This window comes from Poecile atricapillus, chromosome Z (genome assembly GCF_030490865.1).
Source record: "Poecile atricapillus isolate bPoeAtr1 chromosome Z, bPoeAtr1.hap1, whole genome shotgun sequence".
Classification (NCBI taxonomy): domain Eukaryota; kingdom Metazoa; phylum Chordata; class Aves; order Passeriformes; family Paridae; genus Poecile; species Poecile atricapillus.
Genome location: NC_081289.1, coordinates 118959319 through 119103497, shown reverse-complemented (window position 1 = coordinate 119103497; position 144179 = coordinate 118959319). Strand labels below are relative to the sequence as shown.

At 37.8% G+C, this 144179-nt stretch overlaps 1 protein-coding gene across 6 annotated transcripts; it reads left to right on the top strand.

The window, feature by feature from the left end:
- Positions 1-23506: 23506 nt before the first annotated feature.
- SMARCA2 (SWI/SNF related, matrix associated, actin dependent regulator of chromatin, subfamily a, member 2) lies at positions 23507-143008 on the top strand. Of its 6 annotated transcripts, none has more exons than XM_058827106.1 (34): positions 23507-23659; positions 36864-37124; positions 45052-45175; positions 54390-54719; positions 55603-55704; positions 57169-57418; positions 62588-62714; positions 63859-64032; positions 64245-64418; positions 70028-70198; positions 73876-73929; positions 75422-75552; positions 75744-75804; positions 77199-77299; positions 77609-77756; positions 79397-79560; positions 81162-81228; positions 81798-81908; positions 83419-83661; positions 83954-84067; positions 86096-86203; positions 88609-88695; positions 89612-89658; positions 91063-91229; positions 94840-95003; positions 95748-95975; positions 99309-99386; positions 103915-104133; positions 122986-123203; positions 134287-134392; positions 135590-135691; positions 140293-140425; positions 141324-141466; positions 142107-143008. In XM_058827106.1, exons 2-34 carry the CDS (start codon positions 36900-36902, stop codon positions 142140-142142), a joined length of 4707 nt encoding a protein of 1568 aa, XP_058683089.1. In that variant the 5' UTR covers positions 23507-23659; positions 36864-36899; the 3' UTR covers positions 142143-143008. The 6 variants fall into 6 exon arrangements, with proteins under 6 accessions (XP_058683089.1, XP_058683093.1, XP_058683092.1 ...); XM_058827109.1 differs by lacking the exon at positions 23507-23659 and adding an exon at positions 24708-24724; XM_058827107.1 differs by lacking the exon at positions 23507-23659 and adding an exon at positions 25068-25140.
- Positions 143009-144179: the final 1171 nt, after the last annotated feature.

Below are 144179 nucleotides of genomic sequence, written 5' to 3'. Positions count from 1 at the left end.
ATCCTGGAGAGCATGGGGAACAACTTCCTGGTACATGTATTAGACAAACTAACCAGACGTGAGACATTACTAGACCTGGTACTCACCAAAGCAGTGGATGAGCACATCAAAAGAGTTAAGATCAGGTGCAGCCTCGGCTGTAACAACCACCCTGGTTAGTTTGTGATCTAAGGGGTTTGGGCCTGGCAAGGAGCAAAACCAAGACCCTGAACTTTGTCAAGCGTAGAATTTCAGCTGTTGGAAAAAACTGGTGAATGAGGTCCCCTAGGTAACTTTCCTTAAGAATAGAGGGGCTGATCAGAGCACAAGAGGTCTTTACCCCAGTGTGTAGAAAATCATAGAAGTCAGGCTGGAAACTGGCATAGCTGAGTGAGTATCTGCTCATCAAACTGAGTAAGAAAGAAATGTACAGCCCATGGAAGCTGGGACAGGTAACCTGGGTATTACGATATAATTTGAGTATTGCAATATAATTTGGATGCGTAGGGATGGCATCAGGAAAGCCAAGGCAAAGCTGGAACAAGCTTTGGCAAGAGATGTGAAGAACAGCAAGAAGAGATTTTATAAGAACATAGGTCAGAAAAGAAAGACTAAGTAGAGTGTATCCATCCTGATAAGTGAGAAGGGGCACCTGATGGTAATTGGAAGGCTGAGGTACTCACTGAGTTCTTTGCCTCAGTCTTCACTGACAGTCAGGCTTCCCACTTCCCTCCAGTCCCTGGTCCTATCTGTGGGTATTGAAGGAGCAAAATCCTTCACCCTATAAGCAAAGAACAGGTCTCTAATTGGTGAAGCTGAACAGGCTCAAGTATATGGGATGTGATGAGATGCATTTCCAGATCCTGAGGAAAGTGGCTGATGTTGCCAAGCCCATCTCCACCATATTTGAAAAGTCCTGGCAGACAGGTGAAGTGACTAGAAAAAGGAAAACATCACTCCATTTTTAAAAATGGAACAAAGGAAGATCTGTGGAACTACAGATCAGTCAGCCTCACTTACATGTTTGGGAAGATTATGGAATAAATCTTCCTTGTAAATATGCTGAGGCACAGAAAAGACAAGGAGGCAATCTGAGGCAGCCAGCAAATTTTACTAAGATCATGCCGGACCAATCTCATGGTCTTCTATGATGCAGTGGCAGCAGTGATCTGATGAACATCGACAGATGCCTCCTATCTCCTTCTGTAAGGTCTTGGTGGTCCCTAATGACATCATTAGCTCAGAACTGGGAAGACATAGATTTGATGGATGTACTATTCAGTGAATAAGGAATTTGCTGGATGGACACAGCCAGAGAGTTGTGCTCAATGGCTCTATGTCCAGGTGGAAGCTGGTGAGGAGTCATGTTTCTTAGGGCAGACAGAGGTCTGGGGACTCTTCAATACCTTCATCAATGACATCAGTGGTGACATTGAGTGCACCCTCAGCAGGTTTATAGATGGCACAAAGCCAAGACTTTGAAAAGACAGGATCTTTCCCAGGGGAGTGAGGAGGGACCTGGACAAGCTTAAGCAATGGGCCCACGGGAATCTCAGGAGGTTCAGCCTGAGAGTGTCAACAGTGAAGTGTGAAGTGCTGACCCTGGGTCAGGGCGGTCCCAGTTATGAGTACAGACTGGGAGAAGAACTCATTGGGAGCAGCCCTGTGGAGAAGGGCCTGGGGGTACTCCTGGATGAAAAGCTGGACATGACCCAGCAGTGTGCGCTCACAGCCCAGAAGCCAGCGATGTCCTGGGCTGCACCATAAGGGAGGTGGCCAGCAGGGTGAGGGAGAGGATTCTGCCCCTTAATTCTGCCCTTGTGAGATACCATCTAGAGTGCTGCATGAGCTCAGAAAAGACATCTGCCTGTTGGAGCAGATTCAGAGAGGAGCCAGGAAGATGATCAGACAGCTGGACCACTTCTCCTGTGAAGACAAGCTGAAAGCCCTGGGCTTGTAAATCCTGGGGAAAAGGCTCTGGGGAGATCTTATCGTAGTCTCCCAGTACCTTAACGGGCTTATAATAAAAGAGGGAGAGACTTTTTATATGGGCAGATAGTGACAGGACAAGGGGCAATAGTTTTATACTGAAATAGGGCATGTTTAGATTAGCTATTAGAAACTCTTTACTGTAAGAGTAGTGATGCTACCAACTTGGACACAAAGTGCTCGTTTTATAATATCTTGTCAGATGTTAAGAATTGTTAAAATATTTTTTCTTAGTTTTCATCCTTATTTTTAAACCTATGATTGTTGAAGTAAAGTCCATTAATTTTTCAGAAAAGAAACAAACCCACATAGGAATACTTCTGTTAGTTGAAACTGTGGGATTGGAAGTCTCAGTTTCATAAAATTATTTTGTTGTCTTTTTTCATAGATTTCTGAGTAACTTGGATTCAGATGGTGCTCAATATCATTAATACCCAAAGCCTTGTGCAAATCAATGTTTTTTGCTGTAATCATATTAAGTTATATTTCCAATCAGAAAGCTAAGCAGCAAAAAAAGACATGCCCCACTATGAAAACTTCCTTTTTGTTTGCAATGGCAGATGCATCAGAAAAAGCTAAATGACACAGATGATCAAAAGATATTAAGTTCTCCCCTTCTGTCACAATGTCTAGGAAAATATTACAGCAAAAATGCTAAGAAATTACTGAAATTAAGGAAAACCAGCCTAATCACATTCTAATTATTTCTGGAGGTGTAGTTATACCTGGAAATTGAAAAACATTTCTCTCTAAAAACATCTTTGCTCCAGAAGCTTTCTAAAAAGCATTGAGAAACACACAGCACAACACATAGCCAGCCTTTTACAGGCTATATTTTTACAGGACTGAAAGTCCATCTTTTGGAAAAAACAATGGAATTACAGGTTCTGAAAAAAATATGAACCTGTTATGGGAAAACCACTTGCACCAGCTGTGAAGCAACATAGGTATTCACATGAAAGAGCTACTTGCAAGTCATTGCAGGAAAGTAGCAATACACCACTTTCCACCCTTTCAATGACACTCAGAGCAGACTGGATTATGAAAACTCTGAAAGAATAACTTACACCTGCAACCAAACCTGTTGTAAGGTGAAGAAACTAGAATACAAAAGGACTCGTAGTGAAGTTATAAATATTTAATGTATAAATCCAGTTCCTGGAGGGTTAAAAAAGCTATTTAAGCACTTCCTACATTTCAGATGCATCTTTGACTTTCAGTTTGCATTTAAAGCATGCCTTTCTGTTTTCCTCACTTAAAACTATGGTGAAGATTAAAACAGACAGGTTTTGGCACTTCTTTTAACCTCCAATTATTCTCAGTATTTGCAGCATATTATCTAGGAATCTCTGAACTACAGGAAGTTACAGAATTCACAGAATCATTGGGTTGGAAGAGAGCTTCAAGATCATCATGTCCAACCCATGCCTTAACACCTCAACTAGATCATGGCACCAAGTGCCACATTCAGTCTTTTTTAAACACATCCAGGGATTGTGACTCCACCACCTCCCCAGGCAGACTATTCCAATACTTTATCACTCGTTCCACAAAAAACTTTTTCCTAATATCCAGCCTATGTTTCCCTTGGTGCAGCTTGAAACTGTGTCCTCTCATTCTATCAGTTGCTGCCTGGTGAAAGAGACCAACCCCCACCTGACTACAAACACTTTTCAGGGAGTTGTAGAGAGTGGTAAGGTCTCCTCTGAGTCTACTATTCTCCAGGTTAACCCACCTCAGCTTCCTCAGTTGTTCCTCACAGGGTTTGTGTTCCAAGCCCCTCACCAGCCTTGTTGCCTCCTCTGGATGTGCTCAAGTGTCTCAATGTCCTTCCTGAACTGAGGGGCCAGAACTGGACACAGCACTCCAGGTGTGGCCTCACCAGTGCCGAGCACAGGAGGAGAATGACCTCCCTGCTCCTGCTGGCCACACTATTCCTGATCCAGGCCAGGACACCATTGGCCTTCTTGGCCACCAGGGCACAGGGCTGGCTCATGTCCAGCCAGCTGTCACCAGCACCCCCAGGTCCCTTTCTGCCTGGGCACTCTCCAGCCACACCATCCCCAGCCTGTAGTGCTGCAGGGGGGTTTTGTAGGTTTATGAATATCCAAGCATCTCAGCAGTCAGTTCTCTGACTGCCTCCTCCTGGATAACATGCAGACTATTCTGCTCCCTGACACCATCAACCAACCCAAGAGGACAGTTGTCCAGGAATGACTAACTGGATTGAAAAATTAGCAAAAAATCAAATAATTTGAACACGCAGGATAGAATAAAAACATTTAAAATTAATTTTTGTGCTAGTATTGTTACTGACATCATGTCAAGACTGATATAAATTCCTAAATTATGTTACATGAGACTGTAAAGCATCTAGGCAACTTAAAAAATACTGTGCCTTGAATTAAGCTATATAGAAACTGCTTTTTACATTAACCTGATTTAAGAAAGAACAAGAATGAATCAGCTCTTTGATAACTTTCCCAAGATATCATGAGAACTTTCCCAAGCAATTTCATGTGCATTGTCTGTGGTCTGTAAGATACAAAATGGAATGTTCTTGCTTAGAAAGATGATCTTGTCTTCTCTGTCACTCCTATGAGCCAGAAACATGAGGCTAAAGTATCACTTCCTTTTCTCTTAGAGAAATTGCGAGACTGTACAAACAACAAATGAAAGGAAAATCCTATGAGCAACTAGACTATCATTTTAGGGAACAGCAGGCATTGCTGGCAGAAAAGTATTTGTTCAGATGGTGCTAAATTTCATTTTTTCTAAGTGGTCAAATATACTTTTATCCTTAGAGAAAAACAGATTTTTTTTTTTATGCATTCCTGATGCATATACTTTACATTCATCTGATATCATTCTGCACTGCAGAATTCAGAGAAACATTTTTATTACAGATTTCAGGATCTGTTTACTACATATGATTCAAGGAACTTTTCTGCATGTATTCTGTAACGTTTGACAAATCACTCTGCAAGAGAGTACAGTGACCTCACCACTACAATGTCACAGACCCTAGTCATGGCCATGTCTAAGTGTCATCTCATTTCCTAACAGTTCCTAATATGTCCTCTTTATTCCTGGATGCAATTAATGCATCGGGGGATCTTCTCAGTGAGTGGCAAATAAGAGGGATGTTAATAAGAGGCTGAAGGATCTTTCTGAAAACACTTGCCTGAAATCAGACCATTTGAGAATTACGGTCCTATGTCATCAGTGCACATCTTCACAAGCATGCTTTCTTGGCAATTTACTGCAGCCTGAGCTTTGAAAGATGATTATTTTAATTTGGAAACAGCTGAAGTGGAATGTGGTTTGGACCAACCCAGTGCAGGACAGAGTTCACCTCCAATCTAGCAGCTGCCAGAAAGGAGAGGAGGAACTGCTGAGAGGGAAGCACGGAGGTGTGCTGCACATGATCATCTCGTGACTCCTTCTCCCAGCCAAATGGAGAAGGCTATCTTGAACAAAAAGCAGACTTTTTGTTTAAGACATTATAAGGAAAAGCCAACCAAGCTTGAAGGGAAGAAACTTTTACAATCACATCCTGGGTTTCACTCACATTTCCTGGTAGGCATACAACAAAGAGCAGATCACTCTTCCAGGAAGGATCACTGTTGGGAGATCATTTATCAGTGGACCAATAAGGAAGCTGCCATGGTAAGAAGTGGACTGGCTGTATTTACAGCATACTGAAGTTTATACTAGCAGCTTAATGCAAATTTCTCTCCCTAATGACTGTACTTAGAAAAATCTCACTAGGAAGATAGGAGCATAACTCAGCTCCAGCTGCTGCTAAGGGAAACAAAATTCATTTCTACAAGAAATGCAAGTACAAGAATGAAAAACAAACAATTATATTTATTTTTCCAAAATAATAGGTACTTTATAATACTTAAATATTAAAATATTTTAAAATAATGAAGGTATTTTATAAACTTACTACAGCAAGACATCTCACATTCTGAAATTTCTTCAGCTTTGGAACTGAGCTGCAAAAACCTACAGATATTTCCTAATCTTAAACATAAATATTTGCTGAATAAGAGGATTTGACTTTCATTACAGAGTATCATACAATCCTGTTGACTCCCTTAATAGATATCTATTCCTACTGAAGCTTCTTCCAAATTAGAAGAAGAGAATGACCTTATCCAGCAGTATTAAAAACTGGGATCTGTATGTAATATTTTTTATATTTAAATTAATTTTTAAAAAGCTCAGCTGGCTGTGTGAATTAGCTAACCACACACCTGCTCTGTTTAGGTTTCAACCTGGAAATCTGTAAACATTATGAGTGTTAAATTCAGCAGGCAAGGCTGCTGAAATACAAGGACAGTCCTGTGTGAGCAGCAGCTCAACAGGGACTTGTCTGAGGCTGGAAGACTGCTTCCACTTGCAAATTTGGGTGGCTGGAGTATTATACATCATAAGAAATCAAACTGCAACAGAAATATCTGAAAATGAGAATTTCAAATGTCTTATTAATCTAAACAGTTGACCTTAGATGACAGTTCTGTTCCAAGGGGCAAGGGTATTTCTATTCTGTTTAACTATACAGTATCTATCTTATATACAGTATAAGTATCTTAAATATACAGTATATGTCTAAGATTCTAACTAACTGGAAGGAGAGTTTTCTTTGCTTTTTTTTCCTATTTAAAAATGTGATTTTTCAGACATGAGAAAGTTAGTCAGCTTTAAGTCAATCTCCTATAAATTCACACTTAAAGAAAATCAGAAAAAAACCTCCTGTACTTTCTAATGCAAAAGTCAGAAAATCAACACAGCACACCTTATGGCTAGATCAGGCCTCCAAGTATCTGGAAGTAGGAATATGAGACATTGCCTCCTTTCCCCCAGCTCAGTGAGACTTCTCAAACACTTCCAAAAATCTTATAGCTATTCAAATGGAAAAAGAATTCCAAAGCCTTATTTCTATTTAGTGAAAGGCAGCAACTACAATGTATATTATCATACTGAATCATATTAACCCCCGTGGTCCCTAGACACATGAAATTGGCTATTTGCCTTAGTTTTATGATTGCTGGTTAATCTACCAAAAAAATCCTAAAAAAAAAACCAAACAAAAAAAATACCCACAAAACAAAAACCCAAAAACAAACAAACAAACCCCAAAAAGTAACCACCACCAAACCAAAAAAAAACCCACAACCAAACAAAACAACCACAAAAACAACCAAACAAAAACAAACAACCAATAAAACAAAGAAAAACAAACAAACAAAACCCCCTAGCAACATTCCAGGGGCAAATGTTCAAAAAATGAAAGAATTTAGAATGGACTCACTATAAATAAATAATTAATTAAACACAACTTTTTTAGATTGAAGAATACTTGAAAGCAGATGAGGGGTTCTTCATGTATACTTTTTGTTCCTTATTTTAGAAGCAGAAAAACTACTTTCAGAATGAATAGTCTAGTAAAACAACTACAAAAATCCTTACAACAAACTTAACATTTATTTTCATCTTTTTTGATTCACCAAAAGAGTTTCATGACCATTTTCAAAAGAAAATATTTCAGGCAGGTAATTTTTTGTGTGTTTATTGCAATTTGTTTCCAAAAATATGTTGTAAAGCACAGTTGAAGCTTGTTGGTATTCACCAACAAATTAAGCAACCTTGGAAATGTGTAGGACACTACAAGAAAGAGGACCTTAAGTCTAAGGATGTTTGCTACTATAGGATTTCACTTGAAACATACGGAGATTTAAACCTTTCCTCTTCATTAGATCTGAAAAGCATGTTGCTTTTCAAATGGATCTGCAGATGATTGCACCACCAGTAAAAATCCCTGTCTGGAGCTGCTATGAAAGACAGACAGACTGTTGAAAAGATTTTACTAATTTTATGCTCTTGGATGAGTAAGAGACATTTCAAGTGTTAAAGCAGAGGACCCATTAGGATTACACTTGAGACATGATTAATTTTCCCCTTGCTGTCACCTGTGCTAGTCTGTCACCTTTCCCTCTGACCTGTTTCTATTCTCATTTGCTCAGCACTCTGTGGACCAAATTTGTATTGGTGACATCAGTGATGGTGAGATCAGAAATTGGCTCCTTGCCTCTATTTTTCCCTTGCGTTCCCTTTAATTTGCCTTTCCCTGTTCTTCTCTTCAAATATGCTTTACTGCAGCTCTCAGTGCTTTGCAGGTATCCTTGACTACAGCTGACATTCTGGCCAGCTGGAGCAGGTCTGGATACAATCCAGATCAGAAGCAGGTGGCTAATCAGCAAACGAGCAACTTGTTGGCACACAACAGAAGTGACTCAGTCACTACTGGGTCCCCTCTTTTCAGTCTTAAATTTGGCCAAAAAGTAGTTGTGGGTGGTGGATCTTGAAGAAAGTGGATTGCGAATCATATTGCAAAAAAAACCAACCCAAACCCCATAACCACAAAATGGCTCCTTTGGAACTGAACAGTCACAGATACCCAGCCGGCATCCAGCTACACGGCAAACCAGCAAGGCCCAATACTGCAGCACACTTGTAACTTGTTTTTTAGAGATGGCACCAAAAAAAACTTTGTAATGCAAAAATCTATGATTGGATGGATCGCAGAAATTCTATTGTATTAGAAAGAAAACAGCAAAGTATTTTAGCTAACCTTTAAAGATATTAATTGCAAATAATGTAACTGTTGCATAAGATTTGTAATACATAACCCATCTAGTGTAGATTCTAGGAGCAAACAAAGCTGCCATGTGCACAGTGATTTGAATATGTTTACAAAGCCCTGCTCAAAGTACATCCTCCTACAAACACTTCCACCTTGTGAAGTTACTCAGCAAATTGTTTCAAGGGTAAGATAAGTTACTATTTATTTTCACTATCTATTCTTGGATGGCTTGTTTTCTAAATAATTTTTACTAAAGGGAAACCAAATTTTAAATGACAAGTATTTAACCTACCTGTCAAAATTCTTGTTGATGGTTGTTTTACAGAATGGCTTCAAAATATCCTTCTTTCCATCAAGTAATTAATGCAAATTACCAAGCTGAAAGAGGGAATTCATTCTATCAACACAGATTTAATATTTCTGCCACCTAGATCATTGGATAAAGAGTTGACAACTATGTGCTGTCCATATATCTGCCACTAATTTATTCCTTCTTTCAGGGAAATTGCATGCGCTCTTTGTGCTTTCAAAGTGGGGATTATCTAACTTGCAAGAGTTTAGGTGTTTGGTCAAATTACATTTTCAGCATAAGAATATTATTCTCCACAGCACAATTGCAGACGTAAGGAAATACTGGGGGAGAAAATGCACCACCGTGGCAGGGTTGAGTATAAATTCTACCGTCATGTGTTAACGTGACTCCATGTGCCACGAGTACATAATAAGAAAGTCAATGTAAGGGATCTGAACCAGAGTATCAATACAGTCCACTAAGTTTAGCTTCCAATGCAAAATAATGCTGCTTTCTTTAAGTCAAGGTACAAAAAAAAAAATCAGTGAAAGCAGTATTTGTCAGGACAAGAAAATACGGTAGCTATGAGCAGCATAGTTCCATAATGTCTTGGCATCAATTCACTTGCTGTTATCTGAGTTAAAAATAAAAGAATTTCCAAAGAGGGACAAACCCAGATCACACATGTGTACTTTCAGAAACAAAGTAGGAAAGGTTCCATCTATGACATTTCAAGTCCCATCTGCACTAAGATCTTTGCCAATTCTTTAAACCAGTGCTTTGATTTTCCAGAGGGCTTCTGGCAAAGCCTGGCCATTAAATAAAAACTTCAGTGTAACTGCAGACCTCCATTCCTAAACCTATGTGCAGATTGTATGGTCTGTTGCACAGCTTGTGGTAACTACCACAATCACAGTCCCTTTAACAACAAATTTTCTACTCACCTGTGTATACTAATAGCCAGCCTGTTTCAAGAATAAAATTACACAACAATGTAATACCTGAAATAAATAGGCTATGCCTGGAAAAAAGCATTTTCATAATAACTGAAATCTGAGATCTCTGGAGGTGGATTGCCTTTACCCCCAATTCAGTCTCTCCACAATTGCAGCAGCATTAACACACTAGTATCTTAAACTGGTATAGCACTCACTTAACCATAACAAAAAATGATAGCATACATGAGCCATGATAACATGATAAAAATGTTACTTGTTTACAATCTCTACTAAGTCTTCTCTATCCCTAAGATCATCCTCTAACCAGCTACAATCATAATTGCTGCTGTGTGAAGTTGCTTATACAGGGTGTTCCAAGTACACCTATCAGATGAAGCAAAGCATAGAAGTTAGTTTTGAAGTTATATGCCAGCTACCAGAAAAACCTACAGCAGCCATGAGGAACTAACTGCCAGGAACCTCCATTTCACACTCCTTGGCCTGAATTTTTTCCCATAAATTAGTTTTAACTGGGTTTGTTTCTTATTCCCATTATGACTTTTCTCTTATTCTTACCTTCTCTTGTGCTTCTTCAGCTCTTCTCTCAGGTAAGAAAAAAGCCATTTTTCTACTTGACAGCCTGTACATTCCAGCTAGAAACACAGATACAAATAATCAGGTTTCATGTGTATTTACAGGCAGATTTACAAAAAACAAATACACAAAACCAGGGACAAAACCCCCATGAAACAAATAAAAAATCCCCATCCACTCTAACACAGGAACTAGTTATAGAAAAGAGAATGGGTATGTAGAAAGAGCAATATTTTTGGGGGTATCCTTCATTCTTAAAAGCAGCCAAAATTTTGCATGTTTAATGAGTGATGTACAGGAAGCAAGGAATAGCAATGGATGCATCAATGATGCTGACAACAGAGCCTCATCTCTAGATTTCCAGAGTAATACAGTTTCATATCCTATCAATGTTATTCTCTGTGGATGTTGACGATGTAATAGTGAAACCCACACTCTCCCGTGTATTTGGGTTAGCCTTCAACAGTCCACAAATTTTTGATAACTGGGCTGGAATGACAACTTGCTGCTTACTCATGCATATGGTCCAACTCCTTTATTCAAAAATTCTGTGTTGTGACAGACACAGGTTTTTCAGATCAATTTCCTTGGCAACAAGACTAGATAGACTGTCCAACTAGCCAATCAGTTCCTAAGTGGAAAATTTCTATTTAGCTTTTGGGATGGTTTCTGAATTGAGCACGCTGCTAGTGCATTTAGGGTTAACCTTCCAGTTTGGATCTGCCCTGTGCAAGGATTTGAGCCACACCTTTGCTCTCAGGGGTTCTTCTGGAAAGTCCTCCCTCTGTGCTGTGGCTTCAGAAACAGACATGCCTGTGCAATCTCTGTTTAGATTGCTCTGAACATAGCTCTTTCCTAGTTCTAAAATGCAGCCTTTACAGAGTCTCACAAGTGAAAACAAAAATAGCTTTTGGCCCAGGCAAAGTGGGAAGCATCTCAGAAGAGCAGACTACCTGCTGTATTTGGGTAAGACAGCAATAATAAGTTGTTTCAGCAATCTATACAACCTGAAGAGAAGGTTTTACTTCATACTTGCATAACTTTGGCTTCTGAGGAAGAGTTGGAGGGACACAAGGCAGCAGCAGAAGCAAACAGAATTAACAAAATTACCAAGTTTTTTTCTTCTCCTGTTTGTCCTATGCCATGGCAGAAGTAGCAGGCTTAGCCTCTTGCAAGTCCTCCTGAACAGGCAGGGCAACGGCTGACTGTACTGGGAGTTATGTGGGAAAAATTGCTGAAAGAGGAAAGAGACATAACTCTCACCATTACTTCAAAACAATTTTCTTGTTGCAAGAACCTTTATCACCTCTTCCACAATTTACGGTAGTAAATTCCAATTAAATAATTAACAGTAATGCCCTCAATAATTTTCTAATGACAAAAAAATAGCTTGGCTTGTTTACAGTGGTGCAGGATATTGAATGCTTTGCAAGACATTTCCATGTGTTTCATACCTGTTTCAGTCCTTACACAAGGAGTTGCATCTCCAACTAAATTGTTGTTAGCTTGGGGGATTTTTGGTCATTATCTCTCTTACTTCTAGGGCTATATTAGCTTATTTTTTAATAACTGATTAGTTTCCTTGTCTCTAGGGTTTTCTTACACAGGATTCCAGAACTGGTTTCCAGTTAATTTTAAAATGTTACTTTATTTGGTCGCTGGGGGGATGTTTGTCTTATTACTCTTCTCAGTGTGCTTGCATCTATCCACACACAAATTTCTTTCCTTCCTTGTTAATTATTCTTAATGCATCCAGTCTTAGCAGAGGTTCAGCAGTTCACCAGCAGAATGCAGGTCCTCTATGTTTTTTGCAAGACCCTGAGAAAGTTTAATACCATTATGCATCTGTGCTGCTTACCAGTCTGTACACCACACATACTAACATTCATGAACCTAAATGTCAACGTACCCTTACACCCAGGAATATGACACTGACAGCCTGCTTTTCTTGATAATTTGTTCACAATACTGGGCCTGGTGAAAAGGCAGATGGCAGTCAGGGGCAAAAGGTGCACAGCCATTGTCCTTAATGTTATTGTTAGCACATATTAGAATGCATGAAGGAAATAATGAGGCAGAGGATTGTACCCCTGACACACTTAGAAAAATCCATTTGCCCCACTAAATAGGAAGTAAAAACAATGGGCCAATAAATAATACAGGAAACCATTAAAGAATTAGAAACATTATGGACAACAGAATAATAACAACAACATATTACCCTAGTTTTATCACCCAGAATATTAATATCAACCTCTCTGTAACTAAGGACAGTATGTTTACCTAGCTTATAGGCTTCCCTATTCCACTTCCTGGAGTGGAATCACTCTGCTTTCAAAAGCTTCTAATCAGAGATGACCCATTTAAATGCACCCCTTTACATTTACTGAAATTAGCAAGTGCACTAGTGTTAAACCCCTGTTAGACAAACATCTCTTCAGTACAAATCCACAGCTGCATGATGGCTTATTTTCCTTGATACTTTCATCTTTTATCCCAAACAAATGAACACTGAGGTATTAAACTTATCTACTTTCTTCCAGGTACTAGTATGTTAAGATTTAGTTGCATCTTTCTCCTCATTGTCTAATATTAATGCTCTTCAAGTACTCTTATGTCATTTAAGACAACAGTTACAGCTAGGTAGGTAACAAATGACAACTTCTTGCCAAATTCCCACTCTCTGCTTCAGGGATAAACCTGACAGTTGTTTTGCTCTATTTTGTTATTGCTCTGAGCAAGTCATTCTATACAAATTTTGTAGTGGAAAAAGTCCTCATTAATTTTGCAGAAAAGCCCCAGGTATTTTCAGTAAGTTGTAAATTTTCAGAAATTCTGAATGGCTGGTTTATACACATGCATGTGTTTTATACTCTCTAGAGGAAGTGAAAGGAGGAAAACAATTCCTGTTTTGTGACAATTGATAACAAAAATATTTGAAAACCACTGAAATTCTGTAACAGGCTTCTAACTCCTCTGAGTATCTACTTATGAGAAATGGGTTAATTTAACACTTTTCAAAAGTGGTATCAAATTATTCTCCTTTAGTTACAAAAAGCATTAAAAATAAAGTTTATAGCCCTGCTAACAGTTTTTCATTAAAATATAATTCTGATTAATCTCTATTTTAGGAAAATAATTGAAAACCATGCGACTAGATACATCTACATTTGAGACAGAGGCTTTCAGACTGAAAAAGGCTTTTAAAAAGAAAAAGATAATAATAATAATAAAAAATCAGGTGGACCAGAACACAATGTTTTGATTGTGGTAACAGTCTCACACATACATTATATTCCACTTGAGTATTAAAGAGTGTATGACAAGGGATATAGGGCTCCAACTCATAAGCACTGCAGCAAACTGCTGCAGCAGTTACATTACTAACACACACACGCCCTTCTGCCTTCTGTCAGCCAGGAAAATGGAGTGCCCCATGATGTAAAGTCTCTTCAGCAGGCTATATTTTCTCTTCATGGAAAGTGCAGGGTGACTTTGTGAAGTTGGGAGTGACAGATTCTCCATATCGCTAGACATCCACAAAACCCCAGTTAAAACCACTGCATGGGTTTGGATTAAGAAGCAGTGCCATGTACACACCTCAGCTATCACAGGTTAAACTGGAACAGCACCATCAAATTCAGACCTGGTAGCTTAATCTTCACAAACATTTCAGAATCTAATAGGCCAATTCCAGGAACGTGTTTTGTGATTTATGGGAGAGGAAGCCTACCCAAGGGGTAGTGTCCTATTGCAATATTTTATTTCAAACTACTAAAAATTCTGTAAGAGCTGTAATGAGAGAAGCACTCTTTGAACCTAATAGAACCTTGAAGAATTTAGTAGTTTTTCACAGGAGGTCTCTGGAAAAGCTGCTGAGAATTATCTGTGTTGAGCCTCGCAATTTCATCTACTGACTGACTTTTTTCTGCATTTATACCTAAGTTTCTGAAAGTATGAAGATTTTCCAAGGTATGAAGACAGCATGTAGTTACAGCAGTTCTGAGAACTTTCTTTGCCAGAGGCAAACTATCTCCTACCTGTCTCAGCTAACATACCATTTATTGCAGAAGACAAACTGGACAGTAAGTATCATTGACAGAGCTGTCAAGTACATGATTGCGAGTTAAGTACATTACACAGCTAGAGTAAAACATCATGTATTAAAACAATGCTTTGTAACGGTTATTAAATTTAACATGTACAGGTCACTGAACAAGATGGCAAAGGCCAAACAGTCTCTAGCTCTCAGACAGACAGCGGGCAAAGTTGCTGCAGCAATGAACACAAAACTCTTGCAAGCTAAGTATAAGAATGTATATGCAATAAAGTAGGAAACATGTAAAAAAGGCTGCACAACTCATTAGGATTCCTAAAAGGAACACAGATATTTTCTTAACATGGAAATTCCTGGCCAAGCTAGACCATGTGAATTTACGATTTTTTCACAGCTATTAATCCCTTGTATAATATCCTGTATATGACTGGATGATTTTTTTTTTCCTAGAATCATCTATTTTGTTGGTTTAGAAGTTGCCTCCACTTATCACATTCCTCGTGAAGAATTAAGTTCTCTGTAACATGCCAAAAACACAGTCCGAAGCAGTATTACTTTGCTAAAATGCAACGGGTAGACTTATATCATAGAATTATAGAATGGTCTGGGTTGAAATAAGCCTTAAAAATTATCTACTTTGAACTCCTGACATGGGCAGTACCACCTTTCACTAGACTAGGTTGCCCCGAGTCCCATCCAAACTCATCTGAAACACTTCCAGGGATGGGACATTGACAGTTACTGTGGGCAACTTGTTCTAATGCCTCACTACCCTCACAAGAAAGAATTTCTTCCTAGTATCTGATCTAAAACTCCATTCCCCCTTATCCTGTCACTACCTGTCTTTGTAAAAAGTCTATCTACACCTTTCTTGCAGGCTCCCTTCAGGTACTGGAAGGCTGCAATGAGGTTACTTTAAAGTCTTCTCCCGGCTGAACAAATCAAATTCTCTCAGCCCTTCTCAACAGTGATCCATCCTTCTCAGGATGGAGAGGTGCTCCATCCCTCTGATCATCTTGGTGGCCTCCTCTGGATTCACTCCAACAGTTCCATGTCCTTCCTGTGCTGGGACCCCAGAGCTGATGCAGCACTGCAGTGGGGTGCCAGCAGAGCAGAGCGGGAGGGCTTCTCCCTGCTGGCTACACTATTTTGCATACCCTCCAGGACAAGTTTGTCTTTCTGGGCTGTGAGTGCACATTTCTGGGTCATGTCCTGCACATCCAATTTAGCTTACCAGTCAAAATTAACCTGATTTATCTGAATTTCTGTGTGAAAAGTGGTAATATGAATTGCTATGTCAGCAGATCACTAGAAGCAGTGACTAATGTAAACAAGAGTTGCAGAAAGCTGACATCTTCCATTAGTATTACTGAATGACCTGTCCTGTATACCATCCCACAATGAAGGATTTATTTCAAGATCAGTTGTTCAAAGCTAAACAGAAGCAAACTATTCTTATATCCTAACAAATCTGAACACTAAATTAGAAAAAGTCTGCATATTGACAAGACCAGCTGAAAATAAAGCTCCATGTCTTAAATTGCATACCTTCCTTCTTGAGTAGCTGTATTTCATGTTCATGCACCTGATTCAGTAAGGAAGAAGTATAAATAGAAAATAAAAATATCTCCAGAGTCCTACTTACCTACAGCAGTTAGCAATGAGCTCATAGGGGAGCACAGACAGAACACCCTTAAGGCTTTATCTTGTCATTACCCTGCAAGCTGAGTAGCAGCAGAGATGGCTCCAATTTATCCAGGTGTTTGATAGCCTCTAGAAAAACCTACTCATCCCAGATCTGCTATTTGCCTTTGGTACTTCTGATCACATTGTGTAACTGAGCAGATAGCAGTCACTCACCTGGGAAAACTGTTAGGGTACACAACAAAATTGCCATTGCACACTGAGAACATATTTAACAAAATACTGAAACAGGTCTCTCTTAGTAGACCACTTCCTTCCCCATTTTACTGCTTTTCCTTATGATCATACTCACCAGGTTGATTTCTGATAAAATATATTTTTGAGGTAAGAAGGCTAATGAGGGATTCCATGACTCATCTCAAATATTACATGTTTAGTTAGGTGAGATAAAATATTTTGCTACTTCATACAGTGCACTGATTTATAAAACTTACCAGTATGTTCTAATTGTATTCAGTTGCTATTGTATTATGTGAAAACAGATACCATGACTGAAAAGTTACAAACATATTCTACTGCTCAAGAATTTAAAAAAAAATTTTAAAAATTATATAACTTGTGCCTTGCTTGTGGATTCACAGTCTTGTAATCTGAAAACCAAGGACACATAAAACAGGAAACAGGACCTAGAAAAATACTGTGAAAACAAAAAAACTGTACATTTTCTCTTCAGAGGATGAGAATTAGAGTTTCTTTTCTGTCTGTGCCATTTAATTTTTTTTCCTGGTTGCCAGGACAAGAATATGCCCTTTCATATCATGAAGTTAAGTATGACAAAACCCACATATTTAGGGAGGATGAAAGTCATGTTAATAGCAATTAGAAAATTTTTGCCAAATTCAGCTTTACTTAGATTCCACTGTCTTAAACATGTTTGCATACAGGCAAAACCAAAGTCCGTAGTTCAGGAAGATGAGAAAGTAGTCATAATCGGTCCTCATTGTCTAAAAAGTGAGCAGTAGCTTATAAAAATTAGTATTTTTAATGTAGTGTAATTTCACCTTGCAGTCACTGTGCACAAGCAGCACTGATGAAGGAAAAAAAATTCTCCAGAAAATATAAGGCAAATTTTAAAAAATTGGTAACTGTATAAAAGGAAGGAGAAAAGTACAAAGATAAACACTTGTGAGAAAAAAGAGAGGAACAGAACTCAAATTTGATTGGAGGAAAAAAAATAAAAGTGGAGGAAAAAAAAAAGTTACAGGAAATTCTACTAATCAGACCATCATAAGATTTTCCTGGTGTGTAGCTGTGATTTATACAGAATTTTCAGGGCAAGTCATGCTTTTCAAAGGCCCACAGGCTCACTGCCTATATAGATTTCCTTTCTAACCTAACAGCATATACCAAGTTAGAACATATATTACATGTATGTAATATATGCCATTCTTTGAATAGTGGTTTGACTTGAGTCTTATTTGAAGAAGAAAACCCATTGTCCTCTATACTTGTTTTTTACTTGGACTAAACTGAATCTCCATAGTTGTTGTAACCATACAGCAAAGAAATTATTTTTACCAATCCAGTACATTCTAAGTTCTACAGTGGTAGTTTTCTTTATGCATTCTGCCACTGCCCTGAAATTAACGTGATTCTAAAAAGGAACACCAGAATAAGTTAATAATGATAGACTTTACCTGTGTCTTTTACTTAAGAGGCAAACTCACAGAATGTTTAAAGATGGGTAAATTCATATTTGCCATACAAGCACGATTAACCAGAGGAAGAACAGCAAAATGGATTCCCTAAGAAATCTGCCTTCAGTTCAGAATTCTGGGTCTGCTCCATGGAACAATAGATGTTTGATCATTTCCAGCAGGCTGGGTAACAGGCCAGGAAGAGCCAGAACTAGAAAACAAATCATCTTACTACAGGCACACAAAGATAACGGGATTCCAGAACGACAACAGGTCAACGCGCAGGAATGAATGCTTAATAACTCAGGACACTTCAGAGTACCAGAGAAATCCTTTCTGGGCATGCTTATCTTCAATTGTCTTTTAAATTTCTTCACTAATGAATATGTTTACAAAATCTGCAGTTGACACAAAGCTAGTGGGATTTGGTGAGCAAAACAGAAGAGAGTATTGGAACTGAAATGGATGTTGAGAAATTGCAGAGGCTCAGAAAACATTAAGATAAATTTTTTTAAAAAAACAAGTATAGCATGTTATTATTGTGAAAAAACATACAAGGAAAACTGGGATTATTTTCTTAGGAAGTACAGTGGCAGCCTGAAAAGAACAAAGGGACAAAAAGATAACACAGTGTGCTTCTCTCCTGTAAAACATGTCATCAAAACAAACTCTAGAACTGCAAAGACTACAAAACAAATAGGAACAATAACACATTATCTCTGAGAGCAAGCTCACCTTCCTCACACACCAGCTTTATTCTGGAAGGTATTCAGAAAGGTTCTTTTGACCAAGGAGATTGGTGTTACCCTCTATTTAACCTTGAAAAGATCTCACTTGAATATTGTCTTTTCAATATCACACTCACAAAAACACCTTGAGAGTTTAGAGCAAATTAAGCTACTTTGAAACAGTCTATCTTTTAAACCCTTGAATGCAGATAGATGAGCATGTCTCTGGAAAAAAAAGGCAAAGAGGAGAGGGGCATGAATACCTATCACATTCTGAAAAGTTGTACTGGACATAAGTTTTACTTTAAAATTAAATAGTAATTAACTTTTCCACAAGAGAAGGAAAAACTTGAACCATCCCGTTGACTTTGTTGTCAATCATGCCAGGCTGAGATACACTCTACGTACAATGGAGTATGTATAATCATGTTACATGCCCCAGAACAACAGATGGTTAAAGAGTAATCTTCCCTCCAGGATTCACTTACTTCAGGGAAATTAGTGTTCCTCTTTAACAGATAGGTCAGGAGAAGACCACTGGAGGTCACCAGCCTCCTTGCTCAAACAGGATCTCCTAGGGCATCGTAGTCAGAATTTTCTCTAGACTGCTTTTGAGTACTCCAGGGAAGGAGACTCCACAACTGCTCTGGGCAGCCTGCTCCAGTGCTCAATTACTAGAGAATTTCTTCCTCATGTTTAGGTGAATGTTTCTGTGTTCCAGTTTCTGCCCATTACTTAGCATTACTAAGAAGAACTTGACTCCATCCTTGTGACACCCACACATCAGATATTGAGATATTTATTCATATTGATATGATCTTCTGCTAGTCTTCTCCAGACTGAATAAGCCCTGTCCCTCAGCCTTTTCACATAACTGGGATGCTCCAGCCCCCATCTATGCAGGCCTCCACCAGACATGCTCCAGGAGCTACATGCCTCTCTTGTCCAGAGGAGCCCAGAACTAGATACATTGTTGAATTTCAGACAATTCTTCTCTGCCCATCTCTTCAACCTCCTGAAGTGCTTCTGAAGCATTGCACAGCTCTCTGGGGTATTGGCCCCTCCTTCCAGATTTGTACTGTCAGTGAACTCACTGAGGAGGCATCTGCCCCTTCATCCTAGTCAGTGATGCACAAGTTAAACAATACTGGAGCAGTACTGAACTCTTGGGGACACCACTGGAGACAGGCCTCCAATGAGACCCTGCGCCTGATTACAACCCTTGGGGATCTGCAGTTCAAGCTCAGGAAATATGGGCTGGATGAGTGGACAGTAAGTTTGCAGTGAGAACTGGCACTGTCCACTCATCCAGCCCACACTTTCTGAGCTTGCCTATGAGAATAGCAATGAGAATAACACCAGAGACAGTGTCAAAACCCTTGCTCTTAGTCCAGGTAAACATCCAATGCTCTTCCTTCACATCCACCCAGGAAGTTGTCTCAGCATAGAGGGCAATCAGGTTGCTTAAGCATGCCAACTACTCTTCATCATCTTTGTGTCTTCCATGTGTGTGGAGGTGGCCTCCAGGATGAAAAGTTTCATGGCCTTTTCAGGGATTTAGATGAGACCAATTGGCCTATATATAACTCCTTGGAATCTCCTTGCCCTCTTTGAAGACCAGGATAGTACTGGCTTTCCACCAGTATTGTGCCACCTCTCCTGACTGCCATAACCTTTCAAGGATTTGAGAGGGGCCTGGCAGTCATTTCTGCTAGCTCCTTCAGCACTCACAGGTGTGAAGGAACTCATCAGAGCCCATGGACTTGTTGATGGCAAGTTCGCTCCTTTATGATTTCCTGGGACACATGAAAGAATATTTTTCTCCTTTTATGGTTTTTATGCAGAAGCTTGAGCATAAAGCCATCTTCTTGGAATGTTCTAACTTTAGCCATTTTTCAGCGGCCATCCAGGCTAAAGCAGCTGGATTCTTCTAATAACTGTCTGAAATGCTAAAAAAATAATCTTTTCTGATATTCTGTTGCAGTGAATACAATTGTCTGTAGCAGACAATTGGTAGCAAACACAGAAATAGCAGCACTGTTACAGCAGGGGTTTCAAGGTGGTGCTGGCGAGATTGCTGTAAACATCTGCAACTCCCTGACAGTAATGACCTCCTTTTGGTAGAAGCGGTAGAAGCATCCCTGCAAGAGTACCACTGATACATCAGTTTCTAAACAGGTTTACTATGTTAGTATCCTTCTTCATATAAACAAGCCTTAGTTCCACAATGTTACCTAGCCAGTCAGAGATATACCTCTTTTTGTAGTAGTACTAGTTGGAAAATTTTACATGCCATGTTACCATTAATGGCTGCATCCAAACCATTAATTCAAGTAAAGGGCCCTCATTTTTTCTTCCTTTTGCTATGTTAGATAAATTCATAGGGGGGAAATAAATTTATCCTATAGTGTGTGATTATTCATCATGTTTACATATTCATTACCTTACTGACCCTTCCAATTAAGATTTTCATATCAGATGAACATGACTCCCTTGACAAAAAAAAAACATGTTTCCCATCACCTCAGTATAGATTACAATAAGATCCACTGGTACTTCATCAAAACACAAAAAAAAAAAGTCTTCAGACTGACACCAGCAACAGGCGTGTTCACACTCTTGCAAAATGAAATCGGCTGCTGCAACCTTCCCAAAATAAACATAATCATTAACTAAATATAGCTGCATCTATTCCAGAGTCAAGAGAACCTTTTTCCTTTTGCCTAACTTTTTATTTCTTTCTCTTCTCTTTATGCTTTCTAGCCAAAAGAATAGCTTAGTCTGTTTTAGAATGGTTTGAGTGTTGCTGAATCCAGCAAACAGTTGAGCTGTCATGAAAAAAACCTTCCCCTCCATTATTTAATGTTTGTTTTCTCTTCTGCAGAGAAAAAAAGGCAAACAGTCCTCAGATTTACCCTAGGGAATGGAGGAGGAAAAACAAACCACAAACGCAAATGACTGCCTAATGAGAGTTTCAGTATTAAGAAAAGGGTATTAAAGAAAAAAAAAAATATAATAAAAAAGGATCTCTTTATCCCTTTCAATTCCATAATGTTCCAAGAATGTTAACTACATTCTTTTATCTCTTAGACATCAGTTTGCAGTTTAAAACAAAGCTAAAACCAAAGCTATAAATTACAAGTGGAACAAAATATTTACATAATGACATAAGTTATTTTGCATATTAAGATTTGAATTATTCAATTCCTTTGGTTTTGTTCACAAATAAATATTTTTCACCGACAATGGTGAACTGAAAATACAGCCTTTTAAACTTTTTACTTTATTGATACTTAGTGTTGTCCAGTTAGCACTGATTCTTACGCACTTATCTTTTGTCATTTTCGTCATTCGCATAAAAAATAAGATGAAGCTACCAAGTAAGCTGGAAAACTACAGGAACAGTAGTAATTAGCATTGTATTGCCAGCATCGTAGATTGGTGATTTGAACCATAAAAAGACCTCCAAGCTAAACACCATGTAAACAATACCTGTCACTTTAAAACCACAAGCTGCATTTGGTGCTCCCAGCCCCAGCACTGCTTCAGGTCTTTAACTACTCCACCTGACCACAGCAGAGGAACTTCACTTAAACTCGGTCGCCTGAGCCTCTGTAGGAGCTACTGATTTTACTTAGGTTCCTACGAACATTCTTACTCCAGAGTGAATTTCTTTCACTTTGAAATTTTACTTTCAGAATGGCAAATATCGCCCATCCGACATGATCTGAAAAATGTAACTACTTGTAGCATCACATACGGTAGTTTGGCTGTAATTTCTTTCTTTAAAATCCGCATTAAAGAAAAAAAAACAACAAACCCTCAGGCAGGCAGGCCCATTATTTTAATGAAGTACTCAAGTCGTCTGTTACACGAACAGGTACAGCTTGGACAAAAACCATGAGACCTCTGCAGTCCCTGCAAACCAGGTAATGCTGGTTTAAAGCATTAAAAAACAAAACAAAACAAACACACCCCATCCCGCCCCCCCCCCCCCCCCCCCCCCAAAAACCGGCACCACCATACGGACCTGGAAAGCGGACTTCCAAATGAACTTTAAAAAACCTGCTCTAACAGTAACAAGTAAGACGGAGCAAACATAAGTGCACTGTTTTCCCTCCCAATCCCGCAGAAAGAAGAGCTTCACCCGGGATCGTTCTGCCCGCCGCTGCCTCAGCAGCCGCCTCAGCGCTGCACCGCGAGGGGCTGCGGGCAGCCTCGGCGCCACCGCTGGAGCCGGAGCCTGCCAGACAGGCCGGTTCCGCTGGAATGCTCTCTGCAGCCTGCCCGCGTCCACGACAGCACCCTTTCCCACCGGAGAGAGGGGTCGGGGTCTAAGTTCAGCCCCCACCTTTGCCTTTTTTTTTTTTAAAGGGAAGGAGACACCCGCCCTGGGCGTACACAACACACATACACATACACACACACACACACTCACACTCACTCCCAACAGCCAGACACAGCTGATCGCAGGCCCGTCAGGCTGGCTCCTCCCCGCCCCTCCAGCGGGGCAGAGGCACGGCGCAATTCCAGCACCTTCTTCACCTCTTCCCCAAACTATTCCCGCGAGTGCCGCCCGCGCCCTGCTGCCGCCTTCGTAGGGAAAGAGGTCCTGCCCCTCTCTCCCCACCGCAGAGGCGAGCTGGGAGGGGCGCAGGAGCGCGGCGGCGGCAGCCGAAGGGAGCGCACGCTGCCGGCGCTGCACGGCCAGTGCGGGAGCGGAGCGCTCGGCCTGCGCACGGCGCCGCGGAGCACAGCGCACCCCGCCCCGCGCGCAACTGCACACCTTCGACCCCCCCCACCCGGCCTCCCGGATGAGCGACAGCTCTCCGGGCCAATAGGACCACCCCTTCTACGCAGTGGGGCGGGCACTCCCTGTCCGGCGGACCAATGGCAACACAGCTGCCTGGGCAGTGGCGTCCGCGAAGGGGGGGCCGGAGGAGGGGCAGGAGTTTAGGAAGAGGAGGGAATGGCTGTCATCAGTGAAGTCATGTTCGTAATCTAGTCCCTCGCTCCGGTTCTGGATTCGGGTGACTCACTGACGGGGGAGAGGAGCGACAGTCAGCACGGCGCTCCGCCCGGACGGAAGGTAAATACAACTTGCAACTCGGTCCAACCCCGCAGCTCCCCGTGCCCGGCACTGGCCTTTATTGTCAGCGGCTGTGCCGGCTCGCACCGTGCCCACCTTTCCCTCTCACCATCGCTCCCCTTCCCCGCGCACGGCCCCGCCGGTCCCAGCCGCCGCCGTGCCACCTGCTTCCTCTCCCCACCTTCCTCGGTGCCCGGCCCTCCCGAATATTTATGTGCCCCAGTGGGTGGAGAGAAGAAAGTTTTGATCCGGTATTATTCTGGAATAATCACGATGCGGATCTCCGGAGTGGGAGCGACAGAACCCCCACGGAGTTGCCGGTGCCTGACTCGTGAGTCAGCGGCACTCTCGGTCTTGCAGCCCAGCGAGCGTGTCACGGGCTGCGGGCGAAGCGGCCACGGAAGAAACTGATCCTTGGGGAGCGACAGCCCACACGGACGGGCCGTGGGCGGCTCCGCCGCAGCTGCTGGGGGTCGCAGGGTGAAGTTCAGGGTGTCCGGAGGCAGCAGAGCGCGGTGCGGTGGGGCCGTTTCTCCGCCGTGGCACACGCTGGCGCAGACCCAGCCGAGCAAGGGGAAGTGGGGAGGCATAGGGAGGGAGGAACGTGGTGCATGGGGGAGCGGTCTCGCCTGCGAGGAGAGTAGCGGCATTCCCCGGCAGAGCCAGGGAGGCCATGATCCGGATCATCTCGCTGCCTGCCTGTCACAAAAATTGCACACAACGGGGAGGGGGAAGAAGCGGGGGCTGGGACTTCAGCCCAACAAGGCTGTGGCTCCTGTTGCTTTTCGGTTTCTTGTTTTTAACTGTGCAGTCACTCCTGCTGCAAAGGTGTCGCGGTTTACTTCCCAAAATAGCTTGCATGTCGTCGTACCCCTCCCGTTTTCCCTGCAGAAATTCGCCCCCCTCCTCCTCTCCACCTCCAAGCAGAGTAGTACAAAACATGCGCTTACAATTTTGGAATCGCCTGCCAAGCAAAAAGCGTTTTATTTCCGGTGTGCGCGGAAATTTATTTTTTTTTAACCCGGCCGGGCGGGAGCGAGGATGCACAGGCGCGCGGATGCTCAGGTAGCTGCGGCTCGCCTGCCCCTATGTCGAGAAAGGGGACGGCGGTGTTTGGCACCTGAAAAAGTTCTGTGCCCAGCCGGAGGCGGGGGTGGGCGACAGAGCGCTGCTGCAGGCAGCTGCCGGGCGGGGCCGAGGGCAGTGGAGCCCGTCCCCGGGCCGCTGCGGGGCAGAGGCGGGAGGCGGCGGCGGCTGCGGGGGGAGGATAGGAGGGTAGGTGGCCTTTCTCGTCTCTCCGCCTGTACAAGCGGCGGCGGATCAGGAAGTCACCGCCGCCACACACAGGCGCACAGACATGTTTGGTCGGCGTGACATGGTGGCGGAGGGGAGGAGAGGCGGGGAGACGGGCCCAGCCCAGTCCTGAGGCATGACCCGGCTGCTCGCCCGCCCGCCCGCCTGCCTGCCTGCCTGCGGCCGAGGTACGGGGCCGTGCGCGGGCAGCGCCGTCAGCAGCGCACCCGCTGCTTCATGTAGGGGCGGGGACAGGCGGCAGCGGGGCCGCATTTCCAGGCAGGGACGTTTTACAGCCTGTCGGCCGGGGAGAAAACTTTCCAGAAAGGCTGAAGGGGGGAAACAGGGCCCTGCTGGTTGTGCGCGCCCGCCCCGGCGCTTTCGCGGGGGAGGCGGCGGGCGGCCCGGCGCCGAGGCCTGCGCGCCGCCCCGTCCTGCAGGGCCCGAGCACCCGAGGGCTGAGCAGCGGTGCTGCCGCGGAGGGAGGGAGGGAGCGGCCGCCCTTGCCCCGCCGCTTCCCAGGGCTCCCGGGTCGCGGGTCCCCCGTACGACTCTTCCTTGTGTCCGCGGTGCGTGCAGAAATGGAGTTTCTTACGTTGTCTCCTCCCCTCTTAAATTTATAATGGTGGAACTACAAACTGCGCACGGCTGAAAAAGTTGCAGCTCTTTTCTAAACTCGATCTGAAGTTACAGTTGAACGATTGGCTTGGGTTGTTTTCTGTTTTGGTTTTTCCCCTGAGCGTGCGTTATGGTCAAGTAAAGAGAGCGTAAAATTATCTACAGATTACATACATCGTTCCGAAGTTGTTTTTTCTTGGTATCTGCTTCTTGTGTTTCATATTAACACTTGCCGAACTTTACGTTAACGCTGTTCTGTTTAGGATGTATTTTTATGAATATTTATGTGAGTATGAATATGCAAGTAAATAACCAGCTGAAGAATTGAAGATAAAAATTCTTGCTGGATTTTCGGGTTTTTGTTTGGTCGGGTTTTTTACCGCTTTAGGTATTCTGAATGCTTTCAGTGAAGAATTGATCTGAGGTCTGCGACACGGCGTTGTTCCGTTTTCATTTTCTCCTGTTTCGCTTTAACTTTCTGAAGTGTTCCGTGGTTTTAACCACAGTCCCTAAGACTCAAACGATAAACAATGTACCAGAACTTAATTCCTTTGGTAGTATACCGGTTATTTGTTCGGGGTGGGGCAGTCTCCTCTGTGCAAGTTACTATTGTTGTGCAAATACGGGCACACTTTCTCTTTGGGAACCTAATTGCCCTATTACTGTCTCTGACTTTGTTTCTTTTGTCCTTTTGTGATTCTGAGGAAAAAAAAAGTGTGTCAGATAGGCTTGCCTCAAGGCAGTTTTTTTTAATGCATGTATGTATGTATGTATATATATGTGGATATTTATGTGTATATATATATATGTATACATGTATATATAGTGTAGTATCAGTAATAGAAAACAAAAAGACTGTATGGACAGTGAGCTTTTAAAATTTCGAGTGGATCACAGAGCATATGTCGACTTGCCAGAGGTGAGGGTAAACCTTCATTGAGAACATTACGTCTCTCATGAGTTGTGTCTCAGCTTAAGAGTGGTATCTCTGTGCTGTTGCGTTGAACATGTGCCAAAAGAGTGTGTTCAAAGCAGTCCTAGATATTTTCTTTTCGTTTGTTCATTTCTGAAGTAGTCTATAAACGTTTCTTGTCAAGTTTGAAAAATGCTTTCACCAACACTTGAGGCTTGAAAATTGACAAAATTCCTTCAGCTGATATACTTACATTACATATATTCATGATAAAGGTGTGTTTGAATTTAGTCTCTGGATATATTTTTCTCATTTTTTGTTGGACTTTTGAAGTTAAGATGAGAATGTGGACAGTAGCAACTTAAAAATGTCTACACTTTACCTCTGGCTTTTGTCCTCCTGATGAGTAGTACTGCTGTGAACGACAAGTGATCCTTTTCAGAAGGTAACTTCTCATTCTTTGTATGATTTAGAAAATTTTTGAAAATTACTCACCAAAATGTCCTTTACATTTCTGTGTGTTTCCTGCTGCAGTCAAAGTTCTCAATGTGTAATAGGTGTTTCCTGGACCTCTATGACTTTAGGACTTTATCAGATTAGGTTGTTGTTGTTGTTGGTTTTTTTGATTCTCTAGTGGAATAGTAAACATGACATTGTGGCATGAAGATTACTTGTCATAATATTGGCATTAGAGAAAAGCTCATGTCTTATTTCCAAGATAAAAGAAAGAGGGATGAATAAGGGAAGGAAGTAAAGCTTTCTTAAACACAGCTTTGATAGTTTGTAAATATAGCAGAATAAGAAGACTAACACTGGAAATTGTTTTCTTTGTTTCTGACACATCAGAAAGTAATTTCTTGTTAGGCGTTAACATTTTCCTGTTGGTCTCCAGCTGGAAGAGAATATTTCCTATGTATCACTTCAGAGTCTGAACACCTAGGTGGATGATTTAGAGGTGAGACATTGGAGAAAATGTTAAAAGTAAGTTTGTTCCTACAGAAAAGATATGTTTTTAATATATATTGTCATTGGTATTTTACCACAAGTATTTAAAACAATCCCTTCTTCCTATTCTTCTCCCCTGTTTAAGTAAAGACAAGGCCTGTCGGTGATACGGTGCATTCATTTCCTTCTGCCTGCATCTCTTACGGCTTTTTATTTAGAAACTAATGAGAAGACAATGTTCAATTACTGTGATTAATACCTGTAGTAAAGCTCACAGTATGAAAACTTAATCCGTGACCATTCAGTAGTGTCCTGTATCAGTTTTCTGTGCCTGAAATTTACAGTGGAATCTACATATGTAGCAATGTGGGTCTGATCTTGCACATTGTCTGATGGCAGTTAAACTTTTGACTGCAGCTATCTGCTCTCCTCTTTTCCTGAAGGTTATTGTCTTCTGCAGCAAAGCTATCAGAAGGGATTGTATGTCTGTGCTTAGCATCTTCACGGTAAAGTCTGGCAGCATAGCTTAGCCTGACTTGTGTGCACTCCGATTTGTGATTATGCCTTTTGACAGTCTGGAGTACTTTCAACTCCCAGCTGTTAACAAGTCGTTTTTCTGCTGTTAGTTTTTGATGATAGTTTTTCCTGAGAGGGTAAGCTTTAAGCTAGAGCAGTTGAGAAAAGTTGAACTTTGTGTAAAGCTGAAACATCTATGCAGTAGAAGTAAGAATTTCTACAAGAATATTTCAAGGTGAGGAGTATTGACTATCAGCCTAAATTAAACTGTCTCTTACACTTCATGACTCCACAATGAAGTTTCTAGTGTAAGCATTCCACCCGTTTTGTGAGCTCTGCAGGGATGCCTGCAACAGTTTCTGGTAGAGAGCTATAAAGTAGTACAGCTAAAGTAGTGTTGCAGAGGCTTTTTCCTTCTGGCCTAGGTGTCTGGATAAGTAATTAAGGTTCAGCATTTCTGGTTCAGTAGTTTGTATTTTAAGCTACAAAGTCCCTTACAGAAGGTTTTCAAGTTATGCTGACATTGCATACATGAGTATGCAAAGGCAGGATCTCAGCTGTTAGTGTGTTTTGCTTCTCTTACATAACTCTGGTGTATGTTAGCTGAAGATTTGAGTCTTCTCACTGATTTATTGTTGTTTCATGTAAACCTGTTTATTGATTGAATTGTCATTTAATCAAATGACAATAGTTAAATCATAAAGGTAATGCATAGTGTCCTTTGAAGTTGTACAATACAAAACACTGATTTGCTTCTAAGTATGGTAAGTTATTTAGTGATGATGAGCTGCTATCGTTACTAATCAGCTCTTCTGCTTTGAGTATATTAATTTGATTGTAGTTATCAGATTATGCAAATAATACAAATCACTGACAGTATAATTTCATGTTTTCTATGGTAGTATAATAAAGATAACTCCTTTAGCCTATAGTGTGTCACAGGTTTACAGTTTATCTTTTCAAAGCCACCTGTGAATTATGACTACAGTTGGAAATGTGTGGGGAGAAGTAGACTGTAACTATTTCTCTGTGAAGACAAAGTTACAGTCAGCTTTGCAGTATCTATGTGGCTGTTGTGTGGGTCCATATTTCATGAGCTCTAAGTGATATAGTTTCCTTACTTTCCACTACATATCCAAGGCAGGAGATGTCGCCAAAACATCCTGGCTGAAGTTCAATTTAGGTTGAGAGGAAAGGCAGAAGTTATATTGGATAGTGAAGGGAACTAGCTAGAAGAATTATAAATACTGCTCCATCTGTTCTTAGACTTGGTGTGTGCCCTGTCAAAGCAGTCTGTAATCATCCCTGGATCTTCTTGGATGTACAGCTGGTCTTGAATTCCAAAGTAATGCAAATGGTTTTTTACCTGCTGTGTTTTCGTTTGGGATCTGCTAATACTTCCTCATGCAAAAAAAAAAAAAAAAAAAAAAAAAAAAAAATCCCTGTCTTTGTTACCTTTGGGTTTGTAGCAGATTTATACCAAAATGTGTGTAATAGAACCATTGAACTGATTGAGACTGTATTGTACAGTGTATTAGTTACAACTACAAAACTTTCTAGGTTTATATTAAATGGTAGTGGAGAAACATTTATGCTTAGAGACAATTATTTTTAATTGTTTACAGTGCAGATATTCACTGTCCTAAACTGTTTGATCTAGAAATAGATTGAGCAGAGATCCTAAAGTTTCTCTTAATCTTCAGCTCTTGATTTTGTGACTCTTCTTTGTGTTTGGATCTGTCTAAAGTTACTCTGACATACCAGAGATGCCTTTTTTTATTTCCCTGTCTTAGCCCTGGTTGTGTCCAGCAGAGGTGGAGAAATTCTCTGAGACCGCAGGAAGAACCATGTGATTCACCACAACTAATTCAGTTACCAGTAGTTCATTTGGGGCTGTTCACAAAAGAGAATTGGTCATGTTGATGTAAATAGATCTAAGAGGGGGTATGGGATTACGATTCAGGGAAAAAAGCATCCTGTTTGAAGTCATGTGAATAATACTACTCCAGTGAGTGTTTTCAGGAAATTGTAAGATTGGACACTTGCAAAACAATTAAACTACGTGTAATGTGTTCAGGAATCAGGGTCAAGAGCCTCGTCATTTGTAACAATAAGATGGTATGTTAAAATCCTTTTTCATTTTACTATAGTCTTGTAATTTGTTGGAAAAATTTATTGGTTTTTTTTTTGCCTTCCCCCTTGCTTTTTAATTCTAACAGCCACTACTCATTAAAAAGCAGTCCAAAGAAACAGGTCAACACTAGCTTTTGGCAGGGAGTTGGCTTCATGCTGCTTTTTTCATTGCAAGCACCAGAATTTAGCCAAAATAATACCAATGCTATCTGCATATCTCCAATAGCTATCTGCTATATGGAACTTGGCCACTGTTGGACCAGTTATCTTTTTGTAGATTTTTACTTTGACTTTAATGAGACTTTTATAAGGGTCAAAATTAATTAGGTATCTAGATTTTACTGAATTTTAATGAGAGTAGGGTGTCTAATTTCTGTGGGGTTGTTTTAATACAATCTCAGACTTAATAAATATAAACTAAGCTATTTTTGAAATATATTAAACTATGAACTTTTTAACAGGTTGGTTCTGTGAGCAGATACTTAGTTGGGAGGGCCATACTGTGTTCTGGTTTAGGTCTGTGGCATTTTTTAAAATTTTGTGGTCTACTGTTTCCAGAGAAAATTGCTTTGTGTCTTTATTTCCATGACAGTCTTCAGACAGGATTTGTTACTTGCATTTAAGCAGTATTTTCCAGTATTTTATGTTCCCCAATAGAGATTTTATAAATTATTTTTTCTTGTTCTTTGACATACAAAATGCCTGAATACAAATCTGTTTAAGGCAATTCCCAATTATGTGAGATGGGATGAGTGTATTTTCACTCAAAGAAAGGTGATGAAGGGACTTGGTCAGATACAGACATTCACCTCTGGTAGTTACTGTTTTTTATAGTTTGGACACTTGCTGTCCTATCAAAAAGAATTCTAAAATTTGCAAATATGCATATAGGATATGGTTAATGTATTTGTAAATGGAATTGTAACTAATGGACCTGAGACAGGCTAGTTTTTATGAGAATTGTGGAGCTGAATTTGAAATAGGATGAATAGGTGAATGGGGGGAAGATTTTAATACCCGTTTTAATGCATCGGTATAGGTAGATATCTGTCTAGAAATAAGATATTCTGGGATACTGTATACTGATAGCACTTCTTTAATTGATTGTGTTATGCTTCTGTATACATTCTTCTGGATGGTGATGGTCATGGTAGGTATCTGTTTTGTTAAATGTATTGAATTTCGCTTATAATGCACATAGCGACTCACCTGTGACAGTGTCAGTCTTACATTTTGCAATACATGATGACGCATGTAAGAACTATTCGTTGTGTGGAAAGGTGTGTTGTTCTTCATACAAAACATAGGCCTCTTAGAGGAAGCTATGATGTTTGCAGTTGTGAACATTTGGTAACTTGATTCCTTTTCTGGTCATGTAAAGGAGTTGTAAAGGAGTAATTAGTGACTGTAGAATTTTGAACTGAGAAGCTTCATATGCATCTCTGTGTTTTACTTTGCAAGGTAACAGGGATCCCAAGGTATAGAATCACAGAATATCCTGAGCTGGAAGTGACTCAAAAGGATCATTGAGTCCAACTCCTGCCACTCCACAGGACATCCCATGAACCACATCATGTGACAGAGAACTCTGTCAGGGTTAGTGGCATGACCACTTCCCTTGGGAGCCCATTCCAGTGCCCAGCAATCCTCTAGGTGAGGAACCTTTTCCTGATATCCAACCGAAAGCTCCAGGGACAGAACTTCAGGGAATTCCCTTGGGTCCAATCACTGGTCACTGGATAGGAGATACATTGACAGTGTCTGTCCCTCCTCTTTACCTCATGAGGAAGTTGTAGAATCCAATGAGGTCTTCCCTCAGTCTTGTCTTCTCCAAGCTGAACAAGACAAATTACCTCAGCTGCTCTATGGTGCTTCTGTTTTGGGCCTTTCACCATCTTTGTGGCCCTCCTTTGGACACTCTCCAATAGTTTTATACCTCTCTTATTGTGGCACCCAGAACTGTCCCCAGCACTGGAGGTGAGGCTGCCCCAGAGCAGAGCAGGACAATCCCCTCCCTTGCCTGGCTGATGCTGTGCCTGATGTCCCCAGGACACGGGTGATCCTCCTGGCTGCCAGGGCACTGCTGACTCAACATTCCTTTGACCAGGAGCTCCCGGTCCCTTTCTGTGGTCCTGCCTTCTGGCATCTCATTCCCCAGTCTGTCTGTACATCCAGGGTTGCCCCATCCTAGGTGCAGAATTTGGCATTTGTCTTTGTTAAACTTAATAAGGTGATTGCCCAGTCTCCAAATTTTTCTAGGTTTCTCTGCAGGGCCTCTTTTGAGGGTGTCAACAGCTCCTCCCTCTTTTGTATCATTTTGTATCATCTGCAAACTTTCAAGTTCTTCCTCCAAGTCTTTTAAGAAGATGAGCCAGCAAGGTGCACTTCCAGCCTGGAGAGCTGACTGCAACTTTTGTCGCATCAAAAGAAATGGGGCCTGCAGAGTGAGAGAGGTGGTTTTCCCCCTCTACTCTTCTCTCATGATACCCTACCTGGAGTACTGTGTCCAGGTATGGGGTCCCCAGCACAAGAAAGACATGGACCTGTTGGAGTGAGTCCAGAAGATGGCCTTAAGATTGAAGAGGGTTAGTTAGATAGAGCCCCTCTCCTGTGAAGAAAGTCTGAGAGAGATGGGGTTTTCAGCATAGATAAGAAGATATTTCAAGGAGACCCCATTGTGGCTTTCAACTACCTGAAAGGGCCTTATAAAAATGAGGGAGAGGGACTTTTTGTATGGGCACACAGTGGCAGGATGAGGAGCAGTGGTTTTAAACTTAAAGAAGGTGTGTTTAGATTAGCTTTTAGGAAGAAATTCTTTATGGTGGGGGTGATGAACCGCTGTCACAGGTTGACCAGAGAGGTTGAAGATCTCTATCTCTGCAAGTGTTCAAGGCCAGGTTGAATTGGACTCTGAGCAACCTCATCCAGAGGAAGGTGTACCTGTGCATGGCAGGGTGGTTGGAACTAGGTGATCTTAAAAAAACCTTCCAACCCAAACCGTTCTGTGATACTGTGTTTAAGATCACTGGCCCAAAGGAGGAGCCCCCACCAGTGACAGGTCACCAGCCTGATGCCACCCTATTCACTGTAACCCTTTGTGCTGAGCTCATCAGCCAGCTGATCACCCATTACATGATGTGTTTATCTAGTTATGTGCTGGACATTTTGTCCACAAGAATACTGTGAGAGACAACATTAAAATATCTACTGAAATGCAAAAAGATTACATTAACTGGCTTCCCTTGATCAAATAGTTGGGTCATAAAAGTAAGCTAAGTTTGACAAGCAGGACTGTTCTGACATGAACCTGTGCTGGCTGTGACTGATGACTACGTTGTCCTTCAGGTGTTTTTCAGTACCTCCCAGAATAGCATTCTTCATAATTTCACCAGTCACTGAAGTGAGATGGCCAGGCCTGGAGTTTCCAGGCTCATCCTTCTTGCTCTTCTGGAAAACTGGGACGTCAGCCAGCTTCCAAGCAGCTGGGACCTATCTGGATTCCCAAGACTGTTCCAAACCGGAGGTAGACCTTACAAATGACATCAGCCAGCTCTTCTGAGTATTCTCAGATGAATTCCATTGGGCCTTATAGATTTACAGGGAGCTGGGAGTTGATCATTCTCACAGCCACTGTCGTCCAGCTCAGGGCACTGGGACCCCTTAATCCACCATTGGCATTGAGGACAAAGGGAAAGAAAGCATTAAACATCTCTGCCGTGTCCATGTCCCTGTTTGTGAGGTGACAGTCCTCATCCTGTAACAGGATAATGTCATTTTTTCACTGTCCTTTGCTATTAATGTATAAACTCCCCCTCCTCTTTTTATTGTCCCCTTCAATTGTGGCCAGTTTCAATTGCAGTGGATCTTCAGCATGACAGATTTTCTCCCTGCAGTGGTGAGCAGCATCTCTGCATGCCTCCCACATCACCTGACCTTGCTTCTGCTGAGCCAACACCTTCTTTTTTTTTCTCTACCTCCTAAAGAAGATTCTTGCTCAGCCAAGCCATCATCTGCCTCACCTGCTTGACTTCTGACATTTGGGAATTGCCTCCTCCTGTGCCCTTAGAAGATGGTGCTTAAAATGTGACCAGCACTGACGTGCCCCAGCACCTGTGGAAGCATTTTCCCAGGGTACCTTACTCACTTGTTCCTGAGCAGTCTGAAGTCTGCTCTCTTGACATCCAGAGCTGAGGTTTTGCTGGCACTTTTCTTTCTGTCAACAGATTTTAAGCTTGATTACTTTGTGGGCACTTAGGCCAAGAATGCTGCTGATCACCATGACACCCTCTCTGTTAACAAGCATGAAATCATCTTTCCTAGTCAGCTCTCATAGTACTTTAACCATGAAGGAGCTTCCAGATGTTTTTAAGAATCTCCTGGACTTGATTTTGCCAGCTGTGTGGTGTTCCCAATTAACATCTGACAGGTTGAATTGCCCAATAGAAGGAGAAATTTGAAGGTGTCCCTTGGTTACTTGAGGAATTGATGTCATTGTTATGTTTCTGTGGTCTATAGCAGCCACCCATGATGACATCTTCATTATTTGTTTATACCTTAATCTTAACCCAGAGGGTCTCTATCCTGCTGTCAGTTGTAAGCTCCATACATTCTTGTCCCTCTGTTATAAACTGTTACAAACAATGCTATATCCCTGCTTTGCCTGCCCTACCTATCCTTCCTGAAAAGCCTGTAAGCATCCAGCATGGCATACCAGTCACAAGACTCATACTACTGAGTTTTGTTTATGCCAGTGATGTTGTATTTCTGGTACTGGGCCGGAGCTTCCCCTTGCTTCTTTCTCATGCTGTATACAACATTGTAGCCTACACCTCATGGGGTAGATTGAGTGATCTCAGTTCCTCAAGTTTTCATGTGCCATCCCATTGCTTATCATTGGCAAATCTCCCTTTCTGCCTTCCAGTCTAGTTTAAAGTTCTGTTAATGAGTCCTGCTAGCTCTTGTGGTAGAACCCTTTATCCACTCTGCAAAAGGTGGATACCTTCTAATATGATACCTTCAGGTATTGGTATACCAACTGTTGTGTAGACCATGCCACGATAAAAAAAAAACAAAACAGATTCTGCCAATGACACCCAATTTTGGAACCACGTGCCCCTGGGAAGCATTAGACTTCCCTGTAGCTTGGGTCTGGTCTGCATAGCAGACCTTCAGTTCTCTTAAGAGGGGAGTCGCCTGTATCAACTGCCCTTCCCTTTTAATTAACAGGGGCAGTCTTGATGAAGGTGGCAGGCTGTCTAGACCCAGATGCTACCCCTGTCTCAGGAAGGCCTTTGTCTGCCTCACCAGTTGACTGTCCTGCCCATTCCAGGGCATCGTGCTGCTTGTAAATGGCACCAGTCCTATTTGACCTCTTCAGGTTTTCAGGGGGAAGCTTATTTTGCCTAGTGTGGCCAGTGACCAGTTTCCAGTGTATCTGGGCAAGAGACCTCTGCCTTACTGCTTGGTAGGGTTTTGAGTCCACCTGCACCTTCTCTTCAGTGGAGGTTTGAGACTTCTAAGACTCTTTGAGAATAGCCTGTCAATTTCTCATTCATTCTCATGAATACTGCACAGGCTGTTCTCTTAGTACCATGGCTCCTTAACCTGGTGGCAGCTCACTTACAGTAGCTCATCTTCTGTGACAGGAGTGATGGTTAGCCCGAGCCTTACAGAGAGGCATTAGGCACTCCTGGCAGCCTGGATCATGAAGAGCTACATCTGCCATTGGATAGTCTATCTGGCTGAAGGCTTCTGACTTGGCTGGTGCAGTGACTTAAGGGGAATTGAGCTCTGTGGCATGTCAAAACCATACCTGAGGACCATACACTAATAAGATTATGCCCTTCTTCTCCAACTACTGGGTCTGTTCACTACCTCTGTTGGCTGCTCCCAAATGGTCATAAGGGAGCACTGCCCATGTGCCCTGGTCGCATTCACCTGGATCCCATTTGAGAGAGTTGAGAGCAGGTGCAATCCTTGCTGGCTGTACTCAATCTCAAGTCAACGGCTCTAGGGCAAGCTGCTGGTTCCAGGTGGGTGTCAACGCTCCCCTGTTGCTCCCTTGGCTCCAGCCTTGCTTGTTACAGTCCATGGCTCCACACTGGAGCTGCTTGCCTCAGCAGGGAGTGGTTGGGGGCAGTTAGGCCATGTTCCAACCTGTCGCGATCACTACTGGCTCCGTCCGTGCCCAGTCAGCCACTCCAGGCCAGGCTGGCGGCTCCCTGTATGTCTCAGTGCCCTTGGGCAAATGGAGAAAATGTTCTGGAAATAGTCTTAATAATCCTTTCAGTGCTTGTTTCACTGTATTACCAGGAATTTTACAAGTACAAATTTCAGGCTAGTCACACCTGTTTAGGGAAAGATTTTTTAACACATAGGTTACAGAGATGCCAGGCTCTGTTTCATGCTTTTAATACTACTGTGCTGTGCTTGGCCCACATGACATATCTGGTGATAGCAAGTCAGTTCAACTGTTGTTTCTGATAGATGTTTATCATAGTACACCAGCTGCTTTGTTTTGTTAGTACCATACAAATGTCCAGAAATGGGAGGAATTACCAGGATCCTTATCTTTCTAGTGGGCTTTTGGATTACGAAGCTAATGGGCAACATTAAGGAATGTGTAAGCATTTTCTGCTGATGACAGCTTGCATGTGTATGTAGATGTGTGTGTGTATGTGTGTGTGTAACAACTGCCAGGAGATTTTATTAAATTTTTTGCCGTGCCCGTAATGTCACATAGAAATTGTGGTTTTGTTTTTGTTTTTGTTTTGTTTTTGTTATTAGAGCTATTCTGCTAATTGAAAAGGAGACAGAAAATAGATGTCCACGCCTACAGATCCTGGCGCCATGCCTCATCCTGGTCCTTCCCCTGGACCAGGACCTTCACCTGGACCGATTCTGGGACCTAGCCCAGGACCAGGGCCGTCTCCTGGCTCCGTTCACAGCATGATGGGGCCAAGTCCTGGTCCACCCAGTGTCCCACATCCAATGCCGACAATGGGGCCTACTGATTATCCACAGGAAGGCATGCATCAAATGCATAAGGTAATAGTTCATTACAAGTGAACCTTATTTCTCTAGAGTTCTCTCCACTGATGAAGAGCTACTTAAACTATGTTGAGACATGCTTAACTGCTATTATGCATTACCTGCAAAACTTCAGCTACACTCTTCTTTATTACTAAAGATTATTTGTGTATCAGATTAAACACAGCTTCCTTGTTCTTAGTAGACTGTTTCGAACTATAGTTAGTAGCTTGGATATGTTCATTTATAAACTGTACTTTTCAATAAGACAGATGTTACTAGGGATAAAAACCAAGAATGATAGCTTTAAAACTTAAAGGCACACCATTCTAACTACCTTTTTCCTCTTTTTCTTCTTCCTGTCTGTTTGGATGTAGCATGTGGTTTTTTTTGGGGGTGGTTCTTAATTTTGCATAAAATTGTTCTTCTTTTTCTTAAAAAAAAAACCTAAACCAAACTTAATCCACCTTAAAGGATTTGTATTACTTGTTTACTCTTCCATATTGAAAATGTGGTTGAAAAAGTGGCTTTCAAATTATTTTATAAGGACTCTGTCTTGCATAGGAATATAAAATGATGTCATGTAGAGCATGTCAATAATTGCACTTCAGTGTATTTAACAATTAACAATCAGTTATTGTTATACACTTAAAATTAGACTATGTGTGCTTAGACTGTGTGTGTTTAGATTACCATTAATGTTTTTTGCTTTGAGGAAAAACTTGCCTGTGTGGAAATTCCTTTGTGAGAACAGTCTCTTTATGTGTTGTCATTTCTGTTTGGTTGTATACCAGAGATTTAGAGCCCAGAATAATTTTGGTTGCACTGATGTTCTACTCAGAAATATGTAGTAGCAGCTTACAGAGCCAAGATATTGAAAACATTTTGGCAGCTATTGTTGATTCCACACACAGAGAAAAAATTACAATAAAAAACTGTTTTGAAGTAATAGAAACATGTTTCAATTTTCCTTTTGAAATGACATCTTCATGTTGACACTCTCACATATGGATCAGTTTCATTCATTAAAACAATATCCAAACAAGTAGGGACATGACATTACCATCTTCTACATGAAGAACTAAAAAATTTTTAATAACAGAAAGACTAGCTGAAGTGAAAGAGGCTGTGATCCAGCTTTCTATTTGTACTGAGCTGTTGTAATCTCTGAGAGGCAGTATGTGTGGTAACTATAACCTTTGTGTTTGAATCTTGAGGTATCTGATTTAGCTGTTAGCCAGATTAGACATTTGCAGTTGTCATTTTTTTGTTTGTGGGGTCAGTTACAGCCCAGCTTCTCACAACTCTGTCCCCAGATTTCATAGCCAGGGTTCTAACATCCTTCATTCCTTTAGATTTCTCTTGTACCTGTAGGAGAAGAAGGTGGCGCCAGGAATTTTCCATAGAATGCTTCACACATTATGTTTTTAACTAATATATCCTGTTATATCAGGTAGTTAATCCTATGTTATAGTTAGAAACAAACCAACAAATGTCATCCTACAACATTCTTTCAGAGACTTCAGAGAATATCTCACAAGGTTCTGTGAGCCAGAATAGAAATTTTCCCATTGAGGTGGCATTGAAATATTTTGAGAAATGTGCCACAAAGAGTCTGGATAGCCAATTCAAAGATAATCATTCACTGTAGTTACAGTAAATTACTCTCCGTTTTCTATACCTTGATTCTGATAATGGAATAAAGACTATAATTTCACAAGTCTTTTAGTAGCAACAGCTGCCTTGCTGTTTTCTTTCAGGTTTCCACTTCAGAGGTTCCAGCATGACTTCATATGTGTGTGATTAAGCTTGAAAATTGGTCTGTTGAACTGAAACATGTGAAAAAAAGAAAGAAAATCTTAGTTAATGTTTGGTATAGATGAGGTTTTGGATCTGTTTTTCTGTGCAACTCCAGAAATAGTATATGGGGATAGCTGTTGGAAGGGCCTAAGAAAATTCTGTAGAAGGACGCCTCTAGATTATTTTGCAAATATTAATTGAGTCTTGTTCGGTGTAATTAAAAAACTGGCTAGCCACCTGCAGCTGGGCCAAATAAATATTTTCTTTTTGCTTAGTGCTATATAAAATATGTTGATTTTCAAGCCATGATATATCATAACACTGTTTTTTTAATGAAATGCAGTAAAAATGGGGGGTTACACTAAAAGTGTCTCAGTTACATAATTGCTTTGTGGTATACCCATGTGTGCAGCAGCATATAGTTCTTCCTTTTAAAATTCACATGCTTAAGTAAAACAACTTCATTCTGTGTTAGATGTTTGACTAGCTTACAAATGATAAAATAAGGCAGAAAGCTTTAAAAAATCCTAAGGATCAAGCAATAGCTAAAACACTGATTGAAACAAATTTATGTTAATAAATCATTATTCCTAAAGTATGTTTACTTAAGAACTGTTATTAGGAAAACCAAAGGTTGTATAGTCACTTAGTAACCAGGTGACCTTTCCACAGAAAAATATACTGTTAGTTCACATAGCACAGTTTTGACAGAAACAATAAATTAACTGCATTTCTTGCTAGTTTCTTGAGGACTGTCAACCAAATTTCCAGGAAAATACAGGGCCAAATTTTACTGAATTGTATCTTGGATGCATCATGTTTATGAAGGAATACTTAAGAAGTCTGGGATACTGCTAAATGGACAAACCATAACAACTTCAGAGAGTCTTATGAGAAAAAATACTTGGAAGCTGAAAGATGTTAAAATAAAACATTGCTACCTTCCTTGCCCTAATCTTTCTTTCTACATCCACTTAGGAGCTCCTCTGGAGGCAGAACAAGGTTACATGGTTTTAGTCTGAATTGATAAAGCCCTTGACACAGTCTCCCACAGCACTCCTCTTTAGCCTGGAGAGAGATGGTTTCAATTAGTGGACTGTTAGATGGGTAAGAAAGTGGTGGACAGTCACATCTGGAGGGTAGTGGTCAATGGCTCAGAGTCCTGATGGGCACCAGTGCCAAGTGGTGTGCCTCTGGGGTCTGTGTTGGGACCAGTGTTATTTAATGTGTTCATTAATGACATAGGCAAAGAGACTGAGCAAGTTAGCAGATGACACCAACCTGAGTGGTGCAGACACATCTGTAGGATGGGATGTTATCCAGAGAGACCTGGACAAGCTTGAGAAGTGGGTCTGTGGGAATCTTGTGTGTTTTATCAAGGCCATGTACAAGGTGCTGCATCTGGGTTGGGGCACCTCCTGGTATCAGCCCAGGCTGTGGTGAACATATCAGAGCAGCCCTGCTGAGAAGTTCTTGTGGGTGCTGCTGGGTGAGAGGCTGGACATGACCCAGCCATGGGCACTCCCAGCCCAGAGAGCCAAACGTGTCCTGGGCTGCATCCAGAGCAGCGTGGGCAGCAGGGCCAGGGAGGGGATTCTGCCCCTCTGCTCTGCTGGCACCCCACTGCAGTGCTGCATCAGCTCTGGGGTCCCAGCACAGGAAGGACATGGAACTGTTGGAGTGAGTCCAGAGGAGGCCACCAAGATGATCAGAGGGATGGAGCACCTCTCCTGATGAGAAGGGCTGAGAGAATTCGATTTGTTCAGCCGGGAGAAGACTTTAAAGTAACCTCATTGCAGCCTTCCAGTACCTGAAGGGAGCCTGCAAGAAAGGTGTAGAGAGACTTTTTACAAAGACAGGTCACGACAGGGTAAGGCGGAGTGGAGTTTTAGATCAGATACTAGGAAGAAATTTTTTCTTGTGAGGGTAGTGAGGCATTAGAACAAGTTGCCCACAGTAACTGTCAATGTCCCATCCCTGGAAGTGTTTCAGGTGAGTTTGGATGGGACTTGGAGCAACCTGGTCTAGAGATTGCCACTGCAAGGGGTTTGGAACTTCATGATTTTTGAGGTTCCTTCCATCCCAAGCCATTCTATGATACAGCCTTCTTGTGTCTACTTGTGCGCTAGCTGGACCACATGATTTCAACTGCTTAAATTTTGGTTATTACAACATTGTAGCTTGTTAATTGGCATGGTGCTCACTTGAAAGAGGGATGGAGTACCGTGAGCTTTTGGTTTATTTTCTCTTCCATTTAATTGTAACCTGATGCATAATCACTTCTTTTGTGAATTTGTAATGATGTATACTGTAAATGATTGCTGACTGTGGAATAATTACAATGATGTCATGGGCAATATTACTGGTTTTGGTGAGTGAGCTAAAATATGAGGGAGAGAAAAAATTCTTCAGAGGTACAGTAGTTTTTACTAAATATGTTAGTTGTTCACTCAGTTGTTCCATTAAAACAGAAGGCAAATAGTTCCCCATTTCAGATATTATTGGGTAACAGATCTATGCATGTTAGACATTCTGAGAATCAAAGTAGTTTTGTCACGGTCCTTAGAAGTAACAGCACGCAACATCAGCAGGCATAAACCCTGCATTATTTTTGTTGTTTGTGTCTATATTAGTAAAAAAGGAAAGGAAGTATTGTGAACCATGAAAATTCAACAGAGAACTTAATGTAAAGTGGTGATTTAGTGATTTTTTTTAGAGATTAATGGAATTGGTGGCCAATTTCCTGCTGCAAAAAACATGTCAGACTGGTTGTTCATCAGGAATGCATTCAGTTAAGCTGTGTATGTGGCAGTTACATGACAGCACACTGCTGTTTGGTCTGGGTAATTCTGTTGTTTCAGAGTATGTATGGTCTACAAGAAAACTAGTTTGGTACCCAGTCTTTGATTTTAAGTCTGGAGTGGTTTTTTGCTTGATTGTTTTTTTAAGAAGATGGATTCAAACAAAAAAACAACGAAACAAAAAACCCCAGATACTGTAATGTCACAGTTTATCTGAAAATAGGTCAGACTGTGATGTATATCTGAGAAGACCTTAGTTGCTAAATTCAGAGTAAAACCACTGTAGGCAAAATGTTCCTTATGCATTAGACATTATGTAAGTCTGTAAGTCTGCCAAGTCTATAGGCATGTGTTAACCTACAGTTGAAGTTCATCCCTCATTCTGTTTCTGGAAGCGTTGTTTATTTGGCCTTTTCAGTACTCGTTTCCTTACTTACGGGGACCAATAAAAACTGTAGTTTCTACTCAGAGCTGAATATGTCTCAGCTTCCTGTTTCCCTTCTGTTCTGTCATATTAGAAGACTGAAATAAAAAAGTACCCCAGTGTGATAGTAGTGCTTTATTGGTAATATAAATTATTTATCCCATCAATGTCTTTGTGGAAGATAGCTTTAATAACTTACAGAGGACTGAAGAATTTAAAGAAATCACATTGTAAGATAACTTCTGTAATTTTTAACCTGTTGCATAGATTTAGAGTTATCCTCCAGCTCTGTGACTCCAAAAGTGATCTAGAAAAGTTACCAAAATAAGTATTCCAAAATAAGTTCTTGAAGTCCACAGCTGTCATCTACTGAATTGCCTTCCCTATTGTACACATTTTTTTCATAGCCAATAGAGGTGCTTTTAGATGAAATACATTCTTGGGAGTACCAGTCTTTGCACTCATTAGCATTTGAGTCATCACTAAAACTAATTTCGGCTTCACAGACGTACATGCTATCTTCATCTTTTGTATTTTTTCTAGTAAAAAGCTGATTTATGAGTTCTAATGAATTTAGTTTTCATTTTTTTTACCAGCATAAGTTTTGCAAATACACAAATGCAAACCCCTTTCTTGCTATATATTTAGTCTCCCTTCCATTAGACTTGAAGCATTTCTGTTTGCTACAGCTATTTTTGTATCTGTGGGTTTTTTTCATAATATTTTTTTTACAAATATCTGTTCTTTTGATCAATTCTCTCCACAGAAGCATGCCTTGAATTGAAGCTTTCTTGTACGGTCATGTCACTACCTCTCTGTTCCTGTTTGATTTTTTAAAAAACTTCCCTCTATCAAAGGCCACATACTTGCTTTTCTCTGCTGCTCTTTCTTTAACTTACGAATCCTTTCTCCACCCTCTTAATGCTGATACTTCTGATGTATGCATGCCGTGTGCATGGTGTGTGCCTTCTTAGTTCCACCCAAGCTGTTGATGTTCCCAGAGGTCTCATGGTTGCCACCTTTTAGTGCAGTGAAACCCATCCCTGCTGTTACGTACACCACAAATGTGTACAGTTAGAGCGTTCTGTTCTGAAGATGAGATCAAGTTACCAGCAAGTCTCTGGGGCAAGTATGCTCTTGGCAGCCATAAAGATACCATGGCAGCCAGTACATACCATGACAAAATAAGAATGCGTCCAGCTTTTTAAATGTTTCGGTTTTTGTAGTACTCAGCTTGTGCGGACAGAATGTGAAGTGAGTGCTCCCTTCTGCATTGGCTATCTTTGTAAGAAGGGGTGAAGAGAGAGGGAGGGATCTTCATGCCTCAGAAAAGGGCACTGGGATTTACTTGGTTAGCAAAGTGGAACTATTTTTAATGTGTCAGTCATCTGTGTCTACATTTCTACTCCATATCCCAAGTTCTTGTAATCGAAAATAACTTCTTGAGTAGAATTTCTGATAAAAATTCACAAATACTTTTATACTGTCATATCAATTAAATGATTTGGTGAAACATGAAAAATACATTTTATTTTTCCTTTTCTATAACTTTTGTTCTTTTAACCTAAACTTCTGATAAGGAAAAACGATAGTGAAATTCTTCAAAAATGCTGAACAGCAACAAATTCTGTGTGTTTAAAGGTTTTTTTAGACAAATCTGATGATTGCAATGGAAAGTAGAAACTTTATGTGAAGGGTTTATGAATTGAAATTTAGAATTATTTTTTCTTTTGTAGAAAGGATGACCTTTGTTTGTTTCTGTTGAAATTGAGTCATGTACAACAAATTACTAAAGAATAAGAAATGTGACACTTCTTTTCTGTGAGCTGATGTAGTTTCTTACACACTCATTTAATTAGCTCCTTACATTTTCACTGGAGTAAGTTATCTTAAGTCTCTTTTTGAAAAGAATTCTCAATAAATAGATGTACATTTAGATAAAATAGACCACGAGGTCTTGATTCATAGTAGGGTTTGCAAGAGCAGCATTTAGTGTACATGCATGCATTAGAGTGGGGCAAAACCATGTATTTCTGTAGAGAGAGGCTAAGTAAGTGATGCCAGTCTCTCCCTTCTGGATACAAAGTCTTACGGAACTCTTAAGTTAGAAGTTAATTAGCTTAATCCCTTCCATAGTTTGGGATATAAATTTTGCTTTAATGGAAAACTTCATTGTTTCTGAAGACATCTTTCATCCAATGTTACTTTTCCCTTATTTTCACTTTCAGAGCCCTTCAGTTTCTATTATGGAGCCTTTTTCAGTGCCCAGAATGCCCTCACTGTGTTTTTCAGACTCCAAGCTATCTTTTCTCCACGCTCTGAAGAGAGCACTTGGAGCTGTTCTGTGTTTGAAGTGCCATAGAAAATGTAGTTTTCGAGGAGTGTATGAGGTGACAAGAGGTGTAGGGAGCACAAGTATTGTTTTCCCTTCCTTGACTGCCTATACTTGTTTTTGTCGATGAAGAAGAGGTTACCTCATGCAATGTCACCCTTATTTTTGAAGAGAAACAATGTTTGGAACATTCCAGTAGAGCAATGACTGAAAGGGCAAAGTTTGGGCTAAAAATAACTTGAGTCACAGGCTCTACTTTCCAAAGTTAATGTGTGTTACACTGCTTTGTAGTATGAGGCCAATACAGGTTATGTGTTTGTATTTGAACAATTTGCCTCCATGCCATTGCTGAACAGCTCATAAGGAAAAAGAAAAGGCAAAAGTGAAACAGGGTACAAGCAGTCTGATAGGGTTCTATGCTTCTAAATGTGTGATTTCAGGGCAGAACTCCCTGCTTGTTTTATTTTGAATGACTGCTGAAAAAAGATTTTCCTCTTCATGTGTTTGTTTAGATTTTGAGTTAGTTGTTCATATTTTTATAGTGATTTATATATTATCTCTCTCTTAATATTTATTTTGTTTTCACAGTCTATTGATGGCTTGCATGAAAAAGGAATGGTTGAAGATGTTCACTGTGGCTCCATGAAGAGTATGCGACCTCCCCATCCTGGAATGGGTCCACCTCAGAGTCCAATGGACCAGCATAGCCAAGGTTTATCCATACTGTGCATGCACTGTGATTCTGGGGCCTCTTGTTCCACAGAGAGTCTGTGGTTCCATGTAACAGATAGCTAGTTATTTCCTTTTAGCTTTGTTTGAAAAAGTTGAACAGGGCAAGACAAATAACTGAATCCCTTTGCTTTCTGAAGTATCCATTAAGCATGTATTGTAAAAAAGCTAAGGTTTGAGCCTCTGGCTGGGGCAAGTCTATCACATATTTCAGTTTGCATCTCTAAAGAAAAAAATCCACCAACTTACTTCTTATGTGGCTATTGTAAATGTAAGTGCATTTTAATATGATTTATTATCAAGTACTGATCAAAGTTCTTTCCAATGCTTTTTATGCCAGAAGATAGAAACTCTTCCTAACACATTGCTATGTGCCTTCTTTGTGTCCTATGTAAAGACATTCTGTGAGCAGCTTGGTATTTTGGAGATTTAACTGGTGCTAGTATAAATAAGTTCAACAGCAGATAAAGCTTTCTGTGTTGCATGCTTAATTATTTTACAAAAATACCTAAAGAATTCCAACTTAAATAAGGCTTTTGGTGTGATGCACTGTGTATAGATTTATTAGGAGGTGGTCCTGAACTTCTTTGTGCTTTTCAGTGGTGCGCATCTGAACTCTAGCCTGTAACTTGCCAGCTGAATCCCAGTCAGGGATCCAGATAATTAGAACGTAGTGTTTTTCCATTAAACCTTTCAATATCAATTAAGTAAAATAGAACTGACTTTGCAGAGACAAGTTCTTCATCAGGTAAAACTTTCACTTTTGTTGATTTCAACAAAATGGAAGTATGATCATCTGAGAGACAAATTTTGCTTATCTTTGCATTTAGGGGACACTATTTCTTGGGATGAAACAGAGCGTTTAGTGTAAAGATGAAGATAGGATAAATCATACATTATAAATGCTTCAAATACATCTGAGTTGTTTTCTTCTTTTTTGTGCTGCCTTAGGTCAGAATTCTAGGTTGTTTTCCACTGTAAAAAGATGATTGTATGTAGCAACTTTGTCAGGCTAAAGACTACAGGTTCCTACTTTTTTTTGTGTATGCCAACAACTGTTACAATGTAAAGATGGATTACTAGAGTTCTGATGTGGAACAGGCTTTTAAAAGAAGTGGTCGAAAAAATCCCCAGATGTTCTAATATTCCAGATACCTTTTTTGACATTATAGAGGACTGTTTGAGCTTTCACTGTATGTCTCCATTTTTTTTTGTTCTTACACAACTGTCTTTTCCAAGAAAGTGATGATGGCACTCGATGCTGTTCTAATACCTGCTGGGAAAAGTCCCATCTACTAGACTTGTAGGTTTTTGCCATTAGTGTAAAGGTCCACTGTAGAGAACCAGGTTCCTTAATAGTCTGTGAATACATTGGATATTTTCTGTCTGATTTCCCACTACATTAAAGAAAGTCAGGCAGTTGTGTTTTTACAAATTTTGTGGAAATATACATTGTGGTTAAAGAGAGTTTGCCCATGCCCACAGTCATGAAAAAAGGATAGTATGACTTCTCTGAGAACCCATGGAAAGATGCCTGGTAACTCTTGAAGTCCTGACAAAATCTTTGGTTGAGTGTGGTAGAAGCCAAGGCTTACTCTAAGGTTCACTTCCTCATAGATGTCTGATAGTTGAACTTACAGAACACAGTTTTGTACAATTTTTAACAATATAAGTGTCAAATAGAAATTACACCTCATTAGTTTAAGGTCTGTTTTTTTCACGGCTTATTGTTTATATTCCTCAAGTTGGAGTAGATAAATATGCACTAATTAATATTTTTGGGGGGCATTTGAGGAAACGTAGCTGAATAAGTCCAAAACTCCAGGAAATGGATCACCTTAAATTTGCCCATTAATTTGAAAGCTTAGGGAGAATGACTATGTGTCAGTAAATGTTGTAGGTAAAATAAAAATTGTCTATCTTTCAATTCTTTGTGATGTTGTCTATAATTTTCAGGCCATCAAGAATAGTTTTCTGGAAGAATCATAGAAACATAGTATGGTTTGGATTGGATGAGGACCTTTAAAAGTCATTTTGTCCAAGCCTTTTGCAGTGAACAGGGACATGTTCAACTGGATCAGAGCCCTGTTGTCGTTCAGAGTTGTTCAGCACCCCACTGAAACTGACTGTGAATGTTTCCAGGGATGGGGTATCAACCAACCATTCTGAGCAACCTGGCCAGAATTTCACCACCCTTGGAAAAAGAAAAGTCTTCCTTATATCTAGTCTGAATTTATTGTCTTAAACCATTCCTCCTTGTCCTGTGACTACAGACCTTTTAAAAAGTCTCTTTGTAGCTTTCTTCTAAACCACCTTCAAGTATTGAAAGGTCACAATAAGGTCTCCCTGGAACGTTTCCTTTTTCAGGGGGTGCAACCCCTACTCTCTCAGCCTGTCCTCACAGGAGAGGTGCTCCATCCCTCTGTCATCTTGGTGGCCTCCTCTAGACTTGCTCCAACAGTTCCATGTCCTTCCTGTGCTGGGACCCCAGAGCTGATGCAGCACTGCAGTGGGGTCTCAGCAGAGCAGAGGAGCAGAATCCCCTGCCTGGCCCTGCTGCCCCCACTGTTCTGGATGCAGCCCAGTACATGTTTGGCTTTTTGGGCTGTGACCACAAAATGACAGGTCATGTCAGGTTTCTTGTATCCCCAAGCCCTTCTTGGTGGCACTGCTCTCAACCCCTTCATTCCCCAGAATGTATTGATACTGGGGTTTGCCTCAACCCTTGTGCAGAACCTTGCTCTTGGACTTGTTAAACCTCATGAAGTTCACATAGTCACATTTCCTGAGCTTGTCCAAGTCCTTCTGAAAGGACAGCATTTAGACTGACAAATTTACTATTATATACTATGTAAATATACCATTTTATTACATTACATTACATTACATTACATTACATTGTATATTTTTTATTTTATTAATAATATTTATTTTTTATTTTTTATTATTTTTATATACTAGTCAAACAAGTCTGTCATTTTTTATGTAGATCATAAGCTAAATTCCTTCAACAGGTCAACATGTCAACAGGTGTGATACAGTATTTGTACAGTTGTCAGTAAAAATTATCTTAGCCCATGTATGGGGCTTCTCTCTGCCTTGTAAAGCCAGTAGCATGATGATAGACACAGCCTTGTCTGCCTGGTAGAGTTACAGCTTGTTACTGTATGATACTGTGATTTAAGACAAGGATATCATTAAGTAAAATCAATATAATCTGCATTAAATATATATGCATAAGATAATTAAATGACATAGTGTAAACTTAACTATAACTACAAGATGATCATCCAATTATGGATTTTTCTAGTCTTTTAAAAGTATGTTTTGGTTCAGTGCTGTTCAAAGTATTTGTGATCTGGAAAAAAGCTTGAAATCAGTACAGATAAAAATTACAGCACAGAGGATTAGCAGTGAATAATAAACAAGTTGGTTACAAAGGCTGATCAGAATCTGAGAAGAAAGTGCTTATTTTTCTAGCATAGATTTTAGCACAGCCAACAACAATGCATGTCTAGGAGCAAAACAGTTTGCTGTGTAGTAGTATAAACTGTATCATAAAAAGCAGTCTATACTGCTGAGAAGAGTATGTTTGTTTTATCCTGGAGAATGTTAAGCTCCATTTCTTAATTTATCTGACAAGAGAATTAAAAGAATACTTGATCAGTCTGCACGTTCCCAGACAGTAGAAGGGTTTGTAATAGATGAAGCTTTTAAAGGGGGAAAAAAAAAAGGAACTAGTGTATTTTGGTACCTGTAAATTATTTGAATTATTTGAATTCAAAATGTGTTAAATAGCTGTATCTTACTTAATTAAGATAATTAACCATTGGAAGAAAGATTACCCAAGTATTTTTGGTCGGTTTTGTGTCATACAAAACCTAAGTCAGCACTGGATGTCTTTCTCATCTGTTCCATAGACTAAAGGGAGAAGTTTGTTTAGAGGTCAAGAGTCGCTGGTCTGTTTTGGAAAAGTTAAGTAGACTATTGTACTTGTAATGTTCCCTTATGGACAGAAATTTGCCTGTTCACAGGCTCCAAGATTCTTGGAAGGACTGGTAAGCTAGAGTGGGAAACAATGTCCTTAAATTTTTTGGCAATGGCAAGGTAGATTGCCTTCATAAAATGCTTCAGTTCTTAGAACTCTGAGTGGAATCCCTGAGTTGTGATGAATCCATAGGCAAAAGGAAGATTTTTTTTATGAAATACGTGTTTACAAATGTGGGTGATATATTAGAGGTAAATTGGCAACTGCACATGCAGTTGTAGATATGATTATGTAAATCAAGCATACAGTTGTAAATGAACAAGAGAAGTTGATACAGAATTTTGGAAGTAATGATTCTTACAATCTATGTTAAGAAGTAATTAACTATCCTTTTCTGAGGTGAAATTAATGATGAACAAGTCAGAAACATTTGAAAGCTGAATCTGCAAGAACTATGTCATTTTACTTAAGTGCTTGTTCACTGGTTGAATGGCAATTACTGTTCTGAGATTTTTGCATTTTTTTAACCAACAATAGTTGCTGAGTTGAGGTGTGCAACTTTATTATTTAGTTTCTGGGTTTATTTTTTTATTGGTGCTCAGTGAGATGCGAGTCATGCAGAAGGAATGTTTTACTAGCTCAGACAGATCATCACATTTTTGTTGCATGCTCCAATAGGATGACTTTCAGAAGTCTGACATTAGTTTATGGGGGAAAATACTATGAGTCGGTATCTTTCTCCTCAGCAGTTACTCCTTGCAGTCTTAGTGCCAAATTGGAGAAAGGGTAACATTCCTGACTGATTTTGGTGACAGATTCTCTTTTCTTGAACTTAGGTACAATGATGTCTTAGATTTAGTCTTAATACCTTTGTTTTGATGCTAATAGGTTAAATGAATGGAAAACACATTGCTCCAACTTCATATTTAGCTGTTTAAATAGTAAACTTACTACATATTACTGATTTTGAATTCAGTTAGAAACTGTCTTCTGGCTCTGTGAGTGAACTGTGGTGAATTCTTGTAGTATTTGTATGAGGAGTATGAAATTTACTGTAACTTGTTAAGCTCTTAAACAGTTATCCAACTGATTAAAATTATGGTTAGAATTGACTTTTGAAGGGGATTGAGGAGAAATTGGAAAGACAAGCCAAATTCTTATATAAAGTTTAAAAAATTGTATTATAAAGGCTTCATAAAAATGTATAAAAGGACTGAAATAAACAATTTATTTATTTTTCTGGGATTTGTAAAAATTAAGTTACTGTGATACAGCGGTGAAATACAGGCCAATTTAAATTGTTTGGTTGTCTTTTCTTGCTTTTTGTAACTGGAAATAAAGGGGCTGAAGGAATTTAGGATTCTAGGACTTGATCTGTATTAATTTTTATTAATCATGCAGTATTTGTTGAATTTAAAAAGACACACCCTTTCAAAACTTCTAGAATTCACTAATATACTGCTGTTTCATAGGCAATATTCATCTTCCCTACCTACTGTTCTTAAATTAGTTGCATTTCCTTTTCTGAATTTTTTCAGGCTTTTCAAGATGAGAAAAGACCTGCCACCTTATTTGTCTGCCTGCTAGTGTAAGACCTCTCAACAATTTTATTTCTGCTGCCCTAGTTTTAAATTACTTTCACACATGTGGCCTCTCTTTCTTCTTCAGTTTCACAAGAACTGGGTTAACCGTGGCCACAATACTGTGAGGGAAATTTTATGTTTTGCTTGCTTTAGGAAAGTTTGTAGCTTCAGTCTGACATGGATGTACTTTCCACTGTTCCAAGCCTGTTCCAAGCTACTGCTTTTGTATTGTGTGTTGTGGAGATGTACTTGATTCCTTTTCTTTGTTTTTCAAACTAACTTCAACTGATGATTGAAATGATAGTTCAATGAGTTACACATATATGTTCAATCCTGTCTATATCTGCCAAATCCAAAAATTTTCTTACAGTCACATTCTTGAGTACAAATACACCTTTGCTGTTCGTTTTAGCATGAAGATGTGACCTATATGTTCCTCAGACACTTCATTAGACTTACTAAATTTTAGTGGCAATTCAAAACTTCTGTTTTGTGTTGAATGTTCTGTTGAACATTCCAGTGTTGGGACTGCTAAAATGTTGATTCTTTCTGTATTGTTCGTAGGTTTTTGAATTCATTTGTAGGTGTTCTTTCCGTTTCATTGCAGCATTAGAAGTGGAGAAAAAAGTGTCACAATTTTTAGCCCTCTGATGTTTCAGTTCTAAAAGAACAGAAGGATGTTACTGTTTCTGCTAACTGAAGTGAAACGAAAAGCAATTAAAGCACAAACTTTGTGTACATACTGCCCTCCAGTAGTACTTGGAGAGGTGTTAGAACTAGGATTTCTTCCAATGTTAATACTATAAAGAGTATACATTGTTTATGACATGCTGTGTTGTTTTTCTGCTGAACAAGTTGATGCCAGAATGGGATTAAATATATTTCTGATTATGCATACAATTAGAAAAACTTGAGAAGTGTTTCTGATGCAGCCTCTTCTATGACCCATTGAAGGATTATGGAAAAGACAGACAAGACTCTCCTCAAAGATGCATAGTAAAAGCAGAGAAGTAATGCTTACAAACTGCGTAAGAGAAATTTGATGGGAAAGGAAATTCAGCATGAGAGTGATTAGGAATCACCGTCATTTGTGGTTTTCAGAACTCAGACTAGATCTGGAGAAACCTGATAAAGCTTAGAAATTACCACAGTTGCAAATTACAGCCAGGGTTGTTTGGACTCCCTTTCGTGGTAGTGAGTGACTTCTGTTCTCTGTGTTGTTCAGAACTGTAGGTTACTATTGTCCTTTTATGGTGGTTAAACTCAATATTAGGGGATCTTCTTGTGTGCATGCTTATCTGTGTTAGAGTATGTGTAATAAGATAGGAAAAAAACAAATGGTATAAATACTTTATTAGGACAGGCCTGTTGCTGTATCTTTTGTCACTGTCATCATATGAAGGTATTCAGACTTTAAAGGAAAATTTCCATATATCTTCACAAAATTTATGTAGTGTAAATGCCACATTTTAGCACCTTTACAAGAAGTTTGGAAGGATATTATTCTTTCCTGACTTTATGGGAATTTTGTTTTCACTCTTCGCTTTGTCAAGCACAGCTTTCCATTGTTAAGAATGCTAATGCAGAGGGCTTGGAGGAAGGGAAAGAGTAAGTAATAAATACATATCTGGAAATACCGAAAAATGTCTGCTTCTGAAAACTCCTCTTTGCAAAACTTAGTCACTGACTTTGCAGCTTGAACTGTCAGGATGAAAACAAATACTCAATATCTTAGACCACTGTTGTAAACTTGTGTAGTACAGATGCATTTCAAGATCTTGGGTCTGAAATCTAGCAGTCATTAAGGAATTTGTAAATTGGACAGTATAACTTGAGGAGGGACAGAAAACATTTTTTCAAAAGCAGTTCAAACAATGTAATTCCAGTTAGGTGTCTTTTAAAGTAAATCCTGAGATTTAGAAATGTAATAATGGATAGACATCATGATAAACCTCATTTTATAGTACAAATGAGTAATGCAGTTGCATATTTTTTGTTTTGTTTTAGTATGATGGATGTTTTTTTAAGCAATATGTTCAGCAAGAGGGATTTGTAGGTTCCCCTCTTCTCTTAAAATAATAAAGAGATAGAAGTAAGTTGGTGGAAGAAAATGGGTAAGTGGAGTAAACTTGAGCTATTTATCATACCTTTTATCACCAGCAAGGGATGTATAGACATTTTTTATATTTGAACTAGTATATAGCTCCAGTAGTTCTAACTTTTCAACATCTCTTTCTTCCTTTTCTTTGAATTTATCACCTCATTTTTCTCTTGAACTGTAACTTCTCTTATTCTTGCCAAAATAATTTTCCTTTCCTGTCATCATCTTTAGTTTGAACTTGGTCTGTTTCTGTCTTGTCTGGTCTTTTCCTATCACAAATCCCCTTTTTCCCCACTGTACTTCTATCTAATTTTTCTTTTTTTTTTAGGAGAACTGAAATACTTTCTACTTTTTCTTCTGTGTCATACATTTACAACCTTTTTTTTAAGCTGAGAACATATTTCAGTTCTTTGGCACTCTAATCTCTTTACTTGTTTAAGTTCTAGTGACTTACAGCTGCTTTCGTCCTAGAAGAGTTGAGACCGCTTTGAGGTTTTGCCTATGTTACCTTTACTGAAGGGTCAGTAAGAACAGTGAAGATAAAGAGAAAGCAAAATTTCTTCTGTGGTCTCTACTATAGATGAAATGGATGTAGTTTCACTTCAAAGTGACAGGAGAATTAGGAGAATAGATCGTGTGTCACCAGAATCATGAGCTCTACCATGATCTTTGGAGTTTGATATGTGGCTTATGAACATGGAATATGGAAATGAACCAGAAGATTTTTAGGTTTTTACAAATATTTTTTAGACTTTTCCAATTTGTGAGAAGATTGTGTTCCACAGTACCAGAGTGAAGTGAGTAAATGTTCTTACCTCTTTTTCAGTCTTGGTGGACAAAAATCTCCAAAAACTAGCTGTCTGTTGTGCTTTGTGGAAGTAGAGAAAATATGCAGTAGGTATAATTAATATTCTGAATTAAAACCACTGCATTTTCAAGAGCTGTAGTAAGATATAAGCACTGTTCATTTCAGAACTGTAGAACTGTGATTGCTCTTGATGTAGTCTTCGGCAGCTTCTTCAGAGTGTGATTTTTGTGGTTGCAGTTGATGTTCCAAGTTGTTCAGCACCTAAACGGCAAAAGATATTGAACATACTTTGTCTGGCTCAAACCTTTAAGCTGTATAAATTAAAGAGTAATTGTATAGAAAGTGAATATCATTTATTTCTACTTCTGTATTTTGGTGAGTGTTGGCAAAGAGGACCTGTAGAATTGAGTGGATATTCCTTGATATGTGTGCCTCAGAATAAACTTAGACTATTAAGTTGTAAACTAGGCAAACTTCACTACATGTGTTCCATGTGTTTCTAGAACTAGAAACTTCTAGAAAGAGAAGTTTCTTAGGCTATCTTGATATCTCAGGGAACTTTGGATTGCACTTTTGTCTTTGCAGAAAATGCTACAGTTGTCCTGACCTGAGAGAGACGCTTTTATACTTCATGTGCTTTAAAAAGTTTAAAAAATGGGGTGAAATTCAGGTTTAACTAGCAGAGTGGTAAGTTTATGATTCTTCTACCTGTTACAGGTTATATGTCTCCACACCCATCTCCACTAGGAGCACCAGAGCATGTGTCCAGTCCACTGTCTGGAGGAGGTCCAACACCACCTCAGATGACTCCCAGTCAGCCAGGGCCCATTATAGCAGGAGACCCACAAGCTATGAATCAGCCTAACAGAGGGCCTTCCCCTTTCAGCCCTGCACAGCTGCATCAGCTGCGGGCTCAGATTCTAGCATACAAAATGCTGGCTAGGGGTCAGCCCTTACCAGAAAACCTCCAGCTTGCTGTCCAGGGCAAGAGAACCCTGCCCGGCATTCAACAGCAGCAGCCTCCCAGTGCCTTCAACAGACAGTCTGGTAAGTGAATCTTTGGTAAGAGTCACTGCTCAGGTAATTCTCAAAGTTTTACCTGTGATAGATTAAGAAATGGGTGCTGTGCACGGCTGTAATTCGGGACTGTATTAAGCCTGAGCAAGTGCATAAAATACACATGTTATTAATAGGATATTGTCAAAATAGAATACTAATAACTGAAATAGAAGTTATTTCATGTGCAGTACTGTGTCTGTCCTGATATGCTTGACAGTTTTGGAATGTTAATTGTATTTCACGATAGCAATTCCCCTTGTGTTTTTTTACAGTGAATTTTCAGTCTCCTGTTGCTATGCAGGAAAGTAGACAAATAATCAGGATCGAACTGTTTAGATTGTTGAAAATAAATCATGTATAGTGTGCTGTTAAGTGCAAAACATAAGAAAAAGGATGTGTACTTCCTTTTTTTTCTTACAATAATAATAGATGTTGCAGTGTGGTAAGCAAGCATATTTTGGTCCTAAGAAAACTGTTACATTAAATAGTCTGCACCTTTTAGTTTCTGAACACTTCCATTACTGAGTTTGCATTAGAATTGAGGGTTAAGATGATACTGTTTTCTTAGGTTTTAACAATATTAATAATGTTAATTAATAATGTTTAATAATGTTAATTTAATAATGTTAAACTATTCCGTCCATTTTGGTGGGTATGGCTTTTCTACCAAGTAAATTGGGTTTTTTCATGAAACGTGACTTGAGGTATATGTGTTACATTCATTACGTATATGTATCAACAGTAAAAACCACTTAAATCCATACTTAATGAAGAAAAGGACTACTTTCCCAAGTAGGCTAGAAAACAATGATTTTTGAACGTTGGAAATGCTTTGCATTTTAGCAAATTTCTTTCCTCTGTCAAATTTTAGGTATTGGATTACATGCAATGAGTGGTGCTGCAGCTGGACCAGGGTCTGCATCAGGGATGCCTGGACATACAACTGCCATTACCCCTAAAACTTGGACTGAAGGTATAGTGGGAAAAAGATGTGGGGAAAGTAAAAAGGAAAGGTAAAAAGCTGTGCAGGAAAAATAATGTAACCTTTACTGTGTCTAAGATTTTAATCAAGGGAAGTCTTACGTTTTATTCATTTGGAAAAGACCAACATGAAATTACTGTAATTTTTAGACAGACTGAACATGAAGTACCTTTTTGCAATCAGAATGAAATATGTAAGTTTTCTGAGGGACACACATAAAACTTAAAAGGTTATGTTCTGAGCATGCTTAATTGCAGCAAGCTTGTCTTTCACCTTTGATACTGTAAACAAAAGTTTTCAAATCATGGTGGAATTACACTGCTCCCTTCTGTATGGTTCTTTTGGAATCAGATTGCTTTGAAGGATCAGTGCAGTCATTGAGATCAAATGAACACTGCAACTTTTTTCTCCATGTCTTCAAATTTATTTGTCATTCATTGTGCAGTCATTCAACTTCCCAGATTCCCTGAGAACTGAGGTTGGACAGAGACTTTTGATGGGCTTTTTTTCTTTTTATAAGCTGAAATGCATTGTTGCTAAATACTTGCTAGCTTGTGCTCAAGTTCCTTTTCTGGAGTTTGATGCAGATGTGTTAATGGCAAATGGTGTTCTCTGTAGTTTCCAGGATATTGGTTTTGAATCAAGGTTGATTACAAGATAGCAGGTGTACTTTGTACCTGTTTGCTCTAGCTTAAGTGACTGTGACTCTTCAGATAAATAAGTGGTATCTTTATTTTAGCAGTGTCTGTTGTTAGTGAATTTGTGAACATCAGAATGCATGAGTAACTTCTCACAGTGAAATACTGAAGTCTATGTTACGACCTTTAGTGACTGTAAATGACAGGTACTAACTATTTTCATGTTAACTGAGGTGCTGCTTTTCAAGGTGATTAGAATAATTGAGTTCCTGATATTCTAAATAAATGCAATTAATAGGAGATCACAGTGAAACAAAAGCTATTTATATCTGGCAGGTATTTCTAAATACACATGTAAATGTAAAATGTAAAAATTTTCATGCAGTTATCAAGTTCTGATAGAGGTATGAAATCAAACCTAGTTCTGCTTGTTGTCAGGTTGTGATTAGATGCTTTCTTCTACCTGGTGTAAAGATAGTGAACAAGAGACAGAATGAGTCTTGCATTTGCAGGAAGTCAGTTCTACAGCTGTTCTATTTTTGTGACACTAGAATTAAAAGTCCACAGGAATAGCAAAAGAAATTACAGTCATCACAAAGTTTCATGTGTTTTGTTTTTCTTTCGGCCATTTCTTCAATGTATGGTATAGTTGCATTTTAGTGTGTCTGTTTCAAAAAATCGAGTGTAGTCTCAGTGTGCCTTTTCTGGTGATTTTGAATGTTTACCTTACCTTCAAGTCTTGTCTTCAGAAAGCCATCTTGATTTTCTTCCTGCTTTCCGTATTTCATGTTATGAATCAGTACTCTTTATGTTTCAGGCCAAGCCCCAGATATGAGTGTCTCCAATGCACAACAAAAGATTCCAGCGCCAGCTCCTAGTGGGAGGCCTTCTCCTGCTCCCACTGCTGCCCAGCCTGCTGCCACAATGCCTGGGCCCTCTGTACCACAGCCCCCACCTGGACAACCTTCACCCATTGTCCAGCTGCAGCAAAAGCAGAACCGCATCAGCCCTATCCAGAAGCCACAAGGGCTGGATCCTGTTGAAATACTCCAAGAACGTGAATATAGGTAAAAGTGAATAACAAGATTAAAATGATTCTTGTTTTTCACATCTTTAACTGGAATTCCTTGCAGTCAGCTACTGTAGTAGTGATTGTGTAAACAAAGTTTCCAGAGAAAGGCTGTATTACTTACTGAGAAGTACACAAACGTCAAACCAAACAATTATTTAATTCTGTCCCAAATTATGGGGCATCCCATAGTATACTGGCAGTATCACTGGAAACCATTTAAGTTTAATACAGGCTCAAGGGCGTATTGCTTGGATCCTGCAAACACTGAAAGTTAGGAAATCAAAATCCTTTTTGTTTACAGAGAAACCAATTTAGTGCGCAAGGTTTTCAGTATTATAAACAAAGGGAAGTTACAAGAGAACAGAGAGGGTCAAAAGGCTGAAGAGTTAGTAGCCACAGCACAACCACATTTTATTAATATGATGGATTTGTCTGGACAACTAAAGAGTGAAGAGAATAAGAAGGTCATGGGCAAGATTAAAAAGAAGGGTACCAGGAACTGTAATTTTTCAAAAAATTGCCTTCTGAGTGTTCTGTTTAGACCATGAAGTACATTTGTTAGAAAGTATAGGGTATAACATTTCTTTTGGAGTTAGACTTCTTCCCTCTTGACATTATCAAGGCTATTTAACAACTGACCCTGAGAATCTGCCAGGGAGAGGGGTTTTGACCTGCACCTAACATATGTTCCTGATGATTTTCAGTCAGAGGAAAGCAATTGCACTCAAAGTACTACCTGTTTTGGATTAATGATGCATCTTGCATTGCTACTTTGAGTTTGTAGAACAAGGTAGAGGGATGGTGATCTCTCAGAAGGCTGGTTTAATGACTTTTGCTTCATGAAGATAAAACACCATGAAGCACTTCAGGGTGTGATGCCAAGCCCAGAATTCAGGCCTTTGTTACAGAAAAGCTTTTATATTTTGTGTCAGATATTGCTTAAGTAGTTCTGTCAGTGCATTCTTGTCATCATTCTGCCAGTCTTACCCATATACCCTAGGACTGAATGGCTATAATGGCTATTCAGCATGAGCAATCACTATTTTCCAGACCTTTTTCAGAAAGCTTGTAGGACACACCGTTTTGTGGTTTCACAGTTATTCTGACAGAATTGTAGCACTAATTTCAACTAAGAATCATACAGCTGGTACAATGTAACATTTTCTACATCAATTAACCTCAAATTGTTACTGTTCCTGTGTTTTCAGCCCTGCTGTGTTGCACTACTTGTGTCAAGCTATTATATCTTAGTATTCATAAACAGAGGGAAGTGAGGAGTGACAAAAAATAAAGCTGATGATTTTACTTACTTAGAGAGCTAGTTACAGATACAGCGTGTCTATTAGGTTGTAAATACACTGATGGTCTTGGCAGAGTGAGATGGAAGTTTGACAGAGATTATCCAACAGAAAGATTTTATATCTTTTTATTTTAGATTTTATGATTTTTTTTCCTTGAACATCGATGTAAGATCCAAGCTTTTTTAATTTTGAACATTACTGGTGTTTAATTTTGCTTTGAGTTCCAGAATAGGTAGAAATCTTTTCATTAGTTAAATGAAATCTTTTCATTAGTTAAAACTGTATAATGTAACATCAGACAAAAGTTTTGAAATAAAGCAGTTTGACAGCTTCTGTTTGAATGGTGGTGGATTTAGCTTTAATATAGGCAAGTTTAATTCAGAAATGTGTCTTCACAATTTCTTAATAAAAGCAGAGCAGAAAAAAGCCAAAATAAACATACTTATCCTGAAAGCACTGAGGTTAGTGAAAGCATTGTGAAACACTTGGCTCTTGAGATCTCACACTAAACCCTTTTAATAAAGGGGCATTATGCTTTGAAAACCGTTTGAATTCCAGGTGTGTCTCTGCATCCATGTGGTACTCCATGGGCTGCAGGGGCACAGCCACCTCACCATGGCCTGCACCATGGGGAGCAGGGGAATCTCAGCTCTGCCTGTAGCACCTCCTGCCCCTCCTTCTCCAGTCATCTTCATATCTGTACAGAGTTGTTTCTCTCACATGTTCTCACCCTGCTCTTTTGTATCCACAATTACACCTGCCCAGTAACCTTTTTTCCCCCTTCTTGAGTCTTCTGTCACAGAGGCATTTACCACCATTTTTGATTGGCTCAGCCTTTACAGATGGAGGGTCTATCCTGGAGCTGGCTGGCATTAGCTCTGCTGGATGTAGGGAAACCTTTGGGCAGGTTCTCACAGAAGCCAGTGCTGTAGCCTCCCTGCTAGCAACACCTAGCCACACAAATCCATTACACATGTTTTTATAAAACTCTCCTTAATGCTTTCTTCAAAATAAAGTGCTGCTTTTTAATCTCACTGAAGAACTGTCTTAAGATAATAATGCCTATAATTTAAAGTTGTTCTATTATGTTGAAAGGCTTTTTCCACCTTCTCATTCTCATTGCACATTAAAAAACAATAGACCTGGTAATGTCCTGCAGATTGTATGTAGTTTCTTCCTGTTACCTGCAAAGTATATTTTTTACTGCATGGCATCCATGCTAGACAGGTTTGATCTGCTGTTGATCCAAGTTAATGAGAAATGGGTGTTCATCACTTAGTTTGCAAAGAGATCTCGGCATGCATACAGTAGCCACTTTCTGCATGAAGGTAAATTGCTGAACTGCAAAGATTAATTTATTACATCCTTTAAAGTGTGAGATTGCATACTTCAAGTGATAGTAAAAAGATCTAGGAAACTTTTTTCCTGGGATTCTCTTTACCTAACAGCTGTTAGCATTGTTATTTGAAAATAGCAGCAGTACAACAAACTGGGTCACTTCCTTTAAAGACTGGAAGGTGGCTGTGGTGAGAGATTGCTCAAGCAGTTCTTCCATTCACTTGAATTGGAATTCTTTAAAAAATCCTACTGACTTTTGAAGAAAACCCTATTACCATTAATCCATTAGTACCATATGTATATATACATACAAATAGTACTTCTAGGAAAGTATGAAATGAAACTTCAAAATATGTTCTTGGTTTTCGTGTTTGCTTTCTGTTTTGTTATGTTCTGTTTTGTTTTGGTTTTTTGTTCATATGAAACCCATCTGGTTGTCACTTTCTTTATTCTTCTGTATGGGTACTGTAGATTTTCATTACTATTTCAACTTTCTTTGTTCTGGACTTTTTTTAAATGGAGTCCTGATCTGAGTTACAATAGGAGTTTTCTGAAGTAATATCTCTACTGACTTAGAAATACTAATTGTTTTTTGTTCCTATGGCTTCCCTCTGACTGGGTTATTAAAGGAAGGGCAACCACCCACCATAGCATTGAACTGTCATTGTTTGTAGTTCAGTGCATTTCAACGTATGAGGAAAATAGTTGAAGGAAAAGTTATCCTGGAATACTAATGAAACCATTAATTTATTTTTTTGCCATATAATTTAGTGATAAAATTTCATGCACATTTATTTCTGATCTGCCTTTTTTATTAAGTGAAGTTGAAAAAAAAAATTATTAGCAGTGAAATGGGTTTTGTATGGGAGTGAATTGCATAATGTGGCGATGGGACATAATAAGCACACTCTGTGAGCTTTGATATGTTTAGACGTATCTCAAGAAACACATGCGTTTGGATTTTTTTTACCAGTTTTGATGATAGAAATGTAGGGACCAGTCCACCTTTGACAATTCAATTGCTTGAACCTCGGTTGTATAAACTTTTATGTTACCAATCACTTCTATATCTTTTATACCTGAAGTTAAAGAAGAAAACTAATTCTGACAGAACTAAGAAGTCAGCATTTCACTTCATGTTTGTTTGGAAGTGACTCTTAACAGTTAGTTATCTAAAACTATAAGGTATGTCAGGGAGAGCCTAGATTAACTCATCCTCATGAACAAACACTCATTGCTAGCATGAATGTAAAAAGAAACTGAAAATATGTTCAATATTCAGTTGCTTTAATAAGCTCACAACTCAAAATAAAGGTTTGGAAAGGTTGTGACTGCTCCCTTAAGGTTTCATTAAAGTCAGGGAAACGGGGTTTTGGCTGTAACTGTTTTGTAGGTGATAGTTTCAGGAGACAGACTACAGATGTTTAGGAAGGGAGAAAGAATAATAGATAATTGTTGTGATGCAGGATTGCAACCATATGTGGGTAAACGACAGGTAGAGCATGTGATTTTGTACAGCTTGACTGCTTTTTTGTATGAATGTACACTAGCTAGTACATCTCTCCAAGAAACCACGTAATTCTCAAGATTTTACATCCTTAGGTGAACTAAAATATCTTCTTACTAAGTGGAATGCCCAGTTGTGCAAAATGTGAACATTTTAGTGTAGTATATAAACTGGAAATAGCAAAATAAGGCAGTGTCATTTTCTGAATGAAAACTATTTCTGCAGGAATAATGAACTTTTCTGGACTGAGATGAATACTTTAATATTAACTAGAGAGAGTTTAATGAAACTCTCTCTAGTTAAGAAATAGCTCTTCTTGATTTGCATTTTCAGTCTGTATGACAACCATTACTTATCTAATTCTGCTTCAATTTTTTAATCTCTTAAAGACACCAGAATAGTCTTCTGCAGTAATATGCAGCATTACATCCTATTTTTTTTCCCCAGGAACTTTAGAATTCTTCCAGTAATATTAAAGTTGGAAAAAAATCAACTTCTGTCTGTCTTGTCTATTATTCCTTCTTTTTGTCTCTTGAATTTGTAAATGAATGCAAAATGAGCTTCTAGAGGAAGAGTGAAGTAGAATTTGATTTATAGTAGGAGCTATATAGCTGTGAATACGTTATGAACAAACTTAGTCAATAAAATAATGAAGTAGAATTCCAGATAATTAGGCAAATATGGTCTATGTCATCACTGACTACATTGCATAAAAATAACACCCATCAAAGAAGCTTGAAAGCAGAATCCTGAATAATAGTGTGTAAAATTGAATTCCCAAATTCATATTCACGTATCTAGTTCTAGTTGAAAAGAATGGCCAAGGGGCATTTTGATAACTTCACAATTTATTTTCAAAGTGGAAAAAGATACCCAGTGTCATCTCCACAAAAGCCTGTTAGTTCAGAAAAAAACAGAAAAAAAGACATGTAAATGACTGAGTTAAACTGACTATTTTTACTACATGTAATGCATTACAGATTTCTCATGGTGTCTTACCCAGTTTTCTGTTTTGTAGACTTCAGGCTCGAATTGCTCACAGAATTCAGGAACTGGAGAACTTGCCTGGTTCTCTCCCCCCTGATCTGCGAACCAAAGCTACAGTGGAGTTGAAGGCTCTTAGGCTACTGAACTTCCAACGCCAGGTAATGCTGTTTACTTGAGGAAAATTTTCATAGTGGCCACAAGCAAACCTGTTCATGCAACAAAGAGTAAACTGGAAAGAGATTCTGTATTAGTGCAAAGTGTAAGCAGATCCTGCATGCAAGCTAATGTAACCAACAAGCAAGTAATGGAAATGTGTCTTTTGTAATGAACATGACATTAGTACAAAGGAAAAAAAAAGTGCTGGACAGACTCCAAGCTGATTTTCAGAACAGATCTTCTCAACAGATACCTCCTTCTGGACATACTTAGTATTTGCACAAGTCCCCTTGTTTTAATAAAAATTGTGTGTTGCTGTTTTGTGTGGTTTTTCTCTGTGATTTGTTTTTGGGATTTCCACTGTGGTGCAGACTTTGAAAATGAAACATAAGAGGATCATGCATAAGATTTAACTTGAATGTTGAGTGCCTGTATAAGCAAATTAATTTCAGAAAAGGAATCACACTGCCAGACTGTTACGGGCCTCTTGCCATTGGCTTTTGCAGTTAGTTTGGAAGAACAAAGATGCAGTTTGGCAGGTCAAGCAAAATACTTCCTGACAAAAGCCTTGGCAGGAGTTGTGCCATGGTGTCCAAGTCTTCCTTCCTTTCTACCCTTGGCACTCCTTTGTAATGAAGTTTTGTCAGAGGTCAGATGAAAAGCAGCAGGCTCTCCCTGCTCTACTGCTGGGACTGTGGCAATACTGTTCCAAGCTCTTTACATTTACCTCTCCCACCTGTCTTCTGTACAGCTGGCAATAAAACAAGTTGTCAATTATGTACAGGTCCTGCACTAGAAAATACATTATCTATGTGGTTTGTTTGTGTTTTATTTTGATGGTGTAAGATCTTGACGCACCCCTTTTACTGCAGCAGGACCGTTGTTACCAGCATCTGTAAAGAGGGAAGAAATTATGCTTAAAAGTAATTAACGCTTTTGATCATTCTGTGAAGGTTTAAGATTTGTTTAGGGTAACTGATGTAGCTGTTGCAACTGTATCACTGCTGTATCTTTTTAGAGCTGTAGTTTTGAACTATATATTTTGAACTGTTTACTTTTCTACTCTGTCATAACAGTGTTTAAAGTTGTTTTATTAAGAGCTAAATGTTTGAGTGTTTGTCTTTCCCCAACTCTCTCCACTGGTAGTTAAGACAAGAGGTGGTAGCCTGCATGCGTCGTGACACAACACTTGAGACAGCACTGAACTCCAAAGCCTACAAACGAAGCAAGCGCCAGACTTTGAGGGAGGCTCGTATGACAGAAAAGCTTGAAAAACAGCAGAAGATAGAACAGGAGAGGAAGCGTAGGCAGAAGCATCAGGTATTTTAAGTTATTAGGAGTTTGCCCCATGACAGATGTGCACTTTGCTTTGCTGTGCAGATCTCTTTTATTTACCTTTGGAGTTTTTTTGATTAAAAAACTCCAAGTGGTATGATAAGTAATTGGAAGACTTTAAGATTAGAACTCCAACATTCCAGATTTCAAATCTGTGCTATGTCAGATTGCCTGCACTAACTTGATTCTCTTTCTAGGAATACCTGAATAGCATATTGCAGCATGCTAAAGATTTTAAAGAGTACCACCGGTCAGTCGCTGGGAAAATTCAGAAACTTTCAAAAGCTGTGGCAACTTGGCATGCCAACACTGAACGTGAGCAGAAAAAAGAAACTGAGAGAATTGAGAAAGAAAGAATGAGGAGACTAATGGTAAGGATGGTTAAATTAGTTAAAGTTATGTACTGTATCCTTTTAATATGTTTATATACTATCTCAGCCACTCCAATGTGTTTCAATTGTGAAATACTTGGTAATAAAAAAAGTATAAATCCAAAACTACTACATTTCGTCACATATATTTCTGTTGGTGTGATACTTCTGAATTTAATCTATAGCTACTTAGTTTTCAAAGTTTTTGTATAGGACTATAGGTTTTTTGTACTAGCATAAAAACTTAGCACAGCCACTGAGTGTAACACACTGTTACACTGAGTAACAGCAACTTCATCTTACTAACATTTTTATATAATTGCAGGGTTATTGGTCCATTTTAAAAATAATGGACTTTGTTTTATTTCTAGGTTTATAGTTTTGAAGATTCCAGATTATTAACTTGTTCATGGCTTACTCCATAATTTTTACATACAGTTGATTCCACATACGAGAGTACCTAACCAATAGCAGTAATGCATGTATTTTTGAGAATTGAATAGTATTCAGTTCTACCCATTTAATGCTTCAGATCACACTCCTTACCATTTCATGGTTTTTCCTTCCCTATACCTTCACAATATCAGCTATATCATTCTAAGAACAGAGTGAAATGTGTTTATATATAATCATGTCTCTTCAGAATGCTGTGGAACCAGTCAGGGAGCTGCCTACATTTCAGGAGTTAAAATAAGTCTGGAATTCAAAGCCTAAACAGATCAGTGCATATGAACAAGTATGTCAGTAACTTGGGGTAGAAAAAATTATTCAAGACCTTGGTTAGCTCAATCTTAGCTGCTGGCAAAAAGCAGTAAGTATCTAATAGAGGTGCAGATGTGAACACTAGTTTTCATCTAGAATGTCCAGAATCTATCCCCACCATGAATATGGGCTGAAAAATTTGGTTTTAAAAATCACAGAATGAAATGCAGAAAGAACTAAATAAAACAATGGTAGAAACTAGGAAATGAAAGCTTGTGTAAAGTGTGAATTAAGAACTTGCATAAGAGAATAACAAATGTGTAGGCCCTAGAACATTTAGTAAAATTACGTAGTAATCAGTATTATAGAGCTTTTTTTATAATTGGAGATAATCATCAGTATTTTGTCTAACCTAGCTTGTAAAAATGTAAATTATTTTTAAAAATATTTTAAAATATTTTATTTTTAAAAAGGGGCTGATTTTAAACAAAAGCAATATTGACATTTGGGAAATACTTTCGTATATTCTGATATTCAGCTTATGTCAAATTGAACACATATTGTGATAAGTAATGAAGATATCCACTGCTGAAAAGTACAAAGTAGATTTGAATGTCCAGAAATGGAATAGGATACCAATGCTTCCAGATTATCAATGCTTTCTCCTAAAACACCTCACCAAGACTGGTTAAGCTCTTACCATACGTACAGAATTTCATAGGCATTTTCAGTTTAGGGTTTTGCACTTACTGCTCAATTAAATCCTTCTGCAAAACCAATCTTGTGTTTTCTAATGGGGTTACTTTGCCTATTTAGTTTTAGTCCAGTTGCAGTAAATTTGGAATTCACAGATGAGTACTAGTGTTTTTTTTTAAAACATCATCTCCTCTCAGATGCTTACCATGGTCTCTGAAAATATACTGTATCTAGAACTTTTTGTGTATCTTTTCAGGAATGCTGAATTCATTCCACAAATTGCTCTTCATTTACTATGATTAGAAACAGTGATTGTGTCGCAGCTCATTAGTAGTACTATATATATATATTGTGCAAAAATGGGCATTGGTGTGATTTAAGAAGATACTGTTAAGACGAGCTTAAATGTATAAAATAAGTACCTTGGCTAGATTACACAGACTGTGTATTCAGTAACATTAGAAGCAATAAAAACAACAACAACAATCATAATGATAATTTATTTTTCCTAAAAACTTGGGATTTGAGAATTGTAATTTTGATAGGTTGAACATAACATGGAATTTTGCAAGCAGTTTTGCAAGCTCAGTTTGAACATTATAGCTATTTTTTCTAACTGTATGCCATTCTGGTGTCTCTAGAAAAGCAGGAGCTCTCCCAGAGTGCTGTATTTGAAAGTAATCATCATTTCTTACTCATGTTTGGTTTTCATAAGGCACTGTATACTTCCTTAATTTGTTGTTTCAGCCAAAACTGAGACAGGCATCTCCGCTGCTTTTTTGTACTTTTTGTGACATTCTGTATTACATCATCACAGCACATGAAAGTAATATTTGTTGTATGTCCAACACTCTTACACAGTATGACAAGGATGCAGAAATTGCCAGGGATAGGGTTTATATGGTGAATCCTGTTTCTGATAGTGAGGTCTATCAGAGATTAAATAAAACCAGAGTAGAACAGTGATATAAATTTAACACAAAAAACCCTAACATGACATCCAGAAAAAAAGGATCTTGTATCCATACTGGAAAAGGACTAAATGCAGTTTTATGTCCAGCTCCTATGTTCTTCCTCTTGGTGAACGACCTGCTGGTGAACCGCCTGCACTTCATGTCTTCAAAAAGTCATCTCTGTAGGAGATTTACTATCTCTGTTTCAGGACATTTGTCGTTGTTTTAAAGCAGTAACTAAAAAAATTACTTATTTCTTGCTGTGAGATACGGATTAGAACAAGAGCAAAACAGGCTTAAAACTTAAAAGGAATAAAGAAAGTTATTAACAAAACTACAAGAATAAAACCACCAGAATAAACTTCTAGAATACTCTTTTATCCCCCCACTGCCTGACCATTCCTTCGTACACGTGACAACATAGAGACAAAAAAACTTTGGAACTTTGGTGCTTAAAACAGTCCCAATTCCTGCTAGAGTCTTTTCATCAGCCTTTGTAGAAACAGAAGTCTTCTTCTGCTAATCTATGGAGTTTCTCACGAGAAAACTATTTCTGTTATAGTTTTCTATTTTTCTGATGCCAGCTGCCTGGAAATCTGCCATCAGTTCACTCCTCCCATTTCACATCACTCTGAGGTGTGTATGGGCCATGAGTCTAGGGATGTCACTTTAAGGATGAGTTATTCAAAGGCAAAAGTCCTCTTCATCTGTTTCTGTGAGCTTCCCTGGAAACAGTTTTCTTATTGCCTCTCAAGGCCTCAAATCTTCGCTTCACTCTGTTCCAGCGCCTCACTGTATCACAATTACTCTCTCCTTTGCTCAAAATCCACACTTTGAACACTCTATTTCTCCCAATATACTCTGTCATGAATTAAAGGAGTCTTTTCAAAACACTATTGTCCATTTTCATAGCTTTAACAGAAAGATATTTCAGCTTATAAAGCATCTCCTTATTCTCTCTTCCCCATCTAAAACTTAACTCTTTTCTTCACTGCTGTTGGTGGTTTTATGATGTCTTCTTCATGTTGATTGTCTCTCTCTCTGTCTCTCTGGGAAAAAGGAGTAATCTGTACGTTTTTATCCAGGTAGTAAAAGAATTAAAGTCTTAGAAAAGCTGCAAGAGTTCATGGTGTCAGGTTTCAGTCCAGCAGCAGAAACTGAAAACTAAGCCCGGCTGGCCAGCTCTGCTTCTCCCCACACCTGCAGCCTTGTCCGGCCTGGAGGAGGGGGGGGGAGGGGGGGGGGCCAAGATAGAGCCTTGTTACCTTTCCAGAAGCTGGAAACACAAAGAGAACAAGAGAGCTTTGACTGTACATCTTAAGGGAGTGTTCACAAGTTGATCTCACTTTTTAATGGTCAAAACTGCTGTCAATTCTTAGAAATGACTGATAATTGGTCAGGAGGAAAGACTCCCATCAGCCACCAGCAGCTTCAACTTCCTTAGCTCCCAAAACCACCTTAAAAGTAAAGCCACCCCGTGACAACATTCAATCTGCCTAATGTAGTGTTGATTTTTTTTTTCCTCCATTGCCAGTCATAACTGCTGCAGATTTTTCCATTTTCCAGCTTTTTCGTTGGTCCATGAGAGTAGGAAATGTGTAGAATCATAGAATCTCTCTCTCAGAGTAACTCAGCCTTCTAGAAGGTTGAACCACCTTCCAGGAGTGTTTACATTGAGTTCAAAACCGGTTGCTTAACGTTTTTTTCAGCCCTATCTTGAAAACCTCTAACATGAGAAATGGCACAGCTTTTCTGCCTGTTCGGGTCCTTCTGAAGTGCAGCCCAGCCCTTGAGCATATCGACAGATATCCCCTGGTTTCATGTCCTCTGCAAACTTGACTGAAGTTCATCCCTTACTCTATGTCACTGGTAGACATGCACAACATGACACAGAATAGACTCCTGTGTTAAGGCTCTTCATACTGTCTTCAGATAAAATATGACTCTCAGACACCTTGCAGTGAAGGATTTTGGATGTATTGGGGGATGACAAGGTGAGCAGGACCGAGTGATTTACACTTGCAGACCAGAAAGCCATCCGTATCATGGACTACATCAAAAACCGAGGCCAGTGATATGGCGAAGTGCCATTATAAAAAGGCGAAGTGCCATTATAAATAGGCAAAGTGCTAGGCCCTGCCCTTGAGTCACAAGAGCCCCAGGCAGTGCCACAGGCTGGGGCAGAGTGGCTGGAAAGCTGCCCAGAGAAAAAGGACCTGGAGGTGCTGGTGACAGCAGCTGAACATGAGCCAGGGTGTGCCTGGGTGGCCAAGGAGGCCAATGGCATCCTGGCCTGTGCCAGCAATGGTGTGGCCAGCAGGAGCCAGAGCAGGGATTGTCCCCTGTACTCAGCACTGGGGAGGCTGCACCTCAGATCCTCTGCTTAGTTCTGCAGTCCCACTCCAAGAGGATATTGAGGCTGGAGCATGTCCAGAGAAGGGCAGTGGAGCTGGGGAAGGGTCTGGAGCACAAGTCCTGGTGAGGAACAGCTGAGGGAGCTGGAGTTGTTCAGCCTGGAGAAAAGGAGGCTCAGGCGGGCCCTCATTGCTCTGTACAGGCTTCTGAAAGGGGGCTGTAGCAAGATGGAGGCTGGTTTCTTTTCCCAGGTAACAAGCGATAGGACAAGCAGAAATCATCTCAAGTTGTGCTGGGGAAGGTTTAGTTTGGATTTTACATCAAAGAAAATACTTCAATGAAAGGGTTGTCAAGCATTGAAGCAGGCTTCCTGGGAAGTTCAGAAAACATGTGGACATGTTTTGATGACATGGTTTACTGGGGGAGCTGGCAGTTTCAAACTGATGATTTGGCTTGGTATCTTTGGCCAACCTTAATAACTAGTTGGGGTTCTATGAAAGTATGGTTTGAGTAGGTATTAGGAAGAAATACTTCACTGTGAGAGTGGTGAGATACTAGAATGTGTTACTCTCAAAAGGTGTGGATGCCCCATGTCTAGAGGTGTTAATGGCCAGGTTGGATATTGTTTTGAGCAATGTGGTCTAGCGGAAGGTGTCCCTACCCATGGCAGGGGAATTTGAACTAGATGATCATTAAGGTCCCTGCCAGCCCCTATGATGCCATGACATTTTGATACAAATACATGACTCTCTGGGCCTGATCATCCAATAAGCTCTTTACCCATGTAGCTCCTCTGTGCAAATCATAACGACCTAAGGTAACACTTCATTATTGAGCTAAGAGTTGGATGGTGCACATTCACCATCATTTCTGTGATGACTGACCTCTCTTCTGTGTTACTAGGCTGAAGATGAAGAAGGCTACCGTAAGCTGATTGATCAAAAGAAGGACAGACGCTTGGCTTACCTGTTGCAGCAAACGGATGAGTATGTGGCTAACTTGACTAACCTGGTATGGGAGCATAAACAGGCACAAGCAGCCAAAGAGAAGAAGAAGCGAAGGAGAAGAAAGAAGGCAAGTAGTTACAGCTGGTATTTTTTAGCCATTTCTTCTTCCAATCCACTTTTAATGTTGATAAATGTGGTGATGCCCGATTGTCATACATGTATGTACCAGAGTGTCTACCAAATTCTCAGTACTGAGGGAGCTCATCCCTCTCTCTATTGAAATATTTATATGCTTTTATTTCCTCAAAAGAAGGTGATAAGGAAGCAGAATTATAAAATTCTCAGCTGTTAATATCCTCATAACACCAGTTTGCTCATAAACCTTGTACAGGTAAAATTGGGACAGATGTGTAAATTAAGATTAATGCACCCAAAAGGGGTACAATATATCAAAAATACATTCTGTGAAAAAGATGGCAAGAGTCTAGTTTGTGTAGCTGTCTCATCCAGGGCACCTATTTTAGACTTCCACATTATACACTTGGCTCAGTCCATTTTGTTAGGATCATTGAAAATGGCTAAGAAACTTGACTAGGTTTATTATAGTAAATGTGTATTTTGCTAGTAATATTGTTCATTGTGCATTTTAAACCTTTAATTGAAACTTTCCAAGATTATTTTTCTTCATATGAAATGTTTTACCCTGCAAGGGAAAGTTGTTGAAATTGAACAGTGCAATTTTCAAAAAAATAATTCCATCTAATAATAAAATAAAATAATAGTGATTAAGGAATGATTTGTCATTTTTTTACGACCTCAGAGTACCTTTCATTTCTTGCAGAATGTATAAGAGGATTTTTATAATCCATTTCCATGCCTGGTTTGCTACTAATTACTGCTACAAATACAAGTCTTACATTTACAGGGTTTACTGACAGTAATGGGAATATGCTAAAACAACCAGCATAGAAAAAAATACTGATCTTGGACATTAATGGCTTAAGAAGCAGTATATGTTTTCTCCTGCTCTCAAAAACCTTTGATCCCAAGAGTATGTTCTTAACGTAGGAGCAATAACCTGTCTACAGAATGAAGATTTAATTTGGATGGAGTTTGTATTGGCTTGTATTACCAGTGAGAACAGACATGGTTTAATGTATATAATGCACAGTAGAGATAATAATAATTGAGACAGCATGTGGAGTAACTGCATCACTTTAAATAAATACGTATTCCTTTAACTGTCTACATATGTGATATTTCTCTTTCTATGTCAGTTTAGCCTAAGTATGTATGAGAAACAGGGTTATCTTCTGGCATGTCAGTAAAGACATAATTTTCTGTCCCTGAATTTGAAATTAAATATGTCCTGTAAATATTCAGTGTTTATATATATCCTATCCTAAAACCTAAGGGAAGATTAGCAAAAAAAAAAAAAAAACAAACCCAACAAAAAAAACAGAAAAAGCCACACAAAAAACCCACAACTTTGCTCTGTCTTGATCATTTGCATCTTTTTGTTTATAATTAACTTCTTTCCAGCATTCTTTTGCTCATCTGTGAAGGAAATAGGAGTTCACACAAATATTACCCTTTATTTTAATGTAGAATTCTGGGAATTTGTCATTGCATGGCTGTGGAACACATTGCAATTAGTGGACACTGTGTCTCTTTTCCAAGCCATATACTTCCAGTTCTTAGGCTTTTATGTTTTGTAATGTGTATTAAAGCTTAATCTACTAATACGTGTAGTTAATGTTTTGTACTTACAGAAAAAATGAGAAAAGAGAGTTCTTAGTATTTTCTCCTAGAAGTGGCAGTGAGGAAGTAAATGGTGAAGAAATAATCTTTGCCAGACTCATTATAGAATACCCAAGTGAACCTTATATTTAGTAGAATAAAATCTGAGATTAGTCCATTCTTTCTCTGGGGTACAGTTTCTCTAATCTTCATGGTAGATTTTCCCTGTTTGTTTCTTTCACGTTCCTCTATTTGTGTTTTCAGTCTCTAGCTTCCTACTGTAGTCATTGATAAGAAAAAATACTCCATATGAAATTTTCATCTGATAGGCTAGTTCAACTTGCTGTGTAGCTTTTCACTTTATTTTTGGCAATTTTTCCTGTCATTATGCAGAGAATTAACAAAATGTGCCTTTCTGCTTTTTAATATTGAGGTTTCCCCAATTCAAGGATTAAATTGTCAACATTAAAGATCTATTTGCATGGTCCAAAACAAAAGTGCAAGATGTCTTTCATTATTTATATTTATTTTCTTTGTATTATGTTCTTCTGATTTCCAAAATTGTTTTTAACTCTGGGTTAGAAATGTTTAACTGTAGGTTATAAATTCTCATAGCAGGTGATGATTTTTGGAGAGTGAACAGCATTGATGCTTACTGCTTTTCTGTGATTTGAGTTGTAGAGTTCTTTACCACTGGCTGTAGCTAAGTGACAGCAATCTTCATGTATTAGATAGCATTCTCAGGTGTAGAAGAATGGATCCCAGCCCTGGTTCATCCAGGGAAAAAGTATTCTCAGTCAATGTAGTGTGTTCAGCCAAGATTACATACGTGTTTTCATAACTTATCCTTCCCTTGTGTTTATTTAAAATCTTCACTTCTAGTGCAGTTCCTTTCTTTGTCAGCAGTCATACCTGCTCAGAAATGCTGAAGCAGGCAGCCTTGAAGCTTGTATTGTTGTTCTTACTAAGCATCAGCTGCTGCATGTTCATTTCAATAACATAATTGGATAATGGAATTTAATAGCAAAGCAAAAAGCTGAACAGGATCTGAAGTAGATATTAAGGATTGTGTCAATATTGAGAAGTGCAGCTATTCCTCAAGTATACTTGTTAAACAAAAAAAGGAATAACTTGTTGGTCTATATTTATCACACACTTCAATAATATTTGGAAGTTTTTTATCCTAAAACACAATTTAAGAGATCACTTATATTTAACAACTATATTTAGTTGGTAGTCTATTCTCTTTACATCAGTATCCAAAATAATATTTCACTGTAGTACTACAAACTCAGCCATGTGACATCAGGAGAAGCTGTAAAATGTCCTTTCTTGCACAGAATTGTTAAGGAAAGTTTGAATGCAAAACAAACTAGGTCTTTCATTTTTCCTCATACTTGCTGACATTTTTAAGTAAGGTAAATGAGGATAAGAGTTGGGGAAGATACTGCTCATTTCTCAGGTTGGTGCCTGGAGAGAAAAAAATCTACCTTTCTCCAGTGAAGAACTCCAGGGTTCCTTTTGTTTCTAATTTGAGAAAGGTCTACACATGATTGGACTGTAGTATAACAAACTCAAAAAATATTCTTTCTAGTTAGTTGTCAGACCAAAAAACCCAAAATATATACCCAAGATAGAAGTGCCTTGCATGAATATGCAATTTGTGATGCCTGCTGACACCTTTAAAATGGAGATTGAAGCAGCTTAGAGGAAATTAATAGTAAATCATATGAAAATCATTTACGACTTTATTTGCATTAGAATAGCCTATAAGCAACTGAGCTTTAGGTCTGAACTGGAAATTAAGTGGGCCAGCCACTTCTTACATGCAGATTTATATCATTGACTGAGGTTATTAGGTACCCTTCTTACACTAGTAAATGCTTTTTGTGTGTTAATTGCTCTGTGCCTGTCTTTGTCTCTATCCATCCACGCCTTCAGTAACTTGAACCCCAGGCTGTTCAAAAATAAGTGAAACATTCATGATCCAAAATGTTTACATAATATGCTTTCTGTACTTTAAATCACTGACCATAGTATTTATCACTTCTTAATTCAATGTAGAAAGCTGAAGAAAATGCAGAAGGAATGGCATCTGGTCTTGGTCCTGATGGAGAGGTATGAATTTTTAAAAGGTGTTGTTTTTAACTTCTTATCAGTTTTTTGTTAAAAAAAAAAACCAAACAACTTTCCAGTGGTTATTGTGGAAATGTGTGTCATGGCTGTAACTTTGAAAATAGTTATGATGACACCTCTTCTAGGAGCTGCTACTTATAAACAGAAATAATGGTCACCTAGGTTAGCGTTTATGCTAGCCTCTCATTATTCCTAAAATCAAAGACTAAAATGAAAAGTATATCGAATCTATCACTGAGTGTGATGAAGTCTGCCTCTCAGTTCTTTAATGTGCTTACAAAAGATATTTTTCCTTCAGTCTGTATGTAGACAACTTGCTTTCAATTTGAGCTCGTAAACACCATATAGTCCATCTTCTCATCTTTATAAAAAATACATTGTTGATATCACATGTAATTACCTTTCCCTCACAGAGCAGAGAACAGTGTTATGATGGATTAAGACATCTGAAAGTTCTTTCTGCCTCAGAAGCAAATGGAAATGAGTATTTTTTCTGTGTCATTCTTCAGATAACATCATTCATTCAGTAGCACAGCATAATGCTGCCTCATTCAGAGCTCTTCTGTTAGTGCAATTTTTCTATTCCATTTAATTTTTATATAAAGACTTTGGAATTATATTTACTGTTTTACTTTTGCTCTCTTTTTATATTTGGAAGTGATAGTTCTGCTAATGTAGTTAGAGTTATAGCAAAATACTTTAATATATTTGTATTTGCACAAGAAAAATGCATATAACACTCCTGAAACTTCAGTATTAATGGAAATTGGCTAAGTTTTGTGCTCCATCAGTCACTGCATTTAGAACTGTTCAGAATTCTTTTTTCTTGCTTATATATATGTATTTGGAAAATATTGTAGGGTAGAAACAGTATTATAAAGAAAAAAGTTTTTGAAGTAAAAATATCCGTAATTGAACAGAGTGAAGAAGTAACATAAAGATTGATAATACTGTTCTAATTTAGTTACAACACAGATAAATAAGAGATTTTGTTCATACAGGTGTTTCATCAGCTTAGTTGAAGAAGTTAGGACAATAAACCTTTAAAACAGGCCTTTATTTAGAAAGTTAACTGAATTGTATGATTCTTGTTTCTCAAATAAAAAAAAGGCCATTAGGTCATGGTATGTTTTTTTTCACAAATGTCTGTTGGTATAAATAACAGGATTAAATGCTTATAAGAATACATACCTTGTGTCTTGATTCACAAAAACCAAGAGCATATTCTTTTCCATGCTGTTCTTGTTGATTAACTTGGGATACTGGGATATATTTGTGGCTGTCGCATAGAATATGTTGCACACAGAAATACCGTGCCTCAGTGTTTGCTTAGTGGGAAGTGTGGCATCTAGTAACAAAACTTTACTGTTTGTTCAGAACTGGAATTTGGATAGTGCTGTTAGTTCTTTTTGTTATGTAATAGAAGCATGAAGTTCAGTTGCCTTGTGGTGTAAAATGTTGCTTGAATTTTTAGCCCATAGATGAGAGCAGTCAGATGAGTGACCTTCCAGTCAAAGTGACTCACACTGAAACAGGCAAAGTTCTTCTTGGACCAGAAGCACCCAAAGCAAGTCAGCTGGATGCTTGGCTGGAGATGAACCCTGGGTAAGTAGTTATTATACCAAGTAGACTTTTTTTTTCCTATCTGCATTGATACTTGTCATGTTATACTTCCTTTTTTGTTTACTGATTCTATTATTTTTTAAATTTATTGTATGTAAGCTGAGTAGATGTATTGAACCTATTACCTCCTCCTTTTAACTGTAATTCACCATATTTCTGTTGTTTTTGTACAGCTATGAAGTTGCTCCCAGATCAGATAGTGAAGATGAAAGTGGCTCTGAATATGAGGAGGAGGTATGTATCTTTAAAAAGAAATACTGTGACAATACAGTAAAAACAAGTACTTGCTTCGTATTTCATTTTCCCCTTCATTTCCCTTTGAAGAGAAGGGAAATGATAGCAGATGTGCAGGTGCTTTAAGACTAATACAAGCAGGAAAATTGAATGATTCTGTTATTCTTGATTTATAGCAGTTGTTCTTTATATACACTGTAAATGCCTAACTGGTATTTGTGGTTAAGAAGAGTAAATATTTCACTCTGATTATTAATAGTAATGAACCAGAGAATTAAGCAGGTTCCTGTTTTAAAATACAACTCAGAAAATGCTGGATTGTGGCTTTGTGCTGAATAAAATTAACATCTTCAAAGTTTATGCATTGAAGTTTTTATAGGCAAGAAAATAACATGGTTACTACTTATATATTAAGTTCATTAAAATGTTAGGGATTAAGCCAGGGATTTATGTTCAGGGTAGGCTTATTTGATTCAGGACTTGGATGGTGATTTAAATACTGTTATTACAAAAATTCTAAAAAATACTCTAATAATTAACTCACACAAAGATCTCAGCTTTTCAGGGTCAGTTTATTACATACTATGAATAATGAATGGTGATACTTGCATAGCGTTTTCAGATCAGTACTTTCTAAAGGAGAACAGAAGTGAGGCATAGAGAAGGACCATGTTCAATCCACAGCTGCATTGGTCTGCTGGTAGCAGAACTAGGTGTAGCACTCAGATCTCCTAAATTTAGCAGTGTTTACACTACTGGACCAAAGAACCACTGAAACTGATTGGACTGTATGATGTTATGGTGTGTCTTGGTAAGAATAATTTCTGGTAGTGTAATTCTACATGTCTGTTAGTATTAAGGTAGGAGAGAAGGGCCTGATACCTGTCAGATTTTAGAATCTCAGATTTTAAGTTGTTTGCTATTGGCTGCAACTTTAGCCAAAAGACAGGTTACTTCAAAAAGAGTAAAAATAACTTGTTTTAAAAAATTAAGAAACTAGAGGCCTAAATCAATAGTACTTGGCAGTTTTTAAAGCCTTAATGATTTATCACACATTGAGAATGCAATTTAAGAATAAACATGGTATTGGAATACTCTCCATGAATATGGTAGTCAGAGAAGGCCTTTGTAAAGTTAAATCATTAAAGGAGAAAATTATTTTTATTTCTAAGTATTATGACTTCCTGCTGGTTAATTTATGTCAAAAAATAATCATTTTGTTACACTGCAGTGCGATTTTGTTGCAGAATAGGTGTAAACTGAACCTTATGACTCAGATGCCTGTCATAAAGCACTGACCGTTGAAAGCTACCGGTACGACAATGCCATTTGAAGATATGACTGAGGAACACTTCCACTTCCCAGCACTTCTCTTCTTTTTCTGTATTCTGTAGGATGAGGAAGAAGAATCAAGCAAATTAGAAACAGATGAGAAGATACTCCTGGATCCTAACAGTGAGGAAGTTTCTGAGAAAGATGCAAAGCAAATCATTGAGTGAGTCTTCCTTAAGTGCTGTTTTTTAGGAACTATGAAAAAGTTCACAAGAGTAGCTTTCTCTAAATTGAAGTGATTTGTTGTATCTGGGATAAATATCTGCAGGAGAAGCAATATGATCATTTAATACTCTTTATAGTCTTTACTGTACTCTGTATAGTCTATACTCTTTATAGTCTTGCACCCTTTGGTCTAGTCACCTCACTCACAGCTGACGACTTGAACTGTTCCTTTAGATGTATCTATGTAAGCCATGGCAGAAAATACTTGTTTGTAGGAATTCACTCAAATTCCTTTTCTGCTTTCCAGGACAGCCAAACAAGATGTGGATGATGAATATAGCATGCAATATAGTGCTAGAGGGTCTCAGTCCTACTACACTGTTGCTCATGCAATCACCGAAAGGGTGGAAAAGCAGTCTTCCCTTCTTATTAATGGCACATTAAAACATTATCAGGTAAGAAATCATTAAAACAATAAAATACCTAGAACTTGGAATTATGCCCAACATTTCAGTGTGGTATTTCAAATGGCAAACTGAAAATTGGTTAAAAAAAATAAAAAGGCTCTAGTAGGTTACAATTTGGAAGCATGGACATAGCAATGACACCCATCACAGATAATGCTACATACATATTGCTTGAATAATACAAACTTTCTCTTCATTGTAGGTGAATAATATTTTGATTTTGGTATCCTTCTCTTTGACTTGTAATTTCATATTTTTACCATTTTAATTTGTGGTGGATTAACAGTGTTTTCCTTCTTCCAATAGTTTAAAGTTTAGAATGTTATTTTTTAATTAAGGTCCTAATATTTTGGGGAAGTGATAAAATTTGAAAATAAGAAAAAGGAGGTTGGTGTCACATGTTCTTCACAGACTTTAACTGGGTTTGGTAACTAAGAACTTTGATATTTTGATATAAGCTAGATTGACATGTAATTGAAAATGTCCTTGATGCATATTTTCTACACTTCTGCTGTCATACAACTTTCTAGTTAACTCCAACAACCTGCATCTTTTCTCTAGTCAGAGCAATGTGTGTGTATATATATATATATATATATATATATATATATATATATATCTCGACATAAAGAATAATGACGCAGACAAGATAGCTTTCCTCTACTCGATTCTGAAGCGACTTTGTACATGGGCCATACAGTGACACTACAGATTCCAGTTAGCTCTGGATGACTTAAAAGTAAATATGAATCTGTCCACATGTATGTAAAGCCAGTATATTGGCATTATTATTTTGGATACTCTCTTGCAGAGAGAACAGATGATTACTTCAGGAGTGTATTGTAGAGTTTTCCCTCTGAACTTTCTCAGGCCACCTAATTTCCATTTGGTGTGTCTCTCCATGCATGAGACACACCAAAACTCTGGATATGAGAAGCAGAAACTTCACATGTCCATCAGTACTGTGATACACACATGTTGGATATCTGCCTGACAATTGAATAGTGCTTTCTAGCAGTATTCCTTGGAGTATGAAATTCTGTTATATAGACATTGCTAAGCTACAGAACTTTGGCTTCCTTGCAGCCCTGGAATTTTATACACAATGCATATTTGGACAAAGGTGGCCTACTCTGATGTGGAGTTTTAGATGGCAGATACTAAGTGGACTCGTGCTACAAGAGCTTTAGCATAGCAGTGATACAGTTAGCAAGTGTGAGGCTTACGTGTTTGGTGCAGTTTGGACAAGTTTGGTTTTGAAAGATTTTAATCGATACAAGCAATTCTCATGAAATACACACAGAAAGTTTTAGAATTTGAGAGTGTTGAAATTGAAGAACCAATACCTACAGTGGTGTTTCTCAGCCTTACTATGAGTGCCTCTGTTGCTTTGTGTGCGGTAGAAAAACCTTTCTACATGAAATCTGACTTCATCTTACAGAGTGTTTTAAGCAGGAATGATGATTTCCATGTAAAGATACGCAGGGGTCCCCATGCATATAGTATTACTAAAGGAAGTCCAGCTTGTGAGTAGACAGGGACATCAGAACATTAGTTCCATACTGCTGATTTATTATTAATTCATTTTGTGGGTTTTAAATAACTAAGACTCTTACTCTTTGTTTCAGCTCCAAGGACTGGAATGGATGGTTTCTCTCTATAATAACAATCTGAATGGAATTTTAGCAGATGAAATGGGACTAGGAAAGACAATACAGACTATTGCTCTCATCACTTACCTAATGGAGCACAAAAGACTCAATGGCCCCTATCTCATCATTGTTCCCTTGTCGTAAGTAACAGGTCTCATTCTGGCATTGTTGTTCTAAGCATGGCAGATTGGTTTATTTGGAGCACAGCACACTGGCAAAACCAGAAAGCTGGTAAAACACTTGATGCTATTAATTTTGGCAAACTGTACTGAATTTACTGCAATTCATGGTTAAGCCAAAAGAGGGGGATGTTTTTTCTTTCCTATTTCATGCATGCACTTCACCTTTCAGCTTTTAACTCTGATATTAAAAATATGCTGCTTAATTCTTTAAGCAGCTGGTGCCTCATCTGATATCATGCAAGCATGCTTTAATGAGGTTGAACTTTTAATTACTGTGTAGGTAGCCCTGCATATATGTAGCCTTGATTTATAAACACACTATTGTCAGGTGTGCAGATTATGATTGTTTATTGTGCTGCCTCCCTTTTTGCTTTTCCTTAGCTTTCCATAATGCTGCTTATTTTATAAATTTATTTTAATATATTTTCCTTTCTCCAAAGGTCAGGTGTGGGTTTTAGTGGCTCGAATGGAAAATATCAGTCATTGTGGAACTCTTATAGGATGTTGAGGATTTTTATGTGTAATTGACTTGATTGATGTTGAGAGGATCCCTGGTAATTTCATTAGCTAATTTGTCCACCAACTGTACTGAGCATGAAAATTTTTTCTAGAATTAGGATAAATTTGATTTGTGGTCATCTCTTGATTTCTTTTGAGGTGTCCTGTCTTCTGGCTGTGCTGCAGTGGTAACTGAATAACTATCAGGCATGCCTTATTGTATGAATACAAGTTATAAACTTAGTTTGAAAAGAAACACCTGAGAGAAGGTCTACGAAAGAAAAATAGGGGGAGTGTTATTAATGTTAATTTTCATGTGGGCACAGTAAAAATCTGATTTCTTTTAAGTTCTGTAGTGTTGTTTTTTTTAAAGTGAGAGGTGCTGAAAGTTCTTTTTTGTATATATACATTTTAAAAGCTGCCTTTCTCTGCCTTTTATGCATTGCTAGTATTGCTGCCATCACTGGTCCACTAAGAAGGGAAAAAAGAAAGCAAGCTGAAAAACCTCAAGGTTACTTTTGACTGTTGTCTCATGATAGCAATTAGCTTCACTATAGCAACTTTTTTATTGGGATGAAACAACAGAAACAGATCCTCACAGTGGCAGTGGTGGCACTACGAGTAGTTCTGCTCAAGTAGAGCACAGACAAAGTCATTATCAGTTTCACTGGGCTGCATTTGAAAAGCTGCAATGACCATTTTTGGATGATAAGTCTAGTATAGAAGAACTTACAAATCTATTTTTTGTCCAGAAATACTTTTCTTATCGTTAATGTATTCCAAAGTATAAAGGTGCATGTAAAACACTACTTTTACGGGTTTCAAAAAGGGCCCTGAATATAAGCTGAATGAGTGTTTCACACATTCTTCTCTGGTTACTTCCCTCTGAGATGCTTGTATTTTATTGCAGTATATGAAGTGCGTTTTTAAAATATGTTGCTATTTTTGGGGGTTGATTACATAAAATGTGTTGAAAAGCTGGCAACCACTTGGAAACATTTATAAAGTTTGATCCACAGATGATGAAACATGTTACTTTTTCTCTATAATCTCTATGATAGGACTTTATCCAATTGGACATACGAATTTGACAAATGGGCTCCTTCTGTGGTGAAGATATCTTACAAGGTTTGATTTGCTTTTTATATGACTGTAGAATTGAAGGAATGAGAAGTAGAGACAGTTTTTCCTCTGTCTCTGCAAGCCTTTAAACTATCTGCTCATCAGGTTTTGTTATGCGTATCAGGTACTAAGCAGTATGAGTTAATCGTACTAAGAAGGCTGTCATAAACTGTGAAAGACTGTAGAAGTAAGACAACTGTAAATCATTGTACAAAATGCAGAATAAAATTGTAAATTATCACATTTGGAAAGCTTCTGCTGAGAGTTAGGAATCGTAACTACCTAACATTTTATTCCTAGCTAAATACTTTCTTGTGTGGCTACTGAGTATTGCTAAAGCCAAGCAATTTGTAGGGAGACCAGACCACTGGCTTTATATTTCCATGAATTCCATAAGCAGCTTTACAGCCTAGCAGCAATTTAGGGAAAGTGCTCTGAGAAGGTCTGGAATTATATCAATGTATTACAGTATGGTAGGATTGCAGGTTCATGTGGTTGCTTATTGTCTGCTCATTCATAAAAACAATGTTTCTTCTTCGTCAAAGAATAACAACTCACACACGTCTCTCTTTTAGGGTACACCTGCAATGCGCCGCTCACTTGTTCCTCAGCTTCGAAGTGGAAAATTTAATGTTCTTTTAACTACTTATGAGTACATAATAAAGGACAAACATATCCTTGCTAAGGTAATTTGAAATATTATCTCTTTACAACAAGACCCAGACCTTCAAATGGTGCATACCACAAAACAGATTTTTGTTTTATAGGCAAATTCTCAGTTGTTTCATCCTTCAATAGAAGTTAACCCTTTGATTTACATTCCTGTTCCTCGGTTTATGATTGAACTACTCAGTCACAGCTCTTCCTTATGTAAACACTAGGATTTTCCTTAATGTGGTCAGGGGACTAATTCCTTTGTGCAGTTCTGTAATTCTGTCTGTACTATATACCTGCCTGTCCTTGGAAGAACATGTCTGTTTTCACCTCTGTGTAATACTTAGCCTAATCTGTGTCAGTGACTTTTAACTTTTTCTGTTATTTCTGTTCTGGAGCTCACACTTATTAGGGCCCTTCCAGCTACATAGTCACTTTTCCCTACATAGCTAAATAGTTTCCTATTTCATGAATTTGGTATCTAGACTAAAGAGTCTACACATTGCAGTTCTTAGGGGCTCACTGTCTCTCTACAGCTGGATATCAAATATAATGAATTTAAAAAAACTGTACTGTGAAGCATGTCCATGTGCATACAAAGCAGAGGTATATTGCTATACCGAGAAACCACATTGGTCCTCCTGTGGTTTTGTTGTTCATTTTCACTTCATCTATTACATACTGCATTTGCTGCATTTTACTTGCTTGTCCTCTAATAAAAAGGCAGTGCATTTTCCTAGCATCATTCTGAATGCTTAGAAATAGCTTGAGACTACATAATGTACCTTTTCCTTTATTTTTTGCACTCTTTCTGAAAGATAGGAAGGATAGCACTATGCCACTCATCCTGTCCTGGGAGAAGGAAATAGGTAGCATCTGTAAAAGTACAAATGCAGGTTTTCCTAGTCATATGGTCAGTGTGGCACTTGTGTTGAGTGTCCATGATGTAGTATGGGTGGTAGCAGAGAGCTGGAACAACAGCTTTCAACATCTGTTGTGACTGCATTTAAGATTTCGTATTAAAAAAATAGAAACTTTAGTTGAAAATTCAGTAACTGAGATGATTTTAATTATGCTGCTTTCTTCTCAAGTAAAAACATAGGACCAGCTGAAGCAAAATAAAATTCAGGGTTGCTGTTGTTTTTGAGCATACTTTATCTGAAAATACTTTTGGTCTACTGTCAAGGTTACTGTTGCAGACAGATTTATTTGCAGTTTATGTGGTTTCTTTCTTCCACTGTGAATCATATTCTGACCTTGAGAGCCAGTCATTCTAATCTCTTTCCCAGAAATGGAAGGACACTGCTGTTAGCTGTTTCAGTTCCAGTCAGAATTCAACATCAGGTTGAGCGTACCTAGTGTTTGTCTCTGTGTTTGTTGCCAGCAAGGACACTGATAGTTGCTTGATGTTTAATTTGGCTTTCCTCAAGGTTGAGACTGATGGGTGTGTCAGGCTTTAAGTATTTTTGTTCTATACTTGTTGGGAGGAACTTGACAAAATCTGGCCTGTTCTAACTTTGCCAACTTTTCTTTTTCTTTCAGATTCGGTGGAAGTACATGATAGTAGATGAGGGCCATAGGATGAAGAACCATCACTGCAAGCTGACTCAGGTCTTGAATACTCACTATGTGGCCCCTCGGCGAATTCTGCTGACTGGGACTCCTTTGCAGAACAAATTGCCTGAACTTTGGGCTCTTCTCAATTTCCTTCTTCCAACCATTTTCAAGAGCTGCAGCACCTTTGAACAGTGGTTCAATGCTCCATTTGCCATGACTGGAGAAAGGGTACTGTGGCAGTGTTTTTTTTTAAATATCTGAAATAAACCACTTTGATAAAAGCAGAAGAGAACCTACACAGAAGGGATTAGTGTTTGAACCTGCACTGGTACTTGGGGATTTAACAGAAATAAAAGACTCCTTTTTTATAGTTTCAATGTTTAAAGTGTACTTTTTGACTCTGAGTCAGTTTAGTTGTAAGATGCAAATAATTATTGCAGATTCTTAACTTTCCATGTGAGAGAAGACATTACCAAATATATTTGAACTTCCTTGTAGTGACTATTATAAACTTCTTCAGGTGGACTTAAATGAGGAAGAAACTATTCTGATCATCCGTCGTCTCCATAAAGTGCTTCGGCCCTTCTTGCTGAGAAGACTGAAGAAGGAGGTTGAGTCTCAGCTGCCAGAAAAGGTACGCAATGAGAGGAGTTTTGGAAGGAGATTGATTAATATTCTGTCTAAGCATTAACTAATGTCCCGTTTTCAGATTTATTTTGCAGAAGAGGACTTCTTTAGTGTTTGTTTATACCTCTTCAGAGAGAGCTGGCCACTGAGGAAGCCTGATTACCTGAAGTGTCTGAATTCTCAGGATTCCTCACCAGCCTTAAATGCCTTTGTTGTAGCCACTGTGAGATAGGCAACTTCTTTGCATTAGAGTCTGGTTTGAATTTGTAAGTCAGCCATACACTGAGGATAAAATTCTGTCCTGTACCATCCTCATTACACTGGGTTGAAGTTAGTTCACTGAAATTTCCGAAGGACTACTGCACTTTATAAAGCTGGCACAATTTGGTCCTCTATTATCATTCCAGGAGTTGTGTGAAGTGTCTTGTTGAAATTGCACAAATATTTTTAACTAGTGGCATTTTAATTCAGAACATAAAATTATTTTCTGCTTTCAAAGGTAAAGGTTTTTATTTCTGGGTAACTCATCTTGTCCCACTATGTCCTCCTCTGTAATTCTACATCCCTCTTCCCAAAATAGCAACAACAACTAAAATTTGAAAAAAGTAACTTTGAAGGTGTGATAAGGATAAGCTGGTTTTAAGGTAAACTGGATTAAAACCATACCAAACTGAACTATTTGTAAAATGTGTTATGAACCGACTAGCTAAATGAATGAAGAACTCTGTATAGATGCTTAGAGACAATACAAAGTAAGGCATTTTGAAGTTATTTTTCATCTTTATAATCATGTCAGCACTACTACTGTTGCAAATTTCTCTTCCTTCAAATGTCAAATTCTCAGTGCCCTCAGAAGCATTTATTTGAGAATAAAATATGCTTGTATTTGAAAACAATACTGAAATCAAGCCACTGTATTTGATAAATCAAATAATAGGCATTGCAGAGGAAAAATTTTCAAGCTGCATACTCATACACACTCATACTCAGAACACCATGTTTCTTTTTGTTGCCATTATCTTGAAAAAAGGAGTTTATCTAGCCATGAGGATTGAACTTGGGGACCGAAGGCTGCTTATCAGGTTCATTTGCTCTTGCAAATATTGGTGAAGAAGCCATTGAAGAAAGTCACTTCTCTTCATGAAGTTAATACTCCTGTCTTCCTGAGAAGAAAATAACTTGTTAATTTTCTTCTGGTTTATTTATTCAGCATTAGGAATATATGCATTGTCTTTTTTTCACACCTTGAAAGGTTTCTAGCTACTAGGATGGTTATGTTACAGCTTTTATTTGACATAATTTACTAAAATCATAGTGATTATAATCTGTACAATGGGCAATAGAAAAAAACACATAAAATTGGTGTGTGAAGTCTTTTTGTTACCGTTTTAAAATCTATTATGCAGTTAAAAACTAAATGTAGTTTTACAAAGCTGAACAAGTCAGGCTGAATGTAGGAGTCATACGGTACTGTATTAATTCCCTGTGTTTTAATGGATGTTGACAAAATGGTGTATTTCTGTGACAGTCTAGATAAACATGCCTGTTAAACTCTGTGAGGGATTCTTAATTGCTAGATATACAGCGATGATATTTTCTGATGCTTTGCTGGTTATTTTTATAATACTTAACAGACTCAATAAGTGCCATTGGTTATTAAACATAAAATACTTCTTCAGTTACAAGTTAAAGATAAAATTAATTTTAAATTATTTTTTAGATTTTAAAACTTAACAGAGTGAGAAATAAAGTAAGTTTGGTAATCCTGCAGTTGCATCCTTAGGATCCAACTGTCTCACTGCAGCTGTGACTCATGGATAGCCCTTTTGAGGTACTCATTTCTGTGCTTGCAGTTGGATTGCTGGTCATTGAAACTTTATGTGGTGTTGTGGTACAGGTAAGGTGTTATGGTACAGATAAAAGATTAGTAGTAGTTTTTTTTTTATTAGTTTTAGAATGGCAAGAACCTGCAGTTAGATCCTTCTAACATTATTATGTCAGTGTGTTTATGATTTTTGGGGTTTTTTTATACCAGGTGGAATATGTGATCAAATGTGACATGTCAGCTCTTCAAAAGATCCTGTACCGTCACATGCAAGCCAAGGGAATCCTTCTCACAGATGGTTCCGAAAAGGACAAGAAGGTACAAAAGAAAGACTATGAAGGAAATCATATATTATGACTAAATCTGTTAACAATATGATTTCTGTTTTATAAAATTAATGTGTAGACTCTTACTGCAGGTATCTCTCATTGGAAGAGAAATTTCAGTCATACCTTTCAGTTACAAGACTGCAGCTATTCACAGGAGAAGATACTGCTTGTATTCAATACAGTTGTGGTGCCTTTCTGCAAACAGGCCCTGTTTGAGAGAAAACTGCATTTTCCTTGGCTGAGCTTAGTTCAATAATATATCTGAATAATTGTGATTGTGGCAGTGGTGGCTACAGAAGGTCATTTATCTTGTCTTTCAGAGCTATGAGTTAAGTCTTGTTTCAGTCAGTTAGGACTGTATACTTGCATTCATCCTTACAACATCTGTTGGTGACAAAACTCTTTAAGAGATCAATAACATTCAAAGTCATATCTCAGATTTAGACTTTGTATTAGTAAATGCTGATTATGCTGTCATGGGGTTGATCCAGTCAATACAGAGTAAAGAAATTGCCATTCATCAACTTTCCACATGATAACAAATTTGAAATATTGCAGTAAAAGTGAAATACTTTCAACAGACACTGCAGAATATCTAGAATGTAAGAGTTTCAGTTTGCACCCTCTTGTGTGTATATTGCTGATGCAGTGCACATACAATCTTTCCATAATCCTTTTTCATGTTGCATTGGTACTATAGGTGATTTTTCTATTCAGTATCTTATCTTACCTTTCTAGTTTGTTGCAGTCAAATTGTTTTCTTTACTGATGCTTAATTAAACTCCAGAAAAAGGGTTCTTTTTCACTGAATACTGAAATGCATCTTCATAGTCTGAACACTTTTTAGACATTAATTCATGTTCCTCAGTTGTATTTTTAATGCAGTTTTGCAGTTTGATGTCTTTGTATTTGTCCTAAAAATTTCATTTTGTATCACAGTTTTCTACTTCCTTTTCTGGTCTTTCTTTCATCTGCTCAGATGCTTTTGTGCATTTTGTCCTACCTGTTTCTCTAACTGATTAACCAGTCAAAATTGCCTTTTCTGTCTTCTGAACACTTCCCTTGCTTCCTCTCTCCCCAAGGAGCTAAAACTTTTCTGTTTGTGCGACCCTCTCTTAACTAGTTTTTATCTTTAAATGTCAAATTAAGCTCTCCTATCACTGCTACCTGTTGTCAGCAGAGGAAAGTGGTTATTAAGACTGCTTGGCTTCCATGGTCAAACAACTATTGTGTTAGGAAAAAATCTTGTCTTTCTGCAGCTCTGGCCTGGACCCAGCTGAGATAAGAGACAACTCGCGCAGATGGAAAGCTCTAGGAAATTATTTTTATAACAAATATGAACTGCTTTTTTGGGAAAATCAGGGACAATCTTGGAAAGAGCAAAACAAGGTTTTAAATACATGAAGTGCCCACTTCAAATGGATAATCTGTTCTCTAGCTAAAAGTTATGATTTCAGTGTACTTCCCAGAAAAGACTGGAGTAATGCTAATATATATTATAATTAAGTACTGTATTTTCCCCTAGTTTACAGCTCAAAATTGGTAAATTGTTTTGGCTGAGATTTTTAAAATAAATCTGAATTAGTCATATAGTAAGCTTGGAATATTGATGCCTCTCTGATTACATTTTTATAAAATGGCAACAAAACAAAATGGCCTTTGAAAGCAACACGTTTTTACCAATGTTAATGTGATAAAATGTTCTCAAACTTACACTGACCAGCTGCAGTTAGTTTTTAACCATACAGTTTGGTCTGGCACACCTGACTTATCTGATGAGTGTCTTGGTTCTACAAGATTAACTGTAGTGTATTTTTGATAATATACTTCCTTAAATAATAAGATTACTCATGAATTTGGTGAGCTTTAACATTTTAGTACTGCGTCCTGATGTTTTACTCGGCCTGGAGTGAGAAACACATATATTGAGTTAACAGACTGGAGACATTACTGTGCAATTGAAAAGAATCCAGCTAGAATTACTTCCTGTTGTAGGCTTTAGACACACTGGAGTTTGTATAACTTCATAATAACAGTATAAATAATCAGGACAGTAGATGATCTGCTTTCTGCTTCCCACCAAGAATACTGTGGGTAGAAATGTAGTGCACTTCATGGATTACTTCCAGGTCTTCTTCTTTTCATGACAGAGCATTGTTATGAAAAATGAATTTATATAGCAAGACAACTGTACAATATTTTTTTTTATTTTTGTTATTTTGGTTTCACCTGGTTTGTTTTTTTCTTATTGGGGAGTATTGGGGGGTTTTTTTGTTTTGTTTTGGGTTTTTTTATTAGTGATGTAGTGCTTGGGTTTGGGATAAAAATATTGTAAAAGGGTATATTCATAAGTTAAGAAGTGAATTGTTTGGTCTGCATTGTTTGTACCCATAGGGAAAAGGCGGAGCAAAAACTCTTATGAACACTATCATGCAATTGCGAAAAATATGCAATCACCCCTACATGTTCCAGCACATTGAGGTAAGACTGATAGGTTTGATTTTTAGAGTTGTTTTTATTCAGATGGCTAGGGTAATAGAAAACTGCTGTTAAAGCTTATGTGTGTGGGAGGGGACTTCTCTGTCTACATAATTTATACTGGAAAGGACAGATTTGAAAAAAACAAGTGCCATTTTTTAACTGATAATCCAAAGTCTATTTTTAAGGTATTCAGTTTTATGGAGGAGTGTCTTTAAAAAGTGAAGGGGTTTTTTTTATTAATTTAAGACAACTCAGAGTAACTTGCTATTCACATACACCAAATTAATTATGTATAGGCACTGGTTAAAAATGTCATGTGTAGAATATTTGTATTCTACAATTTGACTACTAATTTTTGACAGTGTCAACTACAATTGTTTTATTCCATCCATCTTGTTTTTTCAGTAAAAATGCACTATTTGTGTAACATCTCTCAATAGGACCTATGTATATGAATATATCTGAAAAGATAGAAAATATCATAGATATCTGGAATATAGCCGAATTTATGAAAATACAATAATTACCTGTTGTGATTTAAGATGATGATGGTCATGAGTAGTAGTAGTAGTAGTAGTATTGTAGTTTTCACTCTTTGTGATCTTGCATGCTGAATAATTAAATGGAGTAATTTGCAGATGGATCTTCTACTGATTAGTGTAAATTAATTAGTGTTCTAGTATTTGTAACCTGGTAGAAGGTATGCTATATAAGTAACTTCTGCAAATCATGAATTTTAAATAACAGTACAGGAAAACATCAAGCAGAACACCGTTGCTACAAGGTGGTTTCCAGGAGTATGAACATCACTGAACTCAAACCACAATACTCAAGTATTTAATTTGATTTCTATAAGAATGCATTGTTTTTGGTTTCGGTGTAGTTTGTAATATGTTTATTGCTTGTAACTTTGCAGGAGTCCTTCGCTGAACACCTGGGCTACTCAAATGGTGTCATTAACGGGTAACTCTGTTTTTCCTGCAGTCCATAGTGTTGTATGGGAACTAATGATCACATTCTTTTTCTGGAAGATGCATGTTAGGAAACTCAAGCATTTTATACAGAGGCAGAAGAAGTACAGGGTACATATGTAAAACAAAACCATACAAAGGCAGAGAAAATACAGAGCACATATGTAAAGCAAAATCTAGTAGTATTAGAACTATTATAAGATCTTTTCATTACTATCCGTCTCTTTCAGGATGGCAGACAGAAAAGACTTGTGTCTTCCTTTCCTCTTATTTTGAAATAATATACCATCTGAAATTCATTGGGATGACTCTTCAAAGACATCTGTTAGGATTTTCTTCTTTTTTGTTACTTATGCCATCTACTTTTCCTTCTTTACTATCTCTTTTCCAAATTAAAGTAGCATTTCGTCCATTATTTGAAATGAAGAAGATTTGCTTTATTTGTCTTGACATTCTGTGCAACTATCAAGTTAATGAATGCTTTCTAAACAAAAAGCGTGTAACATCCACCTAACTTTAGGTGTTAATGATTTTTTTTTTTTAAATACCAGACTGTCCTTAGCTAGTATACCAGAATACTTGTCTCCTAAGCAGTTTAATCTTTGGCTGATTACAGATGTATGCATATCAGAGGACTGTGTATCTTCTGGATTTTGTGCCATTGCTAATGATAAATGGTATTTTGAAAGTACAGACTCAAGGTTTGAGAAAAGTTGCATGAAGTGTATTTCTATAAAGTGTATCACTGTGGTACTGATTTAGACATTCTGTTTACTTCTATTCATTTTCTGGGTAATGGGTTGAATTTCAGGGCTAGAAGTTGGTTTTGCAATTCTTTGCATAGAAGACAAAAGAATAGCTAGTCAAAGCTATACACTGTTCAGGATGACTAAGGTTGTATGGCTAAAGAGTATATCCTATATACTATATCAGACTCCTGCCACTATCTCCATATATTAATTCAGTTTGCAGTATTTCACTTCCATGTGCACAATAGTTGAGTGGAAAGGGGGTTATTTCCAACAAATGTCTGATGAATACAATTTGTAACTGTAGTTGCAATTGAAATTTGTTTTTAATGCCAGCTGAAAGCAAAATAGCAGGTGAATGTCTTAGCTTATAGAATGCTTACCTAGCTGAGAAATAACATTTATTTTAATAAATAAGGAAAATGAATTGTTGAAAGCAGTTTTTGTAATTGAAGAAAAATCAGGAAAACAGGACTTCACATGCATTTATTTTAATCAACATGTGCAATTTTAAAGAAAGATAAGTACTTTTAGTCTTGTTTAGATTAAGTAAATTAGTCTTTTTGTTATACTCAGACATGATAATGACTACAGACTTTTAAATGTGGGCTTATTCTGGCATTTACTGTGCTGCTTCTCTCCAACAGAGCTGAACTTTATCGGGCCTCAGGGAAGTTTGAGCTACTTGATCGTATTCTACCAAAGTTACGAGCTACTAACCATCGTGTGCTTCTTTTCTGTCAAATGACATCACTCATGACCATTATGGAAGACTACTTTGCATTTCGAAATTTCCTTTACCTGCGTCTCGATGGTAAGCTAAATGGAGAAAAATAATAAATAGTAAGATAAGAGGTAGTATCCTTCATTAGTTTGGGCCTGGGTTCTCCTCCTAGTGTTTTCATAACAGTGCTGTGACTATACAAAAGTGAAAACAGGTTCAAAATAATATTTCATAATCATGCAAATGTATTTACCATGAAATTATGCCAGTAAGGCCCTTCAATGGCAGTTTACTAGAATTTCCTGTATTCTTACAGACAAGGTACAGAGAAAGACATACTTTTGCTTCTATTGGTAGAAGTAATTTTCTCTGTCTCTTTCAGTGTTTTATCTATTTAACCTGCAGACCATTTGGCCAGTGCATTATTTTGACAAACATTCGAGTCTATTCCAGGAATGCAGATTGTGTGTAAATTTGCTGCTTAGAGGCTTGTCTCTTTTCCACACAGGGTTTAAAATCCAGGGTCCCAATCAGTCTTCACTGATATCTAAGTTGCCTGAAAATATTCTCATTATAAGAGATGATAAAGCCAGTGTTAGGCCTAAATTCCAATGGAATAAATTCACTTTTATCTGTTTAAAATTCAACCACTGTTCTTCACAGAATAGCTGAATTTCAGTTTGATGCCAGAATTTCACAGGAAGATCAAAAGCCTGAATTTCTTCATGTATAGATATGTTTTATTACTTCGAACAAAAAGATGGTTTAGAAACATTTTAGATAGTAATACCTTTATTCTGTTCAGTGTCTCTGTTGCATGTTCAATATCTTTGTGGGTGATCTGGATGAAAGGATTGAATGTACTCTCAGTAGATTCACGGACAACACCAAGCTGCATGGGAGTGTTGATCTGCTGGAGGGCAGGCAGGCTCTGCAGAGGGATCTGGACAGGCTGGATCATGGGCCAAGGCCGTGCTGTGAGGTTCAACAAGGCCCAGAGCTGGGTCCTGCCCTTGGGTCACAAGAGCCCCAGGCAGTGCCACAGGCTGGGGCAGAGTGGCTGGAAAGCTGCCCAGAGGAAAAGGACCTGAGGGTGCTGGTGACAGCAGCTGAACAGGAGCCAGCAGTGCCCAGGTGGCCAAGGAGGCCAATGGCATCCTGGCCTGGATCAGCAATGGTGTGGCCAGCAGGAGCAAGGCAGGGATTGTCCCCTGTACTCAGCACTGCGGAGGCTGCACCTCAAATCCTGTCATTTCTGGGCCCCTCAGTTTAGGAAGGAAAGAGGTGCTGGAGCGTGTCCAGAGAAGGGCAGCAGTGCTGGGGAAGTGTCTGGAGCTCAAGCCCTATGAGGAGCAGCCGAGGGAGCTGGAATTGTTTAGCCTGGAGAAAAGGAGGCTCAGGGGTGACCTGATCCTTCTCTACAACTGCCTTAAAGGAGGGTGCAGCCACACCTGGGGGTTGGGCTCTTTTCCTCGGCAGTCAGTGACAGGCAAGAGGACAGAGTCCTAAACTGCATCAGGGGAGGTTCAGGTGGGACACTAGGAGACATTTCTTCACAGAAGGGGTGTTGGGCATTGGAATGTCCTCAGGAACCTGGGGAAGTCACACTTCCTGGACTTGCTTGAGGAAAGATGGGATGTAGCACTTAGTGCCATGGTCGACTTGGTAAGGTGATATTTGACCAAAGGTTGGACTTGATGATCTCAGACTTCTTTTCCATTCCATTTGACTCTCTAATTGACTCCCACCATTTTATGAAAGAAGAATTAAAAATAGTTTATCCCACCTGAGTTTTAAACCTGTTTGAAAGAAGTTTCCATTTTGGTCTTCTTCCACATTGATGCTCTCTGCCTCATACCGAGCTTCTTTAATAGTGACCATCTTTACTTACTGTTTTATCTCACACGTAATACTATAGTATTATGTAGGACTAACAGCATTTATCAGAATACTTTTTTTAGTAGAGAAGCAATGATTTAAGATAAATACAGAGAACAGTATAAGTGAGACTTGAAATTTCTTCTGAATATTTTTAACAGTGTTTTAAATTGACTCTTAGCTTCTTTCCTTATTCAGAAGAAAAAGTAGTACCAAGAAATATTCTCATCCTTTACAAATAATAATGGATATGAAGTCGAACCAGTATTATCCTTGAATGTAAAATGGGGTTATGAAGTGGACGCACAGATGAGCTATATCACCATATAGCTCTGCCATAGAATATGCCAAAATCTTCTGAAGAACACATTAGCATGCTAGCAAAGCCCTCTTCACACCTCTGGCCTGCATGTGTTTTAACATTTCTATTCAAGAAAGATAAATCACATTACATTTTAAATGTTTTAGATTACTTTGCATCATGTATTTTTAAATTAATTTTTTTTCATGCCAGAATGTTTATGGCAGGACACAGTATGGTAAATACACCTCATTGTCTTTTTCAGGTAATTCATTAAATTAGATGAACTCTTTTTCTTCTTTTTCAGTTTCATAATGACAGATACCTTTCATATTGGGATGCAGTCTATCCAGGTTCTGTCCAGCTTACATGGCGTGTTTCCAGCAAAATCCATGTGCTTATTATGGGGTTCACTGTGTCACCAATGGGCCAGCAGTTTGGCTGTGTGATTGTGGTGGCTACAGGTGGGATGGAGTTAATTTTCCTCCTAGTGACCCATGTAATGCTGTGCTTTGCATTTTTGGTTCAGCAGGGTTTGTAACACCACCAGTGGTGTCACCCCAGTGTTTGGCTAAGCAGCCCTTGCAGTGTCAAGGCTTTTTCTCCAGATGCCTCTCACATCACCCCCAAGGCGAGTAGGCTGCATTGGACTGGGACCCAGATGAGACAGCTGACCCAGGCTGACCAAAGGGTTGTGAACAGCAATAAAAACTGAGGGAAAAGAAGAAGATGCAGGGATGTCTCTTGTTATGGCATTTGTCTTCCCAATTGGTCATTACAGGTGCTGAGGTCCTGCTTCCCAGAAAGCAGCTGGACATCGGTTGCTGCTGGGAAGTAAAATAAATTCCTTTCCCTGACATTGCATACACACCTTTCACTTTCATTAAACTGCCTTCATCTCAGCACAGGAGCTTTTCTGTCTTATTTCCTCCCCATGTACTGCTGAGCTGGGGAGGGAGCAGGGTGTATCTGGAAGCCAGCTATGGAACAACCCACCGTAGTAGTAAAAAAAATAAATTAATAATTTCATCTTCTATACATATATCACCCTCAAGATAGGACATTTTAGGAATTTGCAGTCTTTTGGTATTAACTATTACTCTGAAGGCAAATAGTGACATTTTGATAAATCTCTATATAAGTAGCTTTTAAAAATATTTAATGCTGCTGTAGCCAGGAGGCATTAATCAAAACTAGAGCACTCTTCTGTTTGTATATAGTAGCTTCAGTTTAAATTTATGTGAGTTATAAAAAGGTATAACAATGTTAGCCAACATTTGAAGATCTACTTTAGAAATGTTAAAACAAATGCATTTAAAGAGGCCTTTAGAAGTCCGTGTCTCAGGTGTGATAGGCAGTTGACATAAACATTCATGGCCAGTGTTATGGAAAATGTGGCAGAGATGTCAAAAAGCAGTGTACTAAAGTAACCCTTTCACATATACTTTTGGCACCAGACTTTGTATTTATATTACTTCAATTCACCTCTTTATTATATGATATTTTTGATTTCTTTTTCAGGCACAACAAAATCAGAGGATCGAGCTGCTCTGTTAAAGAAGTTCAATGAACCTGGGTCACAATACTTTATCTTCTTGCTGAGTACAAGGGCTGGAGGGCTAGGCTTAAATCTCCAGGCTGCTGACACCGTTATAATCTTTGACAGTGACTGGAATCCTCATCAGGTTATTTTTATTTTCTTATCTACATGAAATGTATAAAGAATCCCTGATGTTTCTGGAGTTCCTTCTTTAAATAGATGACATATCCTGGAATGAAAGGAAAAAAATCAACTGAGAGATAAAATGCTGCTTTGAGAGGAATTAGTGAGGCGAACTACCACAATCAGGAAATGTTTTGGTTTGAATTGGTGAGCTAATTCTGTGCCTGCATATATATGTTTATCTGAGTCTTGGGGTGTCCTCAGTACTAGGAGTGTTACAAACCTGCTTCCTATATATAACTGCACTCATTCTTTAACCCTTAGGATATAATAACCAGCTCCCTAGCCTTTGGTAGTTTGCAGTACTTCAGCAAAGGCTATGCTGAATACTACCTGTCTCATGAAATTAGGTGACCATGTGAGTACAGTAGTCTTGGCCTGAAGCACTGAACTTATTCCGTGGTGGTTAGTAGCAAGTACGGATTATCAGAAAAAGAGGATATTACACTATTTTGGCTTATTTTAAAAAGCCAGAAGAGGTAGCTGAATTATGCCTTTGCCACGTTCTTTTTTCCTTACTTGTAAGGAAGTTCAGTATCCTTGGAAGTAGATAGTTATGTGTGTGTTTTCAGCTATTGTGCAAATGTCTGCAAATCACATAATACCCAATGGCCACATGTAAAAGTAAGGGAAGCAAGACTAAGAAGAGTTTTAATATCTGTCTTCACTCTCTGTTTAATTGCTCTCTGTGTTCTTTGCCTAATAGGACTTGCAGGCCCAGGACAGAGCTCACCGAATTGGTCAGCAGAATGAAGTTAGAGTCCTGCGGCTGTGCACTGTGAACAGTGTGGAAGAGAAGATACTTGCTGCGGCAAAGTATAAGCTGAATGTAGATCAAAAAGTTATTCAGGCAGGAATGTTTGATCAGAAATCTTCAAGCCATGAAAGGAGAGCATTCCTACAAGCTATACTGGAGCATGAAGAAGAAAATGAGGTAAGGTAGTTAGGAATAACTACTCAGGAGGTGCTGACTCTTCTTTTATTCATAATTTACAAAGATTGTCATAACTCTTGAAATAAAAATTTCATTATAATTTCTTACCATCCATTTGGAGAAATAACTTTTTATCTTTTTTATGGTCACAGTAAAAGGTTGTAACGTGCTGAATATGATGTAATGGTTATGGTTAAATCTTAGTGTAGAGTTAGTAATTGCAACTTAAAACCTATTCTACCCTTTATAATTTTGGCAAATAATTGCCTTCACACAAGAGATTTTTTCCAGAACAGATTACAAACTATTTCCTAAGTCAAATATATATGTTCAGCTAGACATTTCATTTTCAGACAAGCTGAGCAGTTACTACCTAGGTTCAGTTTTGAAAGACCCTACCTACTGTGCTTGCTTTGGAACCTATTTAAGGGTTAAGGTCTACTTTGATGCGCCCTGGGCTTAGGACAAGCCAGAAAGTAACTGTTTCTTTCTGATGCTGTGTCCAGACCACTTTCTCTTCAAGAAATAATTAGCTGTTTAAAAAGAGCTGTCACATCTTTCCTTTTAGTAGTGGGAAGTGAGGTTATGGAGTCACTAAATGTTCCTCTCTTTTCATTGTGTCCTTCAATGGAACTGAGTGTGGAGTGGTGAACCTATTCTTTCACCTTTCACTGCAGACTTAATTTGAACAAAACTCAGTATTTGGGCAAAAGTCATGTTTGGGAGAAATTAAATAAATGTGTCAGCTACACTGACGACACATGCAGAGAAATTTTTGATCAGCACTGACTTTTTCCTACCTTGAAAATACCCTTACTGCTTAAAGAGAGCTTTTGAGACTGATCTTGCCTCTGAGTAGGACTTTTGTGTCTGAAGAAGGTGCACACTGATAGAAGATTCTACAGCCTGTGTTTCACTGGCATCATTCATTATATGAAGTTTCAAAGATCAAGGAGTTCACTTCTTCAGTCATTAATTCTTTTGTGTAAACTCTGTATTGTGCATTTAGAAAAGCATGATTAAGATGAAATTTTATATTGTTTTATTGTTTTTATAGAAATTGAAGAAGAATGACAAACGTTTTTATCAGTAATGGTCTTTTATTTGTGGTGTTAATGCAGAAATTTGGGGATATACATGTATACCAAATTTGATTTAGTTAACCTCTAGTTCTAAAGCAGACCACACGTCCTATATGAGTAGACAGATTAACTTGAAGCCAGAAGACATTTTCAGTAATCCTGATTTTTTTAAATTTAGGAGTACATTTGTTTCTGAAGGATTTATATGACAGTGTTTCAGAAGTCAGGGCTGTAGCTCAGGCCTTTGTGACATCCCTTATTTCGTAGATGACATCAGAACAATTTGTTTCTTACATGTTGTTCAAATGTACTTTTTCTGCCATCCTGAAACAAGCAGATTTAAGAAAGGTTTATTTGCCATAGCCCACCCTCATTCTTTAAAGCACTGATGTTGCAGTCTGACTCCTAGCTGAAGCTTTCTAGTACTTCTTTATGAACAGACTATGCAAAACTCTGCCCAAACGTTCAGCCTCTTGAGGACTAAGGGGAATTGAATTTGCACCATCTGAACTGGTCAGCCATTGCTCCTTCATTGCAGCAGCACTGGGTATCAAATGGGAGATTGATGGGAAAAAAGGTAAATCTCTCAGTTAAAAGATGAATTATCAACAATATTGACACAACTGTGACTTGCAAATATGGACAGGCATATCTAACAAAGATACTGTTTTCTGATCATCTTGTTAAATATTCCCATGCTAAGCGTACTTCAAACTTTTTACAATTATATGTAGAGTTCTATGTTCTGTTCATCCTTTTTCAGTAGATTTTTTTTAAGTTCAGCATCAAGGCTGTCCTTATTTTTCTTTCTTCTTTTTTTTTTTTTTCTTTTTTTTTCTTTTAGCAGTGCTAGGTAAAGCAGAGAGGTAATTTCTGTGTATTTAGAAAGATTCACTAGAATAAAAGCAGTGTATGACAACTGCTTAGAAGTTACTTGCTCATAGGTAATTTTTTGTTGGCACTTCAGTTTATTTATAATTTTTTCTTCTGCCAAGCCTGTTTGGCCACAGGATTATTCAGCCTAACTGCTGATAATGTGGACACTGTTGTTACAGCTTCTACTGTGAGATCACTTATTTTTTTAGGTTAGAAATTACTCTGAGATAATAAGGAAGTATGTGGACCTTTCATGATGGTCACATTTATAAAAGAATCTTTTTTTCTCTGTGTGTGTAACCACATGACTTCCTTTTTGTGAACAGTGAAGGAGCAGTGACTAGAAGTGAAAAGAACTAGCTCTTTTAATCATTTTCCCAGTTGCCTGGTACATGTTAAAATTTAAATTATATGTTCATTAAAGTACAAAAGTGTTCCTTGAGAATTGCATTAATGAGAACTGTTTTGGGTTTTTTTTCTGAGGTGTAGAAATCCAGACACTGGAGGGAAGATGTGTGGATGTATAAATGACTTCTTACTTCTGAAAAGAAAAGCTATATGATTTTTTAGCTTTTTGGATGCTACATACAGCATTCTATACTCCCATTAAACTGGATTCAAAACATGAGTTTTTATGAAGATTTATATGTCTGTAGCATAGTATGACAGGTTCAGAAAGCCCTATGTAGAGTGACCTGTTGTCTGTGGTTTCAGAGTAATTCAGGGAGGAAGACTGAACATTTTGGGCTTTGTTTTAAAGTGGGTATCATAATAGTTTCAGCTTTAACATTTTTAATTGAACACTACAGTTCTAAATTGTTTTTCTGGTATCGGTTTCTGTTTTTATGAAATAATTAATTTTGTTTGCAGCAAAATGTTTACATCTCAATTTGTAAGCAGAAAATGGTCAAGAGAAAGTGATTCGTCAGTGTTATTTTCTAGGATAAAAACATGTTTCATTCTTTTAATTTAGTCAGGAATTTTTCAGCCCCCTTGGTTTGATGGGAAAGACCTCAAAATCTAGAATGGTCTTTCTGAAGGAGTATTATAGAATAACAGAACGGAAATATATCCATTTTAACTAAAGCATTAACTGTGCTTCTGACCCAGGAAAACCACAACCCAAAATTTCCTGGTTTTGTTTTTGGTCATTTCCTCATTCTCAAATTTTGAAGGAAGTAATAAGTCTCATTTGTCATTTTTGCCATGTTATTTTGTTACTTCTGAATAGATGAACACTTTAAAAGGTTTAGTTTCAGTTTAAGTGCTTCACACATCAGGGAAAGAGAGTCAGTGGAGCTCTGAACTGATGGAGGCTGTTAGTTCAAGGTTCATGTGAGTACTTCCTAATAATTTTATTCATCTTTCTAACTAGGAAGAAGATGAAGTTCCTGATGATGAGACACTGAATCAGATGATTGCTCGACGTGAAGAGGAATTTGATCTCTTTATGGTAAGGATGGTGTAATCATAAAAAAAATCATCTTCTCTTTTTTTAATAAAGGCCTTAAACTTTTTGTCACTCAAGTTTGTCAAAACTTTACTGGAGGAGTAGGTTTTATTTATTTGCATTGTTCATCTGAGGAAAGAAGTGTAGTCTGCTTAAATACAGAGTTCTGACTCTGAGTTCTGTGAAAGTGGATTTGCTGCTAGAAAAGAGCTTCTGATTTCTCCTTCAGATCCAGAAGGAAAGAACTAATCCATGACTGAAATTAGCTGATGAAGTTACGACTGATTGCTTCAACTTCTAGTATTAAATTTGAAGGCTATTTAATGTAAAACAGTAGAGGAGCCTAGAGTAAAGACAGTTTTTACAGAATTGCAGAATTTCTGAGCTGAAAGAGAACCACAGGGGTCAATTACAAGTCCTGGCTCTACACAGGACACTCCAAGAATCACACCATGTGCCTGAGAGCATTGTCCAAACACTTCTCGAACTCTGTCAGTCTGGTGCTGTGACAGTTCCTCTGGGAAACCTGTTCCAGTGCTCAGTGACTCTCTAGATAAAGAACCTTTTCCTGATATCCAACCTAAACCTCTTTGACACAACTTCAGGCCATTCCCTCAGGTCCTGTCACTGTCACCACAGAAGAAATCAGTACCTGCTCCTGCTCTTCTCACAAGGAGGCCGTAACAGCAATGAGGTTTCCCCTCAGTCTTCTCCAGACTGAACAAACCGGGTGATCTCAGCTGCTCCTCATGAATGTTCCCTTTACAGCCCTTCACCATCCTCATGGTCCTCCTTTGGATATTCCAATAGCTTTGTACCTCTCTTTTCCTGTGGCACCCAGAGCTGTCCCCAGCCCTGGAGGTGAGGCTGCCCCAGAGCAGAGCAGAGCAGGACAATCCCCTCCCTTGCCTGGCTGATGCTGTGCCTGATGCCCCCAGGACACGGGTGGCCCTCCTGGCTGCCAGGGCACTGCTGACTGGTGTTCAGCTTGCCTCAAACCAGGACCCCCAGGTCCCTCTTTGTGGCACTGCTTTCCAGCATCTCATTTGTCTGTACATCTGGAGCTGCCCCATCCCAGATACAGTATCTGTCTTTTGTCCTTTTGGGACTTCAGTAATTTCCCAGTCGTCTCATTTATCAAGGTCTCTCTGCAGTCTCTCCCTGCTTTTCAGAGAGTCACCAGCTCCTCACAGTTTTTTGTTGTCTCTGAACTTGCTTAGTATCCCTTCAAGTCCGGCATCCAAGTAATTTATGAAGCTATGTGGGCTGAATTAGTTTTTCATGTGTAATTTACATGGAAGTTTTTGAGGGAAAGTAAGCAGTTGGTAGTAAAAATTTTAAGAGACAAAACTACATACTTTGAAAGATTGTAGTTAAATATTAATGGCTGAGAAATAATTTAATTTTTTAATATAAAAATTGGTTTTAATTTTTGTAAACTGTTTCTTTATAAAAGAAAACTCTGAAAAGCAAGTTTGTGAGTCTGAGCTATTTGTCTTTCTATCAACATTTCAAGTCATGCATAGTCAGATAAAGAGCGAAAGGTAATCTTGTATTCTCCTTACTGTTGTGATAACTGTGCCACCTCATTTCCTTATAAAGTCGTACATATGTAGTCAGAATTCAGGAGACTGCAGTCTCCAGCATAAAATATGTTTGGGTTTGTTTATTTAATTAGCCCTAGGTGTGTAAAAGTGTGTATTTTACTAATTTGAAGTGAACAGTTCCAAAAAAATCTGCATGAGAGATCTCTTCCATGAGCATCTCTTCTATAGATGTTTTGTTGGTTAGAAGAGTTGTTTGGCACAGGATCTGAAATTTAGCTGGAGAGCTAAATACACTGTTCAGAAAGAAGGTACAAGTAGACTTTGTTCCTGTGACTTTTAGAGACTTCAGATCGTAAAAAAAAAAAAAATTAAGAAAATACTCAGAGAAAAATCAATGGATTTTTTGTGGTCTGTACAGCTCTTGTCATTTCATACAAATGCTTCAGTAAGTTACTTTTCTGGAAAATAAATGCTTCCCTTAAGTGTTAAAATAGCTTAAATAAAGTAAAAAAAAAAACCCTAAAAAAATCATGATTTTTGATGTAAAATACCTTTCAAGTGGAAGGCCAGATAGGTACCAGAACTCCAGTTGTGCTTATACAGTTAAAATCAACTTGAAGCAGAAATTGACTTGAAGCAGTCTGGTAGAACTGGGTGAATAAATTACTGGTTTTACACTGAGTGGCTTGAATGTTTTTTTTCAAGGGCTCTCTTAGTTATAATTTAGAAGGTTTTACATTGAGTGGCTTGAATGTTTTTTTCAAGGACTCTTTTAGTTATAATTTGGAAAGTTGAAGGTAACCATTCACAATTCACAGGACAGCAGTGCTCTGTGGTTTTTCTAAACTGGAAATTTTAGGTCTTGAGTGTGCCCACATTCAAGTTCTTTGCTTAGGTATAAGTATTGGTAGCATATTATTTTTAGCATTTAGGCCTTATTGAGGACAGTGAACATATAATTACTTTATTAGTTATATAAAAATAATGTAGATATCTCCTTGAAACACAAACTTTGGAAAGATATGGGAAGATAGAACCAGAGGTTTTCCAAATGTAATTATGGTTTCAGTAGTATCCTCAGAAAAAAAAAAAAGTCAGTTTGCATCTCTGATATCTCAGATCAACTGAGATTGTCTTTAATTTTCATTCCCAAGTGCTTTTATATTAGAAAACAGCTATTATAATACACTATTTTACTGTTCAGTCTTTATGTTAGACAAAGAAACATAGTCACTGCGGAAAAAATACGAAGTTTCACTATTGACTTAATGTTCTTAGTGTTACTAAAATATGATGTCTCTTGACTGCACTCAAGTTCTCTGCTAAATAATAGAAATAGAGAAACCTATTTCGTTTATCCTGTTTGAGCCAGCTCTTCGTACAGCTTTCTGGCTGTTGTGTTAGCAATAAACCAAGCCACATGTTTGGCTTGAATGAGACACTTTTCAGAATCAATTCAAATTGAATAAGATGTTCTTTAAAAGGTAAAATATGGAAGTCTGCTATAAAAAACTACAGGCTGCACAGGCCATTCACTGTTGTCTGAAGTAATGGGGAATAGGAAAATGCCTATGTTTTTATAATTGCTTCTTTAGCGTAGTTGGACCTGCAGACTGAAGACACACATCCTGCTTTCTGCTTTTCACTGAATTTAGAAATCCAATAGTGCACAAGGCAATATGATGAACACAAGTTGTAAGATGCGCTTCCTGAGGTAGTGTTTTAGAAATGCTCATGTTTGCAAAGTGCCAAGAGGAAAGATTCAACATATTCAATGGTGCCATCACTAAGCCTCAGTTTCTAAATTTGGCCGGGTTTTAGCTGTCCCTCTGGAGAAATAATGTCTCTGAATTCATGCATGTCAACCCTTTATCTAAGGTTATAAAAGGATGATATATCTAGTTGGCATCATGTGTTAAGTGCAGCATTATGTACACAAGGGAGACATATACACGTAATTGAGAATGGTTTTTTGTGAAGGTTTAGTGACCAAGGCAGTAGCCACATATCATGCTGCAGCCAATTCTGATACCTATTACATTCTATTTACATAATTTTTTTTCAAATACAAAAATGAAGTGTTGGTGGCCATACGTTTGTTTTCTTGCTTAGCAGCTGTTTACTGAGAGTTAAGTACAGTAAGACTCTTCAAGTGGCCTATTTGAAATGCGTATTCATATTACCTGAGTGGGGTACTTAAGACAATGCAGATGCAATTCACAGGACCATAGGAAGCCAGGTCAGTATGTAGTCAGTGGAGGTGGATGCTTCCCCAGGAGGATTATAAAACACCTTACTGATGAATGTACCCTAGATTTAGGAATGTATCCTTAGTCCCCATGTCTGAGCTATCATTCACCACACTTGAAATGAATGATTATTTAAATTTCAACTGAAAGTTTTAACATTACCTTCCAATGTTCTTAACACTTCACTAAGATTATCTGATGTTTTTGTGTTTTGATTTTTGTCTGGTACAGCAGTAAGATCAGAAAAAAAATTCTGGGGTTCAAGCATGTTGACTTTCTGGCTCTATGTAAACAAGTTTTTATGTGAATTTATTAAGTCTCCTTTGATTCTTTGTTTCTTACACCAACTTTTAAATTTTCTTCTGATATTCAGGGTAACAAAACTAGTGTATTTTTAGTTACTCTTTTTAGTTACATAGTAATAAAACCTATGGATTCAGCAGTGTTCTTGTGATCTGCTTTGTTTCATTTGGCTGTGTGTTGTCCTAGTTCCTTCATTGAAAACTAGTTATGAAGTAGTGAATATGACTGGAAATGAGCAATTGGGTGTGCCTTCTTTTTACAGTAGCATTTTAGAAGTATTTAGGAATATTATGAAAGGGAGATACGTGGGAGGGACTTCGTTTAAAGTTTCAAGAGTTATTCAATAGGTAGGCATTGACTTGGTTCACTTAATAATAAATAATAATTTAATAATTTCAAAACTTTTTTATCCTTTGCCAATTGCTATTGCAGCGCATGGACATGGATCGTCGCAGGGAGGATGCCAGAAACCCTAAGCGTAAACCTCGCTTGATGGAGGAGGATGAATTACCATCCTGGATTATTAAGGATGATGCTGAAGTTGAAAGGCTTACATGTGAAGAGGAGGAAGAGAAAATATTTGGAAGAGGATCCCGTCAGCGCAGGGATGTGGACTACAGTGATGCTCTCACAGAGAAGCAGTGGCTGCGGGTAGGTTGTTGGTTGGTTGTTTTTCGCACTTGAAAAACCTCCCATTTGTGGTGGGTTTTTCTTTTCATTTTGGAGACTGCACTAGGGAGAGCACAATTTTAGGTCTAAAATATCCTCATTATCCAGCATCTGCTGCTATGTTGAAGATATAAGTACTTTTCAAACTGCACTGCAGAAACTTAAATCAGTGTTACTAAGTGCTGAGTTAGGATGTGATAGCATTCTATAGGAACTGTTTTTACTTCCATGGGTCTTATATCTTCAGGTACTTTTCTAAGTGTCATCTTTCAGATACATGAAGAATTCTTCAATATTCATGAAAACTGTTTGTCAGTGTATATTAAAACTTTCTGTGCCGCACAAGCTTGTTATATTTTTAAATACCTGTATTTAATTCTTTTAAGAATTCAGTAATTTTCACTTAAATTTTCTTTCTCTCAGGCTATTTAATTTCCAAGTCTTGAGCATTTATTGACTCAACTGAGATCAAAGTATTTGATAAATGATTTAAGAATTAAGAACTGAAAGCAAAGATTCTACACTTAACTAATACCAAATCTGGGATTTTGTTTCTTGCTGTTCTTCGAAATCTACATTCAATGAATAAAAATGCACGTGTCTTTTCAGTGTGGTAGCAATGGTAAAGAGATGAGGAATGATTGTTGGAAAGGCTTTTCAGAAATTTGATAACAGTATGATTTCCAAAACTTAGAAATTAAGCATTTTAAGTGCCAAAATAATTTACATGGTTTGACAGAGTAAGTTTTCTTTCTTGTAGAATGATTACAGACAATACCAACAAGACTATACAGTGTAGGTTTTGCATATAATACACTAAAAACATAATTTGCATATAATACCTAAAAATAGGTAAAAATTACCTACTTAGTTTGAAATTGGATTAGTTTGGGAGACTGCATTGTGCAATACTGAGCTAATCCAGACCTATTGCTTAGGGGTCAAAAGGCCTGAATTATTCACCAGTAGATTTAAGCAAGTCTGTGAAACTACACAGGTTTGATACATGACTTGTTCAAGCAGTCAGTGGAGAAGAAAGATCTAGAAACATAAAATTGTGCTTGCATCTTTGAAGATTTACCTTGTCCTACAGTGGAAGTGCTTGCAGTATAGTGTCCATTTACTCAGGGTCATTTTAAGCTTCTTTTTTTACTGGTGGAACACTCTGTCTATGGCAGCATAGAAGTTAGATTTGGCTTTTGTGTTTTGTGACTAGAGTCGGCTGAAGTATTTGCTTTGAGTGCTTTATTGTCAAAAATGGCAGGCCTAAAATAAATCATCTGATCCCTGTCATACTGCAGGGAGAATCATCCAGTCCTGTGTCATTTATAATAGAAGTTTAGGATCTGGCCTCTTCTAGGTATTTCTGAGCAGTGAACTTAGAAGTCCACACTGGATCGGTTTTAACTGTTTGGCTTTTTGTTATAATGTATTTGAATTTCCCTGTTGGATTTTAAGCTAATTACATTGCCTTAATAATTCTGCTTATGCAGAGAAGCCTGATACTACTCTTTTTTTTTAACATTTCTTTGTGTCATGGGAGAGTTTTCTCTCAGCTGAGTAAATTCGAAATGTTAACAACTATGCTTATGTAGTCTTTTCCCATAGTTCCTGTTTTCTAGATCTCTTGATTGTTTTCACTGATTTCCCATAGTTGTTCTACATGTGATTGACATCTTTCTACAAGTTTGATCAAAAGCTAGGTATCAGAATTCCAGATGCAGCGTCATTTGAATAAGGAGTAGTTCTTTTGCGTAACTTCTGTGGTACTTACACCTCACAGTCCAGTAATTTATTTTCTAATATGGAAAACATTGTCTCATGTTAAATTTTTGATCCAGCATAAGACTTTAATCCTTTTCTGTGGCTCTACTTCCTGGACAGCTTTTCAAAAACGTGTTTCATTTAGTTGATCTTTCCTTCCTAAGAGGATTTAGCATATGCCCTTGTTGAATAATTTTCAGGTTTTTTTCACCAAAATTACTCCAAATTTTAAGCCCGTCCTTGGGTGAACTTCTGGTCAGCTTGGTGTTCTCTTGAGATTTAGTAGGCATACCTTCTATTTTGTATTTCTAAGGACACTAAAAACACTCAAGTGCTGGACCATTTGATAAAAAAGCTATAAAGGGCCACTCTGAAAACAACTTTCTCGCAGGTTCCCATATGCTTGACAGTAATTGTTTTGATTGTTTGCTTCTGAGATTGTTTTTTGAAGCCAAGTTTGAAACCTGGCTAGGCAAGATGGTACATACACTATCCCTTTTTCACCATGGCATGTTATTCTGTTGAGAGAAATTACTCTCCCTTCTCTGTATTGAGTAATTAAGCAGGTTGTCAAATTAGCTAAGTTGCCTTAGGACTGACTGCTTCACAGTGCATTGCAATTTCTACTATAGCTCTACTGTATACATAGTTTAAGATTTTAGGTGCGCTTGAGGGTGTGATGAAACAAATGGGAGACATAAGAATTACTTTTTAGTCTCTCCAGTGGAATTGCATTTATAATGTAATGTTGTTTATGCACATTCAGAATAAAACTATATTGGGTAGATAATGAAATGTAAGTAAAGTTTTCTGAGTTTTTTTAAGTTATCTTACTTTTCATGTGTGTGAAACAGAGTTCTTTGTCACGCTCATTTTGCTCTCTGTAGCATCGCTCTTATGTCTTTGAGAATATGTTTGATTTTTCTGTAATGACATCTCTAGAAGATGTCATAATACAGTAGTGTTATGTACACAACATATAGTGTACCACATATTCAAGGGAATAATACTTAACTATATAAACATAAAGGTGGTAGATAGTTTGTAAGCATAAACTTCTATCTTTTTTATAAGCCACTGTAATCTATAATGGATCGAGTGTGTTATAATGCATAACACATGAAAGCTGTGAATTAATTGTTTCATGTTAACTTGGATGCAGTAAACTGCTTCAGAGAGTTGAACTGAAAAGACAAGTTCTGAATTAAGAGCAATACTTTAATTCATTAAACACTCTTTTAGCTATGTTCTGTGCCATGCCATTTTTCCAAAGGTAACTATGGGCCTGTTTTCATTGAAGTATTACAAAAGAGGGAGATTTATTTACCAGCAGTAAGGGACATCCCTCACGTTTTTTCTCTTGCTGTGGCTGCTGTTGCAGCTTTATAGCTCTCTTTCCATGGGGTTTTCTGAATAAAATATTGCATTTCTGATCAGTAAGGTAGTTTAATAATACTGGTCTGTAGTCCTGAGCTGTCTCTTCTATGTCTTGGGGAGTTGGCTAGATCTCTTCTTTTCCAAGAAGTTTTGCCTCATTAAGCAGCCACGGGTCTGATTGTAGAATAGGCGCTGGCTCCTTTTAAGTTAGATACTGTCTGCTGAATACAACTCTGGAGAGTGTAGTTCTGGTCCTGGTAGATCCCGGCAGGACCTCAAGGACAATATACCTCAAGGTCTGTGTGCATGCACATACACTGACCAAGTGTGTCAAGCTCCCTTCTTGCCAGAAGGTCAAGTACCTGAGTTTCAAAGCAAGGGACAAAATAATTACGGAAGCCAAACCTGTGATCATAGGCAGTATTCAGTGAGATGTTGCTGCTGCCCAGAACAGTCTGTAATTCATTGACAGTCTCCCAGGAAAACTCTTAATACAGAAACAGGCTTCATCACTAGCTGTCGCTGCAGCCCACTGTTCCCTAACTGTTGGCATGACAACCATACTTCCTTTAAAAAAAAAAAAATCTGGAAGGAGGAGTTTGCTTCCTGGTCCTACAAAGCATTTATATTCTGGAAGTATTTCATGCTCTAGCAGATTCTGTCTCTGCACCACTTTTAAAAGAACTGCAAAATAATATGCTGGCTCCCATGGCATATTATTTTTGAGAAGGGTCATCTACTAAGAACTCGATTGCATGAGACAGGTTTCAAGAAACAGAGGATTTGTTTGAGTAGGTAAAAGACCCTTGAGACAGTTGCATCTGGTTTTAGCTTCTCATGCAATTTAAATGCTGGCTAGGTGACAAACACAAAGTCTTGTTCTCTTGTTAATTTGAAATAGCCTTATATGTTGGCCAGGGAAACATATCTGAGTACAGAATTATCAGCTTCTCATTTATCTCATGCAGACATGTCAAAGTCGTGCTTTTTCTGCTGTTCTACAAATTGTAAGTGAAATTCATGCATTTGGTTTGTAATTCATCAGTCTTTCTTAAGGAAAAACAGTGCAGGCTTTCACCCGTACAGAATATCTGGTGAATACTGTTTAATATAGCCATGGCATAAATGTTATTTGTTTATGTTTACTAAAGTTTTGTGGTATAATAAATCAAACTACCTAGCAGGAAAAATTTTTGGCGTGTTTTTAACTGTTTCTTCGTCAACTGGAACTTTAACTTCATGATTTTATACACTCTCTAATAGTCTGTTCACAGGCTTGACAACAGAGATAATAAATTTGGTACCACTTGGTATAAATTACTTGAAGTTTTCAAGTAGGTTTGTGTTTTCTGAGAGAGCTTTACTTCTAAATATATATCTTTAGAATCAATACTAGGAAGGTATTTTAAGGCATATTTTTGTAAACTGGGATGGTGGAATTTGATTTTACAGTAGTATTTTGATGATGGGTAGGGTCAGAGACAGACACCAACTTAAGGAATAGTGTAATTTACTACAATGCAAAACTGTAAAGAATCACAAAAGGATAAGCCAAGCAATGCACAATACAAAAAAATGCCTATAGTGATTAAGAAAAATACTTTACTATTCATGTCAACCCAGGTAAGGTGTCACAATGAAGGACTAGAGAACCATGCCTGGCAGCTGAGAAATCCTGCAGTGCATCCACCTTTCCAGGCAGCGAGGCTTCTGACTTTGCTGTGAGAGAAGCCCAGCTTCTATAATAAGCAAATTCCCCTTACTTCTAAAGTGGGAACATCTGGTTTTATCCTCCTATTGGGTTTCTCCCAAAGCCTGGCCAGGGCTTAAGGAGGAACCAAGGGAGTTGTCTTTGATTGCCCACCCTCAAACAAGGCCATATGTGGCCTTGTCCGGTTTCTAAATACAGAAAGGTAAATAGGTGTTTCACCAGTGACCAGGTACCTATATCATATTGCTTATAATACTTAACTAATTAGTGGATACATTTAACATTTGGTTGGAGAGTTCATCTAGAGGTCAGCTTTGGCACAGGGCCTGTTGTTCAGGCCTTACTACACTAAGTACTGAAATACCTGTGTGTAAAATTAGCATTACAGTCTGTAGTTGTTTTAGTCTGTATTGGAGGCTGAAATTCTTAGAAGGAGGAAAAAGTTTTTACCCAGTGGATAGTTTGCATAGTTCATGTACACAGTACCTCCACACCCCTGGTTTTCTCTCTTTTTTTCTACTCTATAACATTTTTGGTTACAGTGCAAAGTTTCCTGAGTTGCTGCTAAACCTGTTTCACAATCAAGTCAGTCAGTATTTGTGGAGGACATTTGAAGAAAATTGCGTTCTGATCTAAACCCTCCTCTGTAGTATTGAATTGCAGATGCAATTGAATACGTTAAGCTGTACGGGAAAAAGTCACATTTAAAGGACTGTTACTGGAAGATTAAAACGTCCACTATACTAGGCTGTTGTCAGTTTTGTCACCAGTGATCATCAGAATGTCCCAGGTATTATTTTCTAATGTTCATTGTAAGGCTTATAAGTTTTATGCATATGGAAGCTTCTTTTTGAAAGGTTAGAAAGCCGGACATGACTTCATTGAACCAAGCCATTTTTATATTCAGTATACTTATTATCTATCTTTCATGTCGTTTTCATGGAATTCAGAATCTACTTAAGAAAAGGAAAAAAGAGTACTTTGACATTGCAGTGAAATTAAAACTAGTGAAGCAGAAAGGACATTTTCTTGGTTTTTCATGGATGAGAGGGAATTTAAATGCATCTACCTGATAGCTTTGGTTTCCTGTTTTGGCAGGATGACTTTGTTAGTTTATAAGGGAGAGGGTCTGATTCACACAGGGTGACTTTCTTAGAAATTCTGTTGTCTTTTCTGAGAGGGTTGAGAGAGTGGAGGGTTGAAAATATTAATTTTGAAAACTAAAAAAGTACTTCAAAATGATTCTTCAATATTTTAGACATATTCTCCATAAAGAAATTTTTAGTGTTTTATGAATTTATTTTTTTCAAGTAACACTTCAAGTCAGGAAGTCTGGACAGCTGTTAATGAGGACTGTTTATGCATAAATTACTGTTTATCAGTAAAACAGTGCCATATTTTCATAGGATTCTTTCATTCTGTGATTTTTGAGTATACAACATTACATGTGAAATACCATAACGTATACTAACATGCCTTCAAGTGAACTTGTACGTCTATTCTCCTTTAGAAAACATTAAATACTAATGCCAAGTAAGTATTTACTTTAAAAAATGTGGGGAATACTGTCAGTATTAGAATAAAATAAACTTCATTTTCTTTGAAATAGCTGTATCCTCTGGCATACCCACTTTATATAGCCTGGAAGCTGTCAGTTAAAAATCTGGTTTCAGGTTTTGTTGTATCATTACTGTTTCAAGTGCAAAATTTTTAATGAGAGGAATTAGTCCCTGTGGTTAAGATGCCAGAAATACTCTCTATGTGGAGGGTCAAAATTCAGATCAGCTTCCTGGAGGAGACTGAGGGGAGAACTCACTGCAGTCTACAAAAGGAGGGATAAGCACTGATCTTTCTGGTGACAGTGACAGGACCCAAGGGAATGGCCTGAATTTGTGTTAGGAGAGGTTTAGGTTAGATATTAGGAAAGGACTCTTTACCCGGAGGGTGATGGGCAGTGGAAGAGGCTCCCCAGGAAAGTGGTCACCAAGCCTGACAGAGTTTGAACAGCATTTGCACAATGATCTCAGGCACATGGTGTGATTCTTCTGGTGCTCCTGTCCAGGGCCAGGAGTTGAACTCTTCCAACTCAGGATATTCTGTGACGCTAAAACTGAAACAAAACCAAATACTAAGTTCTAATACTAATACACTAAACCCACAAGAACAGAAGTCTGCATTAAAAGTCAAAACCACTATTGTTTCTGGGGGCACATGACAAGGGAACAAAAATCCACAAACATTTTAATGTTTGGGTCCATTGCATTGTTATATTCTTTGATATGACTTGACAGTAACAATGATAGGTGATATGCAGTAGCTAACCTTCTGTCACCTATCAGTTTTTTAATAAAGGCATTACATTTTCATGTGTTGATTTGCATTTGCAAAATGGGTAAGTTACCCATACCTTTCCAAGTGTGTATTGTGAAAGTATTTATTCAGTCTGTGAAAAGGGAGCCATTTAATATTTTGCCTTTTCATCAAAGACAAATTGAGAAACCTTTATCGTAAAAGGCCTTTATTCTGAAGGCAGACCTGGGCAGGTAATGGACGGCTTTATGCTGACGTTTTTTATGCACTATTCATACAGGCAAAAGCAATTCTTCTGATGGGTTGGTGTATGTATGCAGAGCTCTGCCTCTATAGAAACTACTTCTATAGCAGCTTAAATGATAGCAATTTGTCTTTTCTTGTATGTAAATAAATATGGAAGTACTAACTCAGTAGATATGGAAGAGCATGGATGTTTCTGACTGAGTTTCTCAAAAATTATTCGCCCAGTGCTTAGGCATGTTGTGGCTGGCAGCTTCCTGAGTCATCGTGAAGTAGCCTGCTTGATGAGTACAGTTGTGTACTTCCTTATTCTAGCAGTAAAATTTTAACCTTCAATTCTACAAAAACTTTTGTGTAACCACAACCATGTAATTTTGTCCCACACTCTGTAATTGGCATGTGAAGCAAGTTACAAATCATGGTTCCATGAATATTCGATATGTATTCTTTTCAGCTGCGTCTGACATTTTTATCTGGGTTTCAAATTCAGGACCAAGGACTTCATTGTTGCTTACAGCCTTACTTTAGTTTTTTGGATATGCACATATACTATACTAATACTATGCTATACTATACTATACCATACCATACCATACCATACCATACCATACCATACCATACCATACCATACCATACCATACCATACCATACCATACCATACTATACATTATTTTGTTGAGAAACTTCATGTGCTCTTAAGTCATTGGCTTTTCAAGAATCTTTGTACTATTTGTAGATAATAGTTGGTGCTTGTCAGACTGTGATTTGCATTGCAACTTATCCCAGAAGAACACAAAAGCCTTCTAGACATACTGGCCATATTAGATTTTTACTTCTAGGCTGTAATATGCATATTAAAGGGTCAGGCTCTACTGCTCAGACTCTACTGTGAGTCTTGGCATAGTCAGGTAACTGCACCTTCTGAAGCATCCTGTAGACAAGGAGCTCACTGCATCAGTGCTCAAAGTTAGCATCACAACATACTGTTTTGGTATAAAGTATGTAAAAGATACATATAATTTAGCTTGTCTCAGCAAATTTTCCAAAGTTTGACTTAGTTTCATTCCATACAGTCTTCCTCCAAATTCTTGTGAATTATTAAAAAACTATATTGGAATTGTCATAAAAGACTACCTCCTACTATTTATTTAAATACATTGTATTTAAATACTGTCTTTAAATACAGTCTATTTCTGTAAGTAATTTTTTTCTTCTTTTGGCACAGAAAGTGAGTATTCTAACCTCTTGCCATATATTTCTGTCATATCATGCTCTCTTCCCATTCTTAATTGCCTCAGAGTACTTACATTAATAATGATAGATGTTTATACCAAATTTCCCATGCTATTGCAAAAATCCTTAATCTGTTTTCTGTGAATAAATAGATATAATGTACACATCTATCTATGAACATCCACTGAAAAATAATTAAACTTTCTGAAAGCTGTTACTTTTTTCCCTCACATACTTATTTTTTGCAAGATGTTTTATCTATTTTGTTTTGGGTTTATTTTCTCAATTTTGCTCCCATTTATGTTCTACATTTTAAACTTGGAATAAAATATTACTGCTTGAGAATATGTGAATATACTTAAATATAAAAGAGAAGAAGAACATATGGAAGAAAATACTTGAAGGTATGACTGTTGGCAGTAGCTGAGTTTACTTCAGCATATATAAAAATGCCAGTTTAAGCTTTGTACTGTAGAATTCTCTTGTTACATTATTAAGAGCTGTAGGTTTCAGGGCACAAAAATTTATGCTCATCTTTAAATTAGAAGCCTTATGTTAGTCTATTAGTCTGCTAATCAAAAAGAGAGGAAACCTTCTGTTTTTCTGAGCAATTTAGAAGGCACCACTGAATATCTGTTTACTTGAGAGACAAATAGTTCACGTATTGTTACACTACTGATTTATCTCAAAATTAGTGATTCCACACTGGAAATTGCTAATCATCCCTTTGTGTTTTAGTCCTCACCTGTGTTGTTTCCATAATGGACAGAAAGGTGTCTTGTTCTTTATAGGAAAAACTCTACTAAGATACAGTATCCTGCTGTTGAGTATGTTGCAGAACAAGAGTTTGTAATGGCTTCTTATCTTTTTCAAGTGCTTAGAATTGTCAATTTTATCTTTACCATGGAGCAGACACCTGTTGCTACAAATATTTGCAATGTTCAGTGGAAGCAAATGTCCTGGAAAGATCCAAGACTGCAGTTTCTCTGAAAAAGGCAGGTCTGATGAGGGTATAAACCCTGTCTTTACACCAGGTATTTTTCTGATTTAATTAGTAGGGTCTTAGAAGATAAGGGAGACAATTTTTTATGACTGAAGAAGGGCTAAATGCCTGTAAATTTTTTCAAAAATAATTTTTAAAAATCCATTAATTCCCATTCTTAAATTGAATTTTTTTTTTTCATAAGGAATAAAATCAAACAGAAGTCAACTTATCTTTAGTTGTTAGCATTATGAGCTGCAAAACAGCATCCACACTGCTAGTCTGCTAGTAGGTGACATTACCAAGTAAAGATTTCCTGTGTTTTCCACAACAGAAGAATGTTATGTCTATGAAAAGGTAAATGTCAAGGGAAAAAAGATAAGTTAACATTGCTTAGAATTACTCAGAAACCTGCAACAGTAACAATATTTCATGAAATGTAGGGTAAAACACAACTTTAAATGCTTGCTTCAAAACTTGGAAAAGAACCCATCCTGTGTAACTATTTATTTATTAATAGTCAGATATACATGTGTTTCTGATTGGTTTTGTATGCATGATCTCCCTTGTAAAACAATGTCTTAACCTGAGTGGGAGATGATAAATCCTTGGGAATGTTTAATTCCTCTTTATTCTTAGTTTTGGATATGGTTATTATTGAAGAGTATTTCCATTACTTCATTGCAGGATGTTTCCTCCTCTTCTATGACTGTTGTCTGTGAGCCTGAATGGAATGTATGTGTTAACAGAAATACTGCTAAATGAAACTTTGTTTATAAAGTTCTAAACTAATTCATCAACTATTTTAGCAAATCATTAAAAGTTAAATTTAAAAAGTACCTCAGAGGAACAACAGGAAAATATATCCCTTCAGTAAAAGATTTATTTTAGACCAAAGATGGAAGTTCTGGAAGCAAAACCCTCAGTACAAGCTAAGCAGTCACAACTTTGGTCCTGTTTTCCTTGTAAACTGTTGAGATGCCAGGGAAATAAAGAACATCTGATTTCGAACAGAAATATGTTTAGTGTTGACTAAATTCCAAGCTTATTATTTTAATGGAATTTAGGTAAAAATGAGAAAAGTAATCCTCACCACCACCCCCTGGCATCCACCTCCTCCTGATGCCCATCAAAAAAGGTGATTTTCTCATGCAATTAACTTTCCTTGCCCCTTGTGAAGATAATGCACTTGTTCAAGAAAAAGCATAACTCTAGTACCAATTATCTCACAATGCCTTTGTCAGTATAGAGTCCTCCACACTCCTGTAGTAGGCCTTCCTGAGTCAGAATTCTCAATAAGAGAGGGAGAAAAATGCTGATAAAAATTAAAAAAGAGAGAAACCTTCTCCATTCTCACTTCCTCATTGAGTAATGTGAGTCACTTACTGCCCCAGAATCTTTTCTATGCAACAAGCATCTGTGTCTTTGACACAGTGAACAAGATAAAGGGGGAAAAATGAGGCATCTCTGTCATAGCAGATTTTAGTTCAAGACAGATTGTGAATCCAAAGCCAGGAAATATGCTTGAGGTATTTCCATTACAGTCTTTCAGTGTCTTAAGTTAGTTACATCATATTCAGACTCTCAATTTTACTTCCAATCATACTTCCAAAGTTACTTGCAATTATTTCCAGCTGTAGTCTATTAATGATATTCAGTCTTTGAGTTATCAATATGCTGTAAGGTTCTGAACAGCATGAAGGCAATCTGAAATACTTGGGATACCTTGTACTTGAGAAATATTGTAAGATCCACTTTAGAATACGTTTGTTTATCATCTGGAAATTTTTCTGCATAATATTTCACAAGTCCATTATAAATTGCCCTTGAGTCATGAAGAAGAGAGTATTTTTCACTGTGTTCAGAAACAGGCTATTATTCTAAGTGACAAGAATTCTTCACCAGGTTGTCTAGCTTTCTAAAATGAAGGGAAGAAGGTTTAGGAAACACAAACAAAAAAACCCAAAACAACAGAAGAGTTCATGACAAAGAGTAAGAGGATATCAGTAGTTTCTGGCATAGAATTATTTTTGATTCCTCTCCCATCTTTCTGTTGCTCCTAGGTGAGGTTGGCTTGGTGAAGAGGTTTTTAAAATTAAGTCATCTTAGGAAGACATTTTGAAAACTGTAGAAGACAGTTACAGACCTGTAGATCTTCTCAGAGTGTGGCTAAGTAAATGTAGACCACAGAATAGTAATGATTTTTGGGTAGTTTCACATTCAGGGTCTTAACAGAGTGTGTGTGTATCTTCTTGGTGCTCTGATTGGTTGAGCAAATAGTCAGCATGATATGGTTGTTCCTTTCTATAACTCAGTTCCTTCCCTCTAATGGAGCACTTCCATGGTGCTCACTGAGCAGACAAGCAGTGGGGCCCTGGTACCATGAGTATTAATTGTGCTCTTCAATTTCTCTGTCTCCAAAGTTTTTGAAAATCACATTGGTGCAAAATCAGTTTGAGGAGTTCCATTTAAAATCACTGTTTGCTTTTTGCGGGAGAGAAAGTAAGACTGATTATAGATTTATTTTTTCTTCTTTTTAACGAGATTTCACTTTTGAACAGAAGAAAATTTTGTGCTTGTCAGTGGGTTCTGTCATAACTTAGAGTTTATCAGTGCTGGCTGTGTAGCACTTGATGCTTTACATAATAATTATCATATTAAAGGTGAAGTTTCAGCATTGTGATACCATACATCAAGATTAAATATTAGGATATTTGAAAAAAATTTCTCTGACCTGAAAGAAAATACTGATGATAAAAGCTTTGATTCTATTAATATTTTAAGTCAAATTTTTTTTTTCTTTTTTAATATTATGCTTTGTTGCTTTGGTTGAGGCCTTTTCTCTTTAAAGGTAACTCACATTTCTGCATGGTTATGTCAGGGTATTTTGGCATCATTCTTGAATCAAAATTTAGGAAAAAACTATATTTTACATTATTGTTCTCCTTAATGTCTAATTAAATATAGGCAGCTGGAGTATCAGTGCAAATAATTGGGCAACTATTAATAATTTGCAAATGCAAAACAGAAAATAGTCTATCTTCTCCCACTCTTTAAAAAGATGCTAGTTTCAGTGGTTGACAACACAGACTCTTGATTGGTGAACAAAAGGCTGAAGAAGTAATTTACCATTGGTGGAATTTTAGCCTATTTGAGAAGACTGTGTATTACAAGTTGATATGTTTTTGCAATAATTGCATTTTGAGTTTTTAGAAAAAAACAATACTTTTATGAAAGCAAGTTAAAACTGGATGTAGTCACTAATTATTTGCCTTTGACAAGATTCTGGTCTATATTCTGTTTTAGTTTAGTCTCAGGAAAACTAGACTGGTGAATATATTGTGAATAATATCCAGCAAGGAGAGGAAATTGAATTAAAATAACTCTTCATCAACCTTTATAACTATTTTCAGATATTTATTGTGCTGTTGATAGAATATCTTAAGCCCTTTCATCTAATTTCCGAGTGTTAACGGCGTTTTTTCTTACATTCTTTATCTAGTATACTGACCTCTATGGTGTTGCATAGCAAGATACAATTACAGTGCAAGGAAATTTGCTCTACAGAGCTAAGAAACAGTTCTAATGTAAAAATTAGAAGCAGTCCCAGATGTCAGGCGTGTTAATGGTAAAAAAATAAGCAAGAGAACTGGATTTTGAAGAGATCTATTTAAGAACATGAACTGCAGTGTGAAAAGTTGAAGTTTTCATTGGTTGCCAGATTTAATCTGAGAACAAATGTAAAATAAAGAATGGTAGGATTTCAAATAGATTAAAAAAAAACAAAACAGGAGAACTTACCTTGGAATATTCATACAATATTCCAAGAAGGATCATGTTGAAGAGAGGAAGTGGTAAGGCTAGGTAAATGTCTTTTTAGGGCTTTAGGTGTTTACTGTCAGCTGTCTATAGGGTTCTTTTCTTCCTTTCTTTTCTTCTAATGCAGTAAATGTGAACTTCATTTTGCAAAGCAGTCATCTGCTGTTCATTACTGCACTACTGACATGTTTTTTGGTTTTAAGTGCTTAACAGCCATTAACCTTAGTGCGTTTTGGCCAGTAGTCAGTAAAATGTCTTGTTCTTTCAGAAATTTTGTATGATTGGGTTAGTATTTATGTTCAGGTTGCTGGTAAGGTCTTGTGTTTTTTTTCTGTTCAGCTATGTTTATGTGATTTTTCTTGAAATATTGAGTTCAATTAGCATGCTAAGGTATTTCTTCACATGCTAGTATTAGTTACAATAGCTCTCTTTCAACTTTGCAAGTTGGAGAGACACAGGGCATTGATGTTCGAATGGATGCAGCAAATTCTCTGAATGTTCATCTCATTAGGATAAAATTGGAGAGGGACACGGTTTGCATGTTCTGTGCTCATGTCCTGTTTCATATGAACAGCATCAAGCAGAATTACTACATGGCTCGCTGCCACTTCTGCTCCATGTGTCCAGTTTCTTAGATGTAGTACTGATAGCTTTCACTAACTCTCAATTTTGTAGTTATCTAGTTGTCTCCAATCAAAGGAAAAATAATTATGTACTGCAATGTTTTACCATCTAAATGAGACAGGCCTTAGACACCAAAGCTGATTTTATGATGGGCATCTCCACTTATTCACTCTATGACCACACTTGAGTTACCTGATTCCTGTAAAATTATTTTAAAACATATTAGTCGTGTAAGTATCGGGATTTTGAGAGAGACAGGACCACAGGGAGACATTTCAAAGTATGATTTATTATGTTTCTTCTATAGTCTCATGAAGGAACAAGTACATCTTCACCTTATTCCACGGATATTCTTGGTCAGTGGTCACAAGACTACAGGTCACAAGATCTTTTAAAGGTTATTTAACCAATAAACTAATGCCACAAAGGAATGTTTCTACTTTCACACCAATAACTAATTACTTTGTTTTATACGTCTCTGCGGCAGTGCGGACTTTCTTATCCTATCATATAGTGACACGCAAAACTACTTATTATCCCTTAAACTTATTACCTTTATATTTACTTATTTACCTTTTACTTCTATATCTTAACTTTAAAACATTAAAACTTATTAAAATTTATTAAAATGTCTTTCTATTCAAACTCACATTATTATGAGTCTAAGTCTGGAAGCTTTCTCCAAAGTCTCAGGTCAAACCCTGTGCCTATGTCTATATCTAAGCTTGTATTTACAAGATTTACACAGCTTTCTGTGTTTGGAATTCCCACATGTAAGGCCTGCACAATTACTGACTTGCAGAACACGGTTGTGAAGCAAAACTGAGCTGTTAGTACTTATTTGCATCTGTAATTCTGAATAGAAAAGTTGTTGAGTTAAAGTTCTATAGCACATACTTGACAGAAGAATACATGTATAATATTCTGTCCTTTTTATGGACAAAACAAACAATTTGCATTTTATCCTTACTTTATTTTTGTTTGGAGTTCATGTATCAATGTTGTATTGATGTTCCCTAAGAATACTTTCACCTCAAAACAACTCTTTTCCTTTAGGAAAGGTGAAAATCTAATTGCAAGCAGCAGTAGGAAGAGAGACTGTCTTAGAGGTAACTTCTGCTTGCCTCCTGAAAAATACTTGGGAGGTGGAAGCTTCTTTTTGGAGAAAGACAGTTGGATTTCTTTAATCCATTTAAAGTGTGCTCTTACCTCTTTAGGATTGAAATTGGTTTGTGTACATGGATGAGGTTACAGCAATATGAGTCAGAGAAGCAGGAACATTTTGTCGGTACAGAACTTAGCACAGGGTCCTCATTTTTCACTGGTGTATTTGCCTTTCATGAGATGCCTGACAACTTGCAAAATCTGACATTAAATTTTTACAGCTGTCTGAAAAATAGGAGGTGTCCAGACTTCTTTTGGTACTGTTTTGTCCCATTTCCTTAAGGGAAAGAAAGTGTTAAATTTTTATTACTGTAACATTTTCCTTGACTCCCTTGCTGTTCACCTCACTAATCCAGAGGCATTTGAATACGAGAGATGTCTGTGTTGCTTTGTAGTCTCACACAGCCCATCATCTGTCAGGAACTGCAGATTTCTATCATTATCATACTGGTAAAGGTTTGGAAGGGCATTCTCTTCAGTGTGGCACTTAGGGCCTGGAATAGTAAGCTTTTCTAACAAAGAGCTCAGTCAGATGAATTAGCTTAATAAATATGTTGTTGCTAATACCCACATGATTGGATCATATGTGTAGATATATGCACAGAGCATTAACATATCTGCTGATAATTTATTCATGTGATACAGTTTTAAGCAATCATTTGAGACAGAATGAAGCATACAGGTTTAATTATAAATTTTATTGTTTATGTACAAAATAAAAAATTGTCTCTTGAGAACGAATGGTAAGAGTCATAATAGCAACATTTTTGTACTGCTTGTATTGTCAGATGGATTTTTGAGTGGGGTCACTAGGGTCTTAAAGCTGTCTGAGTTTACATTCATGCAAGTTTAATATAGTAGTCAATTGATATAATCTGGTTAAATAGAAAGTTTGATATTTGATGGTATGTTTGTAACTTGCTCAGAATTCTTTTGCTACCTGCTAGTCACTAATTTTAAGGGTGCAAGAGTATATGTTATTTTACTTGGGTTTTATTCTAATCTTTTGTCTTTACTACATTGCTATAATAATATTTAAAAAAATCCCAACTTTTCACTTTTATATTTTCTGTTTGTTAATATTTATTTCCCAAAATACTGCCTACTCTAATCAAGAATTTTATGCAGAAATCTGAAGTGAGATGTTTTAAACTGTGATGATAAGACCACTATGATTCTTTTTTGGTGATAGAAAATCTGTCAAGCAAGCAAAAATATAAATACATTGTATTTAAGCAAAGTTTTCTGAAGGACAGAAAAATGTTACCAAAGTTAACAGAATGGGTTTGACTTTTTTTTTTCCCTTGTAAATCAGAATAGATCAGTTTCAGTAACCAAAACTTGATCTGTTCACTGTGGAGCAATAGGAATACATTTTCTATAATGAAATGCATAATGCATGCAACCAATTTCAGTTTTGAAATCAAACATGAAATTGTCTAATTTTACTATTATTATTAAAATAATAAGAAGAATCAGTGACTGCTCAGCTAAAAATCTAATTTGAATGCCTAGGAATAATAAGGGGAGAAATATGATAAGTAGTTGTCAATATTAAAACCGGCTGAAGGAGGAAGGCTTCAGGCCTTGTAGTAGGTAGAATGAAACAGCAGATTTCAGTATCCACAATCCTTTCAGTATTAAATTTTCAGTAAAATAAAATTACTTGTATATGAAAACATAGCCTTTCCCCAGCTCTCTTTTTTTTCCTGATCAGCTGATGAAGAGACTAGCAGCTCGCTGCTTTGCTGGCTTGTTAATTTTATCCCCACTAACTGTGATTTCCGATAGCCGGCCTGCTGATAGTGGTAAGGTAAATATCCTTTTTCATTGCCGTCTTGAAGATTCAGTAGAACTACATCACAGGCATGTGTAGGTGTGTAACACGTCAAAAGTCGGTGTTCTCCGTGTTTCAATGTACAACTGAGTGCTTGAGGAGAGCAATGACATTAACTGTTGACAGCCTTGCATGCTGTATTTATTATTAGCTTTTCTAGCTTCCAAGATATGCAGAGAAATTTCCTTTTCTTAATCTTCATTAGCCTCAGTGGTTTATAGCGCGTGTCCTGCTTTAGCCAGATGAATATTAATGAATTTGTGTGCAGATTTTTTTTTCCCTTCTTTTTCTTCCTAACTCATCAGATCTCGAGCCTCCTTCATAGTGAATATCTGAATGCTGTGGAAGCATGATGTAAATTGTCTTTTGATTATTAAGGCCTAGTTTCAGGCTGTCTCTCAGGATTCTGCTTTTGTGTTTGTCTGTGGATTTGCACATCGGAGGATGCATAGGGAACAGATTTCAAAATCCCACTGTTTTTTTAAACATGCCAGGTTATTTTGTGTTGTGCATCAGGTTTTGTTCACAAAATGTTTTTGAAGAGACATTGTACACAATTGAGAAAAATTATGTCTAGGCTGTAATCACTTTTTTATTTTGATTGTTATGCTCACATGATCATAAATATTAGCCATGTTTGGTGCTGTGGAGAAATGAAGGTAATTGCCTTAGGATTAGAGCTCTTTCAGCTACGAGAAAGGATTGATTAGCATTTGCATGTACTCAAGGCAATATTGAGAAGCAAAAGCAACAAATATCAACATCAGTTATGTTCTGAGAAAGCATTAATCAGAAAGCCTTAGTTTTAAGATTTTTTTTATTTATTTTATTTTTTATTTTTCATTTCAGTTCTCTAATGACCAGGTGTTTTATTTCTTTTCTTTTGTTGGCTTTCTCAAATCACAAAAAGTTCAGCTTTTTGCTTTACAACGTGGATCTGATAGCGTGTGTGAACAGGTTCCCTTTATTCCTAGTTTGGTTTTTTTGTAGCAATTTTTTTAACCCTCTGCATAGAGCTGCTGGGTCTGGTTAAAAGCATACATCCAGGTAATTGAAACAATTGAAATTAGTATTAATTGTCTATGACTGTGCATATGGTTTGATTTTTGGGATGGGTTTTTTGCATCTCATGTTATGTATCCTTTTTACAAGAAACCGCTATACTCTCAGTGCTTCTGCGTACCTCATATTATTACTATTACTATTCTAGAGGAAATTTGAGAAAATTTTAACACTTAGGTGATTTAAAAGTGCTTAAAAGTCTTGGAAGAGGAGTTGTTACTGCATAAAGTATCTCTGTTTTGTGTGTATGCACAAAGAGCTGTGTGTGAACTGGCTTTGGGAGCTGAGCACAGTTTGGACTGAACTGGTTGAAAACATATGGTGTCAAAGTCTGTTTTGCATGGAACTATGTAACCCAGAGCTGACACTGATGTGAAAAAATGAATCTTTTTTGTACACTTACTGAGACAATACCTCAGGCCATTATGTGTGAAACTGTGTTTTGGTGCAGAATTCAAGGTTCAGATAAACAACATATTTAGCTGATAGTGGGATCCTTAGCAAAAGTTAGTTTAGTGTCTCTTTGATTGCTAGTAAATCAGTTTCTTTGTTTATATATAAACTGAACATTTTGAGTTGAATTATATGCATCCCATGGAATTGCAGGGGGGTGGGGATGTTATTGTTGTTTTTAAATATAGTTTGTTATTTCCCTTAGCCATGTCTCTTTTGTTTAAAAATTGTGCTTTTTGAATCCATTGTTGTCAGGCAATTGAAGACGGCAATTTGGAAGAAATGGAAGAGGAGGTCCGGCTTAAAAAGCGAAAAAGGCGAAGAAATGTGGACAAGGATTCTGGGAAGGAGGATGGAGAGAAAGCAAAGAAAAGAAGAGGCAGACCTCCTGCAGAGAAGTTGTCGCCCAATCCACCCAAACTGACAAAACAAATGAATGCTATCATTGATACTGTGATAAACTACAAGGATAGGTGAGCTTAGAGACAGTTTATCTCTATTGCATGTGCTCTCTCCCTCCCTGCTGATACCACTCTCTACCTTTTATAACGGCTTCATTTTTTCAGTCTTTAGAAAGAAATGTTGACACTGCTTTTCTGAAGAGTCATTCTTCTTCAGGCCTGATCCCCTGAAACTCTCATGCTCTGTGGAGGTTTTTTTTAAACAACCATCTGATAGAAAGTTGTTGAAACAATTTTTAAAAGTAAGGAAAAAGTAAGCGTAGAGCTCCTGCTTAGGAATTAAGTCATTCTGCTCAAGGTGTGTACTTAAGAACATTCAGCTTGAGCAGGATTTTCCATCAATTTATTGAGCATGTGTTGAAATTAATCTTTTCAAAGACGTGGCTACAGATTTATTAATTCAAGTTTATGAGTCTTACAGTGAAAGACTGAAAGACTGTGCAAAATGTGTAGGGCTCATATCATAGCTGCCAAAATCAAAAATACAGAAATACTGAAACATCAGAGATGGAAGCCTGTTTGTCAAGAAATCCCCATTTTCAGCATAAAAATTTGCTAAATAGTTGGACTTTAGGAGGAAACTATTCCTTCTAATCTTAAATGTCATCTGAAGACTTCTGTTTTGCAGATTTTCAAACTGCAAATCACCTATGCTTCATGAGCAAGAAATTGAGAATTAGTTCATAATGTCTTTGAATCAGATTTGAATGCAAAAGTGGTATTTAAACTCTGTATCTGCCAATAATCAGTAAAGCCTTCTTGTGTGCTTATCCCTTCTTTGCTGTACATTGAATTTCTTAGATCATATAGCACCTATTTTAAATTAAATTATTAAATTAAATAAAATATTAAATGCAGTCAGAGAAAGTCAAGAGGTATTTGCATTAGGTGACCTGCACCTAGGTGTAGCAATGTATTTTTTGCTAATAAACAACTTTCAGTCATTGACTTTAAATGGCAACTTGCCCTCTGCCCTTATTTTGCAGCTACTGTTCTGGCTCTGCCTGTACAAGCGTAGTTTGAGTGGTACTTGGTAAAGCACACACTGCTGTGATCTGTAGCTTTCTTTGGACGTAACTGTTGAAATGAACCATTCTGTGATCTGTGGGATCTTTCTAGAGCACATCAAAAGTATTTTATCATATTGCAACAGCATTCATAGCAGCAAACACAACGAGCAACAAGCAGACTACAGTCTCGGTGTATTTAGCTTGCCGTGACTCTCAACTCACAGAACAGCTGAGAAGGGAGAAGTGTTAGGTATTCCAGTCAGGACTGCAAGGAAGCATCTATGCATTACAGATCTTTGGTCTTGAACCTTCTCTTGAATCCAAGCACTTTTGATCAGGGTATCTACTTCTCACTTTTAAAATAGCAAGTTGCTACCCTAGCCTTCAGTAGGGGATAGATAATAACTGATAGCTTCTGGGGCGGTTAAAGATTTTTACCTGATTTTTGTGCCCCAAGGATGTTCCTATCTGATTTCTGTAAAAAAAAAAGTTAACAACTGAGCCATTTTGTAATGACAAGGCATGCTGTTTCCTCTCCCAGGAGCCCACATTTATGCAAGACAGAATTGCTTCCCAATTTAAAAAGTGTATGGAGTTCTATTCTCTAACGAATTAAAAATACCTCTTAAACTGAGGTCTTCAGTACTGTAAGTTATAAGGAGGAGTTTCTGCAGTCTCATTTATTTTGTGAGCTAGCATGAAACCGCCCAATACTATGAAAGAATAGAATTACAAGTTTAGTCAGGGAACTTTAATATCTTAAAATATTTGGGGTTAACTTTCTCTAGAGTTTAATTAATATTTTCAGGATTTGTAGCTTTAGAATTAAGTGGGTTTTGGGCATTGGAACCCTTAATTTTGTTGAGGGTTCAATGTTTGTTCAGCTCTGGGCTTTTGTGAGTGTGAAGTCAATTGGGGCAAGTATAGAGGGACAGGTTAATTGGAAGAAAAGTAGGCCATGAGTTTCATCTAGGGGGAAAAAAAGGGTTTTCATGTATTTAGTATTTGAATGCTTGAAATCGTCTTTGTCTTTAGCTTAAATTTTCAGTGCTAAAAGATGTTTCATCTTTTCTTTATGGTAAATCTGGAGGGCTCATCTGGACTATGGAGGGCTGATTGTATCCCAAAAGGTGATCTAGTGATACCCATCCAAAATCTTACTGACTTAGGCTTGAGTTATTTTGTCAAAGCAAATTCTACAATCTCTAGTAAGTTTTGTGCAGCTTAAAGGGCAGCATGAAAAAAAGTGAAAAGAATACGTTACTAAGCCAGTAAGTATGTGTGCTTCTCATGTTTTCCCTTGTTTTTGAGAAGAGTTGCTTGTAAATGCAAAACCACTTTTCTGTTCTTACTAAAGCCTTTTTTTTAAAAAAAAAGTAAAATCCATGATGCTCACAAAAATCTGAAATGCTAATTGGCTGCTTCTCTGTGGTGACACTGTTAAATACTGATGCAAGGAAGGATTCTCCAAGTGCTTTCCTAACTGTCTAGAACTTGACTTTAGTTGTAAGCATCTAGGGATAAGTACAACCCTTTCCTCCTTTACTTAAAAAGCATCCAACAAAACTGGCTGTCTACTTCAATGAAAGCCAAAGATTTCAGTAATACAAACAATAAGTTCTAGTAAATACTAATTGTACAATAAAGCTTAAGTATGAGGATTGAAACTAGTTTAAACAGACGTATTAGCAATATTTTAGGTAAATTTTCAGTGTGGATAAATACAATTCTCAGGAAAGGAAATGCAGAGGTAGTTATCCCATTTCTTGTAAACCTCAGATAAAGAACTCCATGCAAGAAAGTGGAAGTCAGCATTGAGGTCAATTTGCTCTTCCTTTCCTCAGTGCAATTTCAGCCTTTTAATTTAGATTTTTCTCTTTTATGCAGTACAGTTTAGCAATTTCCTTTTATTCGCATTGTGAATCCCAACGTGATGTTGATTTTAATCAAACATTCCATTGACAATAAGTTTAATAGTTCTTAGAGAGCAATTTACAAGTAAAACTGATTTTCTTTGGATATTTCTAGAGAGCTAGAGACACACTGAAGGAGAAAAAACTGCAGTGAGATTTGACTAGACTGGCAGCCAGCATTAGTTTCCTGAAATTATGGTATCTAGGGTGTGCCCCATATAATAAACAGTTTTTAAAAGGACAAAAAGGACAAAGATGGAAGACACTGAGAATGTTTAGTTTGGACTGCTTGAATGCCTTTCGTAGGAGAGTTGTTGAGGGCTTTGACAAGTTGACAGTACTTGAATCATGCAGTCTCTTGCATTTGATTCCAGTAATGAGTGGTGTGCTTCAAGATTTTCTTCATATTTATAGGCATTTCTTTATCTTCATATTTATCTTTGTTAAAATGGAAACAGGTAGCTGATACCTTGGTGCGAAGAACTGTGGGGTACATGCTCCAAATCCTTAAGTAAAATTATTATTGAAGTCTCTGCTACCTTTTTAAGCTGCACCTGTGGTCTCAGTACTTAACTTTCAGTATCAAACCATAAAACATGTAGTGGTACTACAGATGCAGATCCTTTTTCACTCTTCTACACTGCTTTGCCATCATAGGCTAAGCTGAATTAATGTAGGTTTCATCTATAATTGTTTGAAATGGAGAATGGATCTATAGTGAAGCAAAAGTAGGGGAGAAAAGATGGTCAGAATCCTCTAACTTCCAGTTATCTGACCTAGTGAAAGATGTCTCTCCTCACCCACAGAGCAGAGAAGCTGGACTAGTTTATCTTCAAAGATCTTTTCTGAACCAAATCATTCTATGATTCTATGATTTTGCTAAAGCGTTTCTTTCAAGGTACCACAGGAACATTTTAAGCTAATAAGAAATAAACAGGAGATAAAATGAGTAAGCTCATTAATCCATGTAAAAAGAAGTAAAAATACCTAGCTGAAGGCACTGTTTAAAAAGTAACGCATAAACTGGAAGGAAATTCTTGGAAAATTTGTGTTGGCATAGATTACAGTATATTTATGATATGTGTTAAAATTGAGGATTGTCCTGGCCAAAATTAAAACTTCAGTAGTGGTGTGTTAATCACAGCAGACTGGACACAGTTAGGTCTGGAGTAAAAGAAATGGCATGAAGTACAGTATCTAAGAGTGCATTATATGGTACTCACAGACCAAAAATAAGAAACTTTTCTTCTGATTCAAGTGTCAGTACAAGTGGAACTGCCAGAAGAATTACCTGTGCAGAGAAATTATTGATCAAAGCCATCTATGATCCATCAGTATTGTCCAGACATAGAAAACAGCAGTCTTACCATGACGTTATTACCTATGCACATGTGGAAATATTCATTATGGATGTATATCATTATATGTAATACTGTGAAAGCTTAAGTTGCTTCATATACTACCTGAATGTTTTTTCCATTCAAGACAGATTAGTTTACACTGAGACAAGTGTAAATAATTACTTCAGTGATAAGTAACATGGGAGAGCCTTACAAGGGGAGACAGGTTGGTTTGTTTATGCAGTCTTGAGAGGGTAAGATGATTGCTCTCAGCAAATCCATCTGGGGGAAAAGCATAATCACAGGAATTGTAGAAATATGTAAAAATACAAGATAGTGGTCACAAGGTTATATGACTGGAAGCATTTATTAATTCATACAAGTTATTAATTTAGAGTTCTGTAATCTTTCCATATGGAATACTGGAACAGAAATAACTAGACAGATTTAGCCTTTATTCCTTTTGATAAAAAGTTCTATATGATTATTTACAATACCAAGACCCTAGATTCAGGGACCTGGTAACATCTTTCCAGTTATGCATTGATCCTGATTCTCCCAGGTAAAGCATATGCATCATCTTCGCAGACTCCATTTGCAATGCATATTAATCTGAGATTTTTTTGCAATTAATTCTTAAACTAAGATTTAAGTGCTTTTACACCCTTGTACCTTGTTCTACCCTTGCTGTGTAAAACACCTGTTTAGAAGAAAGGAAGTTGCAGTGCATCAGTCCAACATTATTGGACTTACACATTTTTCCAGTCCCCATGCTTTTAGTTTGTCTTTCCCTACAAAATTAGGAATGCCCATAGAAATGAATATCATAGAATCATATGTTAGATGTGCTGTGTTTTTTACAGCACAAGCTCAAAGAACCACAGAATGGGTCAGTTTGGGTGGGACTACAGTGGGTCATCTGGTCCAGCCTCCCTGCTCAGACAGGGACATCCCAAGGCACACAGTTGCTCCTGACATTTCTTGAATGTCTCCAGTGAGAGGGACTCCACAGTCTCTCTGGATGATCTGTTTCAGTGCATGGTCACCCACAGAGTAGAGCAGTTCTTCCTCATGTAAAGGTTAAACTTTTCTGTGCATCTGTATCTGCACATTCCCTCTCCTATTGCTTGCCACAACCAGATCAGTTTGGCACAAAAAAAATAGTTTGTATGTCCACTTAAAATACTGTAGTCTTTTGAAAGAAGGGACAGTTTTACTGCTGATAGCTTTTCTTTCAGAATAAGGAATTTTTATGCCACATTTGAGCCCCAGCTGCTGCTCTGCATCATACCACATGCAGGCTTAGTCTCCTGAACTATATTTTTACTCTTGTGATGGTTTTCCTCTTTATGGTTTATTTCAGAGGAAGACAAGCTGTAAGTGTAGCTTTCTTTTCCTGATTAAATAAATAAAAATAGAGAAAGTGGAGAAAATGGATGATATTTCATCCTGGCAGGAGTAGGGTAATGCTTGTCCTTCTGTAATGGCACTAGTGAGGCCACACCCTAAATCCTGTGGTTTGGGCCCCTCACTTATAGAAGGATACTGAAGTGCTGAAGCATGTCTGGAGAAGGGCAACAAAGGTGGTGAAGAGTGCAAGTCCTGTGAGGAGCAACTGAGGAAGTTGGGGTTTTTTTCGCCTGGAGAAAAGGAGGCCCAGGGAATGTGTTACTCCTTAATAAAACTGCTGCCTGAAAGAGGTTCAGTTTCTTCTCCATGGTGACAAGTAATAGAACAAGAGGAAATGGCCTCAAGTTGCCCCAGGGGAGATTTTGACTGGATATTGGGAAAAACCTCATTGAAACAGTGCTCAGTCATTGAATCAGGCTGCCCAGGGAAGTGGTAGAATCACTGTCCTTAAGGTGTTGAAAAGGTGTGAGGATGTGGCACTTAGTGATAGACTGGGTGCTGGGTTAGTGGTTGGACTGGATGATACAGGTCTTGTTCAGCATAAATAATTCTATAATTCTGTCATCCATCCTTCAACTTCCTTACAAACCCACTGCTTTCTTCTGCCTTGCATCAGAATTTAATGTTTCCTGTCTGGGTACCAGTTTGATACTACCACTAGTTTGCATTTACTTTGCATAAATAGCAACAGCTCAATTCAAGAGTCCCAGGATGCTGATAGCTCTGTTCCATAAAGTGATTTCATTTGTCCCCTACCAGCCATATGGTCTATTCATAGATTTAAAGTAAGGACTTGCATGGTGTACCAATTAACTTCACAAAGTCTCCTGCTTGTATCAGGTAGCTGTTGACCACATTCAAAAAAGGGCAAAAAAAAATTGAAGGATGGAGTTTTTGTGCTTTTTACATGCTTGGCAAGAGACTACTCCTGTTTGTGGTGCTCAACATTTTGATGATACAGCTCAGGAAGAAGGTATTTCCTCTGTATATGAAATGGATTTTATCCATAGTCTTTTCAGCTGTTTTCTTAACTTGTCAGTTTCTAGCTGTTTTGAAATGGAGAGTAACACAGTCAGCTGTATGCCAACTGGTACTCTTGGGTATTCAGACACACAAGGTAAATAATTTTTACTTACACACAAGCCCAAGTTACAGAGTACATAGCCATATGTCAAACCCAGAGATTACATATTTAGCTATTTTTACCCACTTGCATTTCAGTGATGGGTACAGGTTTTCCATGTACTACTGCAGTCAGTTCTAAAAACGGACCAGAAAACACTAATGAGAATTAATCATGTCCCTACTTAGCCAGGTTACTGTTGGAAGTCGATATGTCAGCTCTTGTAATTCTTCTCCCCCACATTCACTTTTCTTTTAAATAGCATTTGATTCAAAGTTGTAGTTTTCAAGCCATGGTTCTGTTTGTGAGTGCTCTGACTTGGACAAGCATGCAGGACTCTTCATTCTACCCACTCTAAATTGAATTTCATTATTTGTTAAAAGTTTGAAATTTGCTAGAAATATGAGAACATATTGCAGTTTCAGCTTCATAATTATCTCTTCTTTTGATTCCAAAGGAGAAAGAGTGTTGGTAGTAGTATACTTTTAACAGGCCTGTGGCAGTTTGTTTCTGGCCAAATACTGCCAGGGAAAACAAATAGAAAAGGAGCCTCATACAAATGAGGTTTCTGCATTTCATTCCACTGGACAATACTGGCTAAAAGGGTGGAATTATATGTTTGTATGCACCTTGTAAGCTGTTTGACAGAAATGAGAGAAAATCGGAAAGATTGCACACAAATATTTTTCTAAGCAATACCATTTTCCAAATAAGCAGTATTTCTTAATGCTTTTTTAACTGGTGCTTATGCAAGTGTTTTTAATGTGGGCACACATGGGACTAACATGTTGAGCTGATGCAGTAGCAATGAACTGTCACAGTTCTTTCGCAGTCAGATCTTTTAATTTATTCTGGTCCTTTTTCCTTTCAGCACGTAGCCTGCTAGTTGCTAGGCAACCATAAGTGGTTTTTTTCTTACTGCACATGATTTTTATGTGGTAGTTGTTGTAGTTATTATTTTCTAATTACATAAGTGGGCAAAAGGATTAAAATCAGAGTTGCATTAATAATTAATAATTTTCTAATTAATTACTGAAAGATCCCATTTGTTTATAGTATGGATGCACATATACAATGGGAGTGCGAGATAGTACTTCCTTGTGAGAGTAGGTTCTGTAAAAATTACAGAACAGAATAAGCTGTTACCAATCTGAGTAGACACAATCAGGCTATAGTTTTCTGTCATGCCCTTAATGCTTTTTCTTTCATGGCCTTAAATGGTTTTCAGTAATTAATTGCATCAAGCAAAAGCTTGAGGGTTTTCTATAGCATTCTCAGTTTAATAGAATGTGTGAACAAATCGCAGTTGGCTGGTTTTGCACCTGGAAAATGGAATATTGCTGTTTAATAATTTATGAGTTGTATTTTTTAATATAAAATACCATATACGGATGGGTGTGTGGATGTAAAAAGAGAAAAGAATACAGCCATGAGATTAAAAGCTATAATCATTAGGAACTATTTCAGTAGGACAGATAGGCTGAACGTGTTTTAAAATTGACCAGAATTAGTTTATTTGTGGCTGTTTCCTTTTTACTGTTCAGTATTAGACTCTAAAGCACAGTTGAAGAAACCCAGCATCAGTGGTTCAGTAATTTTAGTCAAATAGAAATTTCTGTTAAGGCTGCTGAAATAAAACACAGCAGTGATAGTCCTTCTGTATATATAAGCCACACTCATCCCGTAGCAAGGTGCAGGCAGGTAAGTTAGTGTGCTGTGAATTGGTGCAACAGGATACTGCTTTGTTTTGCTTTGCTTCCCTCAGAATCAGTGCCTTGTGTGTATAAGGTGGGCACTGATCACTTAATGAACAGCTGAATTCCCCGTGGCCTTCTGTATAATGCTCCTAAGGAGTCTGAAAGTTTTGAAGATACAGTACTACTTTCACAGCATTTTATTCTCATTTTATAAACAGAGATTAGAAACTTAAATTTTAAGATACCATTTGGGCATCAGAGATCCAGTTGCTGGTTTTCATAGTGTTGCATATGTTCAGAAGAAATTCCATTTATTTCAGTTGCAGCTGTTACTGCTCAACACTTCCCCCTATGAACAAAAAAAAAAAAAAAAACAAACCCAAATAAAAATGCAGTCCTCAATTTTTAAAGGAATAGAAACAGAAGTTAATTTAGTGAGTTCTGTAGAATGTATAGAATGCATTGCTTTTCCTTGTGTTGTTTGCAGTTTTCATTTTGATAGGGTGGTCTGTGATGAAGACAGGTTCTGTCATGTATCATGACATAGGCACACAGGTCAAGAGCAAGACTATTGCCTTTAAATCCATTGTATAAACAGGGGAAGTATGAAAGTCATGAGTTTGTTAGTCCATACCAAAGAAAATGACGTGCAGAATTTCAAAGTTATTTGCTGGCAGGAGAGAAATTAAGTAAGATTTGACTGTGATAGTTACCTGGCCTTTTATGCTTTTGTCCATTTCAGTAACAGGGTTCTTCCCAAATAAATTAGATCTGTTGGGTGATGTTGCTAGGAGCTGCTACTGAGATGCCAGTGGTCTCTGTGCATATCCATCCCAACAGCTTTATGGAGTACATAGACTTCACTGTCCTCTCCTGGGACAGGGATGCACTGTATGCCCACCACCTTGTCTCACCTACAGTGGCCATGCCCAGGAGCGTGCTCAAGTGTATGCCAGGACTTTGCTGAGACCCAAGAGACATACTGGTGGCTGCTGCTGCTGTAATTGCAAGTCAGACAGGATGTACAGGATGGGACAGAGGCTTTTGGTTTCTAGATCAGCATTGAATGAAAAAATACACTCCCTGTCTGTTGGTGCCAAGATTTCTGTAGAACAACGCTGGTTAGCAGTCTGCAATTAGAGTATTTACATTATTGTCCTCTGGGATGGAAGGAGCAGCATTGTCTCAGGACCGAACTGAGAACAATAAAAAATCGTGGATTAGGTGTGCACCAGATAGTTAGGAAATTAGGAAAATCAGTTTATTCCTCCTTGTTCATTAATCTATCATGTCCATAAGAAAAATAGTACCTTCTCAAATTTTGATGTTACCTAGGCATCAAAAAATGCATACCGTATAGTAAGCATTCATTATGTCCATAAAGGGCAGGGCTCTTGCCAGCTTTGTGTTTTTTATCATTCTTATTGTCCATTGCAGAATTGCTTCATTTAACCTGTAATTTTAGTTTAATGTCTGATAAGATCCTACACCACTCTGGTGGGTGTTGCAAGAGAAAGCCCAGGGGGAAGCCGGTACTTGGTAGCCTTCTTGCCCAGCTCCTGGTGTTCCTGAGATACTATCTGAAAATTCTGCTGAGAAAACAGGGCCTCTCTGGAGTAGCTGGGAGAGAAGAAAGCATATGAATGTGAACTGGGAAAGACTTGTGAATGCTGTCTTCGATTCTTCACATGACTGCTTTTTTCTGCTAATCTGTGAAAATTACATGCACATGGGGGAAAAAAACAATTAAAAACAACACAAAACCAAACAAACCCCTAAGTGTCATCAGCACATTTCCTCTCAAGGTGACTTACAACCATGTATTATTTGGAAAACGACGAACAAGAAGATTAAAAAAAGATCCTCAAAACAAAAGTGTTATAATAGCTATTAAAAGAGGATAAACAATGGGAAGTATGGGAATCTTGGAAAAGTTGAACGCATTAATTTATAGGCAACATTCCAACAGTATAAAAGTTTAATAATCTATCACTTTATTTCAAATGAATGAAGAAGTACAAATGGCAGTAGTGATTTTCAAGATAGTTGGAATGATCTTCCCTGAATCCCAACAGTCATTAGTAGAAGTTACTCGTTTTTTGTTGTTGTAACATCAAGTTAGGCTAATAGCAATCAGTATATAGTATCATGGAAATCAGTATGGTTTGCTATACTGAGGAATTACAAGATTAACTATATAGTGACCAAGAAGAAGACAAACTTAAGAAGGAAGAATTGCTAAATTTATTGAACAAAAACCAAGGAAACAATAAGAGTGTACGCAGCAAAAGACTGTGGGATTCAGATGCAAATCCTAATTCTTCTTTCATAAAGCCTCTTATACATATTCATCTCTAATGATGTTAGATGTCAATGACATATTAATGATATGTTAGGACAACAGTTTCAAATTTCAAATTGTAAGTTAATCATCTGTACCACATTTAAAAATCAGGGTTCTGTTTCTAATCCTTAGAAAGAAAAACTGTGATTTTTTTTTTCCATTATTTTAATTTTTTTCTTATTATTAGATTCTGTGTGTGTGTGTTTTGTGGGAAGGTTGTAGTAATTCTTCTCAGTATGGCTTTTTTTTTGTCAACAGTTCAGGACGGCAGCTAAGTGAAGTCTTCATTCAGCTCCCATCTAGGAAAGAACTACCGGAGTATTATGAATTGATTAGGAAACCAGTGGACTTCAAAAAGATAAAGGTAAGGAATGGAGGAATTTTGGAAGTGGAGATTCCTTCATTTCATTTTGTTTTATAGAAGGGTAAGCATAAAGTTGTTTTTAAAATAACAATGTGATTATTTCATGCCACCTGTATTGGTGGATTTGATTTTAAACATTATGACACACCTTGTTAGTCATGTTGTTTAGTGTATATTGCAGTATATCAGTGTAATTTCAAGGTCAAATCAAACTGTAGTAGTGTGACATGGATGACAGTGCCTTTTTTGTAGAGGCCTAATTGTAAATTGGTCAACAGATTTGGTAAAAACACACTTGACAAAGATTTAATAGTTCTAGGGGAATATGCTTATCTCTATGTTTAAAAAAAAAGAACCATAAATATCCTGAGTTGGAAGGGATAAACACCTATCATCAAGTCCAAGTCCTGGCCCTGCACTGGACAAGAATCACACCATGTGCCTGCAAGTGTTGTTTAAACACTTTTGGAGCTCTGTCAGGCTTGCTGCTGTGACTTCTTCCCTGGGGAGCCTCTACCAGTGCTCAGCCACCCTCTGAGTGAAGAACCATTTCCTGATATCCAGCCTAAATCTCCCCTGACACAGCTTCAAGCCTTTCCCTCAGATCTTACCATTGGTCAACACAGAGAAGAAGGCAGTGCCTGCCTCTGCACTTCCTCTCATGAGGAAATTGTCGACCACAATAAAGTCTCCCCTCTCCAGGCTAAGCACACCAAATGAGCACAGCTGCTCCTCATAAGGCTTCTCCTTCTAGACCCTAGCCTCCTATCTTGGAAGAGCCAGGTCAGGTCCAAACAGAGTTTGGTAGGTGGGGTCTAGGCAGCATGTTGCACCTTGGGTAATGTCATGAATCTATGTCTTTCACTTGTGTTACGGCTACTGGGTTTCTTTGCTAGAAAGACAAAACCGGAACTACTTTTACCAAAAGAGCTCAATTTCTCTTGCTTTTAACCCTTATAGTCCACAAAGTGCTTAATTTTTGCTCTTTTACTGCATTTTTTAGTAATATGCTAATAACGTGGTTGAAGAACATTCTGTGTTTTAAACAGATGCTTATCTTGATGCTTAGGTAAAGTTTTTTAAGAGAAAGCTTCTAATGTGTTGAATCAAATATTAATTCAGTTTCTTCTCTGCTGTTCTTCTTTCTGCATCACTGCCCATCAATACTTGTCTTCATTTCCTTAACAAATGCAACAGGAAAGAATTCGCAACCATAAATATCGGAGTCTTGGGGATTTGGAAAAAGATGTCATGTTGCTGTGTCACAATGCGCAGACATTCAACTTGGAGGGATCTCAGGTCTGAATGAGTTAATTTATGTTAAATTAAGTTTCCCCTATATAGTGTTTTTAGTGCTTGTTGATTATTATTTCTGTATATAAAGTCTCTGTTTCAATTCTTACTTTTAAGTAGAGAAAAATGTCCACATTTTTGGAATCCAGAATTCACTGGACACTGCTGCAGTGTGTATTTTCATAAAATTTGGTTTTAGCACTAATTCTGAGATCAGTTTTTTCTGATCTGTGTAGCTTAAAGCTGGAGTAAACCTATTTGAATCTGTGTATATGTAGTGATATATCAGTTTAGGTTTTCCACAGTGGATCACAGAAGTAGCAGATGTAACAGTACAGCTCTAGGACAGGATGTTGAGGAAGTGCATCATAGAAAGCTCTCATGGAAGATAAAAATCCGAGATTGTCCATCAGTAAAGATGTCTATGTGGAGCTTTTAACCCTTTAAAGTGTCTGTTTCTTTAGTTTTTTCTATTGTTGAAAGTTCAGTGTCCATTGTAAGAAACAGCTGGAATAAATCCCAGATGAGTTTTGGGTTTAGAAGGCAGACTGATCTCAAACAGATATTTTGCACACATGGGCTCAGAATTTGGACCAGGGTGCTGATACAAAGGGAAAGACTAGGAAATCTGGATGGCAGATATGAAAGATAAGACAAAAGAGGTAAGAAAGGTGTCTCACAATGCAGTGAAACAGTCTTGGAGGATTATTTTTATAGATGAGATCCAAAAAGTGTGATGCAGACACAATATTCAGTTGAAGCAGAGACCATGAAGACAGCTTCCATAATATGCAAGAGATAAAAGATGTTATTTGAAGCCTAAATAAAAGTAAGATGAAGGATGATGCTGCCAATAATGAGTATTTTCTTAAAATTTTTAAACATTAGTGATAACATTTAGCTAAATTGGGGAGTTTATGTTAAATTTTGAGGATCAAAAATTAGTATGGAATTTATTATGAAGAACTGTTGGATTCAGCTAATCATTTAGTGATTATTTTTGATATCAAGAGACAGAAAAAAATATTTTTGTAATATGTACACGTCATTTTTTTCTGTCTTCAGTTACATAGAAACAACTGCAAATAAATCAACTGAAAATATTTTTTAAAGTAAATTAATTATGGTATAATGCTTGGGACAAAGTTTTCTAGTGTTCAAATGTAAATTTTCAGTTTACTGCTTATTCATATAGCAGTAAAATGGGTGTTAATATCTCATTATAACAAGGGGGAAAAAAGAAAGGGAAAGTTAATAACAAAAAGTATAACTGAGACTTCAGAAAATGGTAAAAGTTGGTAGAGGAGATAAGGAGTTGAAGAAAAACCAGTAGTGAAATGGGAAAAATAACAAAATTATGCACATTAGAATGACTCAACCTGCCTATGGAAAACTGGTCTCTTGTTAGGCAGCAACGGTAGAATTGAGTAATCCTGATTGAAGTGTTAGTAGATATTGCTGCTCTGTTTGGAAATAACCTAACATGTATCTGTGCTGCAGTATTATTTTATGAACCAACAAACCAACATTAATTACCAGACCAAGTATTACTTTTTATATAATGAAGCCCAAATAGTGTATATCTAAGGTGTTTTTTTGTTTTTTCGTTTGTTGGGTTTTGATGTTTTTGTTTTTTTCCTGTAGAGTTCTCACATCATCCATTTTGATTTCCCCTGAGTTGCAGGGCACTTCTGCAGTAGTCCCTCCAGTGTTCCAGGCTTCCTTGATACACCTTGTGTTCTTTGTTTTGGTCTACCTTTGCTCTGACATACCAATTGACTTCAGTAAATTAGATTGTGTGTGCACTCAAAACAAAATGGCTAATTCAGATAGCTGTTTAAGCACACAGTGAACTTCAAGTGTTCTGTTAATATGGTGCATTGAATGCTGCTTTTCCTTGGAGCAAAGCAGTTCCATTTGAGATAGAAGCTTATTTAGAGTTTTCAGGGATAGAATGACCTTATGTATTAAGGCTTTTGTCCTCAATGAAACCTCAGTGTTTTGAAAAGCTTTTCATATTGTAATAGTCAAATGACATACAGATGTGTGCAGGGTTAAAAATGCTTGTGTGTCTCTTCAAACGGAAGATTTCTCATGAATGTTGTAATTTATTGTGAAGTTCTTTTGTCATTGTTTCTCCCTTTTTAAAATAAGTTCTCCTGTCATTGTTGCTTGATTTTTTGAAACCTGTTGGAATTTGGTTTCTGTCAAAATAATAAAATTCCTATTTGCACAGGTTTTCCTGAATCAGCCCCATAGGGTTTTTTGAGTATCAAAATAGATAGGAATATTACAAGTAATTCCACATAAAGAAGGTTAAAATAATTTTTGGAACTCCTGTATTTCATTGAGAAGCTATTTGAAAGTCTGGGTCACATTGGTGCCCTAAATATGGAGTGGCCAGCATTAAAAAATAAAATGTTGTAGAGGTTTTTTTGTCTATAAAAGTGTTTTTATGAGAGAGAAGGTTAGTTGAAATAATCATTCCTAAGAACAATTGTATATGAAAAATAAATAGTTTTCAAGAGGAACCTGGCAGGTTCTGTCAATAGCTGACTTGAGGTAGGTATAAGAGAAAGTAAATTGTTACTTGACTTTAAGGAAGAAAGTTCTGGAGTCTCATGGTGCATTAATGCCGTAAGACAGAAGTGCAGCTTCTCAAAGGCTTCTCTATTACTTTTTATAGATAAGAGATACTTAAAAATTTTAACATGATTGAGGGCTGTCAAACATCTTAAAAAGCACAGAGGAACATACACAATGGGGAAAAATCCACAGTGAAGGCTAGTTTTACAAAAAGAGCACTTGGTGGTCAAGTGGAAAAAGAAGTAACTGGATATTTCATGTTAAGTATTCTGAACAAAATTTTTCTAATTCAGTTTGTTGAACCCAGGAAGTATTAGAGCACTTCTATCACATCTAGCATACAGACTGCATAATGACAGCCAAAAGTCCTCTCATTACCATTTTCACAAATACCTAGCGTCTCTTTATACAAGAAAGTACGTCATTCAGCTGGAGGAGTAGAATGACAGCCAGGATAGATCATGGTGATGATGATGATGACAAAATCAAATGCAGTCTGTTACTCTGTACTCTTCTAATAATTATTCTTCATTGTTTAATACTGAGTTGTGCAGTTGTTGTCTTCTGACATTTTACAAAACAAACCGCACAAGGTCATTTGTTCAGGTGATGATAAAGAATCAGATATTCAGCAACACAACAAGATCTTTACTATGTTAACCAAAGAAATGTGTTACAAACCAAAAGCAGTCACTCTTGAGAGTCCCCTCATGCTGGGGATTTTAGAGCAAATCTGATGTACCCAACATACTTTGGATGCTACAGAATATTTGAGGACACATGTTCAATTTAGAGCAAGCCATAATTTTTTTTCAGTCTTTTTAGATCTGAAAGGAAGTAAGGGATGAGCTGCTTGGGATAAATTATTTTCCTTGTAGCTTCTTTGGATTTCAGAAAAAGCCTAAAGATAATTGAGGGTTAGTCATTTGTCATTATTCACTGTATTGCCAGACAATAACCCAAGTTTTAATTAAGGTGCTTACTGATGAAGTCTGTTCCTTTGGCAGGTTTTCAAGGGTGTTATGATCTGATGAAAATGCACAATTGTTCCTGTGGCAGTAGAAATAATAAGATAAACTTTAACTAGACATTTTAGATGTAATACTGTCCTGGTTTTAAAAGACAGGTGTCTGCTAAGGAAGGCAGAAACCTTCCTTGAAAGGGGAAAATGTAAAACACCACCCCCCCCAAATTATTATAATCATGAAATCAAGGGGTTCTCAGGCAAAGATATGGGAATAGGAATAAAAGTTCTTCACTAGGAAACTTAAAATGAAAATGCAGTAGTAGAACAAAAGAACTACAACCAAAAAAACCCAAACAAACAAACAAACACTGTCAGAGCGAGAATACAACCTGACAACCCTGTTGGTCAGTCAGGGTGTTGGTAGCAGTCAGATTAAATGCTGGCTGCAGTCCTCCTGGAGTGACAGATGTGGTTCTATTGAAGTAATGACCCCATAGAAGGACGTAGCTTTCCTCTGAAGGTCCGGTGGTGTAGATGGGTCTGATCTTTCTCCTCTGGGATCCAGTGGAGAAAGGATGCTTGTGGTATTTTGAGTCTCCAAAGATATCCAGGTAGGGATTCTTGGCTCCTCCCCCTGGGTGGAACATCTCACAATGGGATGATGTAATTTATCAGTCATGCAGTGAGACTCAATGGCCCATTAACAGAAGATATCCCCCTGGAGGGGGATGGGTTGTGGAAGAGATAAAGAACACTGCCCCACCTGGTTTTAACAGATAGTAATAAAATACATGCTTTTGGTTACATCTTGCTCTGCAACCTAAGAAAAATACATTTGTAAGAGTTGCTTCTTTTCAGCTCACTACTGATGAATTTAGAGCATGAAAAATTAACGCTGGCATTTCTTGTAAAATTCATGCAACAGACATTATTACTTCATATTTGAAAAGGCTATGTACTCTGTTGACTTGCACTGGAAATTTAGGCCTATGCTGTGAATTTCTGATTCAGCTTTACTTCAGAATTCTAATAGAGATATGTACCTGTACTGTAGATCTATGAGGATTCCATTGTTCTTCAGTCTGTGTTCAAAAGTGCACGACAGAAGATAGCCAAAGAAGAAGAAAGTGAGGATGAAAGCAATGATGATGAAGAAGAAGATGAAGAAGAAGAATCGGAATCAGAATGTGAGTCCCCTGCTAGATACTAACAAGCAAATATATCTGGGGATGGAAGAGCAGGTTTTGCTGCTTCTGCATGGAGACTGATTATAAGTTTCTATTTTCCATTGGTGGAAGTAATTTCTTTATGAGATTGCTTTGGTATAACATTGTTTTTGTCTTTCAACTGGGTGTTCTGGCTTACTTCTATTTAAACTATTCTAAAGCCAGAAACAAATTAAAGAGGTGCTTTGTGGGTGGCCATAATTATTTATAAGCTCTTCATGGCCTCTTCATGCTGTTTGTAGATGGATGTGCCGGGAAAGGCTAGAGACAGTCTTTATCAGCAAGTGGTCAACCTTCAGGCATGATGTAACATACAAAGTCCATTACATGGTTAAGAACCAGATGATGTTGAAAACACTCTTCAGTATGACAAGAACTAAGTGAAACCCTGATTGTTTCAGAACACTCATTAAGTTCCTACAGATTTGGAAACATGATGAAGTGGAAAAGGATGGATTCCTTCATTGCACTTTGTGCAATGCATACATCTATCCAGATTCCAGCTACCCCTTTTCTCTGGTTAAAGAAGCTGTTGACCCTGATCTACCCTTCCAAGTGTGCATGCAGCTTCAGTAGCTCATTTGGAAAGGAGTGGATATTACGGAATCAGAATAACATGTTGTTTAGAAAGGTGTCCACTTAAAATTCACCAGTATCCTCCACATAGCATTTTTGTACTTTAAAATATGAAAAAAAAGTTCTGTTTATGTGAAGGCTAAACATTTCTATAGTAAGGAAAAAAAAACTTTTAAATTTGTATCTTCTCCTTATACTACCATATACTACCTGTGAACAAGAGACAGCATTTGAAATTGGTAAGTGAATATTACATTAATGTACACTATTAAACTTTTTGCAGCAAAATCAGTGAAAGTCAAAATCAAGTTAAATAAGAAGGATGAAAAAAGTCGGGAGAAAGGAAAAGGCAAGAAGAGGCAAAGCAGAGCAAAAGCCAAGCCTGTCGTGAGTGATGATGATAGTGATGAGGATCAAGAGGAAAATGTAAGTTTTGTTCAGTGAGACTGTGGAAGTGGTTGCAGTGATTACATCTCTGCCCTGTCCTGCTTGCTGTCAGAATTCTCAACTGTTCATGCTTAAGCACATATTTAACTTGTAGTGATCATCCTGAGAGAATTGGGTGGGGGTGTTAACTGTATCTGAGTGCACTTACGAGATCTGGTCCCAGTGCTGGAAGACAAGAAGTCTAAGAAGTTTGCATCTTATTTCTTCAAGCTATTCCTACATTCATTGAACCTTTAAGTCTCATGGTCTGTTCACTTTTGTCCACACATGAAAAACTTACAGCTTGACTATTTTTTACCCTTTTTTTAGTGGGTGCTTCTATTAGTGCAACAAATGAAAATAGATGTCTTCCCAGTTATTCTTAAATGTCTGGATAGAAAGAAAGAGCTGGTGTTTCCTGACTCTCTGTCTTTCCTGTCTAAAGAAGTCTACAGCAATTAGATGAAATTTCATGAAAGAGAAATACTAGATAACACAGTACCTTTCTTCAGGCTATCTTGATTTGTCAGTTTAATTGTCATATTTCTTCCTCGTACTCCCTTTTATTTTTCCTTCTTTAACAAATTCCACAGAATAGCTGGAAAGAATTTCTGACTTGTCTTGTGTCTCTTACCTCTAGGACCAGTCGGAAGCAAGCGGAAGTGATGATGAGTGATCCATAGGGTTTATTTTCTTGGCAGAACTGACCCCTTCCCCTTCTCTTCTCTTTTCTCCTATTTTACACCCAGTGAATTCTTTTTGTCAAATAGACATTGGGTTGTTTCTGTATTCTCATTCTCTATAAATTAGCTTTAGGATAGTGCCAGACAAACATATGATATCATGGTGTAAAAAAAAGGCAAAAAAAATGTAACATATTGTGACCAAATGGGCCTCAAAAAACAAAAAAGAAACCTTTTGAGGGAAAAATGTGGGTTGATAGTATATTTCTATGGGCTGGTTTTGACTTGGTAATGGTTTGATTGTGCCTGGTTTTATCATTTGATAAGGTTTTTTTTTCAGTGGCATCAGAAAGGCAACAAAAAAAAGTCTTTTGTAGCATTGATAACCAGGAGAAGTCATTAAAAAACACTGGTTATTTTATTTTTCATCAGGCAGTTTTCAAATTTTTTATTTGTTCCGTACTGGTTTTTTACACTGTGGTACATATATGCGACTTTGTTTAATAGCTTATAAATGTTCAGTAGTTAGCTTTCATACATCCTGCCCCATATACGTTTTTCCACTTTACGCTTGATGATCTTCAGAAAAAGGCTTTTTGAATTGTATCAAATTTATGTCTACTGTAAACTTTGCTTAACTTTTTTTTCTCTATTAAAAAAGTTGGTTTAAAAATGCTATTGAATATTGCAATCTATATAGTGTAACGTATGGCTTCTTTCATCAGACTGATCTTCTATGTTACCAATGTGGATTATCACCTTTTCCCTAAAGTGTACTTAATCTTTGCTTTCTTTGCACAATGTCTTTGGTTGCAAGTCATAAGCCTGAGGCAAATAAAATTCCAGTAATTTTGAAGAATGTGGTGTTGGTGTTTTTCTAATGAAGAGACAATTTAGTTCAATAGATGCAGCCTTGTTCCACAAAAATATCTCTGTAGTAGCAATGAGAAGGCAGGAATGTCTCCTGTAGAGAGGTCTACTTTGGCCCTTCCTGGATGTAAAGTTCAAATATCATAGAAGTATCTTCTGAGATGGAGAGAAGATACACAATACAGTGTTAAAGAATAATAATATTGAAGGAGTAGACTGATACCTTGAAATAAAAGCATAGTTCATTACTTAATTACAATTGAATGATAAAGCAATAAACTTTTTTTTTCTTTCAGGAATTGTGTGTCTATATGGCTTAGTGGGCATGAATACAATTAGTTATGCAGGCAGTCAGCCCACCCATTAGTTTATTTAAAGTCTTATATTGAGGTATAACAGTGGTGATGCAATAAGATTTGAACTATAAATTTGCAGTTAACACTGCTACTCTGCAAAACCAAAACTTAGATTTAAACACATATTGTGTAAAAAATGTACAAGCCTAGAAGCCTCTTTGTAAAGAGAACATTTCTTTGTTATATGAACTTCTGAGAGAGTGTCTGTAATAGATCTCTTCATTCTGCCTTGCAGTATGTTATCTGCTTCAGATTTTTGTAGCTCATTTGAAGTGATCAGTAAGTTGGACTGGAACCCATTTGTTTATATTAGCCCTGCACTGAGAGAAGTCAGCTTTGCTTAGCTTCAGCAATTTCAAGCATCTTATTCCTGGTGCGTCCCCCATCTGAACTGAATACTCAGTATTTCACAGAGAAGTATCATTGATCTCGGAGGCTCACATTGATAATATCAGTGTCTGAAGCAGCATTGCGAAGAACAAAGTCCTGGTGGACACCAAGTTGAACATGAGCCAATAACAATGTGTTATTTTGGCAAAGGAAGTATTCTGAACTGTATTAGGAGGAGTGTTGCCAGCAGGTCCAAAAAGGTGATCCTTGCCCTCGCCTTAGCACTGATGAGATGTATCTGGAGTACTGGACTATTTTGTCCAGTAGTGGACTCCAGCTGAAGAGAAGACATGTACTTACTGTAGGAAGTTTAGCAAAAGGCCACTGATGTAGTTAAAGGACTGGAGAATATGACATACACAGGAAGTCTGAGAAAGCTGGCACTGTTCAACATGAGGAAGAGCGGGCTCAAAG

Coding starts and splice junctions, on each gene's coding strand:
- SMARCA2 (XM_058827106.1), top strand. CDS start 36,900: ATGTCCACGCCTACAGATCCTGGCGCCATGCCTCATCCTGGTCCTTCC. Junction 45,176..54,389: donor AATGGACCAGCATAGCCAAG/GTTTATCCATAC, acceptor TACCTGTTACAG/GTTATATGTCTCCACACCCA. Junction 62,715..63,858: donor TACTGAACTTCCAACGCCAG/GTAATGCTGTTT, acceptor CTCCACTGGTAG/TTAAGACAAGAGGTGGTAGC.